General features: G+C 46.6%; 4 protein-coding genes and 3 pseudogenes across 8 annotated transcripts; 1 reads left to right on the top strand and 6 right to left on the bottom strand.

Moving 5' to 3' along the window:
- Positions 1-2,341: 2,341 nt before the first annotated feature.
- On the bottom strand, positions 2,342-9,532 carry LOC129645043 (carbonyl reductase [NADPH] 1-like; annotated as a pseudogene).
- Positions 9,533-10,460: 928 nt separating this feature from the next.
- LOC129645042 (carbonyl reductase [NADPH] 1) lies at positions 10,461-15,553 on the bottom strand. The gene is made up of 3 exons (XM_055570400.1): positions 15,255-15,553; positions 14,632-14,739; positions 10,461-11,080 (listed from the first exon to the last, which is right to left on the bottom strand). Exons 1-3 carry the CDS (start codon positions 15,541-15,543, stop codon positions 10,644-10,646), a joined length of 834 nt encoding a protein of 277 aa, XP_055426375.1. The 5' UTR covers positions 15,544-15,553; the 3' UTR covers positions 10,461-10,643.
- Positions 15,554-15,603: 50 nt separating this feature from the next.
- Positions 15,604-19,825, bottom strand: LOC129644553 (carbonyl reductase [NADPH] 1-like; annotated as a pseudogene).
- Positions 19,826-20,751: 926 nt separating this feature from the next.
- Positions 20,752-25,846, bottom strand: LOC129645041 (carbonyl reductase [NADPH] 1). The gene is made up of 3 exons (XM_055570399.1): positions 25,548-25,846; positions 24,925-25,032; positions 20,752-21,373 (listed from the first exon to the last, which is right to left on the bottom strand). The coding sequence occupies exons 1-3, from the start codon at positions 25,834-25,836 to the stop codon at positions 20,937-20,939; spliced, it is 834 nt and encodes a 277-aa protein (XP_055426374.1). The 5' UTR covers positions 25,837-25,846; the 3' UTR covers positions 20,752-20,936.
- A 50-nt stretch (positions 25,847-25,896) lies between these two features.
- On the bottom strand, positions 25,897-30,161 carry LOC129644552 (carbonyl reductase [NADPH] 1-like; annotated as a pseudogene).
- Positions 30,162-30,971: 810 nt separating this feature from the next.
- Positions 30,972-36,278, bottom strand: LOC129645040 (carbonyl reductase [NADPH] 1-like). The gene is made up of 3 exons (XM_055570398.1): positions 35,843-36,278; positions 35,221-35,328; positions 30,972-31,668 (listed from the first exon to the last, which is right to left on the bottom strand). Exons 1-3 carry the CDS (start codon positions 36,129-36,131, stop codon positions 31,232-31,234), a joined length of 834 nt encoding a protein of 277 aa, XP_055426373.1. The 5' UTR covers positions 36,132-36,278; the 3' UTR covers positions 30,972-31,231.
- Positions 36,279-41,469: 5,191 nt separating this feature from the next.
- Positions 41,470-68,610, top strand: SETD4 (SET domain containing 4). 5 transcript variants are annotated; one of them, XM_055569905.1, is made up of 12 exons: positions 41,475-42,270; positions 45,356-45,525; positions 47,676-47,771; positions 52,177-52,214; positions 54,593-54,681; positions 56,219-56,648; positions 57,448-57,622; positions 59,310-59,391; positions 60,280-60,360; positions 63,352-63,475; positions 64,358-64,505; positions 66,616-66,907. In XM_055569905.1, exons 2-11 carry the CDS (start codon positions 45,453-45,455, stop codon positions 64,490-64,492), a joined length of 1,323 nt encoding a protein of 440 aa, XP_055425880.1. In that variant the 5' UTR covers positions 41,475-42,270; positions 45,356-45,452; the 3' UTR covers positions 64,493-64,505; positions 66,616-66,907. The 5 variants fall into 5 exon arrangements, with proteins under 5 accessions (XP_055425882.1, XP_055425880.1, XP_055425878.1 ...); XM_055569903.1 differs by having other exon boundaries at positions 64,358-64,527; XM_055569906.1 differs by having other exon boundaries at positions 41,475-42,361; positions 64,358-64,527.
- The last annotated feature ends 53,286 nt before the right edge of the window (positions 68,611-121,896 follow it).

The raw sequence follows: 121,896 nt of genomic DNA, 5'->3' as shown, positions 1-121,896 counted from the left end.
AGGAAGGAGTAGTTACTATCTTTTGCTGGGTCCATCAAACCCGCAGAATTGGAATGGTTGCTTCTTCCTAAGATGCAATGAAATTACTTAGTGTAACTGCTTTGAATTGCGGTGTTGGAGAAGACTCTTGAGAGTCCCTTGGATAACAAGGAGGTTAAATCCTTTTAGGTCCATCCGAAAGAAAATCAACCTTGAATATTCATTGGAGGGACTGATGCGGAAGCTGTAGCTCCAATACTTTGGTCACCTGATGCAAAGAGCTGACTCATTGGAACAGACTCTGATGCTGGGGAAGACTGAAGGCAAGAGGAGAAGGGGGCGACAGAAGATGAAATGTTGGATGGCATCACCGACTCAATGGACATGAGTCTGAGCAAGCTCCAGGAAGTGGTGGAGGACAGGAAGCCTGGTGTGCTGCAGTCCATGGGTCTCAAAGAGTTGGACATGACTGAGTGACTGAGCAACAATACAACTACTTCTAAGGACACAGCTCTGCCTGCTCTCTTGATAGAAACTCAGCTTTTGACAATAGGTCCTGTGATTAGACTTTCTGTGTGGGCAGCTATCTGACTCTGGAATTCAGTGTGTCCCATATTGAAGGGTTGTTTATGAACCTCTAACTGTGCAGGGTCATAATTGGAATGTTGCATTTAAAAGTTACATATCCCTAGGTTTGTTGAAAGTGCATACATTTTTTTTTGCCTTTTTTTTTTAAACTTTACAATATTGTATTGGTTTTGCCATATATCAACATGAATCCGCCACAGGTATACACGTGTTCCCCATCCTGAACCCTCCTCCCTTCTCCCTCCCTGTACCATCCCTCTGGGTCGTCCCAGTGCACCAGCCCCAAGCATCCAGTATCGTGCGTCGAACCTGGACTGGCGAATCGTTTCATATATGATATTACACATGTTTCAGTGCTATTCTCCCAAATCATCCTATATATCCCAAAAGTGCATACATTTTGATTTGTCTTAGGTCACAGTTAACAACTGGTTTATCACGTGGGCTTTATTTTTCTGGAACTAAGGGTGCATGATCATTGTGATTCCACTGTCCATTTCCAAACTAGCAGGTGTGATGCTGACTGTTGGTCTAGACATTGATGATCCTCTGCTGTCATATGGTGTGGGGTGTGGGGGAGGAAAATAACAGACTAGTTGAAGGCCTACAGTTGTGAAGTCAACCTGACTCTTCAGGAAGGGCCCTGCCTTTGCCTTCAGGGGCTGTCCCTTTTTACTTCCCCAGGGCTGACAATGAGAGGTGGACAGTGTCAGGTAACCATGACAGAAGGGGCATCTGTGCAACACGGAGCTTCTGTGAAGAGGCGATGTGGCAGACTGTCTTTGGGGCCTTGGGGACCCAGACGTAGTTCTGGGCAGCAGGAAGCTTCTCATCAAGGCCCTGGGTGCAGCTGCGCCCCTCTTACAGGGACTCATGACATAGGACACTTGGCACCTCCAATGTATTTTCAGCACTATCACCGATATCTGGACAATTTACAGCAATCCTATGACTGTTCTCTTCATTCTACAATTTAGGGGATAGAGTAGATGCGGGATTTTGCTCAAGGTTGCACAGGAAAGGGCAGAGCCAGGCTGTTTCAGTTCAAAGATTTTAAACAGAAAACTTAAAGCATAGTAAGGTGGTCACCCAGGTGTCCTCCCATCTAGGTTCAACTGTTATGAATATGTTACTCTAGTTATGTGTTCCACTTCTGTGTGTATTTTGCAGAACCATGCTAATGTTGCAGACCTCCTGACACCTCATCCCACAAAAATGACACATTCACCCTGAAGAGATTTGACAGTGGTCTCTCATACCCACTCATACCCACCCATTCTCTATTTTCCCCATTGTCTCAGATTCTTGTAGGATGTTATCTTTCATACCAGCACCCCCTCACATTTCACATTTACATTGCTTTTTTTCCCAATGAGTTTGGTGTTTACAGGCACCAGAGCAGATGTTTTCCCTGATGGTGTGGTCCATGTTATACTAGAGGCTGGTCAGCTAAAGCTGGCAGACCCAATATGGCCATGCTTGTTGGCTTATATATTGTCTCTGGCTACTTTCTTGGTAAAAGAGAACCGGTGAACAGTTCTCACAGAGACCACTTGAACCTGAAAACTAAAAGTATTTCCTACCTGGCCCTATTGATGATAATTCTTTCCCCAAGTAGTACTCTCACTTTCCTTGACCTACATTTTGGTCTATTAGACTTCTGAGCTGGTTCTGCATATAATCAGTTGGAACAAACAGACATTTATAAAGAACCATGTATTCATCTATTGATGTTTATTCATTATTTGTCATCCATTCTTCTTTTATTCCCTGGGATCACATAAGAAATCACAAAAGATCTCACAGAATAGTAGCCATTTCAAAGTGGCTTTGAAATTTACATAGAGGTAGGCATGTTTGGTTTTTTTCATGGGGAGATATTTTGAACACTGTATTTTCTTAGTCTAATCAGGACAGGTAACCAAGTGGGGCCTATGGGTAGAACTCAGGCATGCATTGCCATTTTGCAACTTTTTTCTCATGGACAAACTGTCCATGAGGCCCCTCGGCATCCGAGGGCAGAAGGGCCAAGTATACGGGGTCTCTATTCCTTCTTCTAGGCTTTGGGGGCTTTGGATCCCCCCATGTCGGTTCTCACCCACCCTGGGCAGCCGGCATTCAGGAGGATCTTGTCTCCTCGTCTCTGCTCACTCAGTTTCCTGGCTTGGATTCTGGACAGGGCCGTGATGCCGATTTTCGCCACTCCATATATATTATTATCTGGCCAGCCCTCCTTCCTGTGCACCCTGTTCTTTGTGTCTTCCACAAACTTGTTCATGAGCCCCAGCAGCTCCTCCTCTGTGATGGTCTCACTTCTCAATTTCTGCTGCAGTTCAGGGCTGCAGCTTTCAAGAGCTTTGAAGGCCCATCCGCTAGACACGTTCACCACTCTGCCTAAAATGCAACACAAACCATTACTTGGGAAGGTATGTATGAGAATAATGAACACCCAATTTGCTGAGATGTTGGACTCGATTACCACTGGAGAGCCAGGTACCAGTTTCCTACAAGATGAATTTAGACTGCATTTGTGAGTGAAGCATCCACCTGCAATGTGGGAGACCTGGATTTGATCCCTGGGTTGGGAAGATCCCCTGGAGAAGGGAACGGCCACCCACTCCAGTATTCTGGTCTGGAGAATTCCATGGACTGTATAGTCCATGGGGTTGCAAAGAGTCGGACACAGCTGAGTGACTTTCACTTCACTTCACTATGAGTGAAGGGCATTAGACAGTCTTGTAACCTGCCCTAACCATGATCCTAGGGTAACTAAAGAGAAAGACATGGTATAATGGGGAGGGCAGTCCCCAGATTTCCATAAGAAAATGAAAATGGTATATCGAGGAAAGAGCTCCATAGGTTGGAGGACACCTTGCTGCACTCAGGAGCAGACAGCATCTTTTTCTCAAAGGCCTCCTCTGGAACCAGCTGAGGACCTTAGGTCACTTGGGCAGGGCTCTATGCCAGGCCTCTGTTGACCAGCAAAGGGCTGATGGGTTTGTGGATGGCAGTTCCAAGTTGACCAGAGAGCATCAGGTTGAAGGACAGTGAAATTAACTCAGTTCACAGGGCTGAACTGATGCTTGTTTCTTTGGGTTCGGGTTTATATCAGCTCAGGAGTGGTGAATCAAGTCCTGGCTGTATGATGACAGAGGCAGGCAGCAGACACTAGACTATTTAAGGGACGGTCACATGAGCATAATACTCTGGGAGTCAAATGGGAAGTTAGGAGGAATTAAAGTACAACTACTTAAGGCTCATCAGAAGAACCATTTCCAAAATTGGAAGGCAATTGGAACCACTGAGTGTTTTTCAGGTGTGCTTATTTGAAGTCCTACCTGGCCCCATGAAAGTGAAAGCCGCTCAGTTGTGTCTGACTCTTTGCAACCCCATGGACTATACAGTTCATGGAATTCTCCAGGCCAGAATACTGGAGTGGGTAGCCTTCCCCTTCTCCAGGGGATCTTTCCAGCCTAGGGATCCTACCCAGGTCTCCTGCATTGCAGGCAGATCTTTACCAGCTGAGTCACAAGGGAAGCCCAAGAATACTGGAGTGGGTAGCCTATCCCTTCTCCAGTGGCTCTTCCCAACCCAGGAATCGAACTGGAGCCTGGCCCCATGAGATGAGTGCAAATGGGGGTGCTGCAGGAATGGAGAGATGGGATCCTTGTTCATCCATGCCTCTCCCATTCCTGCTGTATCTGACAGCATGAGAGAAGAAGTCTTTGCCTGGTATGAGTCATATTCTTTGAGCCAAAGGATTGGCACAGAGCAGGTGAGTTGCAGGTAGTAGCCCTGGGAAGGTAGAAAATGTCCTGATGAGGTGGGATGCTGTCTGTGGGCACAGCTCCGTGTACCCAGCAGTAGATCCTTGTGCCAAAGTTGTATAATGGAGCAGAAGACACTGCATGATTTGGACTGATGAGGTATATTCCTCAGGCCAGGGAACACACTTTCATGCTCAGAGTAGAGGTTTGATACAGAACTGGGACAGGAAATGAAACTCTGGTTGTCTCAAACATTGGCTTACAGAAATTTGTGAGCTTATGCCCACAACCAGCATGATGGGAGCCTTGGAAGAAGCCCCCGGATAGATTCCTCTTTCCTCTGGGGAAGAAGGGGTGTGGAGGATGCCAGGGTGACTCTACAATCTTTTCCCTACTTCATTTCAACCTTCGTTTTTCTGGCTATACTATAGTTCTGGGACCCATCTGCAATTTATGATCTGGAAGTCAGGGGATAACTGGTAAGCAAGAAAGTTAACTATAAACTTTTTTTTGGTCAGAATTCCGAAAGTCCCGATGAAATGGACTGTGTCTTCACCTATCTGGCCAATTTGGAGGAAGAGCAACTGTAGCTGTTATTGTGTAGTCAGCAGCTTAAACAGTCCACCAGTCTGGGTCTGTGCAACCCGACTTGTGTGAAGGGGGTGGACTAAGGGGAGGCACTTGTTAGGTGAGTATTGCTGAGGGCAGTCAGCATCAGCAGTGACGGAACTTAACATCCCTCTGAAGGATGAGAAAGTATGGGTAAAAGTCGATGACATATGGGGAGTAGGGGGAATGGAACAGAGGATGTTTAAATGGGTTATGCAATAAGAGAAATCAATATTACGCTGAGAGCAGGAGGTGATAGCCCCTTTTAGCTCACTTATCCCAGATGCCTGACAGAGTGAAGCTCCCTGCAGTCAAGGTCACTCCTGCTTTAGGACCTGCCAGAGTCAAGCATGGATGTAAGAGGTGGAGTATAAAGAAAGCTGAATGCCAAAGAATTGATGCTTTTAAACTGTGGTGTTTGAGAAGACGCTTGAGAGTCCCTTGGACTGCAAGGAGATCCAACCAGTCCATCCAAAGGAAATCAGTCCTGAATATTCATTGGAAGGACTGATGCTGAAGCTGCAACTCCAATACTTTGGCCACCTGATGCAGAGAACTGACTCACTGGAAAAGCCCCTGATGCTGGGAAGGACTGAAGGCGGGAGGAGAAGGGGATAACAGAGGATGAGATGATTGGATGGCTTCACTGACTCAATGGACATGAGTTTGAGTAAACTCTGGGAGTTGGTGATGGACAGGGAGGCCTGGCGTGCTGAAATCCATGGGGTCACAAAGAGTTGGACACAACTGAGCAAGTGGATTGACCTGAAAGTCAAGCAGAAGCCCTGGGATGTATGTGGGATATTTTTATCCCACAGACGTGGGAATGATTGAACCAATCGTTAATCACTGAGTGTTTCTCTAGCCAGGTGCCAGCATCTCGTGAGTCTTAGTCTTCAGGTCACATGTGCTACCTACTGTCCTGTGATGGGGGTTATCACTGGCCTTGCTGGTAATAGTCAACTCTCACATGTAAAGCAGCCGTAGGAAGATACTGATAGGGATGACCAAGTGTGATGGGAGATGGAGGTCAAGTCTCTGCAGGGTGTAATACTAACGGAAAAGAACTAGTTGATGAAGAACTCGGCACAGCTAACCATGAGCCAGTTTCCATGATGTAAATGAGTGAAACACGGAGGTCATTAGGCTGAGCTGGCTCTAATTCCTTGGTGGCCTCTGTAAGCAAAACAAAACGGAAGCCTGAAAATGCCTCAAGGTGACAAAATGGGAACCTAAGGACTGATAGTCACAAAGAGCCACCTGGGCCAGAAGCTGAAGACAGTGCACAGTTTCCTTACTTTGCTTCAGCCTTCTCTCCACGATAGTCTGTTCCTGAGTGCCTGTCGGCCGGGCCACGCTCAGTAATTCTGGTTTGGTGATTTCCCATTCAAAGAGTTCTTTGTCTCAAACTGAAATAATTTTTTTTTTTTGGCCTCTTTTTCTCTCTTAACAATACTAAATAGACTGCACAAACAGTTTTATGCTAAATAAAAATCTGAGCACTGAAGAATTGATGCTTTTGAACTGTGGTGTTGGAGAAGACTCTAGAGAGTCCCTTGTACGGCAAGGAGATCCATCCAGTCCATCCTAAAGGAGATCAGTCCTGAGTGTTCACTGGAAGGACTGATGCCGAAGCTGAAACTCCAATACTTTGGCCACCTGATGCGAAGAGCTGATTCATTTGGAAAGACCCTGATACTGGGAAAGATTGAGGGCAGGAGGTGAAGGGGACGACAGAGGGTGAAATGGTTGGCTGGCATCTCCGACTCAATGAACATGGGTTTGGGTAAACTCTGGGAGGTGGTGATGGACAGGGAGGCCTGGCGAGCTGTGGTCCATGGGGTCTCAAAGAGTCAGACACGACTGAGCGACTGAACTGAACTGAAGGTACAAGTAGCAGTTGATCAAGGCGAGAATCAAGTTAGTATGAACTTGATTCATTCAAGTTCATCAAGGTGGATGAACCTAGAGCCTACTGTAGAGACTGAAGTAAGTCAGAAAGGGAAAGATGAATATTGTGTATTAAGGCAGGTGTATGGAAAGTAGAAAGATGGGACTGATGAGCCTATTTGCAGGGTAGCAGTGGAGATGCAGACGTAGAGAACTCACTTGTGCACACAGTGGGGGAAGGAGAGGATGGGAGGCACTGAGAGAGGATCCCGGAAACACACACATTGCCACATGCAAGATACGGAGCCAGGGGGAATCTGCTGTGTGACTCAGGGAGATCAACCCAGTGCTCTGCAACAACCTAGAGGGGTGGATGGGATGGGAGGTGGGAGAGGTTCAGGAGGGAGGGGACGTAGGTATCCCTGTGGCTGACTCATGTTGATGTATGGCAGAAACCAGCACAATACTGCAAAGCAACCATCTTCCAATAAAAATTGAAAACAAATTAGTATCAGTAGAAACACATGAAAATGGAAGTAGTGGCTTTAGAAGCTGGAATATCTGTTGCTCTCAACTACTCCAACCCCACTCTGGCTGCCCCCGATGAGAGATGTTATTTCTGTACTCTTTCTGTATCTGTTAAATAAAATCTAGGCTAAACTTAGATGCTCGATGATCCTTTTGATGTAAGGGAGTCTTAAGGAAGGTGCAGAGGGTGTTCTCTATAAGTAAGGGGCTAAGCTTGGCCAGAGGAAGCTTCAGCCCTATTCCAGGACATCTGGGAGGTAACAGTGAAGCCTGAACATCCTTGCCTGAGAAGACTGTCCTCAATTACTTGTTTGAGGGTCAGGTTACCTAGTCCATGTTCGTGTGTGAGTATGGTGGCGGCCTTGGCCTAGCTGGTATTAGCTGGACCCCTGGATGGGCTGGAGAGCAGGGCCCGCCATGAGGGCAGTGGGCCATGCCTGCGTGACCACCCCTCACCAAGAACCCTGGACATCAAGGCTGGGTCGAGCCCACTGCTTGGTAATACCCCTTGTGTCTGACACAGGCTGTTTGGGGGAGAAATACGTGGTGCCCCCAGGGTCTGCAGGGAGACGTCAAGTCCCAGCTCCATACTGGGCTTCTTAGACCCTGGGCCATGAGACCTTTAACCACTGCTGAACTGAGTAACTGTCCACCTTTCTAAAACCATGTCCTTTTGAATATAATAGCTGTTTGCCTAGTTCTCGGTCCTTACAGTGAATTATTGAACTTCAGGATAGTCTGGGGACTTCCTGAACCTTAAAGACCGAAGTATGTATACTTGGTTTAGCATCTAGAAACCTGTATTGGTAATACACCATGTCAGTGCCATAGGAAGAAACACTCTGGTGGCCAGAAGCAGAAAAGTCTTCAGGGGTCGAATGAATGTGGTAGTATGAGCACCACAAACCCAAATCAGGTCACTCTGAGAGGGGCACGGGAGAGAGAAGGTCTGGAAGAGACTCCTGAGAGGACACCCCCTGTGATGGGCATGGAGCACGTGAAGGGCCTCTTGGAGGAGACCTTTGAACTAAGATGGGAAAGAGAAGAAAGAGCCAAATGTGCAAAGTGCAGATGGACAGAGAGCACCAACGACTCGGGCAGGGTGTAGAGGGACCAGAGGCCACAGGGCATCCTGCCGAGTGACCACCAGGTGGAAGTCAGTGCAGCTGAGAAAGATGAGACCAGATGCAGGTGGGCTCGGATCTTGCCAGAAACCCTGCAGTTTGGGCTCCATTGGACTCACCTCGGCATTTTATCAGAGGCCAGAGCTCTGTGCACACAGCTTGGGTACCAAGGATGTTTGTTTACATGGTCGCTTCTGCCTGAATTTCAATTGGTGTGGGATCACCAACTTTTAGGATAGAAAAAGAATAGGGCTAATAAACACAAGCCATATGGTAAACATGCTTACTTGATACAGTATTTTTTCCGTGAACTCTGTTTTCCTCTAGTAATGTTTGGTGTTAGTGAACGGTATTGCACCAATGGGTGTTTTGTGGTTGATACTGCTTTATACTTACATAAGATGGCATCATCAGGGGAGGCTGAGTGAAAGAAGCCCATATGACCTCCTGTGTACCACTCTGCAATTTTAAATTGGTTTCAGAAGTTAAAAATTCACCCAACTCATCCAAAGTTCAGTGAAATCAATACTGTGAAAATCTGGGCGCTGTCCTTTACCCTGGTCAAAGCTATTTCAAGGCCTTCTTGCTGGAAAAGCTTGTAATGGCGGAGGACCTGCTCTCCCTGTGACCTCCGGCCTGTGCTCCCTCCCTAGGGAGAGGGTTCTAGATCCCACAGCGGAGGTTCAGGCAGCAGCCCCGCCCCGCCCGGTCAGGCTCCCCCCACAGTGGCTGTAACCCCCCAGCTCCCATTCACTTACTCTGGAAGGCGAAGGCCTCGTTGTTGACCAGTGCGTCGAGGCTCCCGTACTCCTTGCGCAGGAAGTCTCGCAGTGCCCGGATGCTCTGCAGGTCAGTGATGTCCAGCTGGTGGAAAAGGGGGCTCGGGCCCTTGGTCTGCAGCTGCTGTGCGGCTGCCCGACCCCGCGCCTCGTCCCGTGCCATGAGCACCAATTTCCCCGGGAACCGCCGACACAGGTCACGCACTATGGCAAAACCAAGGCACTTGTTGGCCCCGGTGACCAGCGCCACTCGGGTGGAGGATGACATGGCCTGTGGGCAGGGCCCTTTGGAGTAGAGCTGACAAGGCTGGAGACCGATGGGGTGGCGCAGCGTGGGACTTGGAGACCTGCCACATTCCAGAAGGCAAAGAACTGTGTCCTGGGATCCAGTGCAGTGATTGCTTGAGAAGGAGGAGGCCCTGCCATCTACCCGCTTAAGGAGGGATCAAATGTTCCAACACCACTCCTGGCTCCACCTCTTTCCTCATGCTGTACCCTGAGCCAAAAGAGAGGACACAGCCCTCTTTTTCTTTAAACTTCTTATTTTATATTGGACGACAGGGCTTCCCTGGTGGCTGGGACAGTAAAGAATCTGCCTGCAATGGGGGGAGACCCAGGTTTGATCCCTGGGTTGGGAGGAGCCCCTGGAGAAATAAATGGCAGCTGACTCTAGTATTCTTGCCTGGGAAATCCCATGGACAGAGGAGCCCAGTGGGCCACAGTGCATGGAAGTGCAGAGAGCTGTGCATGGAACCGCAAAGACCTAGACAGGACTGGGCGACTAGCACTTTCACAGCTGATTGACAACGTTCTGAGTTCTCACCACAGTTTCAGCTGGACAGCCCAGGGCCTCAGCCACACATATACACGTATTGGTTCTCCACAGTCTCCCCTCCTTCCCAGGCTGCCACGTAACACTGAGCAGGTGTCCCTGTGTTAGGGACTAGTATCCTGTTGGATTTTGGTTCAAGGTCATCCAGGAAGGGGGCCGAACCAGGACTCTCTGGTTCCAGATGTTTGTCCTGAAAAATTTTAAATAGAAAAGTGGAACTAATACTCGACACCCTCATGTCCACCAAACTAGCTTCAACTATTATGAATAATGGAGCAGATTCACCATTTAAGAGTTTGCACAAAGGGACATTTATAAAGAATTATTTATTTTTATTATTTGTCATCCATTCCACTTTTCCTCCCCTGGGATCACAGAAGAAGTCAGAAAACTCTTTACAAGATTAGCAGCCCTCTCCCAGTGAGAACTTGATCTGGATATTTTGATTCTGTTTTCTTTTTTCTGCACAGCGATAATTTTGTCAGTGTCTGTTTGGTGAATCTGGGACAGCAATATAAATGGATCCATGGTGTAGCCGTGAATGAGCTCACCATTGCAGAACTTTTTTCTCAGAAATGAACTCTCCGTGAGGCCCCTCGGCATCCGAGGGCAGAAGGGCCAAGTACACGGGGGTCTCTGCTCCTTCTTCTGGGCTTTTGGGGGCTTTGGGTCCTGCCATGTCGGTTCTCACCCACCCTGGGCAGCAGGCATTCAGGAGGATCTTGTCCCCTCCTCTCTGCTCACTCAGTTTCCTGGCGTGGATTCTGGACAGGACTGTGACTCCGATTTTCGACACTCCATATGCGGTATCGGGCCAGCCCTCCTTCCTGTGCACCCCGTTCTTTGTGTCTTCCACAAACTTGTTCATGAGCCCCACCAGCTCCTCCTCCGTGATGGTCTCACTTCGAAACTTCTGCTGCAGTTCAGGGCTGCATTTCTTTAGAGAGTTGACACTGACAAAGCTGGATACATTCACCACTCTGCCTAAAATAGAGCACAAATCAGTACATAGAAAGGCGAGCACGAGAGGATGATACCCAATTGGGGACAGGACTGACCTCTTGAAAGAGGACATTAGGGAAGGAAGGGAATGTATTTTGGGAGGGGGTTCCTCAATGAGTTTTATCTTTTTTATTATTATAAGTAACAACATGTTACTTCTAATGTTTTTAAAAATTAAGCTACATCTAATTATTTTAGAAATTACCAGAATGAACTATTTCACTCAAACTCAATAAAGAAGTCATGACCAGAGGAAGAAGTCTGTGAACCTATTACCCAGCATGACTTGTGAAAAGTATTTTCAAAACTGAACTATTTAGAATCTCTGGAAATGGTCCTGAGTGTGTGCAGCAAATGAAGAAACATTTTTTTCCAGACTATCTCCAATACCTCAGGTGAGAACAGAAAGAATCTATTTCAACCATGACTGCTCCTTCCTTTCCTCCTTTCTGACCGTAGCAATGGAAACTTCACTCTGGGATGGTGCATCTGAGACGCAGGACTCCCTCCCTGCCAAGGGGCTGTGGCATCTTCCCACCATGCGGATGACATCACATTTCTCATCCTATTCCTCAGCTACCTGCTGCAGAGGTTCAGTTCCTGGTAAGTGTACCTAGGAGATTAGGACTTCCTTCTCCAACCCAGTCCTCACTCGTGGGACCAAGGCTCTAACCTTGGGCTGGGCATCTTGAGAATGCCCTGAGACTATCACTGGTCATAGCAAATATCCTTTTTTATCAGCACAAGAGACAACTCTACACATGGACATCACCAAATTTTTGGTCAATACCAAAATCAGAACGATTACATTCTTTGTAACAGTTAGCAAAAACAAGACCTGGAGCTGACTGGGGCTCAGACCATCAGCTCTTCATAGCAAAATTCAGGCTTTCACTAAAGAAAGTGGGGATAAGCATTAGGCAGGTCAGCCACGACTTAAATCCAGTTCCCCATGACTATACAGTGCAGCTAATGAATAGATTCAAGCAATTAGACCTAGTAAACAGAGTGCCTGAAGATCTATGGAGAGAAGTCTCTAATACTATACTGGAGGCAGTGAACAAAACCATCCTAAAGAAAAAGAAATGCAAGAAGGCAAAGTGGTTGTCTGAGGAGGCTTTACAAATAACCGAGGAAAGAAGAGAAGCGAAAAGCAAGGGAGAAAGGGAAAGGTTCACCCAAGTGAATGCAGAGTTCCAGAGAATAGCAAGGAGAGACAAGAAGGCCTTCTTCAGTGAACAATGCAAAGAAATAGAGGAAAACAACAGAAAGGGTAAGACTAGAGATCTCTTCAAGAAAATCAGAAATATCAGGGGAAGATTCCATCCAAAGATGGGTACAATAAAGGACAGAAGTGGTAAAGACTAACAGAAGCTGAAGAAATCAAGAAGAGTTGGAAAGAATATACAGAACTATATGAAAAAGATCTTAAGGACCCGGATAACCACGATGGTGTAGTCTCTCATTCAGAGCCAGACATTCTGGAGTGTGAAGTCAAGTGGGCCCTAGCAAGCACTGCGATCAATAAAGCTAGTGGAGGTGATGAGATTCTGGCAAAACTATTTAAAATCCCGAATATGATGCTATTAAAGTGCCGCACCCAACATGTCAGCACTCTTCGAAAACCCAGCAGTGGCCACAGGACTGGAAAAGGTCAATCCTCATCACAGTTCCCAAGTTGGGGAATACTAAAGAATGTTCAAACCACTGGACAATTATGCTCATCTCCCATTAGCTCAAAATCCTCCAAGTGACACTTTAGCATTATGTGAATTGAGAATTTTCAGATGTTCAAGTTGGGTTTAGAAAAGGAAGACAAATCAGAGATCAAATTGGCAACATTCGCTGAATCATAGAGAAAGCAAGGGAATTCCAGAAGAATATCCACCTCTGCTTCACTGGCTACACTAAAGCCTGGGACTGTGTGGGTCATAACAAACTGCGGAAAGCTCTTAAAGAGACAGGAATACCAGACCTTCTTACCTGTCTCCTGAGAACCCTGTATGCGGGTCAAGAAGCAACAGTTAGAACCCTGTCTGGAACATCTGATTGGTTGAGAAAGGAGTATGACAAGGCTATTGTCACCGTGTTTAACTTTTATGCAGAGCACATCATGTGAAATGCCGGGCTGGACGAGTTAACAAGCTGGAAATCAAGATTGTGGGAGAAATATTAACCTCAGATATGCAGATGGTCTCTAATGGTAGCAAGCGAAGTGGAACTAAAGAGCCTCTTGATGAGGGTGAAGGAGGGGAGTGAAAGAGCTGGCGTAACGCTCAGTATTTAAAAAATGAAGATCGTGGCATCTGGTCCCATTAGCTCACGGCAAATAGGAGGGCAAAAGGAGGAAGCAGTGGCAGAGCTCCTCTTCCTGGGCTCTAAGACCACTGCGGATGGTGAAGCCAGCCATGAAATCAGATGAGAGCTGCTTGGGAAGAAAGCTATGACAAACGCAGACAGGCTGTTAAAAAGCAAAGACATCACTTCGGAGAATCAGGGGACACTTAGGAGCTGACTCCTGCGGTCCTAGTGAACCAAGTCTTTGAAGGGGTAGCACCTTCCAGAAGGCGTGGACAGGGAAACAGGTTAGAAGCTGAGTGTAAACTGTAAACACGTGTGCTCAATGTCTAGGCACTCTCTGAATCCTTCTTAAAGTATCTGCTTGTCTTACTTTGTGTGTTTAATGGGGGGTGGTTCCTCTCCTGGCCCCTTACGTCAGGGTAAACATTACAGTAGTTTAAGCTAGAGGAATGAGTTTGTTTTGTCCAGAACACCGAGCACACGGAAGGGCAGTGCTCAGATTAGAGATCTCTATTAGCCACACTCAGGGCTTGAACTTCATTCACACTTGTAGGATTTTTGGGAGGGGCAGTGAGCCTACCGAGAAAGAAAAGGATTCAAGAAGGGCAAGGGGTCCCTTAGGAGGGTTTACAAGTGTTTAGAGACAACAGCTGAGGGCCTGTTTGTAGAGCTAGCATGGGGCAGATGGCTGGGGAGACACTCAGCTGGACGAATTTAGGACCTGGTCATGACAATAAGCAGGCAGGCTTACCTCCCACGTATGGGCAGGGTGCCCTCCAGGTTCCTGGTGCTAGGATGACGGGATTAGTTACCAAGATGTTTTGGGGAAAGGACGAGTCTTTGGAGGGAAGGGGTGAACTGGTGGTGGTGCGGGCTCCACTAGCCTGTGTAAGAGGGGGACAGGGGAAAGAAGGTCTGGGAAGGACTCCTGAGGGAACTCCCCCTGTGATGGGCACAGAGCAGCTCAAGGGCCTCTTGGAGGAGGAAACCTCTGAGCTAAGATGGGAAAGAGAAGAAAGAGCAAGATGTGCAAAAATCAGGTGGACAGACAGCACCAAGGACCTGGGCAGTGTGTGGAGGGACCTCAGGGTGCGGGACACCCGGCTGGGTGGAGACACGGTGGAGGCCAGGGAAGCTGAGCAGGAGCGGCAGGGGACCTGTAGATGAGGCCAGAGCCAGGTGGGCCCAGATCTTGCCAGAAGCACTGCAGTCTGGGCTCCAATCAGACTCACCTTGGGGCTTTATTAGAGGCAGGAGCTCTGTGCACACATCTCTGGTGCCGAAGAAGTTTGTTTTCAGAGTCACCTCTGCTTGAATGTGAAATGGTGTGGTGTCAGCAGCTTTCAAGAGAAAAGCAAAGTGGAGTCAAGAAACAGTTCTCGCGGGGTAACATTCCATAAGAAGGCATCGCTCATGAATTTTGTGTACAACTAGTGAAGGTAAAAATCGGTTGAATTTTGTGCACAATACAATCAGTATTGTACCCGTGTGAATTTCCCAGTTTGATAATGAAGCATAGTTATGTAAGAACGCACCACTGGCACGGCGCTGTTCTAAGGGTGCAGACATGGGGCCTCTGTGTATCAGAAAGGGGCTGTGCATCAACCTGGAAAAGGTGCCCAGGATTCTGAGCCAGAGAAACTAAGTTCTCTCCGGCTAGAGAGCAGCCAATTCCTCGCAATTCCTCTAGCCGCACCCCCTTCCCCCTTCCCTTCTCCTTCTCTAGGGAGTCATTCTGGACCCCACAGGCGGGAGAAGCCCCTCTACAGCGATTCCCCGACAGATTTGGTCCATTCTGGACCGAGATGCTCAGAGCGGGTGACCGCCTCTCCTGGAGCACCCAGCCGCTTCTTACTCTTGAAGGCGATGCCCGCGTTGTTGACCAGCACATCGAGGCCCCCGTACTCCTTGCGCAGGAAGTCACGCAGGGCGCGGATGCTCTGCCGGTCGTCGATGTCCAGCTGGTGGAAAAGGGGGCTCAGGCCCTCGGCCTGAAGCTGCTGCACGGCCGCCCGACCCCGCGCCTCGTCCCGCGCCGTGAGCACCACGTCTCCCTGGAACTGCCGGCACAGGGCACGCACGATGGCGAAGCCGATGCCCTTGTTGGCCCCGGTGACCAGCGCTACGCGGGTGGAGGACGACATGGCCGGTGTGCAGGGCGTCGGGGTGCCTTCAGAAGGGAACCGCGGCTCTTGGCCTCTGAGCTAGATGCAGTGCGCGGAGCGATGACCCGCAGGAATCACCCCGGGGCGCCAGGGCTGAGGCACAGGCGCAGATGCAGGCTCCGCCCCTCGGGGCTGGGCTCCCTCTGACCCCCGGCGGTTCAGGGCACTTAGAGCGGGGCTACCTGCCGAGTTTTCAGAACAGTCCTGCTGAAAAGTGCTGCTGGCGATTTGCAGCCTGGAAGCAGAGCATCATTCTGATTGGTCGTGTTCTCTACGTTTAAACAGCCCCATCCTCATGGTTGGAAGCATCACCAACTCAATGGGCATGAGTTTGAATAAACTCCGGGAGTTGGCAATGGACAGGGAGGCCCGACGTGCTGCAGTCCATGGGGTCGCAAAGAGTCGGACATATTGACTGACTGAACTGAACTGAACTGAACTGAGAGTCAAGCAGAAGCCCTGGGATGTCTGTGGGATATTTTTTATAAGACGTGGTGATGGATTGAACCAATCGTTAATCACTGAGTGTTTCTCTAGCCAGGTGCCAGCATCTCGTGAGTCTTAGTCTTCAGGTCACATGTGCTACCTACTGTCCTGTGATGGGGGTTATCACTGGCCTTGCTGGTAATAGTCAACTCTCACATGTAAAGCAGCCGTAGGAAGATACTGATAGGGATGACCAAGTGTGATGGGAGATGGAGGTCAAGTCTCTGCAGGGTGTAATACTAACGGAAAAGAACTAGTTGATGAAGAACTCGGCACAGCTAACCATGAGCCAGTTTCCATGATGTAAATGAGTGAAACACGGAGGTCATTAGGCTGAGCTGGCTCTAATTCCTTGGTGGCCTCTGTAAGCAAAACAAAACGGAAGCCTGAAAATGCCTCAAGGTGACAAAATGGGAACCTAAGGACTGATAGTCACAAAGAGCCACCTGGGCCAGAAGCTGAAGACAGTGCACAGTTTCCTTACTTTGCTTCAGCCTTCTCTCCACGATAGTCTGTTCCTGAGTGCCTGTCAGCCAGGCCACGCTCAGTAATTCTGGTTTGGTGATTTCCCATTCAAAGAGTTCTTTGTCTCAAACTGAAATAATTTTTTTTTTTTGGCCTCTTTTTCTCTCTTAACAATACTAAATAGACTGCACAAACAGTTTTATGCTAAATAAAAATCTGAGCGCTGAAGAATTGATGCTTTTGAACTGTGGTGTTGGAGAAGACTCTAGAGAGTCCCTTGTACGGCAAGGAGATCCATCCAGTCCATCCTAAAGGAGATCAGTCCTGAGTGTTCACTGGAAGGACTGATGCCGAAGCTGAAACTCCAATACTTTGGCCACCTGATGCGAAGAGCTGATTCATTTGGAAAGACCCTGATACTGGGAAAGATTGAGGGCAGGAGGTGAAGGGGACGACAGAGGGTGAGATGGTTGGCTGGCATCTCCGACTCAATGAACATGGGTTTGGGTAAACTCTGGGAGGTGGTGATGGACAGGGAGGCCTGGCGAGCTGTGGTCCATGGGGTCTCAAAGAGTCAGACACGACTGAGCGACTGAACTGAACTGAAGGTACAAGTAGCAGTTGATCAAGGCGAGAATCAAGTTAGTATGAACTTGATTCATTCAAGTTCATCAAGGTGGATGAACCTAGAGCCTACTGTAGAGACTGAAGTAAGTCAGAAAGGGAAAGATGAATATTGTGTATTAAGGCAGGTGTATGGAAAGTAGAAAGATGGGACTGATGAGCCTATTTGCAGGGTAGCAGTGGAGATGCAGACGTAGAGAACTCACTTGTGCACACAGTGGGGGAAGGAGAGGATGGGAGGCACTGAGAGAGGATCCCGGAAACACACACATTGCCACGTGCAAGATACGGAGCCAGGGGGAATCTGCTGTGTGACTCAGGGAGATCAACCCAGTGCTCTGCAACAACCTAGAGGGGTGGATGGGATGGGAGGTGGGAGAGGTTCAGGAGGGAGGGGACGTAGGTATCCCTGTGGCTGACTCATGTTGATGTATGGCAGAAACCAGCACAATACTGCAAAGCAACCATCTTCCGATAAAAATTGAAAACAAATTAGTATCAGTAGAAACACATGAAAATGGAAGTAGTGGCTTTAGAAGCTGGAATATCTGTTGCTCTCAACTACTCCAACCCCACTCTGGCTGCCCCCGATGAGAGATGTTATTTCTGTACTCTTTCTGTATCTGTTAAATAAAATCTAGGCTAAACTTAGATGCTCGATGATCCTTTTGATGTAAGGGAGTCTTAAGGAAGGTGCAGAGGGTGTTCTCTATAAGTAAGGGGCTAAGCTTGGCCAGAGGAAGCTTCAGCCCTATTCCAGGACATCTGGGAGGTAACAGTGAAGCCTGAACGTCCTTGCCTGAGAAGACTGTCCTCAATTACTTGTTTGAGGGTCAGGTTACCTAGTCCATGTTCGTGTGTGAGTATGGTGGCGGCCTTGGCCTAGCTGGTATTAGCTGGACCCCTGGATGGGCTGGAGAGCAGGGCCCGCCATGAGGGCAGTGGGCCATGCCTGCGTGACCACCCCTCACCAAGAACCCTGGACATCAAGGCTGGGTCGAGCCCACTGCTTGGTAATACCCCTTGTGTCTGACACAGGCTGTTTGGGGGAGAAATACGTGGTGCCCCCAGGGTCTGCAGGGAGACGTCAAGTCCCAGCTCCATACTGGGCTTCTTAGACCCTGGGCCATGAGACCTTTAACCACTGCTGAACTGAGTAACTGTCCACCTTTCTAAAACCATGTCCTTTTGAATATAATAGCTGTTTGCCTAGTTCTCGGTCCTTACAGTGAATTATTGAACTTCAGGATAGTCTGGGGACTTCCTGAACCTTAAAGACCGAAGTATGTATACTTGGTTTAGCATCTAGAAACCTGTATTGGTAATACACCATGTCAGTGCCATAGGAAGAAACACTCTGGTGGCCAGAAGCAGAAAAGTCTTCAGGGGTCGAATGAATGTGGTAGTATGAGCACCACAAACCCAAATCAGGTCACTCTGAGAGGGGCACGGGAGAGAGAAGGTCTGGGAAAGACTCCTGAGAGGACACCCCCTGTGATGGGCATGGAGCACGTGAAGGGCCTCTTGGAGGAGACCTTTGAACTAAGATGGGAAAGAGAAGAAAGAGCCAAATGTGCAAAGTGCAGATGGACAGAGAGCACCAACGACTCGGGCAGGGTGTAGAGGGACCAGAGGCCACAGGGCATCCTGCCGAGTGACCACCAGGTGGAAGTCAGTGCAGCTGAGAAAGATGAGACCAGATGCAGGTGGGCTCAGATCTTGCCAGAAACCCTGCAGTTTGGGCTCCATTGGACTCACCTCGGCATTTTATCAGAGGCCAGAGCTCTGTGCACACAGCTTGGGTACCAAGGATGTTTGTTTACATGGTCGCTTCTGCCTGAATTTCAATTGGTGTGGGATCACCAACTTTTAGGATAGAAAAAGAATAGGGCTAATAAACACAAGCCATATGGTAAACATGCTTACTTGATACAGTATTTTTTCCGTGAACTCTGTTTTCCTCTAGTAATGTTTGGTGTTAGTGAACGGTATTGCACCAATGGGTGTTTTGTGGTTGATACTGCTTTATACTTACATAAGATGGCATCATCAGGGGAGGCTGAGTGAAAGAAGCCCATATGACCTCCTGTGTACCACTCTGCAATTTTAAATTGGTTTCAGAAGTTAAAAATTCACCCAACTCATCCAAAGTTCAGTGAAATCAATACTGTGAAAATCTGGGCGCTGTCCTTTACCCTGGTCAAAGCTATTTCAAGGCCTTCTTGCTGGAAAAGCTTGTAATGGCGGAGGACCTGCTCTCCCTGTGACCTCCGGCCTGTGCTCCCTCCCTAGGGAGAGGGTTCTAGATCCCACAGCGGAGGTTCAGGCAGCAGCCCCGCCCCGCCCGGTCAGGCTCCCCCCACAGTGGCTGTAACCCCCCAGCTCCCATTCACTTACTCTGGAAGGCGAAGGCCTCGTTGTTGACCAGTGCGTCGAGGCTCCCGTACTCCTTGCGCAGGAAGTCTCGCAGTGCCCGGATGCTCTGCAGGTCAGTGATGTCCAGCTGGTGGAAAAGGGGGCTCGGGCCCTTGGTCTGCAGCTGCTGTGCGGCTGCCCGACCCCGCGCCTCGTCCCGTGCCATGAGCACCAATTTCCCCGGGAACCGCCGACACAGGTCACGCACTATGGCAAAACCAAGGCACTTGTTGGCCCCGGTGACCAGCGCCACTCGGGTGGAGGATGACATGGCCTGTGGGCAGGGCCCTTTGGAGTAGAGCTGACAAGGCTGGAGACCGATGGGGTGGCGCAGCGTGGGACTTGGAGACCTGCCACATTCCAGAAGGCAAAGAACTGTGTCCTGGGATCCAGTGCAGTGATTGCTTGAGAAGGAGGAGGCCCTGCCATCTACCCGCTTAAGGAGGGATCAAATGTTCCAACACCACTCCTGGCTCCACCTCTTTCCTCATGCTGTACCCTGAGCCAAAAGAGAGGACACAGCCCTCTTTTTCTTTAAACTTCTTATTTTATATTGGACGACAGGGCTTCCCTGGTGGCTGGGACAGTAAAGAATCTGCCTGCAATGGGGGGAGACCCAGGTTTGATCCCTGGGTTGGGAGGAGCCCCTGGAGAAATAAATGGCAGCTGACTCTAGTATTCTTGCCTGGGAAATCCCATGGACAGAGGAGCCCAGTGGGCCACAGTGCATGGAAGTGCAGAGAGCTGTGCATGGAACCGCAAAGACCTAGACAGGACTGGGCGACTAGCACTTTCACAGCTGATTGACAACGTTCTGAGTTCTCACCACAGTTTCAGCTGGACAGCCCAGGGCCTCAGCCACACATATACACGTATTGGTTCTCCACAGTCTCCCCTCCTTCCCAGGCTGCCACGTAACACTGAGCAGGTGTCCCTGTGTTAGGGACTAGTATCCTGTTGGATTTTGGTTCAAGGTCATCCAGGAAGGGGGCCGAACCAGGACTCTCTGGTTCCAGATGTTTGTCCTGAAAAATTTTAAATAGAAAAGTGGAACTAATACTCGACACCCTCATGTCCACCAAACTAGCTTCAACTATTATGAATAATGGAGCAGATTCACCATTTAAGAGTTTGCACAAAGGGACATTTATAAAGAATTATTTATTTTTATTATTTGTCATCCATTCCACTTTTCCTCCCCTGGGATCACAGAAGAAGTCAGAAAACTCTTTACAAGATTAGCAGCCCTCTCCCAGTGAGAACTTGATCTGGATATTTTGATTCTGTTTTCTTTTTTCTGCACAGCGATAATTTTGTCAGTGTCTGTTTGGTGAATCTGGGACAGCAATATAAATGGATCCATGGTGTAGCCGTGAATGAGCTCACCATTGCAGAACTTTTTTCTCAGAAATGAACTCTCCGTGAGGCCCCTCGGCATCCGAGGGCAGAAGGGCCAAGTACACGGGGGTCTCTGCTCCTTCTTCTGGGCTTTTGGGGGCTTTGGGTCCTGCCATGTCGGTTCTCACCCACCCTGGGCAGCAGGCATTCAGGAGGATCTTGTCCCCTCCTCTCTGCTCACTCAGTTTCCTGGCGTGGATTCTGGACAGGACTGTGACTCCGATTTTCGACACTCCATATGCGGTATCGGGCCAGCCCTCCTTCCTGTGCACCCCGTTCTTTGTGTCTTCCACAAACTTGTTCATGAGCCCCACCAGCTCCTCCTCCGTGATGGTCTCACTTCGAAACTTCTGCTGCAGTTCAGGGCTGCATTTCTTTAGAGAGTTGACACTGACAAAGCTGGATACATTCACCACTCTGCCTAAAATAGAGCACAAATCAGTACATAGAAAGGCGAGCACGAGAGGATGATACCCAATTGGGGACAGGACTGACCTCTTGAAAGAGGACATTAGGGAAGGAAGGGAATGTATTTTGGGAGGGGGTTCCTCAATGAGTTTTATCTTTTTTATTATTATAAGTAACAACATGTTACTTCTAATGTTTTTAAAAATTAAGCTACATCTAATTATTTTAGAAATTACCAGAATGAACTATTTCACTCAAACTCAATAAAGAAGTCATGACCAGAGGAAGAAGTCTGTGAACCTATTACCCAGCATGACTTGTGAAAAGTATTTTCAAAACTGAACTATTTAGAATCTCTGGAAATGGTCCTGAGTGTGTGCAGCAAATGAAGAAACATTTTTTTCCAGACTATCTCCAATACCTCAGGTGAGAACAGAAAGAATCTATTTCAACCATGACTGCTCCTTCCTTTCCTCCTTTCTGACCGTAGCAATGGAAACTTCACTCTGGGATGGTGCATCTGAGACGCAGGACTCCCTCCCTGCCAAGGGGCTGTGGCATCTTCCCACCATGCGGATGACATCACATTTCTCATCCTATTCCTCAGCTACCTGCTGCAGAGGTTCAGTTCCTGGTAAGTGTACCTAGGAGATTAGGACTTCCTTCTCCAACCCAGTCCTCACTCGTGGGACCAAGGCTCTAACCTTGGGCTGGGCATCTTGAGAATGCCCTGAGACTATCACTGGTCATAGCAAATATCCTTTTTTATCAGCACAAGAGACAACTCTACACATGGACATCACCAAATTTTTGGTCAATACCAAAATCAGAACGATTACATTCTTTGTAACAGTTAGCAAAAACAAGACCTGGAGCTGACTGGGGCTCAGACCATCAGCTCTTCATAGCAAAATTCAGGCTTTCACTAAAGAAAGTGGGGATAAGCATTAGGCAGGTCAGCCACGACTTAAATCCAGTTCCCCATGACTATACAGTGCAGCTAATGAATAGATTCAAGCAATTAGACCTAGTAAACAGAGTGCCTGAAGATCTATGGAGAGAAGTCTCTAATACTATACTGGAGGCAGTGAACAAAACCATCCTAAAGAAAAAGAAATGCAAGAAGGCAAAGTGGTTGTCTGAGGAGGCTTTACAAATAACCGAGGAAAGAAGAGAAGCGAAAAGCAAGGGAGAAAGGGAAAGGTTCACCCAAGTGAATGCAGAGTTCCAGAGAATAGCAAGGAGAGACAAGAAGGCCTTCTTCAGTGAACAATGCAAAGAAATAGAGGAAAACAACAGAAAGGGTAAGACTAGAGATCTCTTCAAGAAAATCAGAAATATCAGGGGAAGATTCCATCCAAAGATGGGTACAATAAAGGACAGAAGTGGTAAAGACTAACAGAAGCTGAAGAAATCAAGAAGAGTTGGAAAGAATATACAGAACTATATGAAAAAGATCTTAAGGACCCGGATAACCACGATGGTGTAGTCTCTCATTCAGAGCCAGACATTCTGGAGTGTGAAGTCAAGTGGGCCCTAGCAAGCACTGCGATCAATAAAGCTAGTGGAGGTGATGAGATTCTGGCAAAACTATTTAAAATCCCGAATATGATGCTATTAAAGTGCCGCACCCAACATGTCAGCACTCTTCGAAAACCCAGCAGTGGCCACAGGACTGGAAAAGGTCAATCCTCATCACAGTTCCCAAGTTGGGGAATACTAAAGAATGTTCAAACCACTGGACAATTATGCTCATCTCCCATTAGCTCAAAATCCTCCAAGTGACACTTTAGCATTATGTGAATTGAGAATTTTCAGATGTTCAAGTTGGGTTTAGAAAAGGAAGACAAATCAGAGATCAAATTGGCAACATTCGCTGAATCATAGAGAAAGCAAGGGAATTCCAGAAGAATATCCACCTCTGCTTCACTGGCTACACTAAAGCCTGGGACTGTGTGGGTCATAACAAACTGCGGAAAGCTCTTAAAGAGACAGGAATACCAGACCTTCTTACCTGTCTCCTGAGAACCCTGTATGCGGGTCAAGAAGCAACAGTTAGAACCCTGTCTGGAACATCTGATTGGTTGAGAAAGGAGTATGACAAGGCTATTGTCACCGTGTTTAACTTTTATGCAGAGCACATCATGTGAAATGCCGGGCTGGACGAGTTAACAAGCTGGAAATCAAGATTGTGGGAGAAATATTAACCTCAGATATGCAGATGGTCTCTAATGGTAGCAAGCGAAGTGGAACTAAAGAGCCTCTTGATGAGGGTGAAGGAGGGGAGTGAAAGAGCTGGCGTAACGCTCAGTATTTAAAAAATGAAGATCGTGGCATCTGGTCCCATTAGCTCACGGCAAATAGGAGGGCAAAAGGAGGAAGCAGTGGCAGAGCTCCTCTTCCTGGGCTCTAAGACCACTGCGGATGGTGAAGCCAGCCATGAAATCAGATGAGAGCTGCTTGGGAAGAAAGCTATGACAAACGCAGACAGGCTGTTAAAAAGCAAAGACATCACTTCGGAGAATCAGGGGACACTTAGGAGCTGACTCCTGCGGTCCTAGTGAACCAAGTCTTTGAAGGGGTAGCACCTTCCAGAAGGCGTGGACAGGGAAACAGGTTAGAAGCTGAGTGTAAACTGTAAACACGTGTGCTCAATGTCTAGGCACTCTCTGAATCCTTCTTAAAGTATCTGCTTGTCTTACTTTGTGTGTTTAATGGGGGGTGGTTCCTCTCCTGGCCCCTTACGTCAGGGTAAACATTACAGTAGTTTAAGCTAGAGGAATGAGTTTGTTTTGTCCAGAACACCGAGCACACGGAAGGGCAGTGCTCAGATTAGAGATCTCTATTAGCCACACTCAGGGCTTGAACTTCATTCACACTTGTAGGATTTTTGGGAGGGGCAGTGAGCCTACCGAGAAAGAAAAGGATTCAAGAAGGGCAAGGGGTCCCTTAGGAGGGTTTACAAGTGTTTAGAGACAACAGCTGAGGGCCTGTTTGTAGAGCTAGCATGGGGCAGATGGCTGGGGAGACACTCAGCTGGACGAATTTAGGACCTGGTCATGACAATAAGCAGGCAGGCTTACCTCCCACGTATGGGCAGGGTGCCCTCCAGGTTCCTGGTGCTAGGATGACGGGATTAGTTACCAAGATGTTTTGCGGAAAGGACGAGTCTTTGGAGGGAAGGGGTGAACTGGTGGTGGTGCGGGCTCCACTAGCCTGTGTAAGAGGGGGACAGGGGAAAGAAGGTCTGGGAAGGGCTCCTGAGGGAACTCCCCCTGTGATGGGCACAGAGCAGCTCAAGGGCCTCTTGGAGGAGGAAACCTCTGAGCTAAGATGGGAAAGAGAAGAAAGAGCAAGATGTGCAAAAAGCAGGTGGACAGACAGCACCAAGGACCTGGGCAGTGTGTGGAGGGACCTCAGGGTGCGGGACACCCGGCTGGGTGGAGACACGGTGGAGGCCAGGGAAGCTGAGCAGGAGCGGCAGGGGACCTGTAGATGAGGCCAGAGCCAGGTGGGCCCAGATCTTGCCAGAAGCACTGCAGTCTGGGCTCCAATCAGACTCACCTTGGGGCTTTATTAGAGGCAGGAGCTCTGTGCACACATCTCTGGTGCCGAAGAAGTTTGTTTTCAGAGTCACCTCTGCTTGAATGTGAAATGGTGTGGTGTCAGCAGCTTTCAAGAGAAAAGCAAAGTGGAGTCAAGAAACAGTTCTCGCGGGGTAACATTCCATAAGAAGGCATCGCTCATGAATTTTGTGTACAACTAGTGAAGGTAAAAATCGGTTGAATTTTGTGCACAATACAATCAGTATTGTACCCGTGTGAATTTCCCAGTTTGATAATGAAGCATAGTTATGTAAGAACGCACCACTGGCACGGCGCTGTTCTAAGGGTGCAGACATGGGGCCTCTGTGTATCAGAAAGGGGCTGTGCATCAACCTGGAAAAGGTGCCCAGGATTCTGAGCCAGAGAAACTAAGTTCTCTCCGGCTAGAGAGCAGCCAATTCCTCGCAATTCCTCTAGCCGCACCCCCTTCCCCCTTCCCTTCTCCTTCTCTAGGGAGTCATTCTGGACCCCACAGGCGGGAGAAGCCCCTCTACAGCGATTCCCCGACAGATTTGGTCCATTCTGGACCGAGATGCTCAGAGCGGGTGACCGCCTCTCCTGGAGCACCCAGCCGCTTCTTACTCTTGAAGGCGATGCCCGCGTTGTTGACCAGCACATCGAGGCCCCCGTACTCCTTGCGCAGGAAGTCACGCAGGGCGCGGATGCTCTGCCGGTCGTCGATGTCCAGCTGGTGGAAAAGGGGGCTCAGGCCCTCGGCCTGAAGCTGCTGCACGGCCGCCCGACCCCGCGCCTCGTCCCGCGCCGTGAGCACCACGTCTCCCTGGAACTGCCGGCACAGGGCACGCACGATGGCGAAGCCGATGCCCTTGTTGGCCCCGGTGACCAGCGCTACGCGGGTGGAGGACGACATGGCCGGTGTGCAGGGCGTCGGGGTGGCTTCAGAAGGGAACCGCGGCTCTTGGCCTCTGAGCTAGATGCAGTGCGCGGAGCGATGACCCGCAGGAATCACCCCGGGGCGCCAGGGCTGAGGCACAGGCGCAGATGCAGGCTCCGCCCCTCGGGGCTGGGCTCCCTCTGACCCCCGGCGGTTCAGGGCACTTAGAGCGGGGCTACCTGCCGAGTTTTCAGAACAGTCCTGCTGAAAAGTGCTGCTGGCGATTTGCAGCCTGGAAGCAGAGCATCATTCTGATTGGTCGTGTTCTCTACGTTTAAACAGCCCCATCCTCATGGTTGGAAGCATCACCAACTCAATGGGCATGAGTTTGAATAAACTCCGGGAGTTGGCAATGGACAGGGAGGCCCGACGTGCTGCAGTCCATGGGGTCGCAAAGAGTCGGACATATTGACTGACTGAACTGAACTGAACTGAACTGAGAGTCAAGCAGAAGCCCTGGGATGTCTGTGGGATATTTTTTATAAGACGTGGTGATGGATTGAACCAATCGTTAATCACTGAGTGTTTCTCTAGCCAGGTGCCAGCATCTCGTGAGTCTTAGTCTTCAGGTCACATGTGCTACCTACTGTCCTGTGATGGGGGTTATCACTGGCCTTGCTGGTAATAGTCAACTCTCACATGTAAAGCAGCCGTAGGAAGATACTGATAGGGATGACCAAGTGTGATGGGAGATGGAGGTCAAGTCTCTGCAGGGTGTAATACTAACGGAAAATAAGTAGTTGATGAAGAACTCGGCACAGCTAACCATGAGCCAGTTTCCATGATGTAAATGAGTGAAACACGGAGGTCATTAGGCTGAGCTGGCTCTAATTCCTTGGTGGCCTCTGTAAGCAAAACAAAACGGAAGCCTGAAAATGCCTCAAGGTGACAAAATGGGAACCTAAGGACTGATAGTCACAAAGAGCCACCTGGGCCAGAAGCTGAAGACAGTGCACAGTTTCCTTACTTTGCTTCAGCCTTCTCTCCACGATAGTCTGTTCCTGAGTGCCTGTCAGCCGGGCCACGCTCAGTAATTCTGGTTTGGTGATTTCCCATTCAAAGAGTTCTTTGTCTCAAACTGAAATAATTTTTTTTTTTTTTGGCCTCTTTTTCTCTCTTAACAATACTAAATAGACTGCACAAACAGTTTTATGCTAAATAAAAATCTGAGCGCTGAAGAATTGATGCTTTTGAACTGTGGTGTTGGAGAAGACTCTAGAGAGTCCCTTGTACGGCAAGGAGATCCATCCAGTCCATCCTAAAGGAGATCAGTCCTGAGTGTTCACTGGAAGGACTGATGCCGAAGCTGAAACTCCAATACTTTGGCCACCTGATGCGAAGAGCTGATTCATTTGGAAAGACCCTGATACTGGGAAAGATTGAGGGCAGGAGGTGAAGGGGACGACAGAGGGTGAGATGGTTGGCTGGCATCTCCGACTCAATGAACATGGGTTTGGGTAAACTCTGGGAGGTGGTGATGAACAGGGAGGCCTGGCGAGCTGTGGTCCATGGGGTCTCAAAGAGTCAGACACGACTGAGCGACTGAACTGAACTGAAGGTACAAGTAGCAGTTGATCAAGGCGAGAATCAAGTTAGTATGAACTTGATTCATTCAAGTTCATCAAGGTGGATGAACCTAGAGCCTACTGTAGAGACTGAAGTAAGTCAGAAAGGGAAAGATGAATATTGTGTATTAAGGCAGGTGTATGGAAAGTAGAAAGATGGGACTGATGAGCCTATTTGCAGGGTAGCAGTGGAGATGCAGACGTAGAGAACTCACTTGTGCACACAGTGGGGGAAGGAGAGGATGGGAGGCACTGAGAGAGGATCCCGGAAACACACACATTGCCTCGTGCAAGATACGGAGCCAGGGGGAATCTGCTGTGTGACTCAGGGAGATCAACCCAGTGCTCTGCAACAACCTAGAGGGGTGGATGGGATGGGAGGTGGGAGAGGTTCAGGAGGGAGGGGACGTAGGTATCCCTGTGGCTGACTCATGTTGATGTATGGCAGAAACCAGCACAATACTGCAAAGCAACCATCTTCCGATAAAAATTGAAAACAAATTAGTATCAGTAGAAACACATGAAAATGGAAGTAGTGGCTTTAGAAGCTGGAATATCTGTTGCTCTCAACTACTCCAACCCCACTCTGGCTGCCCCCGATGAGAGATGTTATTTCTGTACTCTTTCTGTATCTGTTAAATAAAATCTAGGCTAAACTTAGATGCTCGATGATCCTTTTGATGTAAGGGAGTCTTAAGGAAGGTGCAGAGGGTGTTCTCTATAAGTAAGGGGCTAAGCTTGGCCAGAGGAAGCTTCAGCCCTATTCCAGGACATCTGGGAGGTAACAGTGAAGCCTGAACGTCCTTGCCTGAGAAGACTGTCCTCAATTACTTGTTTGAGGGTCAGGTTACCTAGTCCATGTTCGTGTGTGAGTATGGTGGCGGCCTTGGCCTAGCTGGTATTAGCTGGACCCCTGGATGGGCTGGAGAGCAGGGCCCGCCATGAGGGCAGTGGGCCATGCCTGCGTGACCACCCCTCACCAAGAACCCTGGACATCAAGGCTGGGTCGAGCCCACTGCTTGGTAATACCCCTTGTGTCTGACACAGGCTGTTTGGGGGAGAAATACGTGGTGCCCCCAGGGTCTGCAGGGAGACGTCAAGTCCCAGCTCCATACTGGGCTTCTTAGACCCTGGGCCATGAGACCTTTAACCACTGCTGAACTGAGTAACTGTCCACCTTTCTAAAACCATGTCCTTTTGAATATAATAGCTGTTTGCCTAGTTCTCGGTCCTTACAGTGAATTATTGAACTTCAGGATAGTCTGGGGACTTCCTGAACCTTAAAGACCGAAGTATGTATACTTGGTTTAGCATCTAGAAACCTGTATTGGTAATACACCATGTCAGTGCCATAGGAAGAAACACTCTGGTGGCCAGAAGCAGAAAAGTCTTCAGGGGTCGAATGAATGTGGTAGTATGAGCACCACAAACCCAAATCAGGTCACTCTGAGAGGGGCACGGGAGAGAGAAGGTCTGGGAGAGACTCCTGAGAGGACACCCCCTGTGATGGGCATGGAGCACGTGAAGGGCCTCTTGGAGGAGACCTTTGAACTAAGATGGGAAAGAGAAGAAAGAGCCAAATGTGCAAAGTGCAGATGGACAGAGAGCACCAACGACTCGGGCAGGGTGTAGAGGGACCAGAGGCCACCGGGCATCCTGCCGAGTGACCACCAGGTGGAAGTCAGTGCAGCTGAGAAGGATGAGACCAGATGCAGGTGGGCTCAGATCTTGCCAGAAACCCTGCAGTTTGGGCTCCATTGGACTCACCTCGGCATTTTATCAGAGGCAAGAGCTCTGTGCACACAGCTTGGGTACCAAGGATGTTTGTTTACATGGTCGCTTCTGCCTGAATTTCAATTGGTGTGGGATCACCAACTTTTAGGATAGAAAAAGAATAGGGCTAATAAACACAAGCCATATGGTAAAAATGCTTACTTGATACAGTATTTTTTCCGTGAACTCTGTTTTCCTCTAGTAATGTTTGGTGTTAGTGAACGGTATTGCACCAATGGGTGTTTTGTGGTTGATACTGCTTTATACTTACATAAGATGGCATCATCAGGGGAGGCTGAGTGAAAGAAGCCCATATGACCTCCTGTGTACCACTCTGCAATTTTAAATTGGTTTCAGAAGTTAAAAATTCACCCAACTCATCCAAAGTTCAGTGAAATCAATACTGTGAAAATCTGGGCGCTGTCCTTTACCCTGGTCAAAGCTGTTTCAAGGCCTTCTTGCTGGAAAAGCTTGTAATGGCGGAGGACCTGCTCTCCCTGTGACCTCCGGCCTGTGCTCCCTCCCTAGGGAGAGGGTTCTAGATCCCACAGCGGAGGTTCAGGCAGCAGCCCCGCCCCGCCCGGTCAGGCTCCCCCCACAGTGGCTGTAACCCCCCAGCTCCCATTCACTTACTCTGGAAGGCGATGGCCTCGTTGTTGACCAGTGCGTCGAGGCTCCCGTACTCCTTGCGCAGGAAGTCTCGCAGTGCCCGGATGCTCTGCAGGTCAGTGATGTCCAGCTGGTGGAAAAGGGGGCTCGGGCCCTTGGTCTGCAGCTGCTGTGCGGCTGCCCGACCCCGCGCCTCGTCCCGTGCCATGAGCACCAATTTCCCCGGGAACCGCCGACACAGGTCACGCACTATGGCAAAACCAAGGCACTTGTTGGCCCCGGTGACCAGCGCCACTCGGGTGGAGGATGACATGGCCTGTGGGCAGGGCCCTTTGGAGTAGAGCTGACAAGGCTGGAGACCGATGGGGTGGCGCAGCGTGGGACTTGGAGACCTGCCACATTCCAGAAGGCAAAGAACTGTGTCCTGGGATCCAGTGCAGTGATTGCTTGAGAAGGAGGAGGCCCTGCCATCTACCCACTTAAGGAGGGATCAAATGTTCCAACACCACTCCTGGCTCCACCTCTTTCCTCATGCTGTACCCTGAGCCAAAAGAGAGGACACAGCCCTCTTTTTCTTTAAACTTTTTATTTTATATTGGACGACAGGGCTTCCCTGGTGGCTGGGACAGTAAAGAATCTGCCTGCAATGGGGGGAGACCCAGGTTTGATCCCTGGGTTGGGAGGAGCCCCTGGAGAAATAAATGGCAGCTGACTCTAGTATTCTTGCCTGGGAAATCCCATGGACAGAGGAGCCCAGTGGGCCACAGTGCATGGAAGTGCAGAGAGCTGTGCATGGAACCGCAAAGACCTAGACAGGACTGGGCGACTAGCACTTTCACAGCTGATTGACAACGTTCTGAGTTCTCACCACAGTTTCAGCTGGACAGCCCAGGGCCTCAGCCACACATATACACGTATTGGTTCTCCACAGTCTCCCCTCCTTCCCAGGCTGCCACGTAACACTGAGCAGGTGTCCCTGTGTTAGGGACTAGTATCCTGTTGGATTTTGGTTCAAGGTCATCCAGGAAGGGGGCCGAACCAGGACTCTCTGGTTCCAGATGTTTGTCCTGAAAAATTTTAAATAGAAAAGTGGAACTCATACTCAACACCCACATGTCCACCAAACTAGCTTCAACTATTATGAATAATGGAGCAGATTCACCATTTAAGAGTTTGCACAAAGGGACATTTATAAAGAATTATTTATTTTTATTATTTGTCATCCATTCCACTTTTCCTCCCCTGGGATCACAGAAGAAGTCAGAAAACTCTTTACAAGATTAGCAGCCCTCTCCCAGTGAGACCTTGATCTGGATATTTTGATTCCTCTTTCTTTTTTCTGCACAGCGATAATTTTGTCAGTGTCTGTTTGGTGAATCGGGGACAGCAATATAAATGGATCCATGGTGTAGCTGTGAATGAGCTCACCATTGCACAACTTTTTTCTCAGAAATGAACTCTCCGTGAGGCCCCTCGGCATCCGAGGGCAGAAGGGCCAAGTACACGGGGGTCTCTGCTCCTTCTTCTGGGCTTTTGGGGGCTTTGGGTCCTGCCATGTCGGTTCTCACCCACCCTGGGCAGCAGGCATTCAGGAGGATCTTGTCCCCTCCTCTCTGCTCACTCAGTTTCCTGGCGTGGATTCTGGACAGGACTGTGACTCCGATTTTCGACACTCCATATGCGGTATCGGGCCAGCCCTCCTTCCTGTGCACCCCGTTCTTTGTGTCTTCCACAAACTTGTTCATGAGCCCCACCAGCTCCTCCTCCGTGATGGTCTCACTTCGAAACTTCTGCTGCAGTTCAGGGCTGCATTTCTTTAGAGAGTTGACACTGACAAAGCTGGATACATTCACCACTCTGCCTAAAATAGAGCACAAATCAGTACATAGAAAGGCGAGCACGAGAAGGATGATACCCAGTTGGGGACAGGACTGACCTCTTGAAAGAGGACATTAGGGAAGGAAGGGAATGTATTTTGGGAGGGGGTTCCTCAATGAGTCTTATCTTTTTTATTATTATAAGTAACAACATGTTACTTCTAATGTTTTTAAAAATTAAGCTACATCTAATTATTTTAGAAATTACCAGAATGAACTATTTCACTCAAACTCAATAAAGAAGTCATGACCAGAGGAAGAAGTCTGTGAACCTATTACCCAGCATGACTTGTGAAAAGTATTTTCAAAACTGAACTATTTAAAATCTCTGGAAATGGTCCTGAGTGTGTGCAGCAAATGACGAAACATTTTTTTCCAGACTATCTCCAATACCTCAGGTGAGAACAGAAAGAATCTATTTCAACCATGACTGCTCCTTCCTTTCCTCCTTTCTGACCGTAGCAATGGAAACTTCACTCTGGGATGGTGCATCTGAGACGCAGGACTCCCTCCCTGCCAAGGGGCTGTGGCATCTTCCCACCATGCGGATGACATCACATTTCTCATCCTGTTCCTCAGCTACCTGCTGCAGAGGTTCAGTTCCTGGTAAGTGTACCTAGGAGATTAGGACTTCCTTCTCCATCCCAGTCCTCACTCGTGGGACCAAGGCTCTAACCTTGGGCTGGGCATCTTGAGAATGCCCTGAGACTATCACTGGTCATAGCAAATATCCTTTTTTATCAGCACAAGAGACAACTCTACACATGGACATCATCAAATTTTTGGTCAATACTAAAATCAGAATGATTACATTCTTTGTAACAGTTAGCAAAAACAAGACCTGGAGCTGACTGGGGCTCAGACCATCAGCTCTTCATAGCAAAATTCAGGCTTTCACTAAAGAAAGTGGGGATAAGCATTAGGCAGGTCAGCCACGACTTAAATCCAGTTCCCCATGACTATACAGTGCAGCTAATGAATAGATTCAAGCAATTATATCTAGTACACAGGGTGCCTGAAGAAGTATGGAGAGAAGTCTCTAATACTATACTGGAGGCAGTGAACAAAACCATCCTAAAGAAAAAGAAATGCAAGAAGGCAAAGTGGTTGTCTGAGGAGGCTTTACAAATAACTGAGGAAAGAAGAGAAGCGAAAAGCAAGGGAGAAAGGGAAAGGTTCACCCAAGTGAATGCAGAGTTCCAGAGAATAGCAAGGAGAGACAAAAAGGCCTTCTTCAGTGAACAATGCAAAGAAATAGAGGAAAACAACAGAAAGGGTAAGACTAGAGATCTCTTCAAGAAAATCAGAAATATCAAAGGAAGATTTCATCCAAAGATGAGTACAATAAAGGACAGAAGTGGTAAAGACTAACAGAAGCTGAAGAAATCAAGAAGAGTTGGAAAGAATATACAGAACTATATGAAAAAGATCTTAAGGACCCGGATAACCACGATGGTGTAGTCTCTCATTCAGAGCCAGACATTCTGGAGTGTGAAGTCAAGTGGGCCCTAGCAAGCACTGCGATCAATAAAGCTAGTGGAGGTGATGAGATTCTGGCAAAACTGTTTAAAATCCCGAATATGATGCTATTAAAGTGCCGCACCCAACATGTCAGCACTCTTCGAAAACCCAGCAGTGGCCACAGGACTGGAAAAGGTCAATCCTCATCACAGTTCCCAAGTTGGGGAATACTAAAGAATGTTCAAACCACTGGACAATTATGCTCATCTCCCATTAGCTCAAAATCCTCCAAGTGACACTTTAGCATTATGTGAATTGAGAATTTTCAGATGTTCAAGTTGGGTTTAGAAAAGGAAGACAAATCAGAGATCAAATTGGCAACATTCGCTGAATCATAGAGAAAGCAAGGGAATTCCAGAAGAATATCCACCTCTGCTTCACTGGCTACACTAAAGCCTGGGACTGTGTGGGTCATAACAAACTGCGGAAAGCTCTTAAAGAGACAGGAATACCAGACCTTCTTACCTGTCTCCTGAGAACCCTGTATGCGGGTCAAGAAGCAACAGTTAGAACCCTGTCTGGAACATCTGATTGGTTGAGAAAGGAGTATGACAAGGCTATTGTCACCGTGTTTAACTTTTATGCAGAGCACATCATGTGAAATGCCGGGCTGGACGAGTTAACAAGCTGGAAATCAAGATTGTGGGAGAAATATTAACCTCAGATATGCAGATGGTCTCTAATGGTAGCAAGCGAAGTGGAACTAAAGAGCCTCTTGATGAGGGTGAAGGAGGAGAGTGAAAGAGCTGGCGTAACGCTCAGTATTTAAAAAATGAAGATCGTGGCATCTGGTCCCATTAGCTCACGGCAAATAGGAGGGCAGAAGGAGGAAGCAGTGGCAGAGCTCCTCTTCCTGGGCTCTAAGACCACTGCGGATGGTGAAGCCAGCCATGAAATCAGATGAGAGCTGCTTGGGAAGAAAGCTATGACAAACGCAGACAGGCTGTTAAAAAGCAAAGACATCACTTCGGAGAATCAGGGGACACTTAGGAGCTGACTCCTGCGGTCCTAGTGAACCAAGTCTTTGAAGGGGTAGCACCTTCCAGAAGGCGTGGACAGGGAAACAGGTTAGAAGCTGAGTGTAAACTGTAAACACGTGTGCTCAATGTCTAGGCACTCTCTGAATCCTTCTTAAAGTATCTGCTTGTCTTACTTTGTGTGTTTAATGGGGGGTGGTTCCTCTCCTGGCCCCTTACGTCAGGGTAAACATTACAGTAGTTTAAGCTAGAGGAATGAGTTTGTTTTGTCCAGAACACCGAGCACACGGAAGGGCAGTGCTCAGATTAGAGATCTCTATTAGCCACACTCAGGGCTTGAACTTCATTCACACTTGTAGGATTTTTGGGAGGGGCAGTGAGCCTACCGAGAAAGAAAAGGATTCAAGAAGGGCAAGGGGTCCCTTAGGAGGGTTTACAAGTGTTTAGAAACAACAGCTGAGGGCCTGTTTGTAGAGCTAGGATGGGGCAGATGGCTGGGGAGAAACTCAGCTGGACGAATTTAGGACCTGGTCATGACAATAAGCAGGCAGGCTTACCTCCCACGTATGGGCAGGGTGCCCTCCAGGTTCCTGGTGCTAGGATGACGGGATTAGTTACCAAGATGTTTTGGGGAAAGGACGAGTCTTTGGAGGGAAGGGGTGAACTGGTGGTGGTGCAGGCTCCACTAGCCTGTGTAAGAGGGGGACAGGGGAAAGAAGGTCTGGGAAGGACTCCTGAGGGAACTCCCCCTGTGATGGGCACAGAGCAGCTCAAGGGCCTCTTGGAGGAGGAAACCTCTGAGCTAAGATGGGAAAGAGAAGAAAGAGCAAGATGTGCAAAAAGCAGGTGGACAGACAGCACCAAGGACCTGGGCAGTGTGTGGAGGGACCTCAGGGTGCAGGACACCCGGCTGGGTGGAGACACGGTGGAGGCCAGGGAAGCTGAGCAGGAGCGGCAGGGGACCTGTAGATGAGGCCAGAGCCAGGTGGGCCCAGATCTTGCCAGAAGCACTGCAGTCTGGGCTCCAATCAGACTCACCTTGGGGCTTTATTAGAGGCAGGAGCTCTGTGCACACATCTCTGGTGCCGAAGAAGTTTGTTTTCAGAGTCACCTCTGCTTGAATGTGAAATGGTGTGGTGTCAGCAGCTTTCAAGAGAAAAGCAAAGTGGAGTCAAGAAACAGTTCTCGCGGGGTAACATTCCATAAGAAGGCATCGCTCATGAATTTTGTGTACAACTAGTGAAGGTAAAAATCGGTTGAATTTTGTGCACAATACAATCAGTATTGTACCCGTGTGAATTTCCCAGTTTGATAATGAAGCATAGTTATGTAAGAACGCACCACTGGCACGGCGCTGTTCTAAGGGTGCAGACATGGGGCCTCTGTGTATCAGAAAGGGGCTGTGCATCAACCTGGAAAAGGTGCCCAGGATTCTGAGCCAGAGAAACTAAGTTCTCTCCGGCTAGAGAGCAGCCATTCCTCGCAATTCCTCTAGCCGCACCCCCTTCCCCCTTCCCTTCTCCTTCTCTAGGGAGTCATTCTGGACCCCACAGGCGGGAGAAGCCCCTCTACAGCGATTCCCCGACAGATTTGGTCCATCTTGGACCGAGATGCTCAGAGCGGGTGACCGCCTCTCCTGGAGCACCCAGCCGCTTCTTACTCTTGAAGGCGATGCCCGCGTTGTTGACCAGCAAATCGAGGCCCCCGTACTCCTTGCGCAGGAAGTCACGCAGGGCGCGGATGCTCTGCCGGTCGTCGATGTCCAGCTGGTGGAAAAGGGGGCTCAGGCCCTCGGCCTGAAGCTGCTGCACAGCCGCCCGACCCCGCGGCTCGTCCCGCGCTGTGAGCACCACGTCTCCCTGGAACTGCCGGCACAGGGCACGCACGATGGCGAAGCCGATGCCCTTGTTGGCCCCGGTGACCAGCGCCACGCGGGTGGAGGACGACATGGCCGGTGTGCAGGGCGTTGAGTTGCCTTCAATAGGGAGCGGCGAGTCCCAGCGTCTGCGCGAGACAGCAGCGCGCGGAGCGATCACTGGCTTGAATCACCCAGGTGCGCCTGGGCTGATCGCGCAGGCGCAGACGCAGGCTCCGCCCCTCGGGCTGGGCTCCCTAGGGACCCCCAGCGGTGCAGCGTGTGTAGAGAGGAGACTTCTGCGGAGTTTTCAGAACAGTCCTCTTGAAAAGTTGCTGCTGGCGACTTGCGGGCTGGAGGCAGAGAATCATTCTTATTGGTCGTGTTCTCTAGGTTAATGTAGAGAACGTTAAACGCTCAGTTTAAAACTCAACCCCATCCTCATGGTTGGATGGCATCACCGACTCATGGGCATGAGTTTGAGTAAACTCCGTGAGTTGGTGATGGACAGGGAGGCCTGGTGTGCAGGAGTCCATGGGGTCACAAACAGTCGGACACAACTCAGCGACTGAACTGAGCTGAACTGATCCTCAGATTTCCTCCTGTTCACCCGTGTTCACGGTTGCACTTGCAGAAATGAATCATATGTACTAACTTTATTGTTCCTGGTGTTTGAAAAATATCACTGTAACTGAAGTCTTGGGAACCCCGAGTTGTGGAATAAGTTGGAAGAAAATGGTAGAGATCAAGTGTTTGTTGGTTTCTCTCCTAAATATGAAAGCAAAGCTACTGGCTTAGCCTTGGCTAATTTTCACCTCTCGTGAGGAGTGTTCACTAAATCACTGTTTATTTGCAGGGTTGTCAGGTTACTTGTTTGCAGTTCCTGAAGTGTACAGGTGCAAAGGGGCGTTGCAGCCCTTTCTCCCACTCAAATAACGCCTTAGGATTCATCTTTTTATTTACATTTTTAAAGTGAGGAAATGGAGACTGAGAAGGTTCATAAATTAGTTCAGTGGTGGGAAATTAATTTTCTTCCTTACCAGTTAGTGCTTAAAACAGAGGATTTATGGGGGTTATAATACCATTTTCATTTCTATGCTGTGTCCTGTCCACTGAAAGAAAAAGCACAAACTAAAAGTTGAGATATTTTTGGATAATATTGTTATGATTGGTTTGTAAATGAGTTCTAATCTAATTGGCCTACAGAAAAATAAAAGCTTACAAAGCAAATAATTCTAAATGCAAGAGAAATTAACCTAAATGAATTTCAGGTTCACATGAACTGGGAATTATTCAGTATTAAATACTTAGTGTTAATGTTTGCTTGTTGATCTAAGTAATATAAGCATGTTAAGAGTTATTAACATTAAGTATAATATTTTCATTGTGCCCAGGTTTAATCTGTCAAATATTGTTATATTGGGCTTGCCTGGTGGCTCAGATGGGAAAGAATCCACCTGCAATGTGAAAGACCTGGGTTCCATCCCTGGGTTGGGAAGATCCCCTGGCGGAGGGCATGACAATCCACTCTAGTATTCTTTCCCGGAGAGTCCTATGGACAGAGGAGCCTGGCAGGCTATGGGGTCACAAAGATTTGGACTAGGTGACTAAGCACGAAAGTTGAGAATTACATTTTATTTGGCTGGCTTACATGGATGTAAGAGTTGGACTATAAAGAAAGCTGAGTGCCAAGGAATTGATGCTTTTGAACTGTGGTGTTGGAGAAGACTCTTGAGAGTCCCTTGGACTGCAAGGAGATCCATCCAGTCCATCCTAAGGGAGATAAGTCCTGGGTGTTCATTGGTAGGACTGATTTTGAAGCTGATATTCCAATACTTTGGCCACCTGATTCGAAGAGCTGACTCATTTGAAAAGACCCTGATACTAGGAAAGATTGAAGGCAGGAGAAGAAGGGGATGACAGAGGATGAGATGGTTGGATGGCATCACCAACTCAATGGACATGGGTTTGGGTGGACTCCGGGCGTTGGTGATGGACAGGGAGGCCTGGTGTCCTGCGGTTTATGGGGTTGCAAAGAGTCAGACACAACTGAGCGACTGAACTGAACTGAGGATTTAAGCCTGGGATATAGCCTCTTCAGATACCTCTGAGGGATTGTTCTGGAGAGGTAAGGGAGGAGCCAGGATATACAGGAGTTTTTGCAAAAATAACCCAAAAAACCCAGGTCCTGGAACAACAATTACTGCTAATTAAATAAAACAAAACATCGCAAATTAATGAATTTAGCAGTTTTCAGTGTATGATAAGTGTTTGGGCTTACTGAAATTATTCCTTTAATGTGCACTTGAACTCTATCTGGGACCAGTATCCTGTTTTTCTCTGCTGTGAATTTCTTTCTGGGTGCACCATTGGGGTGGGCTGCAGTGGCTAATGACTCGATGGCTTCAATATCTTCTGTTTACTGAAATGGTAGGTAATATTCTTTGTCCACACTCTTTTATGGTAGCCAGAAGCTAGTGGCTACTTAAATGTAATTTTAATCAAAATAATACAATTAAAATTCAGTCTGTTAGTTCCACTAACCACATTTCAAGGGCTGAGTCACACGTGTTAGTGCTGGCTGTACCAGACAGTGCAGGTATCGCTTTCCATCACAGCAGAAACTTTCTTTGAACAGCTATGCTTTAGATAGTTTCCAATTATATTACAACTTCAAGGAATTTTTCTAATCAGTTGCAAAAAACAAAATAATCAGGGAAGGACCTCTGCTTTTTGACAAAACTTTATTGAGATGATTGTAGATTCACGAACAGTAGTAACAAATAATGCAGAAATTCCTTATACTTTACCCAGTTTCCTCAATGGTAATGTTTTTACAAAGCTATAGTACAATGTCACAATCACAACATAAAGGAGCCTTTAAACTTTAAAGACCATAGCTTGGTGTTAACCACAGAAGTCCATCCCATGACTGAGGAAGGTTATGATTTTTGAGTGAGATTCAGTTGGTTGTTCTGATTGAGCTTGCATGACTCTAAAGAAAAAATTATATTTATGGCCAGGGTCAGAGCAGGTATTATAACTGACCAAGTGATGGCGTGCCCTCTAGCAATATCAGCTGTGGCCCAAAGAGAACTCTGCTGCTGCTGCTGCTAAGTCACTTCAGTTGTGTCAGACTCTGTACGACCCCATAGATGGCAGCCCACCAGGCTCCCCCGTCCCTGGGATTCTCCAGGCAAGAACACTGGAGTGGGTTGCCATTTCCTTCTCCAGTGCATGAAAGTGAAAAGTAAAAGTGAAGTTGCTCAGCCAGACTTGGAGCGGGGAGATAATCCTCTGTTTTTGCAGTTGTGCATAACCTTTAACAAATTCTGCAATTTTATCTCTACATAAAGGAAAAGTGTTATGCCTTTAAAATTCAAGCCTGGGAGACAGGGCCTTGGGAAAGGGCTATGATGTATATATTTCAGGCTATGGACAAAGTTCTTTCTCTGTTCAACAACACAAAAGTGCAGAGCCAGCATGACTAAGCACAGGCAACAATACAAACAGCCTAAAGGGACACACCCACCATAGAACCAGGTTGTTCTTCTGTTACTGAACTAAGGTTACGGGTTTTGGAGGGTAATATCACAGAGGCCAAGTACCCTTCCTACAGATGGGAAACTTGCAATCAACATGACTTATCACTGTTGTTATTCTTTATTACTCAGCCAATGAAGCGTTGGCCAAGTTTCTCCACTATAAAGTTAATACTACCTTCCCCTCTTTTCCATATTGGGCTCTTTTGGAGGCTAGCTGATATAAAGGGTGGGGTGGGTGCGGCTCAGATCATGAACTTATTGCAAAATTCAGACTTAAACTGAAGAAAGTATGGAAAACTACTAGACCATTCAGGTATGACCTAAATCAAATCCCTTACGATTATACAGTGGAAGTGACAAATAGATTCAAGGGATTAGATCTGATAGACAGAGTGCCTGAAGAACTATGGACAGAGGTTCATGACATTGTACAGGAGGCAGTGATCAAAACCATCCCCAAGAAAAAGAAATGCAAAAAGGCAAAATGGTTGTCTGAGGAGGCCTTATAAATAGCTGAGAAAAGAAGAGAAGCTGAAGGCAAGGGAGAAAAGGAAAGATATACCCATTGAATGCAGAGTTCCAAAGAATAACAAGGAGAGATAAGAAAGCCTTCTTCAGTGATCAATGCAAAGAAATAGATGAAAACAATAGAATGGGAAAGACTAGAGATCTCTTCAAGAAAATTAGAGATACCAAGGGCACATTTCATATAAAGATGGGCACAATACAGGATAGAAATGGTATGGACCTAACAGAAGCAGAAGATATTAAGAAGAGGTGGCAAGAATACATAGAACTATACAAAAAAGATCTTCATGACCCAGATAACCGCGACAGTGTAATCACTCACCTAAAGCCAGACATCCTGGAATGTGAAGTCAAGTGGGCCTTAGGAGGCATCACTATGAACAAAGTTAGTGAGGTAATGGGATTCCTGCTGTGCTATCTCAAATTCTAAAAGATGATTTAAGTTCTGCACTCAATACGTCAGCAAATTTGGAAAACTCAGCAGTGGCCACAGGACTAGAAAAGGCCAGTTTTCATTTCAATCTCAAAGAAGGGCAATACCCAAGAATGTTCAAACTACCGCACAACTGCACTCATCTCACATGCTAGCAGAGTAATGCTCAAAATTCTCCAAGCCAGGCTTCAGCAGTACATGAACCAAGAACTTCCAGATGTTCAAGGTGGATTTAGAAATGGCAGAGGAACCAGAGATCAAATTGCCAACATCTGTTGGATCATAGAAAAAGCAAGAGAATTCCAGAAAAACACATCTGCTTCTGCTTTATTGACTACGTCAAAGCCTTTGACTGTGTGGATCACAACAAACTGGAAAATTCTTCAAGAGATGGGAGTACTGGACCACCTTACCTGGCTCCTAAGAAATCTGTATGCAGGTCGAGAAGCAACAGTTAGAACCCGACATGGAACAACAGACTGGTTCCAAATTGGGAAAGGAGTAGTCAAGGCTGTATACTGTCACCCTGCTTATTTAACTTATATGCAGAGTACATCATGGAAATGCTGGGCTGGATGAAGCAGAAGCTGGAATCAAGATTGCCAAGAGAAATATCAATAACCTCAGATATGCAGATGACACCACCCTTGTGGCAGAAAGCAAAGAAGAACTGAAGAGCCTCTTGATGAAAGTGAAAGAGGAGAGTGAAAAAGCTGGCTTAAAACTCAACATTTCAAAAACTAAGATCATGGTATCCAGCCCCATAACTTCATTGCAAATAGATGGGGAAACAATGGAAACAGTGACAGACTTTATTTTTTTGGGCTCCAAAATCACTGGAGATGGTTGACTGCAGCCATGAAACTAAAAGATGCTTGCTCCTTGGAAGAAAAGCTACGACCAACCTAGACAGCACAATAAAAAGCAGAGACATTACTTTGCGGACAAAAGTCCCTATAGTCAGTATAAACCAATAGCTAGGGTTTTTCCAGTAGTCATGTATGGATGTGACAGACCACAAAGAAAGTTGAGCACCAAAGAATTGATGCGCTTGAATTGTGGCGTTGGAGAAGGCTCTTGAGAGTCCCTTGGATAGCCAGGAGATCCAACCAGTCCATCCTAAAGGAAATCAGTTGTGAATATTCATTGGAAGGACAGATGCTGAAGCTGAAACTCCAATACTTTGGCTACCTGATGCAAAGAACTGACTCACTGGAAAAGACCCTGATTCTGGCAAAGATTGAAGGCAGGAGGAGAAGGGGCCGGCAGAGGATGAGATGTTTGGATGGCATCACGGACTCCATGGACATGAGTTTGAGCAAATTCTGGGAGTTGGTGTTGGACAGGGAGGCCTGGCATGCTGCAGTCCATGGGGTTGCAAAAAGTCACACACTACTGAGTGACTGGACTGAATAGTGGGTAGGGCAGCAATTGAACTCCGTCTTCTGTAGGGAGAAGTTACGCTGTTCCTGGGACAGCCAACTGGGCCAGATGACCTGAAGTGCCCTTAGGCTGAAGAGGAACGCGACAGGGCACTGTGGCCCACGGATAGGCTGAGGGTCGAAGCAAAATCAGCCCGGAAATGGGGGCTAGCCTGGCCTTGCAAGGCCCCGGCCCCGCCCAGCAAGGCGGAAGTGGGTGGGCCACGGAGAGGGTCGGGCGGCCGCCCTGGCAGACGCGCACTTGGCTGCTCCTCCCTTGGAACTACGGAAGCAAAGAAGCTCCAGGTCGGCTTTCAGAGCGTAGACTCCTGGTCCACGGGCCACAGGGTTTTCTTACTCCTGGACCTGCAGTCCAGGCACGGACTACCCTAGCTAGGTCTGTCAGCCGTGCCATCCCCTTCCACCCCTCCCCCCGGAAGAATGCGCATGTGCAAGCCGGTAGGCGGAGGCCCGCGGCGCCGAGAGCTCAGCCTGGCGACCACGGACTTGGGTCAATGGGGCCTAGAGGCGGGCCTGGCGGCGCTCGGCTGTTCCCCCTGCTGCTGCGGCCCGCTTCTGTAACTCGCGAGCAACTGGCGTGCTGTTCCGGCTGTTCACGCGTTTCGGGCCCTCCCACCGCCATCTTGGAGCTGTATCGAGGTGCCCTGACAAACTTCCGGGGCGGGGCCTCCGGTTGCCGGGGTAGCGGGGCTCGGCTTTCTCCTGGGCTCCCCTTCTATTTTTATATAAAAAGAGAGCTGAATTCAGATCGTCCACCCTCTGCCATGCCGCTGCGCATTACACTTAACGCCCCCCAGTATTTGGGGCTCGTTCTTTTAGCGAAAGTCGACCCGAGAATCCTCGGCCCGAAGGGCCCTAAGTCAGGGCGTTTGTAAGCGGCCGGGGTCTCAGCCCTGTGTCCTCCGGCGGCGGTAGAGCTGTGGGGCGGGGCGGGGTAGGTGCGGAGTGTGTGCCAACGGAGGGGCGGCCTCAAGTCTGGCGTAGGAGAACGGGGGGCGAGGACGGTGCCGCCAGCCTTGGCGGTCACCCCGGCGCCACGTGCACACCTCGCTCCCCGGACCTCGGGTCTTGGGGGTCCGCGCGGAGGCGTCCCTGCCCGCGCGCTGCAGTGGCTCTGGGGCCGCCGAGGGGACGACCCGGGGTGAGCCCTGGGGCCCGACTCCACCTTCTGGTCGATCAAACACTGAACCTTCCGTCGCTGGGAAGGAATAGTACAGTAGTCATGCATTAGAGAAGGCAATGGCACCCCACTCCAGTGTTCTTGCCTGGAGAATCCCAGGGGCGGGGGAGCCTGGTGGGCTGCCGTCTATGGGGTCGCACAGAGTCGGACACGACTGAAGCGAGACTTAGCAGCAGCAGCAGCAGCAGAGCCTGGGGTTCGTGTCTCTTTATTCCTGGGCTGCCTGGTAATTTTTAGTAACTTAAGAAAAACAGTGGTTTGGTTAAAGTGTACGTAGTACTAGTAGCGTTGGTCGCTCAGTCGTGTCCCACCCTTTGCGACCCCATGGACTGTAGCCCACCGGGCTCCACTGTCCATGGGATTCTCCAGGCAAGAGTACCGGAGTGGGTTGGTGTTTCCTTCTCCAGGGGATCTTCTCGACCCAGGGATTGAACCTGGGTTTCTTGCCTTGCAGGCAGATTCTTTACCATCTGGGCTACAGGGAAGTCTTAAAGTGCACATAATATGCACATAAGTAATATTAGGATTATGTCACTTATGTACTCATATATATATATATATATATATACACGTCAGAATAGGAAGTTACAGAAGGAATACTAAAAGCCCCCTCCCCTTGTACGTTTTTGAATATTTTCCTAAAATCCTCCTGTTTTGTAAACAGAAAATGTGCCCAACAGAGACCAATAAGGGGTCTTTGAATTTGTTCTGCAACTTTGTTTTTTCACTTAATATATCTTGTATATTATTCTATCTTCGTAGGTACTTTCAATTAATGGCTTCATAATACTCCATTACCTGTATCATGCCAGTGTGATTCATGGATTTCATTTTTGTATTTCTGAGGAAGTAACATGTAGAAACCGTAGTGGTCACTGTAGATTTTATGATCATCTCTTTGCTTTGTCTGCTCTCTTGGTTCTCATCTTCTCCCTAATCTCCGGCAACCACCTACTTAGTTTATGTTTACTTCAGGATCCTGGTTTTAAGAACAAATTATTACTTCACACTGAAAGAGAATCCTTTTTTTTTTCCTGTACAACTTCCTGGCAAATGGGGGCTTCGTTGCTTGTTTTTTTTTAAGTATAGTTGATTTACAGTGTTGTGTTAATTTCTGCTGTACAGAAAAGTGATTCCATATGTATATTTATATGTATAAACACACATATACATTTGTTTTTATATTCCTTTCCATTATAGTTTATCCAGGATATTGAATATAGTTCCCTGTGCTATACAGTAAGCCTTGTTCATTCATTCTGTATATAATTGTTTGCATCTCAATGCAGTCCATCCCTCCTTGCCTCCCTCTCCAGGCAACCGCAGGTCTATTCTCTCTGTCTGACTCTGTTTCTGTTTCATAGGTAGGTTCATTTATGTCATATTTTAGATCAACATACAAGTGGCATTGTATGGTGTTTGTCTTTCCCTTTCTGGCTCACTTGACTTAGATAACCTCTAGTTCAGTCCATGTTACTGCGAATGGCATTATTCCGTTCTTTTTTTGAATGGGTGGATAGTACTCCATTGTATATATGCACCATATCTGTGGGTGGACATTTAGCTTGTTTCCATGCTTTGGCTATTGTGTATAACACTGATTTGAACATAGGGGTGCATGTATCTTTTTGAATTATAGTTTTGTTCAGATATATACACAGGAATGGGATTGCTGGATCCTATAGCAACTCGGCTTTTAGTTTCTGGAGAAACCTCCCATACTGTTTTCCATAGCGGCTGTACCAACTTATATTCCCACCAACAGTGTAGGAGGGCTCCCTCTTCTCCACACCCTCTCCAGCATTTGTTGTTTGTAGAGTTTTTAATGATGGCCATTCTGACTGGTGTGAGATGGTACCTCATTGTAGTTTTGATTTGCATTTCTCTAATAATTAGTAACGTTGAGCATCTTTTCATGTGCACGGCTACTGTTTATTCAGAGTACAGTTAGGCTGTTGCTTAGTAAACGTTGATTAGCATTGAGATGTGCACACAATTATAAACTCGATAATGAGAATTTCCGTGATTAATCAGCATTTAGTAGGAAGTTGAGATAAAACTGTTTTAGAGGGACCAATATAATGGTAATTCTATTACTGCACAGGGATCATGATTTAGCTCATAGTATAAACAATTTGTATACAAAAACATTTTAGAGAAATGGTTTATTATATATTTATATCCTTACAGGTACAAAGAACAGTGATTGTCATACAACTGGAAAGAAAAGCAAAGAAAATGCTTTTTGTTTTAGTTTGGACAATTAAACAAAAACTGCATTTTTAGTATGAAGAGCGGAGGAGGAAGAACAAGCCGGATCAGAAGACGAAAACTCTTCAGAAGTTCTGGATCAAGAGGAGGTACAGTTTTGATTCTTTTGGTGCCAGTGATGAAAAAAGGAATCCTTTGCTGGTTGATATTAACAGATACACAGACCTTTTCTCAAAGGCACATAAGCAGTGTTCATGGAGAATACTTGGAATACTGGGATGGGTAGCTGTTCCCTTCTCCAGGGGCTCTTCCCAACCTGGGTCTTCTGCCCTGCAGACAGGTTGTTTACCATTTGAGCCTCCAGGGAAGCCCTCTTAGAGAATCCTGCTTTGTAATAGTGCCATTTTATTCTTTTAAACCCTTATGGGATTACAAATGTATTGCTTCAGCTTTGTCTTCTCTGGGGATGACTCCCAGGTTTCTGCTTCTCGGCCTGACCTCTCACTACCTATAGGTTATCAGAGTTTGGACATAAGTTTATCATTTCAAGTTCAGTGTCACCCAGGCTGAGCGAGATACTGTATGTGAAGGCCCTTGGCCCACTGGAGAGGACTGCGTAAGTGCACTTGTTGTTTTTGATGAAAGTTAGCAAAATGTCTCCCCGCTGACCCGCAGCTCGTCAGCACCATCAGAGGCTGTCTTTGACTACGTAGCTTTCTCTGCCCTGTAGGCCATGTCCCACTCACTCTCACCTGGTCTTTCTTAGGTTAACTTCTCCCTCTCTGTTGTACCCAGAGGTGACCTCAGCCAGCTGTTCATCACATCGGTTTTTCTTTCCTGTTGGTAGTTCCAGTTGCCACCGTCAGTCTGACTTTCCTAAGGGACTGTTGACTCTGGTTTAGGAGCTTCCAGGATCTTCATTGTCTTTATTTTTATTTTAAAGACCCATTACCCTCTGTCTGTCTTCTTCTTTTTTTTGGTCGCACTGCGCAGCATGTAGGAGCTTAGTTCCCACACTAGAGATGGAACCCACGCCACCTGCAGTGGAAGGTGTGATGTCTTAGCCACTGGACCCCCAGGGAAGTCCAGCCTCATTGTCTGTTGAATGCTGTTCGCCATCAGCTCCCTTTCTAAGTGCCCCGCCCCCCGCCACTCCCTGTGCTAAAAGTGTGTTCTCTACCAACCTCCCCCACATCTGCCATTCCTCATAGTCTTTCTCCAGCCAAACCCACTTTCTTCCCTTCTCCCAGCTTGTTGCGTTTCTCTCTAACCTTTGAGACCGAGTCGAGGTCTTACGTTTTCGGTAATGCCATTTCCAGTTCTCAGTAATGTCGCCCGGTTTCCATGCTTCTTGGGTATTACTCTTCAGGACCTTCTGGTTTTCCAGTTGGTTTTTGGGGAAGTCTTGTTTCCCCAACCTGAACGTTGACTTCTCGAGGGTAAGGAGCGTGTCGACGTCCCCCACAGTGGCTAGCAGCGCTAGGACTGTAGTAGTTGCTTGTTCAGTGCTCTTGCTGTGAACTCTTTAGGTTGTGATAACCTATTTTAGGAGCCTTATATTTTGGATCACATGTTTCTTAAGAAAACACTTTCATTGAGGTATAACTGACCCACAGTGAATGTCACACATTTGATAGAATTTGACATATGTATACACACAGGAGGCCATTACCAAGGTCAAGATGTGAACGGTATTTATCACCCTAAGACGTTTCTCATTTCCCTTGGTAATCCTTTCATCTGGCCCCTCTCTGAACCCTCCTTTCCTCCATCTTCAGACTTTCACTATTGATTTGTGTTTTATGGTTTTATTTAATTATATAGTATGCATTTTTAAAAATCTGTCTTCTTTTACTCAGCATAATTATTTTGAGATAATTCTGTGGTTAACGTGTATCAATAGGTCTTTGTTTTAACATGAATTATAGTCCGTGATTTGTTTATTCCAAATGTTCTAGCAGTATTTATTAAAAAACAAAACAAAACTGTCCTTTCTCCATGGAATTGCCTTTGCATTAAAAAAAAAAAACAAAAACAGTTGTCAGCATATGTGTATGTCTATTTTGGGCTTTCTTTTCTATTCCATTGATTTCTTTTTCTGTCTCTATGATGGTATCACACAATCTTAGTTACTGTCATTTTTAGTGATAAAAAGTTTTGAGGTCAGTATTTCAAAGTGTTTTTGGCTATTCCAGGTCTTTTGTGTTTCCATATGAATTTTAAAGTCATCTTGTCGGTTTGGAGTGATCCAGTTATATAGTGATTTTAGTCACCAGGTTTTCTTTCCTCTTTTGATTAGTGAATGAGAGCTACAAGCCTGAATTTATAGAGCTTAAGAAGTGGCTGAAAGATAGGAGGTTTGAAGATACAACCTTGATACCTGCCCGTTTTCCAGGTAAGATCTGGCATTCATTCACCTGTCTCCTGAGAGACACATGGGCCCAGGTGATGGGAGAACCAGGGTGATTCTCACAGGCGGGCTGTATTCTTTCTGGGAGCACGTCTTCTGTTGTGTGGCAGGCTTCCTGCCTTGTAGGTGCAATATTTATTTACACTTTACCTTATTTGGAAAATGAGTTTTAAGGGGCTTGTGGACAGAAATTCTGAAATGGTGAAATAAAATTAAAAGTTAGAAAAGGGAAATGAGAATAGAAAAATAAGATGAAGGCAGGGATAAGGATAACACCTAAAAGCCATAATTATGACATCTTGTACCTCCAATTGAAGGCGAGAGGAGAAGGGGACGACAGAGGACAAGATAGCTGGATGGCATCACTGACTCAATGGACATGAGTCTGAGTAAACTCTGGGAGTTGGTCAGGACAGGGAGGTCTGGCGTGGTGCAGTCCATGGGTGGCAAAAAGTCGGACACAACTGAGCGACTGAACTGAACTGTACCCCTGTCAGAGGTGGGCTGCCAATTTGACTCCTCTGTCCAGCAGCCCAGTGTACATGGTCAGTTATCTGAATCTTAGTGTTCTGTAAGCACAACTAACTTGTTTACTCATCAGAGCTATAGGTATTTCTAGAATGTAGACGTGAGGGAAGTGTCTTCACTGGGTTTTTGTAGGGAAGATGCTGTGTAACGTGGGGACTTGTGACTCTATCAACCTGCTCGTGGTGGTTTTGTGAGATTTTCAAGCCCATGCAGCTGATGGGATTATCCCCTAGCTCAGGTGCATCCCAGGAGTTTTCTCAGGCCAGCGGGTTCCAGAGAAGCAGCGGGGGTGCTTGTTCCCTGGGTGGGTGGCTCGAGGAGAGGAGACCTGAGGGAAGCCTTAACTGAGGAGGAGCCCCCTCTGTGGCCCTGGAGTCCACAGCCACCTGAACAGGGATGGGTGAATATTCTTTTCTGAAAGTTTAGGTGTTTCCCTGTGGAGGTTGGATTAACATTTACCAAAAATTGAGAAATTTGCCATGAAGTTTGGGTCAGCATGCTCTTCTGGAACATTCTCTCACAGAAGTCGGGGAGCTGGCAGTTATGGGCATGTGCCTGCAGCAGGGCCACCCAGCTCTGTCCACAAGTGGGCTTGCGGTCACCAGCGCGAGGACCGATGTGCTCCTCAAACGGGTTTCGGGTCTGCTGTAGCACAGAGACAGTTGTGAGCTGAGGGCCTTGAAGTTCAGTATCACAGGGCAGGTGCAGACGTTTCGCCTTATAGAATGCTTAAGTCGTGAGCCTCTGAAGGTTCCCCTTGGCCCTTAAAGTGATCCTTCAGGTGCCCATTAGGTAATGTAACTTGGAGCACAGTGACTTCCTTATCCGCCCTCAAGATAAACTGTTTACCTCGTGTGCTCCTGGTCTAGTGAGGGGATGTGTGTGAAGCTGTTCCCTATGTGTTAGTAATACCTGATGACTGTGGGCTAACATACTTGATTTTGAACCATTCTCTGTTAGGATTGCTCCTTTTTTATGATGACGAACCATATTTATTAGCCTCTAACCCAGTGTTTAACTTTTTGTTGCTGTGTGTTGGGGAATGCCTAGTAAAAAAACATACTCTTAGATTTACTGAATGGAGTTTTTTTCCCTTAATGTATTTAAAAACTGTATTTATTTTTGGCTGTGCTGGGTCTCTGTTGCTGCACGTGGGCTTTCTCTGGTTGCACCGATCAGGGCTGGGGGGCTACTTTGTAGCTGCAGGCACAGGCTTCTCGTTGCAGAGCACAGGCTCTCTGTGCGGTGGCTCGCTAGTTGTGGTGCGTGGGCTCAGTTGCTTCAGGGCATGTGGACCTTCCCGGATCAAGGATTGAACCTGTGTCCCCTACATTGGCAGGCGGAGCCTTAAACCACTGGCCACCAGGGAAGTCCCGGATGGAATTCTTAGGGATGATCAAGAGAAAAGCAGTGTCCAGAGTGGACTTGCTGTGCCTGAGGCCTGCACTTACAATTCTGGGGGCAAGGAACCTTCATCAGTATGGGCTGCTGTAACCAATTACCATAGACAGTGGCTTAAACAGCAACTTACTTCAGACAGTTCTGGAGGTTGAGAAGTCTAAAACTGTGGTTTGGGCAGATTCAGTATCTAGTGAGGACTGATTCCTGCTTTGTGAATTGCCATCTTCTCGTGTCCTCACGTGAGGAACTCTCTTCTCTCTTCCTACAAGGGCACGAATTCCATTCATGAGGGCTCCACCCTTATGACCTAGTCACTTATCAGAAGCCCCACCTCCAAACCCATTGCATTGGGGGTTAAGAAATCAACATGAATTTAAGGGGACACAAGCATTCAGTCCACAACACCTTCCCTAAATGTTTTCTATATCTTTAGCTCTTAATCAGTGTAGGATAGCAGAGAAAGTTCATGGGATTCTGTCAAAATGTATGAAATTCTGGGGAATTAGTTTGTGGAGAGTCAAGGCGGGATTCCAAGTTAAAAGCAGGATTCAGTCTTTAGACTTTGATCTAATTTATGCTTTGCGAGCGGACCCTGGTGTTTCCTTTTATCTTTATTTTATTTTTTTCTAATATTTCCTTTTTAACACTAAAAGTACTGTCCAAATCTGGGCCTCTTGGATAGATAGCAGCAGAAATTATAAGGCAGTGAGTAGTCTAATAACATTCTAATGACCACTTCCTACCTTGCCTTAGTAAGTACAAGTTACTGTGATCTGTTTTCTGGTCTATTGACCACTATGTTGTGGACATATAGGTAAAGTACCTTCTGGATTTATTCCATCCACCGAGTTCTGTTCATATATATATTAGAGAGGAATTTCCACTTAAATTAGCACATGGATTTTTTTAAAGGATGAAAGTGAAAGTTGCTCAGTCTTGTCCGGCTCTTTGCGACCCCATGGACTGTGCGGTCCAGAGAATTCTCCAGGCCAGAATACTGGAGTGGGTAGTCATTCCATTCTCCAGGGGATCTTCCCAACCCAGGGATCTAACCGAGCTCTCCCGCATTGCAGGTGGATTCTTTATCGGCTGAGCCACCAGGGACTCCACAGGAAAAAATTCTTCCCATTTAAGGGTTCTTAAAAGTTTTGGCCCACAGGAATGGTTAACTTGACTGTGGGACACACAGAAGAAATTAAGTTCTTAAAATCAGAGCCATGTGTTCGAGCAGACAGTATGCTTCTAGGTAGGAAGGACTACTCATCAGATTAAACTTGCCAGACACCTGATTCCAGACTCGAGTCCAGAATTCTCTTCATGATCCAGAACCTCCCATTAGGCCTACAGGCATTGCCTTTTGCTGTATTACATTCCCTCCTATCTGCGAGTCTGAGCAAACTTCGGGAGACAGTGAAGGACAGGAGGCTGGCGTGCTGCCGTCCGTGGGGTCACAAGGAGTCGGACATGACTTAGTGACTGAACAACCACAGCAGCCAGCTGTCAGAAACTGTGGTTTGAGAAGACGACTAGAGATAGTCCATATAATGATTACAGGTCATATCGTGCCCATCTCTTCGAGAAAAGCTGTCAGCTGACTGGCAGGAGGGGAGCCCTGGGCACGGAGGGTAAACTTACGGATGTCGGTGGTGTTGCCAGAGCCACTGGGGAAGCTAGTGTCATGACTGTGCTCTGGTCAAGGCCTTGGCTCGTGGGAGCAGCTGGTTCTGGATCTACCTCACCGAGCTTGTCCAGTCAAAGCACGGCTCGTGGCTTGTCCTGTCAAGGAGAGCGCGGCTCGTGGCTTGTCCTGTCGAGAGCATAGCTCATGGCTTGTCAGGTCAAGGAGAGCATAGCTCATGGCTTGTCAGGTCAAGGAGAGCATAGCTCATGGCTTGTCAGGTCAAGGAGAGCACGGCTTATGACTTGTCCTGTCAAGGAGAGCACGGCTCGTGGCTTGTCCTGTCAAGGAGAGCGCACAGCCCCAGGCTTTGTGGCACCTGAATGGGCTTTAGTGGTCATTCAGCCAAAGACTGGAGATCATTCCTGCAGAACGCTGGGTCTGGTAACGGGTAGAAGTAACCTGTGGGTCCAGCCTCCGAAGTTGGGTGGGCATCCTGGGGAGTTGGTCCCCTGCCTTGGCCAGGAGACCCCAGGGGAGAGAGTCCAGCTTCAGGTGGCCCGTCCGAGACCCAGCACCTGAGCTGCCTGAAGGCGATAATCTTTAGGTGTCGCGTCTAAGGTGGATTTTGCCCTTCAAGGATCATAAACCCAAAAGGAGGTTGAGACATCGTCCCGAATAGCTTCTTGATCCTCGGTTTCCCCAGGGAGTCAAAGGATGTGAGACACTCTGCTTCAGCTTTGTGTCATTTTGAAGTTCACCCACATCTCTTATGCAGAACGGTATCTCTAAGACCTTGAAGCTGTCATAGGATTTATCTTTTTTCTCTCTTTGCGTTTGTAGGTACAGGAAGAGGACTGATGAGCAAGACGTCCCTGCAGGTGAGAATTTCTCTCTCACCTTGAAACCCAAAGTGGATTTTTCTGCTTGGTTTTGGGGTTCAAGTCAAATGAATTAAAAATATTTTAGACAAAATTTTTTTTTCTTTTCAACTTAATGGATGGGTTTGAATACAGTTCTCTCAGAATTGTTTGCTGTGTGCAAGAAACAAAACCAATGTCACAGAGCGCACGTTTCTTTGGTAGTCAGGTCAACGAGCCTGGGTAGGTGGTCCTGAGCTGGTGTGGTGGTCCGGGCTCCATCAGCTCAGCTCCAGGGTGTAGTACCAGGGTGTAGCTCCAGCGTGTAGCAGGAGGGAGCAGGGGGTGAGGAGGGGTAGGCTTCTGCTCATCCACAAAGTTCCAGCCGCATCTCACCTGTCAGCGCCCAGGGAGGGCGAGAAGGGAAAGCGTGTTGGGGTGCACGACTAGCCGTCTCTGCCACAGTAGGTTTGTAAGTCTGATCATGTTTTAAATATGCTGAGGGTGGGCTGGGGCTGGAGGGGAGCCGCTCAAATCTGAGCCACCGTAGTAGGTAGAACCCAGCAGCCCAGCAGGCAGGAGAGGGGACCTCTCAGCCTGTCCTGGGGTCCCCTTCCGCCAAGCGAGGCCCCTGACCCTCTCGGCTTTGGTCTCCTGGACAGTGAGCAAGTAAATGACATAGCTGCTCTGCAAGGTCTGTTTTAGTTCTTCCGTGCTATTTAAAGGACAGCCAATGCACAGTTTTCTGTAGAACTAGACATGAATTCCTTATTTGTAATTATTTAAATTTTCTGTTTAAAAATTGTTTTATGTTTACACCTTAATTTAGATAAAACCCAGCTGTATCTGTATCTTTAACCTAAAGAATGGTAGCTTTTAATGTTGTAATTTTATTATGCTGTCATAATTTTTTTTTTCATTTTTAATTGTGGTAAAATGCACACAACAGAAAATTTATTATCATCACCATTTTTAAGTGTGCAGTTGAATAGTCTTAAGTACATTCACCATTCACATTGTTGTGCAGTATCTTTCTTTTTGAGGGGAGGTATATGACTATTCTGTAGCAGACTTTGAGGGGGAGAAATATACCTCTGATAAATATAGTGGTGACTCTGGGTAGTTTTTGCTTGGATCAGGAAATGATACTTGGCAGTTACTTTACATGTACTTTCAAATGTGGCTTTTTTGCAAAAACTTTGAAAATTGAGACATATTTTACACATAGTGAAATACACACATTTTAAGTGTCCAGTTTGATAGGGTTTTGATGATGAAGACATTTATCTCAATCAAGATATAGAACCTTGTATTCAGAGGGTTGTTTTTTGTTTGTTTGGTTTTTTGTTGACATGGGATGTCAGAGCAGGAAGGGATTTTAGTGACCGTACCAACTCAGTCTTTTGTGTGTGAAGATAATCGTTCTTTAAATGTTTGTTGTTGTTTTTTTTTTTAATTTTTGGTCTTTGGTCTTTCTTTTTTAATTTTTGAGTCTTTGCTGCTGTGCACGGGCTTTCTCTAGTTGCAGTGAGCAGGGACCACTCTTTGCGTGGTGTGGTGGCTTCAGCCATTGTGGTGCACGAGCTTAGTTGCTCCGTGGCATGGGGGATCCTCCCGGATCAGGGGCCGAACCCATGTCTCCCGCACTGGCAGGCAGATTCTTAACCACTGGACCACAGGGAAAGTCCCAGCTCAGTCTTGATTGACAGATGAGGAGACCAGAAACTGAAATGAGATTTTTGGCCAAGATGTTTAACCCCTACTTAGGTGTCAGTTATGATGAAAGCAGGATCTTTTATCTGGCTTCTTAGTGCTTTATTTCTACTGGTCTGTTCCTTGGTGTCTTAATTTTTCTTTCTGTGTTTCTGTCTCAGTGGGAGAAACTGAAAATTCTACTTTTGCAGGTGATCAAGTGAGATTCTTGTGCTGGGGGGGCCACCCTTGCCCTTTCTTCAGCTACTTGTTACAGATTACATGGCGAATAGGTCATTACTGGGAATGACCAGGCACGTGCATTTCACTGAAAGAAATTTTTGGCGTGGTTTCTGTCTGTCGCCTGTAGGTGGCACTGTTTCCTGGTGTAAGAACATGAAGGAACACTATGACTTGAGTCATAGTGTTTCTGCATTCCTTTCTGATGGAAGGCTGACTGGTGGTGGGTGTCAGTCACACCGTTAACCTCTGACTCTCGTTGGGGTTGTAGTGCCCGGCGTGGGAGCAGTCCTGCCCGTGTCTGCTGACTCGGCCCGGGGAGCCCGTCCACTGGAAGCTCTTTGGTTGTCTATGGTTGGGCTCCGCTGGGTTCTTAGTAGATGACTGTGAAATCAGGGACTTCAGAAGATTCACTCAGGTCCTCCCCCAAGCACGGGTGTTCTAAACTTTACTTTCTTTCTGGTAAGGAGGGACAGACGATTATCTCATTGCCTGAGAGCTGCCTGCTCACCACAGACACCGTGATCAGAAGCTACTTAGGGGCGTACATTGCTAAGTAAGTGACTGCTCACCAGCTCATCTGGCGCGAGTGTTTCTCCTTTCAAGTTTATATCGTCAGCAAGTATGTCAGCTAAGACACAGTCCCTTAGGACCCAGTCCCTTCGTGTGGCTAGTATATGTCAGAAGTGATGTGAAAAGTTGATTCTATGAAGTTGGCTCTTAATTCATGGTAAACTGAATTTTTAAGGTTTTTAATAGGCTGCTTAGGAAGTGGATTTGAATCCTGAGCTGACCTTACCAAAAGATGAGGATTACATGGGAGCATAGACATACACACCATAACTGAGTGGCTTGACTCACAGCACTCCACTCCTCTTCCACTGTTGTAGGTCTTGACAGATGTTATTTACGCTTTTATTTTTACCCTTACTGTACTGCTTGAATTCTCCTTCAGCTATGAAGAGCTGTTGACAATATGAAGGAGCTGGTTAGATTTGGCATAGAAGAGAAGAGGCCAACATAGGAGCTGAAAACTACTTTCTGGCTGATGTTATAGGGGGGGTCTCTCTTTCTTTTGGGTGGGTTTTCGAGGACAGATTGAGGAAGGTCCTCAGCATAAGAGGTTTCTAAATGATAAAGGAAGAAAGATTATGTTGTTTCTCAACCCACGGTAAGCCCCTCTGGCTTACTTTTGTAAGAAGGCTGATGTATTTTCATGAGCCTGAGTAGAGGCAAGGATGCTCTTGGTATTAACATTTTCTGTATCCTTCTGGAGTTTTGAGTAGAATGCATGGTTATATAGGAACCTGAACTTTGAAGGATTAATGAAAACTTTTCTAAGTACACCTATGCCACATGAGCTCTTTTTATTGGTAATAAGCAAAAATACTGCAGTATATAATTTGCAATAGAATGGGGAGTTTAAGACCAAAAACTTGCAAACTGTAACAGGTATATAATGAGCTTATTCATTTTTCTGCCTGGGTTATTACTGCACAGTAGAACTCTCTGCAGTGATAGAAGTATTTCACGTTGAGTTCTCCTGTATGGTAGCCACATATGGCCGACGAGCACTTGGAATGTGGCTCCTATGACTGGGGAATTGAATTTTCAATATTATTTAACTAAAAAGCAAGAATTGGAATAGCTACTGGTGCCCAGTGGGTACTGTGTCGAATGGGGAACGTCTAGGTTCTTTCTATCAATTGCTCCCCATCTCCCCCAATTTATATCCTTACTAAAGTGGAACAAGTGAAATTCTAGCAACAGCTTTAAAACTGGAGAACAGAGTTGAAAGCAAAGAGGTCTTTGCAGAAAGTAATCTCTTGCAAACAAAGCTGGAGCTCAGGTTAGCGAGCCAGTTCTTGTGTCAGCGTGGCCTGTTCATGGCCTCTGTACTGGGGTGTGGTCCCGGGAGGAGCCCTTGAGGAAGGAAGACCCTCTCTTAGATGCATTCGGTGAACATGGAGTGTACTAACCACTTGGCCACAGCCCCTCTGGAAGCAGAACTAAGCCCTCAGGTGTCTGCATCTCTTGGTTATTCCATATTTTGAATGAAAGTACCTCCTCCAATCTGGATTTTTGTTTAAAAGGTGGCATCCTCCTCCATCTCCTCTGCTGGCTCTGTGCACCTTTTTAGTGTCAGAGAAGCATGCTGGGGATCGGTCTCCCTGGAAGCCTTACCTGGAGGTTTTACCAAAGGCCTACACCTGCCCAGTTTGTTTGGAGCCAGAAGTGGTGAATCTTCTTCCCAACCCTTTGAAAACAAAGGCCTGGGAGCAGAAAAGCCACGTGCAGGAGTTCTTTTCTTCTTCTCGAGGCTTTTTCTCCTCCCTGCAACCTCTGTTTTCCGAGGCCGTTGAGACCATCTTTAGCTACGGCGCCCTGCGGTGGGCCTGGTGCGCCGTCAACACCAGGGCTGTGTACGTGAAGCGCCCGCCGCTGCTGTGCCTTTCCCCAGAGCCAGACACCTGCGCACTCGCCCCCTACCTGGATCTGCTGAACCACAGCCCCGACGTCCAGGTGAGACATCCACCAGGGGACCTGGGTTCGGTTTCAATAGGGCCGTGTAGAACCTGCGACTGGAGTAGTGAGCAGAGCCCCAGGGAACAGTGCAGCTGGTCAGCCTCCCTGCCGTCAGGTCTGGTAGGCTTCTGTCTTTCCTCCTGACCCTGTCTCCCCCTCCTGGCATCCTTTTCCTTTGCCCCATTTCCTGACTCTGCTCTCCAGACCCGCAGAGCCTGGTGCCGTGTCCCCTGGAGGGTCTGAACCAGCAGCTCCCCAGGGGGCAGCATCTTTTGTCCTTTCAGATCTGGGACCAAAGCCTCACTTGCTTTCCTGTCTCTTTTCCTTCCACACTTGGTGGCATCGCTCTCAGGGTTTAGCTGTGATCCCTGAGGGTCTTGCTGCTTTCCCCTGGAGCTCTGCAGCCTTGGAGGACAGGGCTTTTACCTTGCACTTGGAGTAACCGCAGTGCGCAGCACAGGGCCTGGCACGGAGGTGGTGTTCAGCCAACAGTTTCTGACTGGATGGGTGTTTGTGGGAAATCGAGAAGGGATCCCACTTTGGGAGTCAGCTAGAGACCTCTTCATCCCCAGGCTTCTGCCCTCTCCTAAAGGAGATGACTATATCCCCAGTGGAGTGAGATCGAGGCAAACCAAAGAGGCTGAAGTTCAGATGTGGCGTTTTTTTCTTCATGTGGATACATTCTGTGCTGAGGACTTGAAAGCTGCATCTTGCTTAAATGAATATAATCAGTTAATCTTTTTGGTTTTCTGCCTTGCTTTAAGAGACATGTTTTGCAATTTGTTTTTTTTTCTAGGTAAAAGCAGCATTTAATGAGGAAACTCGCTGTTACGAAATTAGAACGGCTACACGCTGTGGCAAACACAAGGAGGTTTTCATCTGCTATGGCCCCCACGATAACCACCGCCTGCTCCTGGAGTACGGATTTGTCTGCGTCAGCAATCCTCACGCTTGTGTTTATGTCTCTAAAGGTTGGAACTGACTTTGGTTTCATCACTAAGATAATTGGATTCCCTGCTACCAATCTGGTTCTTTTTTTATAAAAATGACAAAACCTTAAAATGTGTATCAGTTACTTTCTCCTAGGTAGAGCTATCCTAATTCTTACTGACCACGTCATTTCAATGTTGAAGTAAAAGCAGCATAGCTTTGATCCATATTGAGGTTAAGACCTGAGAAAAGTTTTATTGCATTAGGTTGGACAGTAGAATGAAAGCAAAGGAAAACTAGGGAAATAGAGTACCTGTACATGACAAGAAATGGAAATTTTGTCCTGAGACATTGTCACTAAAGATAGAGCAGTGGGGGCACTTGACTGCCATGGCGGTCCAGTGGCTAAGAATTTGCCTTGCAGTGCTGGGGATGCAGGTTCGATCCCTGATTGGGGAACTAAGATCCCACCTGCTGCAGGGCAACTAAGCCTATGCGCCACACCTAAAGACCCCACATGACACAGTGAAGATGGTGTGTGCCGCAAGCAAGACCTCGTGCAGCTCAATAAGTAAAGGAATACTGAAGAAAGAATGGAAGCACTCTAAAAAATAAAGTGCAGGATGAGAGTTCCAAGTAAAAAGGACTTATGAAACACCCATTGTGTGTAATCACACTGCACCAATCACAGGATAAATATGTTACACACAGCCCTTGTTTGAGGGGGTTTAAGGCCGTGATAAAAAAATGGATTCCATTTGTGTTCTTTTGTTACTTATAATCATCATCATATTTTAAAAATACTTTATGTATTAAAGTTGTAAAAATTCCAAATATAGTATTAAAAATAATACATGGAAGGCTGATTTATTCCCCCTTCCCTTCAAGCAGCAGAGAAGCAGTTTTCTAGGCGTTGAAGAAATGGCTGGAGATTTATCGAGTGTATAATTTGAAGTAATTTTAATATAAGTTCTAGTGGAAATAGAAACTTGGTCAAAGTGCTACCACTCCATCCTATAGCTAGAGTAATAATGCCGTTTTTCAAAATGAAATAGAACAGCAGAAACTGGGTCTTGCTGGGTCTCTTAGAAAGCTAGCTTTGAGACTAGCATTGTATTATCAGAATAACTTTTAATATTGATGACCATGCAGTATCGATTTGTTAAATACTTCGAACAAAATTTACACTTTATTTTTGCATGTAAGAAAAGATAAAAAGAAGTTTTATAAAAAAAAGAAAAATCCTTCATTATCCTATTACCTCAAATGCTTTGTTAATTTTCATGTCATCATTTTCAGTTGTTTTATGATTATAATCACTAATATCCAGATAGTTTTGAATTCTGACTTTTAAAAACCTGAAGCCTGGAAACATTTCCTCACGATCGTCTGCAGCCTGTGCTTCAGTGGGTGTGGCTTCCCAATGGTCCTGTCATGTCTTCATTCCCCGATTTTGTGGGTCGATTAGCTTTGTGGGAGCAGGAGCTGAGGTAGTGGATGTTTTGTCTGCTGTCTGGTAATTCTTGTAGCCTTTCAAGGGCTAAGTTGTGACCTCATTGAGTTGGACCAAAAGACTAGATTTTTTTTTTTTTTATGTGAAACAGGTAAAATTGTTTACATGTGTCTAAATTGCTGATGGGATGGAAAGTAAGCTGAGAAGGGTCTCCCTTTTTGCCTGAATTTTATGCTGTACATCGCAGCCTGATTTTTTTTTTTTTTTAAATGCAGATATACTTGTTAAGTATCTGCCATCCACTGCTAAACAGATTAATAAAAAGATTTCCATTTTGGAGGATCATGACTTCATAGAGTAAGTGTTTCTCTTGAAATTTTTCCTTTAGGAAATCTTGATGAAAAATTGAGGGTTTGGGTTTTGAAAGGTGTGAGAGGCCTCCTGGCTCAGATCTGGTGACAGACAGCTATTTATTGAGCTCTTACTGTATATAGTACATTGTGCTTGATGTGTGGTGGGGCACACAAGGAGGGGAAGATACTTGTCAAGAGACTTTTCTGGGGACCTGAGATAGGAACTTGACGTCTTAAATGATTGTATGTTCTGACTGGTGGCCCTGAGTGCTTGTTGCTGACATGCAGTCAGGCAGCGTGGCATTGCTCCTGCAAGCCAGCCTGGCCGTCAGTCACCCAGCAACTGGGTGCATGCTCTTGGGATGGGAGGTGCTGAGGTGATTCCACACCAAATGGGATAAACCGGGTTTGAGACCCTCCCTTCTGCCCCTTGCGGATTTTCTGCTTTAGATAAAACTGAGTTCTCAATACTCCAGCAGCAGAGTGAGGGCCAGCTAGCTGTGATGCCACCATTGGTTTGATCTTCAGGACAACCCAGACTTTTCTTCATCCGTCTCACTGTGGTCTCCTCATCCAACTTCAGCTTCTTACCAGATCAAAAGAGCTTTCTACTTAAGTATTTGCAGACCTATTTTTTTCTTTTGTCTTTGTGACTGAGACTGCGGGCTGCACCATGTTTAATGGCTCCTTTAAAAAAATGTGTGGCCCTTGAGCCATTTGCTGGGGTGTAATTAAGTGTCGCAGTGACAGATTTGTCGTTTTTAAAAATTAATTTTAGGGTTAGGGTTAGTTTGTATGGGAGCGTAGTTGGTCTACACTGTTGAGTTAGTTTCAGGTGTAGGACACAGAGATTCAGTAATCGATACATACACCTGTCCTTTTTCTGCTTTAGGAATCTGACGTTTGGATGGGATGGACCGTCTTGGCGGTTGCTCACAGCTCTTAAGTTGTTATGTCTGGAAGCTGAAGAATTGTAAGTCCCCTGTCTGCTGGTCACCAGCTGCCGCTACAGTTTGGACATAACTGTGGCTTTTGGTTTGGCCGACACTCAAATGCCCCATTTCAGAGGAGAAAGAAATGCCCTTGTATACTGGGGCTGCTTATTCGTGCGGCTTCCCAGGTGGCACTAGTGGTAAAGAGCCCACCTGCCAATGCAGGAGATCCTAAGAGACACTGATTCAATCCCTGGGTCCGCAGGATCCCTTGGAGGAGGGCATGATAACCCACTCCAGTGTTCTTGCCTGGAGAATCCCATGGACCGAGGAGCCTGGTGGGCTACAGTCCATGGGGCCGCGAAGAGTCAGATACGACTGAAGCGACTTAGCACGCACATTCTTTGTGTAACTTGCCCCACGTGGGGGAATGTCTAGCTTTCTATGGTTTCTGGAAGTATCTGGTTTTAGACTCATAATCTGAGTGCATGGTCCTGAGAACTGGCCTCTCCTTAGATATTTCTACCCCCGCAACCCGGGTGACCTGCAGTTCGCTGTTCAGGGTGAACACTTCAGAAAGTGTGCGCACTGACGCTGGTCACAGGAGAGTCTCTGAGTAGGGAGGTTTTTCCCCAGAAGCAGACAGGGCTCCTGAGCACAGTCCCCGCCTGGTTCCGTCTTGAGGGCAGACCCCGACCCCTGCTGAGGAGAGGCCTGGGTCTTTCCAGAGGGCAGGCGGGTAGAGGAGCCCCCGCTGGAGACTCGTGTCCAGGTTGGGACCTCAGCACTCCCGGACAGGCTGCTCGTCCTCCCCTTAGCGTGGCAAGCGTAGTCAGAGGAACGCGCTGCGCGCCCTGGAGCCCCTTGCCAGGGAGTCGGGGAGGAGTAATGCCCGCTACTCAGAGGAGCTCAGCTGAGAGAAACCGGAGCGGGTACATCCTGGAGGTGGCGGAACCCGTCCTCGAGCTCTGGCGGGGACTCGGTGCTTCAGCGCCGAGACCTAGTCCCCAGCTCGGCAGCAGGCGCTCCTTCCGTCACGCCTGCGACATTCCTGTTCGCGACGTTGCCTACGTTTCAGTAGGGACTCTGGGAGAAAAAAAAACTCCCTCCCGGGTCTCCACGCCAGAAACCGTGCGTTTCTTCTTAGCAGACGCTGAATTCTGTATCTGACACACTTCCTTCGTCTTGTTGCTTGCTAGAAAACTCAGGCAACTTAATCTGTGGTCCGTCCAAGTGTGCCGGATTTTAAGGCATGCGAGTCATCACGGACTCATCCCTGACTCGCCATCTCATCTTTCCTCCCCTTGTCTTTCCTTTGTCTTGTTTTGCCCATCCATTTGTCTTCCGTTTCATTTTATCTCATGTGTACCCACCACGTAAGTTTCTTTGCATCTTCCTTGGAAAAAGATACGATTGCTTTTTCAAGACATGTTAACCTCGGATTAAAAAAAGCAACTGGGTGTTTCCCAGGGCTCCTGCCGAGGCCTCTTTGCTTCCCTTGGAGTTATTATTATTTTTTTTAATCGAAAACTTTTTATTTATTTAATTATCGGCTGTTCTGGGTCTTCGTTGCTGCAGGAGGGCCTTCCCTAGTTGAGGAGAGCAGGGGTTGCTCTGTCGAGTTGCGGTGCATGGACTTCGCGTTGGGGTGGCTTGTCTTGTTGCAGAGCACGGGTTCTAGGGCCCTTGGATTTGTATAGTTGCGGTGCATGGTTTCAGTAGTTGTGACTCGGGTGCTAGAGCGTGGGCTCAGTAGTTGTGCTATACAGGCATAGCTGCCTTGAGGCATGTGGGATCTTCCCAGCCCTGGGATCGAACCTGTGTCCCCTGCATTGGCAGGCGGATTCTTAATCCGTGGACCACCAGGGAAGCCCTCCCTTGGAGTTCTTTCTGACTGACTGGAGTGGTGTGGCAGAGGAAGCGTGCATTTGGAATTCTGCCTGACTGGTGTTTGCACGCTTATTTCTGCCTCTCACTAGCTCTGTCACTTATGCTCAGTTCTTCACTGTTCTGTATTCTCAGTTTCTTTGTGTCTAAAAGGTGGGGATGATAATGCTTTCTTTGCTGGGCAGTCGTGAGGGTTAAAACAGATAGCAGTTTTGTAGGAAACACTGCGCCCAGCGCAAAGGAATGTCCTTTCTTCCTTGCTTCCCCTCTCTTCCTCCCCTCCCTCCTTTCCCAAGAACCTGTCTGCTGCTGAGGTTGCCACCGTCGTCTCTAGAGATGTCTGAGACTGCATGCGCGTGTGGCTTGGGGGCTGTGGGGAATTTCTCAGCGACTCCCGTGCCCTGCACTCGGAAGGTGCAGCCCTCGTCTGCTTCTTCCTCCTCGGCCGCGTCCACATCCATGTTCTTCGCATCTGGAACCTGTCCTCCACCCCGCTTCCTTCCTCTTTGTGCTTCTACCCGGCGTGTTGATTTCTACCTGGCCACCTCCTGCTTGGCGTCTTGCCTATCCGGGCACAGCAGCACTGTTCTGCCTGCAGAAAGTTGTCCCCACCAGCCCACAGAGCCCCCTTTCCTACAGACTTTCTTGTATAAAATTGGCATGACCTGCATGGTGAAAAAGACTTTTTTTCCATCTGTAGAGCACTTTACTTTCTGAGACACGTCCTGTGTTGAGTTTGTCATTTTTTTTTTGTTTGTTTGTTTAAAGGAGACGTTGTGATTTGAAGAAAATGAAACCCGCCGCCTTTGCTCCTTAGTCTGTGGTCCTCTGGCTGTGGGCTCGCCTTTTCGTCCATCCTCTGTTCCCTCCCTGTGGCCGGTGGCCGTGGCTCCGATTGCTTGTGAGCCAAAGGACTGTGATGCTAGAAAACTCAGCCCCCTGCTTCTGATCCCCAGGGTTCCTTCCTTCTTGTCTACTGTGTCTGCTTCAGCACAGGACCTGCACGTTGGCAGGAGGTTTGAGGGAATGCGCTGATGGAATGAGTTTCATTATGTTTTTGGAAAAATAGGACAAGTGTTGAAGTGGAAAAGCCTTTATTTCTGAGAACCTGCTGAAATGATCTTCTTGAACATTTTTGGTTCTAGTACGTGCTGGAAAAAAGTATTTCTTGGGGAAATAATTTCTGATACAAATGAGAAGACAAGTTTGGACGTAGCCCAGAAAATATGCCGTTATTTCATAGAGGAGACTCATGCCGTGCTTCGAAAGGTATGATTCTAGAATATCTCATTCTTAAGTGTTTTGATTGAGAAGTTGTTTTGTACTTGTTGGATAGGAATAGTCCACCTTATTGGGGTGCTGTTAATGCCTTAATAAATAAACACTGACGTAATCTGTGTTTTCGACTATTAACATGTGTTTATACTGTTCAGTGGGCTCCCCAGGTGGTGCTAGTGGTAAAGACCCCACCTGTCGATGCAGGAGATGTAAGAGACAGGGTTCAACCCGTGGGTGGGGAAGATCCCCTGGAGGAGGGCCTGGCAGCCCACTCCCGCATTCTCTCCTGGAGAATCCCATGGACAGAGGAGCCTAGCAGGCTACAGTTCATGGGGTCACAGAGTCGGACATGACTGAGCGACTTAGCACACAGCACACACACACCTTTTAGCAGGTGAATTAGTGCATGAATTCTTTTTCATAGATTTTTAAGGTACTTTTTTCCCCTTTGTGTAGTGAATGTTTTAATTAAACGAGGGTTCAGCTCATTTGAATGAAAACATTACTGGGATTAATAAATGATTTTATTGAACCTTGGTGACATTGTGTTGCATGAAATAAACCAGGACATGAAAAGACAGATACTGTATGATTCGAATTAAATGAGAGGTCTGGTATTCCAGAATTTATGGAGACAGAAAGCAGACTAGAGGTTCCCAGGGATTTGGGGAGGAAGAGGTGGGGAGTTAACGTTTGATGGGTGCGGTTTCTGTTTGGGAAGATGAAAAAGTCTTGGAGATGGATGGTGGCTGTGATTTCACACACTGTGAATGTACTTAGTGCCACTGAATTGTACGTTTAAAACTGGTCAGAGTCTTAAATCTTAGGTGTATTTTACTACACTAAAAAAAACCATTTAAAAATAACTTCCAGGTTTCTCGCATGAAGGATGAAAAAGTGGCTTTGATGAACCAATTGACTTTGGTAGAAACACTGCGGACGGAAGAGTTGAAGATTCTCCAGGCCTCTGCCAAGGCCCTGACCACCTTGCAAACAGCTTTTACGTAACACACTTCACCAAGTGCGTAAGGTCACCTCCTCTGGTGCGTGTGGCTTCTTGAAACATTTTTAAACTCAGGTTTATTTTATATGGACTCATTGAGAGTCAACGAAGAGTTATCTGTTCAGTCCCATCCCTATGCTTCTGTCTGTCGGTGGGGGGAAGTGGTGGCTGCTTGGGGATGTGGAGGCGCTCTGCAGGGGCCGAGTGGTTCTGAGGGGCCCTGGAGCTGTCGGTGAGGGGGACGTGCCGTCCGTCCCAGCAGCCCTTCTGATGCCCTTGGGGTAACTCACAGTCAGTCCTAGAGGAAGATGTCTGAGCAAAGTGCGACCTGGAATGGAGAGGGGAGGCTGGGATGGAGCCAGGGTTGGCCCGGGACTCCATGTGTGGTAACAAGAGGCTGTGCTTCTTTATGCTCAGAGCCCCCCACCACCCCCTCACCATTCAGGCTTTTGAAGTGGGGTTGTGGGGGACGCACAGCCGTCCCGGGTCTCGGCCGCCCTGAGCTGGAGTGACTCACTTTGAATTTTTCACCCTTGATTGCACATCTGAAAATGAGGTTGTTGGACTGGGATGGGGAGGGGGGTTTCCCTGTGCTCCCACCCAGCAGCAGGGTGGAGGAGCTGGCACGGAGTGCTCCTCATCCCCTCCCCTCCCCCTCTCCTCTCCCCACTCTCCAGTCTTCCTTCTGTTTACAGTTTTTTTTCCAGAATGTGTTTGAATCTCTGCTCAGCCGGTGTCCTCCCTTTACCATTCTTTGTGTGTCAGCTCCTCCATCCGACTCTGCGACCCCATGGACTGCTGCCCACCAGGCTCCTCTGTCCATGGGATTCTCCAGGCAAGAATACTGGAATGGGTGGCCATTCCCTTCTCCAGGGGATCTTCCTGACCCAGGGGTTGAGCCCGGGTCTCCTACAACACAGGCAGATTCTTTACCGTTTGAGCCACCAGGGAGGCCAGTTGTTTGTGGTGGGGTTTTGACTCCTTTCTTCTGCTGCTTTTCTTCATTTTAATGGGGGTGTTGTGAGGAATCAGAGGTCAAGTTTTGTGCTTGGGGCTCACCCCGCACAGCTCTTTTAGCTCTGCTCCCGGGATCTTCCCTCTGCAGCTCTCGCTGGGGTCCCAGCCCCACCCAGCACAGCCCAGCCTCAGTGGGGCCCTCTGCTTGGTTCTGGGACTCTGTGTAGGGAGACTGACATAGGGCAAAATGGGCATGCTTTAGCCTTAATCCTTACCAAACAGTATTTCTTAGCCTTTTTAGGACTGGGGTGGGAAGGGGACGTATCCCCTCCTCAGGCCTCGGCAGTCTTTGGTCTCAGGGAGCCCTGTATAAGTCAGAGGAGGGGGTACTTTCAGAGAAGCTGGGGCCCTGAGGTTGAGGAGGGATGCTACCCACCCCTGCCACCACTGTGCCGGGCACCTTGGGAGTCAGAGTTAGAAGTAAAACATCTTCACTGTTGTATCGTGAACCCCTTTTCCTGTTCATAGATGTAGTTGGTGTTGAGTTTGTTTTTCACTGGCTGCAGCGTGTTTCAGGATACGCTCTACCATGCATTTGCCAGCTTTTTCTGTAAAATTGTAAACATATCTGTAAAATAGTAAATAATGAAGCTTTCGGGGCATTTGTCCAAGCTGTAGGACACAGCAGTCATGGGCGGTGTGCAGACATAAACGCGTGGTGTGTCCTGGTGAAGCTTGAGTCACCGCTCAGGCCGTGGGCCCCGTGCCCTGACCCTGACTGCACCATCGTTTATTTTCCTGTTCCATCTCTGTGGACATTTAGGACCTAAATATATTAATTCTTGGGCTTCCCAAGTGGGAAAAGAACCTGCCTGCCAATGCAGGAGACATAAGAGATGTGGGTTTTATCCCTGAATTGGGAAGATCCCCCTGGAGACGGGAATGGCAACCCACGCCAGTAGACTTGCCTGGCAAATCCCGTGGACAGAGGAGCCTGGTGGGCTGCAGTCCATGGGGTCGCAAAGAGTTGGACCCGACTGAGTGAGTGAGCGCACACATATTAATTCCTGCTTGTAGATGCTTTACGCCTTTTGAAACTAAAGCCTCCCCTTGACAAGAAAAACTTGATAGACCCATGTGGTAATTGTGTGCTTTCGTTGTCCACAATTAGAAAAAATGGACAGTGACAAGGAACAACCACTCAGACATTTGCAAATGAGAACTGTTTCATCATCTGCAACAGATCTACCCTGTTTGAAAAGAAAACAGTAGTCTAATAGGAACCTACTGCAGACACAGGGACCTCTCCTCAATCCTCTGTACTATTACGGGAAAAGAATCTTAAAAAAAAGGATGTGTATATGTATGCATGTCTGCATATCACTGGTTTGCTTTGCTGTACAGCAGGAACCAACATGATGTTGTAAACCAACTATACTCCAATAAAAATTAATTGGAAAAAACCCCAGTATTATAAGACTCTCAGTTTGCAGATGATGCGTGTCGTGTAAATGTATTCTGACTCCTTGCGAGACTCGCGTGGCTCCTGGTGGACAGTGTGGCCCATGGGGTGGGTCACAGGCAGGCCACGTACCGCCTGCCTGGGCTCGTCCGTGCTGGTCTCCATGAGGGCCGCAGCGGGTCTGCCCCCGCGGGGCAGCGCTGTGTCCCCTACCAGCGGTGCTGTCTGGGCCCTTCTCTCACTCACCACCCCTCCCCTGTCGCCATTTTCCTCCTTCCCCCTTTTTTGTGTTATCTTTCCTAGACCTTGGGCCGGCCTGAGGTTCCTGACACATCTGCCCTTGTTGGTGTCTGGTTCCAGAGTTTGTGGCTGGTAAAGCTCCAGCTGCTGACTGGCCCGAGGGGATAGGTGCCAAGAGGTTAAGGATGGTTCGAGGCGTTGCTCGAATCTTTCAAGCTAGATGTAGAGGAGGCTCGCCTTAGACTAGGGCACTTTAAGTGCTGCTGCCTGAAGGTGGAGACTGGGGATGACCTTTCAGGAAACCAGGGCTGTGATTCCGTGAAGACGGCTTTCATCGAAGCACCTGGACACCCCCTCGAAGGAGCCGTTGGCACAGAAGTGAGGGGTTTACTTTAGCCCCTCGGTTAGTAAACAGCAGCTACATTCTCTGATAGATTAGTGTGGGGCAGTAAGCATTGTCCCGAGGAGGAAGTATAGCAAAAGCTGTTCTGGTTTATCAGCTGACGTTTGAATGTGGAGCTTTGTCAGGAATGCCACCGTGTGAGTTTACTGGAAAAGAGCTTAGCTTTGCAGGTCCAGGAGGTCACGTGTGAGTTACAGGGAACAAGATTTGGAGGAAGGCCTGATGCACTTCTCTACATCCCTGCCAGTGTAGCACGCACAGCTGTGTCGTCGCAGCACAGGCAGCAAAGCAGGGCGCCACACACCAGTGTGACCTACAGTAATGTCATACTAGACACCGCAGTGCAGTGTTCCCCCCCCACACACACACAGCAGTGTGACGGCACCGCAGACAACGATGCAGTGTGCCGCGCACACGGGCGCCGTACCCAGGCAGCAGGGCAGCGCGCCCTGTGCCGCAGTGCCATCTGCCCTCTCCAGGACTGTTGCCTCTCACCCTGCAGAGGACATTTCTGTCTTCTATCATTCTGTTGTAACCTTTCCTTGAGGAGTTGGTTTCTTGTTTAATTTCCTCCTGTTCCAAGTAGTTTTAACACTAGGCTATGACTAAATTAAAAATAAAACCGCTCACAAAAATAGAGTACGGTTTAATAAAGATGTAAGTGCACCGCTTCACACCCTCTAGCACAGCAGTGTTAAGGGTGGGTAGCAACAGGTGTGGAGGATGTGGAGAAGCCGGGACCTCGTACGCTGCTGGTGGAAAGGAAAGGGGTGCAGCCGCTTTGGAGAACAATTTGGCAGTGTCTCAGAACGTTAATAAGCATATACGTTATTTTATGACCCAACACTTCCCCTTTTAGGTACATACCCAAGAGAATTGGAAACGTATGTCTATGTCAAAGCATGAGCATGAATGTTTGTAGCAGCCCCCAACCCAGATGTCCGTCAGCGGATGAATGGATAAACAAGTGCGGTCTACCAGTGTTACTCACCAGGGAAGGGTGAGCCCCGACACACAGGCCGCATGGATGGACCTTAACAACATCATGCTGAGCACAAGAATCCAGCCGCACATCCCCAGACGTGGGGCACTTCCCTGGTTGCTCAGTCTGTAAAGAATCTGCCTTCCATGCAGAAGACCCAGGTTCGAATCCTGGGTCGGGAAGATGCCCTGGAGAAGAGAATGGCAACCCACTCCAGTCTTCTTGCCTGGAAAATCCCATGGACGGAGGAGCCTGGAGGGCTACGGTCCATGGGGTCGCAAGAGTTTGACGCAACTTAGTGACTAAACCACCCCCTAGAGGTGGGAGGTAGACTAGTGGTTGAAGGCGGGGCAGAGTCCTGGAGGGATTGGAGGGCGATAGCTAAAGAGTGCGGGGCTCCTTTTTGGGGTGATGAAAATATTCTAAAATTGATTGTGGTGATCACTGCACAACTAAATATACTAAACCCCCTTGAATTATACAGTTTAAAGGGGTGGATTGTATGGCATGTAAGCTATATTTCAATAAAACTACTTTTAAAAATGTAGGGTTAGGGACTTCCCTGGCGGTCCACTGGTTAAGTGTCCACCTGCCAATGCAGGGGGCACACTTTGGATCCTTGGTCTGGGAGGGTCCCACATGCCAGGGGATGACTAAGAAGGTGCACCAGAGTGACTGAGGCCTGCTCTGCAACGGGAGAAGCCACTGCAATCGAGAAGCCCAAGCATCACACCTGGAGCTGTGGGCAGCCCGTGGGCAGCAATGAAGACCCAGCACAGTCAAAAAATGAAAAAATACAGGGTTAGTACTTATCGGAAAATTCTGGCCGTCTTTTCATGCCCAGCTAACACTTTTTCACAGGCAGGACTGAGTGCATGCTAAGTTGCTTCAGTCGTATCTGACTCTTTGAGGCCCCATGGGCTGTAGCCTGCCAGGCTCCCCTGTCCATAGCATTTTCCAGGCAAGAATACTGGAGTGGGTTGCCGTTTCCTTCTCCAGGGGATCTTCCCGACCCATCTCTCACATCTCCTGCGTTGACAGGCAGGTTCTTTACCACAAGAGCCACCTGGGAAGCCAGGCCTAGAGTCTGTCAACCTGAGGATGATGGTAACGCCCTGGCACTGTTAGACCCTGTGCCCCATGCATGCCATTTATCACCCTCTTTAATCCTTAAAACCATCTGTGAGGTAATACCGTCCTGGTTTTGTAAATCTGGAAGCGGAAGTTCGGAGAGGTCACAGCTGGGGTCACACAGCTAGGAGTCCCTCCACCCCCATCCTCCTAAGGTTCCTGCTGCACGACTGTTGGTGAGACACAGGCCGGCTTCCGTGGGCACCTCCCCTCACCCGATCAGAGCCTCCTGCGAGCCAAGCGCAGCTGGAATGGTCTCCCAGGGACAAATGGTCTCCCTGGACGAATGGTCTCCCTGGGACGAATGGTCTCCCTGGGACGAATGGTCTCCCTGGACGAAGGGTCTCCCTGGGACGAATGGTCTCCCTGGGATGGACACGGAGGGCTGGGTTCTGCGGTTCTGCTGCTGAGCACCTTCCCTCCTGGCATGGACCACCACCTCCCCTTGACAGAGAGCCCTCCATACAAGAAAGCTCAGACCAGAGCCCCTAATTTCACACTGACCCCAACAGGGTGTGTTACGAGTCACATTTTCTAGAAAACCTGGGCCTCCCAGGTGGCTCAGTGGAAAAGAATCCACCTGCCAATGCAGGAAATGGAGGAGATGCGGCTTCCATCCCTGGGTCGGGAGGATCCCCTGGAGGAGGAGGAAACAGCAACCCCGCTCCAGTATTCTTGCCTGGAGAATTCCATGGACAGAGGAGCTTGGCGGGCTATCGTCCATGGGAATCGCAAAGAGTCAGACACGACTGAACGTGGCACGGCTTCGGCTGTAGAAAAGGAAACAGGCTCTGCGGAGAGTAGGATCGTGACAGAGGACAGGTTAGCTGGGGTGATGTGCCCTCCGCCTCAGGCAGGCGGGGCTCATGTTTGTCAGGATGGGTCCCCTGACTCAACGTCAGAAACGTCAGGGGGCAGGAGCCCAGCCCAAACCCACCGAGTCAGTCTCGAGGGGACGGGGGTGCGGTTCCACGAATGTGTATTTGCTGAGCCCCTGGGGGATTTCAGGGGGTGCTGGCTGCAAAGAGGAGGCCTGTGCCCTTAACTCTGAGCCCTGGTCTTCCCAGGGCTTCCTGCAGTTATCATTCTATGGACTCTTGATGTGAAGTGTTGGGCGGTGAAGTGGCTCAGTCGTGTCTGACTCTTTGCGACCCCATGGACTGTAGCCTACCAGGCTCCTCCATCCATGGGATTTTCCAGGCAAGAGTACTGGAGTGGGTTGCCATTGCCTTCTCCAGGGGAATGTTCCTGATCCAGGGATCGAACCCTGGTCTCCCACATTGCAGGCAGACACTCTATCATCTGAGCCATCACGGAAGCCCTGTGTTGGCCAGACCTGACCCTAAATTGGGCCCAGCAGCGTAGTCCCTGTGCACCTCTGTCGGCTCAGGTCAGAGAGGTGCAAATGGCCAGAGTCCTCTGTGCGAAAGTCCTCCTCTGGGTACCATTGGCAACGAAGGCTTTTGGGAACCTTGGAGGTGAAGGTTGCTGGGTCTTCTGTTCTGTTTTCCCCATGGGAGGAGCTTCTAGCCAACAGGGTCCCTGTCGGCTGTGATCAGGTGTGCTGGCAGACCTGGTGTGGACCTGGAGGCCTGGGGCCATTTGCTGAGGCAGAGGCGCTGCTGTCTAAGGTGTGGGTGTGTGTGCAGACCACCTGTGGACCGAAGTCCGGGTCTCGGGGGTCTCTCCACAGTGACTCTGGCGGGGGTGGTAGTGGTGCAGAAGAGGCTGAGGTCCTGAAGTGACAAGGTGCAGCAGTGGCTTGGTCCCCGGCCCCGGGTGCAGGGTGCAGTCGCCACCCAGCCTCCAGATGGTGGATCAAAGCCCCAACTCTGGCTCCAGTTAAGGGGCAGTTGTAGGATGGTGATAGCACCTACCTGGTTCAGTTCAGTTCAGTTTAGTCGCTTGGTCGTGTCTGACACGTGTCTGACTCTTTGCGACCCCGTGGACTGCAGCACACCAGGCCTCCCAGTCCATTACCAACTCTCGGAGTTTACCCAAACTCATGTCCATGATGCCATCCAACCATCTCATCCTCTGTCGTCCCCTTCTCTTCCCACCTTCAATCTTTCCCAGCATCAGGGTCTTTTCAAATGAGTCAGCTCTTTGCATCAGGTAGCCAAAGTATTGGAGTTTCAGCTTCAACATCAGTCCTTTCAGTGAACAACCAGGACTGATTTCCTACAGGATGGACTGGTTGGATCTCCTTGCAGTCCAAGGGACTCTCAAGAGTCTTCTCCATCACCACAGTTCAAAAGCATCAATTCTTCTGCACTCAGCTTTCTTTACAGTCCAACTCTCATATCCATACGTGACTACTGGAAAAACTATAGCCTTGACTAGACGGACCTTTGTTGGCAAAGTGATGTCTCTGCTAAACCATGCCGTGGAGGGCCACCTACCTGGTGGTGGCCCGTTAAAGCCTGGTGGCAGGATCCAGGGAGCAGGGCTCAGGGCGATGACAGTTGGCCTCTGGCAAGGACAGTTCAGAGCTTTGACCTGGGCCCCAGGGGCAGGGCTGGGAGCGTGGACAGTGTGTCTCGGCGGTGATGGCTCAGAGTGTCGATTGGGGGCCTGGGTGTGGGGCCTGGGCGTGGGGCCTGGGGCAGTAGCAGGGCGCGGCTGGGAATGGTCAGGTGTGACCCGGGACCCAGAGGCTGACCTGCATGTGGTGGCGCAAAGCTTGGGCCGAGACTGAGAGCAGGGCTCCGGGCCGCTGTGGCTCCCGTCCTGCGTGTGGTGAGCACTCGAGCTCTTGTCTCGAGCATGGGGTGACACATGAAACACTTCCTGTTCTTGTCCATGTGACCATCCCAGTTTTTGAGCTCTGCAGGGTTTTGCCTGCTTTGTCATTGTACTCCAGAGCTTTCCTGAGCTAGTCGGTTTGCAGTTGTTTACTGTTTTTATGAAGAGATAAACCCTGGGGCCTCCTAGCCCTCCCTCTTGCTGATGTCACCGCCTTCTCACATGTTGAGCTTTCAGTACTAAGAAGGCTGGGGTCCCACTCCAGAGGGTCTGACTGAACTGGCCTGGAGTGTGCCGAGATCCTCGGGGTCCTAAAGCTCCCAGGTGACTCTGACGTCCAGCAAACTTCCTTCTCAGAGTCTCCTGGCTACAGGACCAAACTCGTTTAACTTCTCCCAGCTGGAACATTCTGGATTTTCAAACCTATAACTGCAGTAGTCTGGGAAGGCAGGACAGACAGCGCCAATTGCTATACCGCTGTACAAGTTTATGCTGCCTAAGTATTTTTTAAATATAGTACCAGTCCACGTGGAGTGCAGATGGATCCAAAGCACAAATGTTTCAGCGTTCGGTTCCGCCGTCAGTAGGGTTAAATAGGGTGGTCGGATTAGAACAGGTGCTCAGTACACTTTAGTTCTTTTCACGCGTCTCCTTTAAAAACAAGCTGTACCAGTGAGGGTCCCGAGTGTCGTGGTTGGTGGCTGAAAAATATGAACCGGATCTCTGAGTCCAGGGGACTTTGCGATGACCTTGAGACACTTCTATCTTTGAACACTAGATGGCACACGAGGCCCACCCAACTGAGAATGCTGACTCAGGTCAGGAGGCTACCGTGGAAATCAGGCAACAGTGTTGGTTTGTGTGTGTGTGTGTTTTTCTTTTTCTCAGATGTTAGTAGGATCCAGACAAGGCAAAAAACTGCTCTGTGCGTTGCTTCTGGGATAAAGTCAGACTTCATATTCTCCTGTGGGCCCCTAGATCTCCTTTGGTGAAAAACACAGGCAGATAAACTTTAGTTCAAGGTGAGGGCTGCTAGAGAAGGGACCTGGCCAGGTGTGGCGCCCTCCAAGGTGGGGGTGAGAGGAGGGGCCTGTGATAAGAGGCAGGAACTGCCCGGTCTCTGCCAACAGACAAGCTATAAACAGAGGTTGATATTTGGGACTTGTTTTGAGAAAGAAAGAATCTTTCATGCACCGGCTCACAGGTTTTAATTTCCATCATCACTGGCGGCTGGTAGACAGGTCCTGACATGCAGGCAAACAGAGCAAGGGTCCTTTGAAGGAGTTTAAACTGACCACCCACACAAAGGAAAGGGGGGTTGGTGACTCCTGTGTCTCCTCTTCTGCCAGATGCTTCTCGAATTAGGAATCGGTCCCTTCGGTGGAGAGCTGGAAAGGAGCCATTTCTCCCAGAGCAGGGGAGGGCTGCCCGTCTGCTGTTACAGGCCCACGTTTGATCTGAGGATAGAGCTTCAAAGTGGAATGAAAACAACACCAGGGTGCCCTTGAACTGCTGAGTCTGCAGGTGGCCGACAGGTTCCAGACCCCGCAAGGCCGGGCATGGGATGTGACCCAGCACAGCGTGGCCTAGTGACTGTGCAGTGGGGTGGGGTGTGGCGGGGGAGGGTATGTCTCATTTGAAATGAGCTCTTTGGTTTGCTGGACTTTCCCAGGGCACCCATGACCTGTCCTTTCATCAAGACGAATCCAACTTGCAGACCAGAGGAGCTCCGATCGTCATGGTTTCTGCCTTCTCCTCTTTCCCTTCCACTCCCCTTGCTATTTATACATATCCCAGCCTTGTGCTTCCCAGGTGGTTCTGATGGTAAAGAATTCGCCTGCAATGCAGGAGTCCCGGGTTCAATCCCTGGGTCGGGAAGATCCCCTGGAGAAGGGAATGGCTACCCACTCCGGTATTCTTGCCTGGAGAATCCCCATGGACAGAGGAGCCTGGTGGGCTGCAGTCCATGGGGTCACAAAGAGACGGACAGGACTGAGTGATTAACACACACAGCCTTGTCTTGAGTGGGTGTTTGCTTTCTCTTGGGCATTTCGCCTAGAGCACGCTAGCATGACCTGGTGAGGCCTTTACTGTGGTATTGAAGCTTTCTCCCTTAATTGGAAGAGTGGAGAAAACTATGGATGACTGTGTCTCTGATTGGAGTTTCCTTACCAGAGGTAGCTGGCTATTGGGAAAACCGATACTGCACCCAGTGTTCAGGTTGGGATGACAAGCGCTGGTTTGTGATTGTTGTGGTTCATCCTTCAGGCCAGGGAGCCCCACCGCAGCCCAGCTTGGGAGCCGTGCTTCACATGGACACAGCCATCAGCAGAAATTGTATGGAAGAAGTATTCTGTCCCTTATAGTTAGAAGGCAGCATCTCACATACTAGTAGGAGCCAAATATTGGCAGTGAGCAGCTGTTGGGATCCATCATCTTTTATAGTTTACTTGTTGGCAGGAATCTATGGGGGAGGCTTCTGCCACCAAAAATGTCCCTGAGGAAGCTAAAGAAGCTCTTTCAGTATCTTTTACTGGGGTCGCTTGCCTTAGGACCCTGGTCCTTAAAAGGTGATCTGCAGACCAACAGCATCAAGGAGCTTTTGAGAAATTCAGTCTCAGATCCTGCCCTGGACCTGCTGAGAGTTAGAGAAGCAGTTCCTCAAAGTGTGGCTGGGGACGTCCCTGGGGGTCCAGTGGTTAAGACTCTGGGTTCCCAACACAGGGGACCTGGGTTCGATCCCTGGTCAGGGAACTAGACCCTACATGCCACAACCCAGTACCTGCAGAGCCAAATAAATAAATACATTAAACAAAACAGAACAAAAACAGAAGTGTGGCTGTCTGCAGACTTCAGGCCATTTGGTAGAGAATTCCCAGTCTCCTGGACCAGTCGGCCTGACCATCAGCAGATATTTGGCACAGCTGGGGGATGCCCATCCTTGACATGAGGCTGCCGTTGGAGTCACTCACCTACAGGCAGTGAGGCAGGGCCCAGGGACTCTGCTGGGAGGACCCCGGAGGCCAGATTCTCGGTGATTATCACAGTTTTGCCCCTTTGAGTTTGAGGGATGGAAGTTCTCAAATACCTGTGAAGTGCCAGGGGAGGTGGCCTGATAGAAGCCACCCAGCTCCTCACCCACACCCCTTGCTGGGAGCAGCTGGGCAATCAGCCTCGGAATCCCAGTCTCCCTTTCTTACATTTCTGAGGTTCGTGTTCACAGGGGAAAAATAGATCCCAGTGCAGCAGTGTGCTTCTGAATTCACTGAGCAGCTGTGATGCCTAGGGGCTTTGGAGCTTGGACTAGAAGAGTCTGGGGATTTTTCAGACTGGGCTATGCCATTAACTTAGGAGTTCCAGGGAGTGCATGCTTCCTAGGGGCCAGCACTGCACCAGACGGGTGCCACGTGTGAATGGATTTCGTCCCCACTGGGCACTGTTCTTCCGATACACAGGGAAAGCCCAGCCCAGGGGAGCAGGAGGCGAAGTCCCTTCCGGGTAGCCTTTATACCCATCCAGCTTCTTTCTGGCCATTTCCACGAGCTACTTTCTGATTCCCTTCAGCACTAAGGTCGACTTTCCTTGGGGTCTTGAAGACCAAGGTGATGATGGTCATGGGGGTGGATGTGGTCCTCACGTGTCAGAGGCCACCCATGGGTTCTGGGACGGAAAGACCTCAGAAGTGGAGGAGATTTCAGGAGAGATGGGATGCGGGTAGGACCAGTCAGCTGCCCCCTAAATGCCGGCCTTGGTGCCCTGCAGGTTCTGACATGCTCCACACTCAGATTTGAGACAGGTTGATTTCACAGCATTGTTCTCATCCATTAGCTCATATTGTGCAGAACGGGGATTGCGATTGCGGCAGTGCCTGCCATCCCTTCCTTTGTTTATAGAAGTATTTTCCTTTGTGGGGGGGAAGAAAAGAGCAGACTCCCTTTCAAGGGACTTGAAAACTGAGTTTTGTCTTCTCTTTCTATTACTGTCAAACAAAAGTCACCTTAGAACTCTGGATCACATGGGGCCCGTCCCTGGCAGGAAGCAAGGCCTTCCCCCGTGAATGGATAACTTACAGTAAGTTCTCAACAGACCAAAAAAAATGCCTTTTATCATGCTCTGTTTTTTTTTCCTCCCACTGTTTTATTTCACTTACAGCATCACTCAGGCCCAAATGGTATTTGTCAGAAGTAATTGGCAAACGCTGGAGGCGGTGTTCGAGGCTGCCTGAATGGAAAATCTCAAAGCCCGTTGTCCATGTTGAAAGTACATATTGCATTTGATCTTTTTTAATGATTTCTGCAGACATGATGCGCGTCTGCATTCTTTAGCAATATAACCCTTTATATTTGAGGGAGAAAAAAAAAAGTCCCAGTAGGAAGTAGCCCTTCACAGCTAATTTACAGTGTGCCCAAGAAGTAACCACAACACATGGGAAGTCATTTTAAAAACATGACCATGATTTATTTTTATTAGCCATCTAATAAACTTGAACTGGTTTGTGAGTCCTTAGACGTTGAATTATGACTTCAAGGTTCGCATTTCATGTCTCTTCCTACTAGGATGTTTATTCCTCGGGGTGAAAATATGCCTGAGGATAGTGGTGGCCGTAAGTATGCAGGAATGCCCTCTCTTGAGGGCTCATTGGCGGCTATGTGTTTTTCTGGTACAGGGCGTCTTGTAACCAGCAAATGAGAATCATCTGGTCACATTGGGGCCCAGAGAGCAGAAGCAAACCATCTGAGGGCCCAGAAATGAATGTTCACCAGCTCCCAAACTGTAAGTCTTCACACTGTATTAGACAGGCCCCCTTAGGTACACAGCAGAGTGTAAAGGCCATCGTTTGGAGGCTTTTTAAGGTCGCACATGTGTGCTAAGTTGCTTCAATTGTGTCCGACTCTTTGCGACCCCATGGACTGTAGCCCGCCAGGCTCCTCTGTCCATGGGATTCTCCAGGCAAGAACACTGGAGTGGGTCGCCATGCCCTCCTCCAGGGGATGTTCCTCATCCAGGGATTAAACCCAAACTCTGATGTCTCCTGCATTGGCAGATGGGTTCTTTACTGCTAGCTCCTGGTGGCTCAGATGGTAAAGCATCTGCCTGCAATGCGGGATACCCAGGTTCGATCCCCAGGTTGGGAAGATCCCCTGGAGAAGGAAATGGCAACCCACTCCAGTATTCTTGCCTCGAAAATTCCATGGATGGAGGAGCCTGGTGGGCTACAGTCCATGGGGTTGTAAAGAGTCGGACACGAATGAGTGATTTCACTTCACTTCCACCTTCAGTTCAGTTCAGTTGCTCAGTCGTGTCCGACTCTTTGCGACCCCATGGACTGCAGCATGCCTGGCTTCCCTGTCTGTCACCATCTCCCAGAGCTTGCTCAAACTCATGTCCATCGAGTCAGTGATGCCATCCAATCATCTCATCCTCTGTTGTCCCCTTCTCCTCCTGCCTTCAATCTTTCCCAGCATCCGGGGCTTTTCCAATGAGTCAGTCTTTGCATTAGGTGGCCAAAGTACTGGAGTTTCAGCTTCAGCATCAGTCCTTCCAATGGAAGTCCCAAATTGAGGTATAACTGATAATTAAACATTGTATGCATTTAAGATGTAAACGATGATTGTATGTATATTATGAAAGAATCACCACAAGCAAGCTAATTAACATACCCATGACCGCAGGTAGTTACCATCTTTTTTAAAATAAAATTATTATTATTTTTGGTGGTGAGGACACCTAAGATCCACCCTCTTAGCAAATTTCAAACACATCGTATGGTATTGTCACAGTGTTAGACATTAGATCTCCAGAACTTACCTTGTATCATCACTTTTTTTTTATTGTGGTAAAAACATAACATACAATTTACCATCTTACCCATTTTTAAAATGTATGGGCAGTAGTGTTAACTATATTCACTGTGTCTTGCAACAGATTCCTAGAACCTTTTCATTTTGCAAACCTGAAGCTCTGTACCCACTGAATCATGCCTCCCTTTCCCCTCTCCCCTCTGTCTCTGGAACCAGCATTCTGCTTTTGTTTCTAAAATTTTGATTCCTTTAGATACACCACATAAGTAGAATCATGCAGTGTTTGTCCTTTTGAGTCTGGCTTACTTAGCATCATGTCCTTAAGGTTCCTCCATGTTGTAGTATGTGACAGGATTGCCTTTTCTTTCTTTCTTTCTTTCTTTTTTTAGTTATTTTTGGCTGTGCTGGGTTTTTGTCATGGTGCACAGGCTTCTATAGTTGTGACATGTGGGTTTCTTCTTTAATTATGGTGAATGGGCTCTAGAGCATGCAGGCTCGGTAGTCAGGACATGCAGGCTCTCCAGCTGGGGCATCATTGCCCCACTGCCTGTGGGATGTTAGTTCCTTGACCAGGGATCAAACTCTGCATTGGAAGGGTCCCCCGAATTGGAAGGTGTATTCTTAACCACTCGACCACCAGGGAAGTCTCAGGCTTTCCTTCTTTTTTATGGCTGAATAATATTCCATTGTTTGTATATATATCATATTTTGTTTATCTGTAAATTGGTGGATGAGCACTTGGATGTTTCTACCTCTTGGCTATTGTGAATAATGCTGCTATGAACTTGGATGTGAAAGTATCTGTTTGAATCTCTGCTTTTACTACTTTTGTATATACCCAGGTGTGTGTTAAATAAGTTTTATTGTAACACTGTTGGATCTATTTCTTTACCAATTGTCTGTGGCAGAGTTTATGGTAGTAGAGTTGAATAGTTGTGACAGAGACAGGATGGCTCACAAAGCTGAACATATTTATTATCTGGCCCTTTGCAGAGAAAGCTTGCTGACGCATGCCCTGGATCTAATCAAACGTGTACTTTCTTTGGTGGTTCTGTTGGACGTTCTTCCTCCTGGCCACTGGTTTTGAACAGAGCCTAGTTCCTTACCTGGTGTTTGGTACCCACTTTACTAGGTATTTGGTACCTGGTATTTGGTATCATGCTCCAACTGCAGACAGACTCTTCAGGCCCTAATAATCTGCTCTCCTAACAGCCTGAACTAGCAGTAATGAGGTTCTGTTCTTTCTCTCCCTTAAAACCTACTGATGACCTGTGCTGCATCATCATTTTTTTTTTCTTGCCACAACACGTATGTATTAGTTTCCTGTGACTGCTATAATAAATGACCACAAACTTGGTGGCTGCAAGGAGATCCACCCAGTCCATTCTGAAGGAGATCAGCCCTGGGAGTTCTTTGGAAGGAATGATGCTAAAGCTGAAAGTCCAGTACTTTGGCCACCTCATGCGAAGTGAAGAAGAACTAAAAAGCCTCTTGATGAAAGTGAAAGAGGAGAGTGAAAAAGTTGGCTTAAAGCTCAACATTCAGAAAACGAAGATTATGGCATCCGGTCCCATCACTTCATGGGAAATAGATGGGGAAACAGTGTCAGACTTTATTTTTTGGGGGCTCCAAAATTACTGCAGATGGTGACTGCAGCCATGAAATTAAAAACCCTGATCACTTTAATCAATCCCTAAAATGTTAATCTGTTTAGTTCAGTGCAGTCACTCAGTTGTGTCCGACTCCTTGCAACCCCATGGACCTCAGCACGCCAGGCCTCCCTGTCCATCACCAACTCCCAGAGTTTGTTCAAACTCATGTCCATTGAGTCAGTGATGCCATCCAACCATCTCATCCTCTGTCATCTCCTTCTCCTCCTGCCTTCAATCTTTCCCAGCATCAGGGTCTTTTCCATTGAGTCAGCTCTTCACATCAGGTGGCCAAAGTTTTAGAGCTTCAGCTTCAGCATCAGCCCTTCCAACAAAATTTTGATAAATACTAGCTAATGGATATTTCCCACAATTGTAATGTATCTTAAAAATAACCAGTAATACACAAAAATGAAGTCATTTATCACATATGAGAAACCCTTGCACACAAAAGTGTGAATTCTCATGATTGACGCTGCGACTACCAAGGAGAAACACAGTTTTTTACATCCTCTAATTACAAGAGCGTACTTTTATGGTTTGTTTTCTTTCATTTTGAAATATGACTGTTTTACAGTGTTGTGTCCATTTCTGCTACACAGCAAAGTGAATCGGCTATATGTATACATATATCCCTCCCTCTTGAGCCTCCCTCCTGCCCCTCGAGGTCGTCAAGGAGCCCGGAGCTGAGCTCCCTGTGCTGTGCAGCTGCTCCCCACTCGCTGTCTGTGTTACACACGGGAGTGTATACATGTCCATGCTGCTCTCCCAGTCCGTCTCACCCTTTCCTTCCCACGGTGTCTACATGTCAGTTCTCTATGTCTGCGTCTCTATTCCTGCCCTGCCAATAGGTTCATCTGTACAGGTTTTCTGGACTCCATATATAAAGAGCATAAACTCTATATTTTGAATACAGGAAAAGAAAAAGGCCCATGTCTTACATATTTTTAAAATGGATGTTGAACGTGCAGACCTTTGAGACTTTGGGGAATGTTGTCCAACATTTTACTGAGCAAATTTAACGAAAGAGTGGGTGGAAACGCAATGAATTTAGGATGGAGAGGCTGTGGATTGAATTTCCAGCCAGGCCTGTCGGGGAGTCAGTTCATCTGTATTTCTTATTTTGTCATTTTGCACATCTGACACATTTAGTAAGTGAGATTGATTTGCTCATCTTCAGAAGAGCAGTGAGTCCAGAAACTGTTTCTAAATGACTATGCAGTAAAATGCCATCAATTAGGACTCATAATAGTTTAGATAGAGTGCATCCTTGAGGAGTTTTGTATTCACATCCTGCCCTGAGTTGTGCTGTGTAAGGAAGCACAGCCCCAAAAGAGTTTTGTGTCTTTATTAGAGCTTTTAGAAGAATCTTAAATGGATACAAGAATATACTTCGAGGTGGCTCCTAAGAAAAATCTGTTTCTCTCATTCTTTTGCCCAGAAGAACTGTCTTCCTCAAACATGCTTTCTCTCCGGTCTGAGTCCTTGGGCCACCAGGTCGCTCCCCAGGGTCCTGTCCCTTCGGAGGAGTGCCTTTCTCTGCCTTCTAAGTTGCTTTCACACCTTTCCACTCCTGCTTCCTTCCCCGAGGCCCCTTCCTGGTTTCTCTGTGACCTCTGTCTTGGATTCCGTTCCACTCGTTCTCCTGAAAAACAAACATTTCTCACCCACCACCCCACACGCATACAGAAGCCCCTACTTCTCATTGCCTTAGCAACACTCGTCCTTTCCACCCCCTTCCCCTTATATCTTTTGGGGGAACACTCTTAGGAACTTCAAATTCTCACTGTACTTTTAAAAACTGAGATACAATTCACATGTAAAATTCACCCTTTAAAAATATCCAATTCTGTTGTTTTCAGTATATTCAAAATCTGTACAACTATCAGTGCTGTCTAATCCCAGAAAGTTTTCTTCACCCTCAAAAGAAACACCTGGTCCCTTAGCAGTCACTCCCCACTTCCTCTCCCTTCAGCCCCTTCTAACCTTTAATCTACTCTGTTTCTAGACTTGCCTATTCTGGACATTTCATACAAATGGAATTGTATAGTAGCTGGCCTTCTGTGACTGGCTTCTTTTATTTAGCATAATGTTTTCAAAGGTCATCCATGGTTTGGCATATATCAGTACTTCACTGAGGCTTCCCAGGTGGCTCAGTGGGAAAGAACCCACCTGCCAATGCAGGAGATGCAGGAGATGAGGGTTCAATCCGTGGGTCAGGAAGATCCCCTGGAGGAGGAAATGGCAACTCACTCCAGTATTCTTGTCTGGAAAATTCTATGGACAGAGGAGCCTGGCAGGCTATAGTCCATAGGATTGCAAAGTGTTGCACGCAACTGAGTGACTGAGCACACACACACACAGTACTTCATTAATTTTTATGTGGAAGAATATCCCATTATAGGGATGTGTCATATTTTTGTTTATTTATTCATTCACCAATTGGACATTGTATTATTTTCATTTTGGGCTGTTATGAATATGGCTTCAATGAATATTTCCGTACAACATTTTATGTGAATATATGTTTTTAATTCCCTTGGGTATATATGTAGAGTGGAATTTTGCAGAGCTGCCAAACTGCTTTCAAAAGTGGCTGCATCATTTCAATGTCTACCAGCAATGTATGAGGGTTGCAGTTTCTCTGCATCCTCACCAACACTTATTTTGTCTGTCTTTTCAATTATAGCTATCCCAGTAAAGATGAAATAGTATCTCATTGTGCTTTCTGGTTGCATTTCCTTATGACCATGGAGTTGAGCAAATTTTCATGTTTCTTATTGACCATTGTGTATCTTCTGTGGAGAAATATCTATTCAAGTCATTTGTCCATTTTTATTTTTTTATTTTTTTTTTGAATTTTATTTTATTTTTAAACTTTACATAACTGTATTAGTTTTGCCAAATATCAAAATGAATCTGCCACAGGTATACATGTGTTCCCCATCCTGAACCCTCCTCCCTCCTCCCTCCCCATTCCATCCCTCTGGGTCGTCCCAGTGCACCAGCCCCAAGCATCCAGTATCGTGCATCGAACCTGGACTGGCAATTCGTTTCATACATGATATTTTACATGTTTCAATGCCATTCTCCCAAATCTTCCCACCCTCTCCCTCTCTCACAGAGTCCATAAGACTGTTCTATACATCAGTGTCTCTTTTGCTGTCTTGTACACAGGGTTATCGTTACCATCTTTCTAAATTCCATATATATGCGTTAGTATACTGTATTGGTGTTTTTCTTTCTGGCTTACTTCACTCTGTATAATAGGCTCCAGTTTCATCCACCTCATTAGAACTGATTCAAATGTATTCTTTTTAATGGCTGAATAATACTCCATTGTGTATATGTACCACAGCTTTCTTATCCATTTGTCCATTTTTAAATTGGATTGTTTGTCTTTTTACTGTTGAGCTATAAGTCTTCTCTTTGTATATTCTGTAAACTCAACCCTTAGCAGATATGTGATTTACAAATATCTTCTCCCGTTCTATTTTCACTTTCCTTTGAAGCACAAGGGCTTCCCTTGTGGCTCAGCGGGTAAAGAATCTGCCTGCAGTGCAGGAGACCTGGGTTCAATCCCTGGGTTGGAAAGATCCCCTGGTGAAGGGAAAGGCTACCCACTCCAGTATCCTGGCCTAGAGAATTTCATGGACTGTATAGTCCATGGGGTCGCAAAGAGTCGGACACGACTGAGCGCTTTCACTTGAAGCACAAAAGTTTTTGATTTTGATGAAGTTCAATCAACTTTTTTCTTTAGTTGCTTGTGTTTTTGATGCCATATCCTAGAAACCAGTGTCTAATTGAAGCTCACAAAGATTTACACCTATGTTTTCTTCTAATAGTTTTATAGTTTTAGCTTTTACTTTTAGATCTTTGATCCATTTTGAACTAATTTTTTGTATATGGTGTGAAGCAAGGGTCCAACTTCATTCTTCTGTGTATGAACATCTAACGGTCTCAAAACCAATTGTTGAAAAGACTATTCTTTCCCCCATTGAATTGCCATGGCACCCTGTTGGAAGTCAATTAATTGCTCATAAGTGTATGGGTCTGCTTCTGGAATCTCAATTCTTTCCCACTGATCTATAATGTCTGTCCTTATGCCAGTATCACACTATTTTGATTACTGTAGCTTTGTAGTACATTTTGAAATTGGAAAATGTGAGTCTTCCAAATTTTTTTTTCAAGATTTTTTCGGGTATTCTGAGTCTCCTGAATTTCTATACGATTTTTAGGATCAATTGTCAATTCCTGCAAAAAAAGCCAGCCAGGATTTGGAATGAGATTGTGTTGAATTTGTAGAGTATTTAAGAGGTATAACCATTATATCAGTTAGGGTTCTATCAATGAAAAAGAATGGACAAGACACACACACACACACTCAAACACACACACACATGCACACACACTCACACACACATCCCTAAACTGACTCATGCAATTGTGGGGGCTGGCTAGGCAAATCTGAAATCTGTAGGCCAGGGTGTCTAAAGGGCAGGGTAGAACCCTGGGACATGAGCAGAAATATTAGACCACAGTAGAATATTTTCTACTTGGAATGTTGTTATTGTTTGGTCACTAAGTCATGTCTGATTCTTTTGCAACCCCATGGAATATAGCCCTCTGTCCATGGGAGCCACCAGACTCCTCTGTCCATGGGATTCTCTAGGCAAGAATACTGGAGTGGGTTGCCATTTCCTTCTCCAGGGGATCTTCCCAACCCAGGGACTGAACCTTTGTCTCCTGCATTGGGAGACAGGTTCTTTACCACTGAGCCAGCAGGAAATTAGTTTTCGACTTGGAAACCTCAGTTATATTGTTAGGACTTTCAACTGATTGATTCAGGCCCACCAAATTATTTAAGATAATCTCCTTTACTTTAGTTAACTGTTTATAGATAATAATCACATTTATTAAAAAATACCTTCATAGCAACACCTTGATTAATATTTGATTTAATAGGTGGAAACTATAGATAGGCCAAACTGACACAAAAAATTGACTGTTATGACTATCTTGACTATGTTAAGTCTTCCAATCTATGAATATGAAATGTCTTTATATTTGTTTAGATTTTTAAAAATTTCTTTCAATGATGTTTTGTAGTTTTCACTGTATATGTTTTATACTTCTTTTGTTATATTTAATTCCTGCATATTTTATTCTTTTTGATGTTATTCTATTTTATTCTTTTTGATGTTATTGCAAATGGAAGGGTTTTTTTGGATTGTTCATTAACCTTTATATACAGAAACACAGTTAATTTCTGTAAACTGATCTTGTATCCTACAGCCTTCTGAACTCTTCATTAACTCTAACAGTTTATTTTGTGGATTTCTTAAGATGTTCTCTATATATCATCTGCAAAGAGAGAAAGTTTTACTTCTTTCTAATCTGGATGCCTTTTTTTCTTTTTCTTATCTAATTTTGCTGGCTAGAACCTCCAGTACATTGTGGAATAGAAGTGGCGAGGGGACATTCTTGTCTTGTTTCTGCTATTAGTGGCGAAGTTTTCAGTCTTTCTCCATTAAGCCTGACGTTAACTGTGGGTTTTTGTAGAGCATTTATTAGGTTGAGAAAGTTCCATTCTATTCCTACATTTTTGAATGATTTTACTATAAAAGTGTATTGAGGGTTTCCAAATGCCTTTTCCACATCTAATCATGTGGTTTTTGTCTTTTATTGTCTTGGTGTTGTTCAGTTGCTAAGTCGTGTCTGACTCTTGTGACCCCATGGACTGCAGCTCGCCAGGCTTCCCTGTCCTTCACTATCTCCTAGAGTTTGCTTAAATTCATGTCCATTGAGTAGGTGATGCCATTCAACTGTCTTATCCTCTGTTGCCCCCTTCTCCTGCTTTCAGTCCGTTTATTCTCTTAATAATGTGTATTATGTTGTGTGCTTCCCTAGTGGCTCAGGTAGTAAAGAATCCACTTGCAATGCAGGAGACCCAGGTTTGATCCATGGGTAGGAAGATCCTCTGGAGAAGGGAATGGCAACCCACTCCAGTATTCTTGCTTGGAGAATTCCATGGACAGAGGAGCCTGGCAGGCTACAGTCCATGGGATCGCAAATTGGTTTTCATATCAACTAACCTTGCCTTCCTGGGATAAGTCCCACTTGATCATGGAGCATAATCCTTTTCATATGTTGCTAATATTTTGTTGAGGATTTTTGTTTTTTCTGTTCGTATGGGATATTGGTTTATAGTTTTCTTGTAATATCTTTGCCTGATTTCAGTATCAGGGTACTACTGACCTCATGGAATGAGTTTGGAAGTGTTTGCTCTTCTTTTCTTAGGAAGACTTAAGACCTTGTAAAGTACTGGTGCTTTTCACTGTATTTTGCAGCAGAATGCAGATCTCCTCGGCTTTCATTCTATAATGTTATGAGAGGCAAGTAAGAAGGAATAGTCCTTTTGTGCATCTAGATGTTATCATCTCTGCATGATGCCTGGATTTATGCAACTTCCTTGGGACTGTGAGGGGAGTCATTCCAAGTCAACACCCTGAGGATGGCAGAGTATAAAGAAGGAAAGAACCCACATTCATTATGAGCAACTGAATGATCCATCCTGGAGTCTCCCTTTTTCTCCCCAGTCTCTTATTATTTGAAGTAACACACTCTTTATTATTGCTTAAGCCCCTTTGGCTAGGTTTTCAGTTATTTGCAGCTGAAAATTTCTACCTGATAGTTATTATTGTATCATCTGCAACAGGAGCATTCCCTGTTTTCTCTTTTTTTCCCCCATTTTATATGTCATGAGGCTAAAAGAACACCTATAGTAAGGTATCCTAAGAGAGACTACACATTCACTGCATTCTGCATAGAACAAATCAAGTACAGCCTCAAGGTTATGTGGGATATAGCTCTTCCAGGGCCCTTTAGCTGGCATGGACATTAAAAAGCCTCAAGGGATTGCCATTTTTGCTCACTGCAAGACAGTGGATAATATAAAGTTACTGATTGGGTTTGGAGTGACATACAGCAGGGCCTGAGTTGTATGTAATTCATACAATGAGCATGGGTATTAGTTAAGGTTCTCCAGAGAATCTAAACCATAGAATTGTGAGGCAGTCCCACATTCCTGCTCCCTGATGTACATAAGCTATATAACACCCTTCTCTCTCTCTTTGTTTTTTTAAATTTCTATTTGGCAATCTTCCTGACCCAGGGATTGAATGCACGTCTCCTGCATTGGCAGGCAGATTTTTTTCTTTTACTGCTAAGCCACCAGGCAAGCCCTCTCCCTCTCTCTCTTTTTTAAAAAAATTATTCCTTTGGCTGTACTAGGTCTTAGTTGTGGCATGTAAACTCTCAATTGCAGCTCGTGGGATCCAGTTCCCTGACCAGGGGTTGATTGAACCCAAGCCCCCTGGATTGGGAGTGCAGAGTCTTAGCCACTGGACCACCAGGAGAGTCCCAATACCCCTCTCTTCTTAAGTGTGAACAAGACTATGAATATCATGTTGCTGCTGCTGCTGCTGCTAAGTCACTTCAGTCGTGTCCGACTCTGTGCGACCCCATAGACGGAAGCCCACCAGGCTCCCCCGTCCCTGGGATTCTCCAGGCAAGAGCACTGGAGTGGGTTGCCATTTCCTTCTCCAATGCATGAAGGTGAAAAGTGAAAGTGAAGTTGCTCAGTTGTGTCAGACTCTTAGCGACCCCATGGACTGCAGCCTACCAGGCTCCTCCGTCCATGGATTTTCCAGAGTACTGGAGTGGGGTGCCATTGCCTTCTCCGGAATATCATGTTAGGTAATGCTATAGGACATAAGAGAAGGGATTTTAAAGGTTCCAAATCAGTTAACTTATTGAGTAATCAGGCCTGATTAAGTCAGCCCCTCTAAAGGGACCGAGTCCTTCCTGAAGAGGTAGATTTGAAGTGTAAGGGGTCCTGTGGAGGAGGCTACATGGCAAGGGCTTGAATGTAGCCTCTGGTAGCTGAGAGTAGCCCCCAGTTGGCAGTAAGCAAGAAGATGAGGACCTTGTGTCTACAGCCGGAAGGCCATGAATTCTACCACCACACTGTGGTAGCCTAGAAGTGGATTTTCCGTCACTGAGCCTCCAAATGAGGATGCACCTGGTTAATCAATTAACAAGTTGGTTTCAGCCTTGTGAGGCTGTCTTGGTCAGCTCACGCCGCTATAACAAAAATACCACAGACTGGGTTGCTTAAACAACAAACAATTGTTTCTCACTGTTCAAGATCTTGGAAGTCCAAGATCCATGTGCTGGTGGATTCCGTGTCTGCTGAGGACCCTCTTCCTAGTTTGCATGTGGCTGCCTTCTTGCTGTGTAATCACAAGAAAAAGAGAGCTCTGGTCAGCTTCCATTTCTTTTAAGGCACTAATCCTGTCATGGGGGCCCACCCTCTTGAACTCTTCTAATCCTAATTACTTCCCAAAGATCCCATCACTTGGATGATTAGAGTTTCAACATATTAATTTTGAGGTGGCGCAAACAGTCCATAGCAGAAATCCTGAGCAAAAACCCAGTTAAAATGTGCTGAATCTTGGCCTATGGAAACTGAAATAATACATCTGTGTTACTTTAAACCACTAAGCTTGGATAATTTGTTATTTAGCAATAAAAAATTAATAAAGGTAGCATTTTAAATATCACCCCTTTATTTTGGAAAAGATATGCTAATGATCAATATAAAGTAAATTACTAAAAGTAATGTTTAACAACTCAGGAAAGGGCATATATCAAACGCCCCAGAAAATTACCTTTTCATTTTTTTTTTGCATTAAACATCGTCACTTCTGATGGGATCCCAAGGACAAGGAGAGCATAGGGGATGTTCTTTCCTCTCCCCAGGAGAGTTGGCCAGGTGTGACCAGCTCTTGGGAGGCCAGTGCATCTGAGAGACTCTCGTCCTGGTTCTTGGCCAATGGAAGCCACAGTCAGCACCAGCTTGTACACATTTGGGGGTTCCTTCTATCAAAAGGAAATCTATTCGAGATAAGCGTATTCAAGTTAAGGAAAGCCATGGCATTGGGAAAGATGGCTTAAAATACATGGAACCAATATCTGGTTGAATTTTTTTTTCTATGTAATGAGATATAACTATTTCTTGAAACATTATTACTCAGAAAAAAGTGTTCAGGCAAATGCAGTTTGCTAAATAATTCCACTTGTCCTGTTACCAGTTTGAGCCTCAGTCGTGGTTGTTTGGTATGGCAGGAAGACTGTGTCCTGACTGTATGTTATTAAACTGTTTTTTAAAGTGATTTTTTAAAAAGACAAAGATCATCAAGATTGCTGACCTTTTATTAATCTTAAGAAAGTTCTTGGGATTATTCCTTAATGTTACAGATTTTTATGGAACAACTTTCTGTCTTTGGTTTTGATGGGATCAAAAGTAGTTGTGTTCATTTCTAGTTTGCAAGATGACAGAAAAGAAGAGGCAAAGAGGTACTATTTTTCTTGTTGGATTGACAATGAAAATGAGAATCAGATGGAGGCTTTTTTTTTGTAAATGTAAAAAATGTTCAGTCATTTGTATAAATGGTTTAAAAGCCTTGAGATTTTAGGACTGTGTATTTGCAATTATTCTCTTTTAATAATTAATTTCTAATATGTTTTAATCACTGAGAACATTGTTTTGATCATTAAGAATTTACAATGTAAAGATTATTTCAAGGTCAGATTTCAAATGTTAATCATTGTAACCTAATGCATGTAAATCTCTACTGAATTGAGCTTAAAAATAAAAGTAAGTCATTAATTCGAGCTAGCATACTTACTGGAAATTGTCTTTTATTATTCTCTGCTATGGCTGAAGGTCATTTCTTTACTCAAACCTCAGAGTTTGATCCAGTCTTGGGAAGAAAAATCATTCTTCTCCCTTTCTTTCCCTAAAAATACAACTCTCACAGGCAACCTCTTCCAACATTCCTTTTCTCTTCATTGTTCTCATTTCGTCTTTAATTTTTGCCACTGATTATATGTATATTTTTTAGGTTTGTTTTTATTTTGAAGTTTTGAGGTTGGATCGTGTCACCAGGCACGAGGCACTTTGAAGGAAGTTATGTAGCTTTGCTGGCCAGTAGTGTATTTTTGAAAATTTGTTAGGGAAACTTTGAACAGAAACTGCCCACCTTGGCCAAGCACAATGATAACCACTTGCATGAGTTATCTCGCCAAAAGAGGTACCGAACATGGTGCTGCAACTGGAAACTAACCGGGAGAATTCGGGAGGGGCTGCAGGGAGGGAAGACACCAGTCCATATGTCCTACCAACCCTCCAGAATCCTTCATGCTGGAATCCATCTTTGCTGAGAGATGCCCGAGCCACCAGCAAGGACCCTGAGTCATACCAAACATGGGCCAGGGTGACTGGCCAGAAAGAACCTGGAAACGAATCCCAATACCATCAGCCCTGAGACCGTGAGTCACATGGCTAGCAGCTCTCCTGGGTTTCGTTATCCTGCATGGGTGCCCCTTCCCATGAAAGTCTCTTGCTATGTCAGCCTGTGTATCTCCTCAGACAATTCGTCTCCACGTGTTAGACAAGACCCACTCTCAGGCCCTGAAAGGGGGTCCCCCTTCCTGCAACTCTCTTCCTGCAACAAAAGCTTCACATGGTATCTTCCTTTTGATTTTTAATGGGCTCCTGATGATGTGAGCTTTTTGCTTAGTTATACTCTGATCAGGGACCCTGTGGGGTATGGATTACAAGCATGGGTTCTAGATTGGGCCCTAACCTTGACCTGTGATTGTGATGTTTTGATTGTGATTTTCAGTCTGTCTGCCCTCTGATGGAGACTGATAAGAGGCTTAGGAAGTTAGGGAAATCAGTCTTCAATATTCATTGGAAGGACTGATGTTGAAGATGAAACTCCAATACTTTGGCCACCTGATGCGAAGAGCTGACTCATTGGAAAAGACCCTGATGCTGGGAAAGATTGAGAGCAGGAGGAGAAGGGGATGACAGAGGATGAGATAGTTGGATGGCATCACTGACTCAATGGACATGAGTTTGAGTAAGCTCTGGGAGTTGGTGATGGACAGGGAGGCCTGGCGTGCTGCAGTCCATGGGGTTGCAAAGAGTCAGACACGACTGAGCGACTGAACTCAACTTGACCTGGGTTTGGGTCCTAGTACACCACCACTCACTAGTTTTGTGACCACGGAAAGTTTATATCTATTTGTACCTCCTCCTCCTCATTGTAAATGTGGATAAGCACTGATGCCTGAGGACTGTTGTCAGGATGAAACATACCTCTGTGTGCAATCAGGCTTGGCTGCTGTACAGCAGCATCCGTTTAACTCCTGCTTCAGAGAAAATGTGATGCCTTCATTTTGGCTGTGTGACCCGATCCTTCTCTGGACCCACCTGTGGGTTATTAGGCAAAATTTGGCTTCTGGTTCTATCCAGTTTAAATCTTGTCCCATCCAATTTAATTGAAAAGGCCTCAGTTGTGTTGAAATAGCTCCTTTAAAGTGAAATTTGCCCCAATAGCCTCTCTTGGCTTTTCCCCTAAGATGGCTTTGGGTTGTGAGTCTCCGGCCTGGAACTGGGGAAGTGGCAGCCTGTTCTTCGTGCCCAGGAAGTACCTCTGGGATACATCTGCTCTCTCTGTTTTGCTGTCTGCAGAGCCCTGAGCCTGATTCTAGAACTGGCCCCACGAAGCTGACCTTCAAGGAGTCCTTTAGAATGATCATGTTTTTGTGCAACCAAATTTTGTAACATGTCTGGACCCAGCATTGGAATACGGGGTAGCCTGTAAGCTGACTCTGTCATAGCCTGACCCAGTAGTAAGGCCAGAACTCCATCCTGGGTAGGTATCCTCCCTTGAACTATTATGTACCTGTTGGCTTGTAGGTTTAGACTGCATATTTGCGTCCCTCCCCACAAATTTCATAGGTTGAAACCTTACCTCCCCAGAGTGTCAGTTTTGGATCTTTGAGGAGTGGTTAAGTCTAGATGAGGTCCTGAGAACGGAGCCCCCATAATGGGATTAGTGTGCTTGTAAGACCAAGAGATCAGAGCTTCCTCTCTCTCCCTCCACCGTGTGAGGACACGCAAGAAGATGATGGAGGCAGACCAGAAGGAGGGTTCTCCCCAGAAACTGTGCTATCACCCTGATCTCAGACTTCCCAGCCTCTAGAACTGTGAGCGTTAAATGCTTGTTGCCTAAGCCACCCAGGGCTTCCCTGGTGGCTCAGCTGGTAAAGAATCTGCCTGCAATGTGGGAGACCTGGGTTCGATCCTTGGGCTGGGAAGATCCCCTGGAGAAGGGAAAGGCTGCCCACTCCAGTGTTCTGGCCTGGAGAATTCCATGGACTGTATAGCTCATGGGGTCACAAAGGGTCGGACACAACTGAGTGACTTTCACTTTCACTACGTCACCCAGTCTATGGTATTTCTGTCATAGTAGCCCAAAGCACTTGTCTTGACCTCCTTCCTGCCTCTGGGTCCCCTTCCCCTCCTGTATGAACCCTACATGGTTTAGTCCTCCAGGCCTGGCTCTTTATACACTAATGGAGAGACAAGGAAAGCTGGGCATCCTTTCTCTGGTCACCAGCCCAGCCTGGAAGACTATCTCTTGCTGAAAAACCATTATTGTTAGTGCATGAAGGTGAGAATTACCTTCCTCTGCCTCTTTGCTTTCCTTATATAATTCTCATTTCCCCTTCCAAGCAGTGGCATGTCTCCAAAGATCAGAGCAAAGAGAAAAACAAAAGAGAAACACATACTAATGCTTTGCAAATGGTTACCCTTGTAACACTGATGCTAGACTAAAGTTGCATGAAGTTGATATTACCTTGGTCTCTTTGCTTTCCTTATATAATTCTCATTTTTCCCTCCCAACCCAAAGCAAAAGAGAAAAGCATACTAATGCTTTGCAAACGTCTATCCTTGTAACACTGATGCTGGACTAAAGTCTCCAGCGTGGACTGTGTCTGCATGCTCCCAGTGCTTTCCCAGGACCAGGCAGTTTCTGGCCAAAATCCAATACGCATTTGTAGAGTAATGATGATGATGGAGAATACTAGTAGAAATCCCTATAAACAAACATATATGCTTGCCAGCAATTTGCAGCAGATATCTTATAGACATTATACCCTGAAGGAATTGTGGATCCTTTGTTATGAATAATTGCGAAACAAGTAACTCTTTGAAGCTGAAAGAAGAGGATCTTTTACCTTTTATTCCTTGAAGGGCAGAGCTGTAGTAATGATAAACCCTTGTCAAAGCAAAAATTGCACTGGTCAAATTAAAACAGGCAAGGGAAAGTTTATTGAAGGCTATTGCAATAGGAGAGCAAGAGGCTAGAAAAAAGTCTGAGCTCAAATCTACTGCAGCAAAGGGCAGGCAGTGTTTTAAGGGCTGGGATGAGCTAGTGGAAAAGTACTGGAGGATGGTAGGGGAGGTTGATCAGTGGGATGTGTTGAGCACATGAAGTTATTTCCTGAATTTGCAGATATTGAATTTTAATCTCTGTGATTAAGGTCATCAAGTTAGGTTCCTACCCTCCTATAGGGACTGGGATATAGGGGACTCTCTTCCTTGATGATTACATTTTAAGAACATGGTTTCCATGTCCTTGAGGAAGACACCCCTAGGTTGTAAAGCTAGCAGTAGGCTTTATAACACTTTATATACATCTCAAAGTGGCAGACAGAATTTATGATGACAAGTCTACAAAAAAATGCTCTAAGTAAAAGGAGGTCAAGCGCTAGAATGGAGAATTAGGTTGTCTAAACTTAAATCAAGCTAGGGGAACCAATAGGGCCATCTTTACTCTAAGCCAAGTGAGAAGATGGTTCAGTTCAGTTCAGTTCAGCTCAGTCGTGTCCAACTCTTTGCAACCCCATGGACTGCAACATGCCAGGCCTCTCTGTCCATCTTGAGAATTTAATGTAATATGATACTTTGTACTACTCACATTTAAAGTTCCTTACTGAAGTAACATAAAATTTGCTATTTTATAGCAATAGGAGAATATAGGTTCTGACCTATAGTATACTTTTGGGGCTAATAACTTGGGAGCAGCAATCAGGAAAGAAATGAGCCAGAGTAAGTCCTACTTGTGGAAGCTCTTCAGAACTTTGGTGTCATCGACAGAAAGAACTTGGCCTTGGTTCTTCTCACTTTAGAGGAAGTGTCAGAAATGAGAGTTTCCTCAGTTCTGACACTGTTATCGGCCATATTTGTCTTGACTCAGATATTAATACCTTAATGGTAAAATATGTTATAAATCTATAAATACATTTACTGCAAAGAAATCTGTTCTCTGGCTATTCCTTCTTGTGTGTCCTTCTCAATTGCACTGCTCCCTCTTGCTATTGTTGCTCAATTGCTCAGTTGTGTCCAACTCTTTGTGACCCCATGGACTGCAGCACACCAGGCTTCCCTGTCTTTCACCATCTCCCGGAGTTTCCTCAAACTCATGTCCATTGAGTCGGTGATGTCATCCTACCATCTAGTCCATCCCATTTTGCTAATAATTATTAGTAGGTCTTCATCACTCTAGCACTCTAGCACCAAAGAAGATGAAAGAGAACCTCCATGGAAGTTCGAACACATTGTATGAAGATTTAGTCATACATAATAGCATGGATTCGGAGAAGGCAATGGCACCCCACTCTAGTGCTCCTGCCTGGCAAATCCCATGGACAGAGGAGCCTGATAGGCTGCAGTCCATGGGGTTGCTAGGAGTTGGACATGATTGAGCGACTTCACTTTCACTGTTCACTTTCATGCATTGGAGAAAGAAATGGCAACCCACTCCAGTGTTCTTGCCTGGAGAATCCCAGGGAGGGGGGAGGCTGGTGGGCTGCCGTCTCTGGGGTCGCACAGAGTCGGACACGACTGAAACAACTTAGCAGCAGCAGCAGCACCAATAGCATGGATTTGGGACTTAACCGAAAGGAACCTAATGCTGGAAGCAGGCAGAAAATGACAAGGAAAAGCAAATGGGAAATTTAAACTAACTATATTGATTAGGCTAAGAAGACACTGGCACATTTTTACTTTGATGATGTCAGGTGTGGGGCAGCTGATAGAAATGCATGAGCTGCCAAAAAAGGTTGGTTACCCTGAGGTTCAGGAAAATCTCTCTGTAGGTTTTGGTTAAATGTGTTTTAAGATGCTGTTTGGTATAACCTAAGACTGTTCCCAAGACCTTACCCTTCCTTTCAATGTTCCCATGTTGTAAGTTACCCCTGGCTGTTCATTTACAGAACAGATATATGTCAGTCCTCAGGGAGTTGTAAAGTCAGGCATCTTTGTGAAGAAAAATAATAAACACCAAGGGCCAATAGTGTTGCAGTGCCGGAAGCTGTAACTCCCTCATTGGCTAGTCACATTTGATGATTTGCATAGATTTTACAATCTTGGGTTAAGTGCCTTCTGGATTGTGTCTCATTGCTTATTGAAACAGTAATGGATATTAAGTTTAACAACAGTAGTTTTTCAGATCATAAGGACATTGAGTGAAAAGTTGTTGTCTTTTATTTATTAAATGCTATAGCCACATTTTTTCCCCATCAGAAGCTAACTACAGATGATTTCTAAGATATGTATTTTGACTTACTTTATCATTTTGATCTGAAATGAATGTCCAAGGGGTTCTGATTGAGGGGAAGCCCCTTTAAATTATATTAAAAGATAAAGGTTAGGAATAGAATTTACTTCCCATAAATTTACTTCCCAGTGTTTTATTATAGATAGATAACAAATAAATGATCATAAATTTACTTCCCAGGTGGCTCAGTGGTAAAGAATCCGCCTGTCAATGCAGGAGACGTGGGTTTGATCCCTGGGTCAGGAAGATCCGCTGGAGAAGGAAATGGCAATCCTCTTCAGTATCCTTGCCTGGGAAATCCTATGGACAGAGGAGCCTGGTGGGCTACAGTCCACAGGGTTGCAAAGAGTCAGACACAACTTGGTGACTAAACAACAAAAAGATAGATATTTATTTTAGTGGTATGGTTTAACTCATGGTATTTGTACATTAATGCTTTTATGGGTCAAGTTAAAAGAGAGTAATACCTTAAACTTATCCATCATTCTACAGAGTTTTTAAAAAAATATTTTTATTTATTTATTTGGCTGTGCTGGGTCTTAGTTGCAGCATGTGGGATCTAGTTCCCTAACCAGGGATCAAATCCCAGCTCCCTGCATTAGGAGTGCAGAATCTTAGCCACTGGACCACCAGGGAAGTACCCTCTACAGAGCTTTAACAGTTGGTTCTGCTAATGTTTCTGGCATAATCTCTGTCATGGTCTGCATTGTGTTCCCACAAATTCACATGTTGAAGCTCTAACCTTCGATGTGAGCGCCTTTGCAGATAGGACCTTGAGTGAATAATTAAGGTGAAAGGAGTGTGATAGCTAATTTTATATGTCAGCTTGACTGGGTGAAGGCATAGCTGGTAAAACCTTCTTTCTGGATTCGTGTGAGAGTGTTCTAGAGGAGACTAGCATCTGAATTGGTGAACTCTGTAAAGCAGATACCCTCTGCAGTATGGGTGCGCATTATCCAATTCACTGAGGGCCTAAACAGAATTAAAAGATGGAGCAAGGGTGAATTCACTTTCTGTTCATCTTCTCCTGACCTTGGACACTGGCACTCTTGGTTCTCTGACTCAGATCACCAGCCCCTTGATTCTCAGACCTTTGAACTCAACAGAATCATACCACTGGCTTTCCTGGTTCTCCTGCTCGTAGATAAGATTGTGGGAATTTCTGGCCTCCGTAACCATGAACCAATTCCTATAATCTCTCCCCTACTCTCCTGTTCTGTTTCCCTGGAGAGATCCACTAATACAATAGAGTCAGCAGGGTAGGTCCTATTCCAACTGGACTGGTTCCCTAAAAAGAGGTAAAGACGCCAGGGGTGTGTGCACACGGAGAAGCCGTGTGAGGCGCAGGGAAAGGCCTCTGTGTGCAAGCCAAGTGGAAAGGCCGTAGGAAAAGCCAAACCTACTGACACTGTAATCTTGGAGGTCCAGCCTTCAGAACTGTGAGATGACAAATGTCTGTTGTTTAAGCCATTTAGCTGTGGGATTTTGTTATGGCAGACCTAGCAGGCTAATAGATCCTCTCTTTAAGGAAATAAGTGTTGGACCAGGACTCAGGAAATGCCCCGACAGATCAAAGCCACAATTCAAGTACCGAATCCCCTATCCTACTGGAAACATCTTTTCCTTTCAGTAATTTGCATTTGAATAATTAAAAAAGAAAACACTGGAAAATAGAATTACCAAAATGACTATATGAAAAAGATGAGACGTTTAAGAAGCTTTTCTTCCTTTGGTGGTTAAACGAACCCTAGTTCTATCTGCTATGTAGGCTCTTCTGGGGCTCTTTCACTTATGCAATGAGTTCTATTGATTTGTTAGAGCAAGTGTTATGGAAGAGAGTGATGAAAAGATTGGTAACACACATAAAGAAAACACGCAAAAAAAGCACAGGAAGGTGCTTGTTTTTTTTTTTTTAATGAAAAATTTAATGAAAAGTTGATTTGCAATGTTGTGTTTGTTTCAGGTGTACAGTAATGTCATCTCATTGTATGTATACATATATATATGTTTTTTCCAGATTCTTTTCCCATATAGTTTATTACAAGATATTGAGGTAGTTTTCTGTGCTATACAGTAGCTCCTTGTTGGTTCTCTATTTTATGTACAGTAGTGTGTGTATGTTAATCCCCAGCTCCTAATTTATCCCTCACCCAATATCCCCCGTGGTAACCTCTAGTTTGTTTTCTCTCTCTGTGGGTACATTTTGTAAATAAGTTCATTTGTATCTTTTGTTTTCCATTCGACCTGTAAGTGATTTCATATAATATTTATCTTTCTCTGTTTGACTTATCTCACTTAGCGAATTGTCCTCCAACTTCATCCATCTTGCCGCAAAAGGCAAAATCTCACTCTTTTTGATGGCTGAGTGGTATTCCGTTGTGTATGGGTACCACATCTTCCTTACCCATTCCTCTGTCATTTAGGTCGCTTCTATATCTTGGCTGTTGTGAATAGTGCTGCTATGAACACAGGGGTGCATGTATCTTTTCGAATTAGAGTTTTCTCCAGATAAATGCCTGGAGAGAAAGAAAGCACAAAAAAAGCACAAGGAGATCTCTCTCTCTTTTAAAGGAAACACTAATGATAAATTATTATGAACAGATCTTACAAGTAGATAAAGGATCTTCTTTAGGGTAGAAATAGATGAGCCTGTCTGTGGCTGTTTTGGTAGGAGTGCTCAAGCTGCACTTATCCATGGAACTAGAACATGTTTTATAGAAACCTGAAGAAGCCATGAGCCATCTTCACGGCCAGGGCTCCAGGAACATTCATTAAAGAGTCTAGCAACATCCGTGTGAAGTAAGCATCTACTTTCCTATTCCTGCTCTCTGATTTCCATTTGATGGGCAGATTGCGCCCCCCCACCCCGCCCCTGCCATGTTGGGTTCCCCTTATGGATATTCCCTGATTGTCACCTCCAGCTAGAATTCTCCCCCTTGAGTGTCTGCTGGAGACGGCAGATCCCACAGACGGCCCATCTACCTGTAGCTCTGCGCCAATTCTGGTCCTAGTCCCAAAACAACGTCACTTGATATTTAAGAAGCGACCGGAATTCTTAGTTATTTTTACTTGCAATTTCAAGGCTTTTTCCTTTCCCCAAATCTCCTTGGGCTATAAATTCATCTTAGTCAAAACATGCTTTTAAGAGAAGGGGATTCAAAGTAGGACAACGACTTGTTCTTTTTGAAATTGCATATAATTTAACGTGGTATAACCTTTGAAGGGGAAATGTGATCTGCTCAGAGCATCGCAGTGGTATTTAAGGAGGCTCTGTGTCTGAAAGCCCCATCTCAAAGAAGGCAGGTATTCGGTTTCAAATGATCAAAACAGTCTTGTACTCTTCTTGGAGTTATTTTGACATCTAAATAATAGTTCTGGCATTTCTTTCAGAGTGTAAATCAATAACGTTGACTTAGTGCATTCTTTCCTCTTATTTTCCTTCCTTACTCTTTTATAGCCTTAGATCAAGTATTAATAATTGTTTTAAGCCTTAGCTTAGGTTTGGTCCTTTGCCACTTAGCAATGCAGGAGGTACCTCCCCCTTCCTCCCCCCCACCCTCCCCAAGCAGTTGCCTGGCTCTTCCAGAATATTCTCTTTCTGGGACAAAGACTACATCCATCTTCAAGTGCAGATAAGTGGATTTAGCAGTGGCTTTGGACATGTTCTCTTTCCTCTCTTCTGGTTCCCCCAGTATTAGAACATGTACATCTTTCTCCCGTTTCTATCACACTTGGTATCCTCCCTGGTTTCTCACTAGTGTTTCTGAACTCTGTTCTGGCCCAGAGTCCCTGGTGCTTGTTGAAGCTGCAATTCCTGGGTTTTGCCTCACACCCAAGGAGTCCTAATCTCTGGAGGAGAACCCAGAAAGTGCAGCGTAGCAAGGACCCAGGGCTGCTTTCAGCATTCACGTCCAATACTCCCCTCCTGCTTTCCCAGCTCTCTTCTCTTGCTTCTGGGTACACTCTTAAGTAGTGACTGAATTCTCATTCACTAACTTCTAGGATGGCTATTACTGTATTTTCAAAAACATTTGTACCAGTTCCCAAACCCTCATGACTTGGCTTTAACACCCTACAGAGTGTTTCTGTTTTTGTGTTTTGGATTTCATGCCTCCATTTAACGGCCAGGCCACCACTGCCCAGATGATGCCACGGCCCCGTAGTAAAGTCGCATCCAGGCTCTGTAGGGAGACAGTGTGGTGGAGGGGGACACTGGGGGCCGGCGCAAGGGAGCAGAGACACGTGAAAAATGGTGGGAGAGGTTTCAGGCCCTCGGACCTCAGTTTGATGTCCGGTTCTGCATCGTAACCAGCTGAATGACCTTGGTTTCTTTGACCTTGGGAACCCTAGATTTCTCAGCTCTCACGGGGAGGGGTAGAAGGGGAGGGAAGACACTCTACAGGGCAGGGTTGTTGGGAGGATGAAATGAACAATGTGTGTAGTGCTAGGATGTGAGACCACATGGTGTGTGGCTTTGATTATTCTTTAGTTTATTCCTTTCATTTACGTTCCTGCACCTCTGTCTTTGGTTGCCTCAGCTCCTTATCTTTTTCTATATTATCCTCTTGTATGTGATGGTTACCTTCTTAAATTCTCCTTGTTGCATCTTCTTTTTCCTCTCTAAAATGATTTTAGCTTATTCAAGCCTTTTATTCTTGACCTTTTGGGCTAACCGTCTAGAAATTTCTCAAGCACAGTCTTGATAGGTACCTGCTAGTATGATCTATTTTGCACTCATCCCTCCAACAGTAGCTTTTCTCCTCACCTTTGGGGTCGTGCCATTCTTCCCCCATCACGCGTGGTGGCTGGGAGGCTGGCTTGCCTGTGGGCACCGAGTGTACCGCTCATGGTACCTCGTCCTTCCCACCATGGTGGTTGGTGCCAGGCATTGCCATGGGACACACACAGGGCCTATTTGTGGCTTTTTCTGGGGTTTTGTACATTGGACTTGCAGAGAGAGCTTGTGTTTGGAACTCCAAGTCTGCTGGAGCTCCAAGATGCCTCCAGACTGCTGATACTTGCTTGAGGGTAGCGGGTGGAGAGTTGGTGTAGGGGGAGAAGGCCTCCTGGTCATGTCCCGAAGCTCACTCAACTCCCCTCTTGCTGCTAAGGGACACCTTTCCTGTCTCTCTCTTAAGGAGTGGGGGGCATCTGTGCAGATGCTGGGTGCTTAAGTCCTAGATTACTTATAGGACTTAATTTTCTTTTTTAATTTCTTAAAAACGTTATTTTTATAGTTGATTCTCATTAGTTTTCTACTTTAATACATAGCATCAATAGTGTATTTATATCAGTCCCAATCTCCCAGTCCATTCCCCTTCCCCCCTCCCCCAACCTGGTGTCCATATGTTTGCTCTGTGTCTGTGTCTGTATTTCTGCTTTGCACATAAGTTCATCTATAGCACTTTTCTAGATTCCACATATATCTGTTAATATATGGTTTTTTCCTCTTTTTGAATTATTTTGCTCTGTACGACAGTCTCTAGGTCCGTCCACATCTCTACAAATGACCTAATTTCGTTCCTTTTAATGGCTGAGTAATATTCCAATGTGGTAGTTTATATGTGCCACATTGTCTTTTCCACTCTTCTGTTGCTGGGCATTTAGGTGGTTTTCATGTTCCGGCTATTGTGAATGACTTGCAGTTTTCGTAAGTGTTTGTGTTCCACACCTTTTCTTTCCCAAGTCGCGTGTGCACTGTCAGTATGGTTGCGTTTGGGCAGTGTCCAGGGGAGGCATTTATCACACCTGGAATTGCCATTCCCCTCTATCCCTTAGGTCCTGTTGGTGAAACTGGCCCTTCAGACCCAACCCTTTCTCCAGCACGGTTGCTCTTTCCCAGGGAACCTCACCATCTCCTCTAGTTCTGCCTTCTATTGATTGTCCTTACTTGGCCCTGTTCTTCCTGTCCCCAGTTTCTTCCTTTATTTTTTTTAAACAAACTAAAGAGGTTGTTTTTATTAATAGTTAAAAATAAAGAAGTCCATGCCTGGCGATAACAAATGGGATTCCATGCAGGAGGCTCATTCCCCACAGGAAATGCCCGTGTCACAAATGCTGCTCCAGAGCTGAATACAGGAAAGGACATAAACATTAGTATCCGAGTTCCCATAACATTTCCATCCCAGTCATTTAATGCTCTTGTAACATCTTCCAGATCCATTGTCACTTTTTCATTTGGAAATAGTTAATGGAGGAGTCTATTGACTAATCCAATTGCACCCACATATCAGTGCTTAATAAGCTCTGGTCCAAAGGCCCCCTTATTCCAGAGTTTGCAATGACATCCCATTCTTCGTGGGTGTCCGTGGTGGCTCAGTTGGTAAAGAATCCACCTGCAATGTAGGAGACGTGGGTAGGATCCCTGGGTTGGGAAGATCCTCTGGAGAAGGGCATGGCTACCCACTCCAGTATTCTTGCCTGGATGAGGAACCTGGTGGCCTACAGTCCATAGGGTCACAAAGAGTTGGATACAACTTAAATGACTGAGCACACATGCATGCCCATTCTTTGCCTACAAGTCTCTATGGAGTATAACTTGGGTGCTCAGCTTTGCACAAAGGTCCAGTTGTGTAAAAGGGCTGCCCCCAGTTTCAACAGATATTAAAGTGATTTCTGGGAGGCCTCTGGCCCCCATGATACTTAATGAACGACATGTGTGTGGGTGGTCCAGCCATCTCTACAGGCTTCATCCACAGCCTGGCTGGGACTTCTGCTACACGTATCCTTACAACTCTGGAGAAGTGCGTACACATATTATTCAAGTATGGGAAGAGTTAGCCATATAGGAGTCATTAGGGGACGCAAGTTCAAAAATTTCAATTCTATTTAATGGTGTCAGTTCGGTATGGTAGAAATAGGAGGAGGTAGCGGTCAAAACACATATGCACTGTGGCTCTGCCATTGAATAGCTGTGAACTTCAGACAAGTCAGGAAAGACCCTTCTCACTGTTTTCTCTTTGGTAAAATGAAAGGTTTGGTTTACACAAACTTCCTGCCTCTAGATTATACATAGGCCTATGAGGAAGATTTCACTGGGTACTCAAGAGCCTATGGCAGTGGATTTTGAGCCATGTGCTCAGGACCCAGAGTATTGAAGGCTAGAGTCCAGGGTCTGGAGGAGTCAACTCGGAGGGGTAAGATAAGGTCAAGTGTGTGAATCTCTATCCTCTTACCATAAGAAGACCAGCTCTGATGTGATCAACTCTATATATTGAAGACCTACATAAAATTTCATTCACGAAAGCTCCACTGTTGCTTAAAAAAAATGCTGGAAAACCTTCAGCCTATTCAAACAAGTAAAATCACCCTCATCTTGATCTAGCTTGGTATAACTCAATGTACCATTTAGTACTCCCCAAATTGCTCTCCACCTCAATCAGCCTGATAACCTCCCAGCCTCTTAAATGCCTCCTGCCCACCACCACTTACATGGTTCTGTTTGAAATGATCTAGCCTTGGAAAATGGGAAATTTACCACAAGAAAATGTTCGTGCCTGAAGTTGCTAAAATTGGTCTCACTTAGCAAGACAGTGTATAGTTGGGCTAATGATACGAATGAGATCACAATGCCAGCAGGAGAGACAGAGGAGTGAAGTCGTTGACGGCTCAAACCTCCAATGTTTCTGATGTCACCCCTTTGGGGGAGAGGCGGTGAGGAGTGGGCCTCACTTTTGCTGAGAGAGGATGGGGAAGCTATCTGCCAGTCCTGAGCTGTGGTTGCGGGGCTGCTGTGGGGTGTACATGGCCGACGCATGAGATTTGTCCAGATGAAATCATTTCTTTGAATAGTCATCTAGGTATGAGGCCTGAGCCACAGCAAAGCCATTAGGAGTCACCTACAGGGACTTCCCAGGTGGTCCAGTGATTAAGACTTTGCTTTCCAATGAGGGGCACTGGTTGGATCCTTGGTCGGGGAGCTAAAATCCCACATGCCTTGTGGGAGGCAAAAAACCAAAACATAAAACAGAAGCAATATTCATTGACCAAATTCAATGGCCAAATTCAATGAAGACTTTAAAAATGGCCCATATAAAAAAAGAAATCTTAAAAAGGAAAAGAGACACTTACATCCTCACCACTCACTCTGCTTATGACTTTCATCTAGGACACAGGGGCCAGAGACCTCTCTGTGCTGTGTGGGTCTCTGGGAGGCAGGGGGCGGGTGCATGGCAGGCTTTATTTCTCACTTCTGTCCCCTATTCTGTCTCCCTATTCTCACTTCTGCAAGTGTGTGAATTTATCAAGTGTTAATGGAAGGGTCTTACAATAAATCACAATGTAAAAGGGGAAGGATGAGAAGGATTTTAATGTAAAATATGGCTTGATTTTAGTTGAAGGGCAAAGTCACCATGGAATTCAACCTCTGCGTGGACACACATCAGTTCTCAGTGTGACTCACTCCTCTGGCCTAAAGCTTCCTTTCTCATCCTCATCTGCTTTTGACTTCAAGATTTTATTTGCATAAAAGATGAGTTATGCTATTTCTTCTTTTCCTAGTATCTGAAAAATTGTATGAGAAATTAAAATTCCATGGGGATGTACATATATTTATGGCTGATTCACGTCGTTTTATGGCAGAAAACAAACCAACATCATAAAGCAATTTTCCTCCAATTAAAAAAGAAAAAAAAAGAAAAAAGAAATTAGAATTCCTCTTACTTGAGTGTTTGATAGAATTTACTTGCAAAAACATTTCTATGTGGGGAGTTATTGTTCATTTTACTTTTGTTTGTACTTCAAATTTGCCATCATAAAAAGTGAAGAGAATAGTGTCATAAACTCCATGTACTTATGATCCAGCTGAGAAAAGAATTTAAATTAGTGATTAAATTTTGTAAATAGTTATAGAAGCCTGCAGGTTTTCTATTTCTTTCATACTCATTTTTGACAGAGTTTTGCTAGATATTTATCTGGAGAAGGCAATGGCACCCCACTCCAGTACTCTTGCCTGGAAAATCCCATGGACGGAGGAGCCTGGTGGGCTGCAGTCCATGGGGTGGCAAAGAGTCGGACATGACTGAGCGACTTCACTTTCACTTTTCACTTTCATGCATTGGAGAAGGAAATGGCAACCCACTCCAGTATTCTTGCCTGGAGAATCCCAGGGACAGGGGAGCCTGGTGGGCTGCCGTCTATGGGGTTGCACAGAGTTGGACACGACTGAAGCGACTTAGCAGCAGCAGCAGATGTTTATCAATTTCAACTCAACAGATTCTAGATGACGGTTCTCTAATTATTAACAAAAATTGTTTATAATTTTCTATCTTTAAGTTTGGACATGTATATTTCTACTCCTATTCTTCATTCCTAATCTCTTTAATTCATGCTTTCTCTCTTTTCTGTAGCCAGACTTACAGAAGCATCTCTATATTTATTACCTGTTTCAAAGAAAATGCTTTTCTCTTGATGTTCCTTTGTTTCAATGCCTGTACTGAGGTGCACTCCAGGATTGGAAATGAGTTTGGGGAGGGACTTGGACCATCAGACTGTGTGCCCATCTGGGATGCTCACTGGGCAGAGGAGAGAGGGAATTCTTTCAAGACCAAACTAAAGAAGATCACTTTCAGAAACACAGTACATATTAAAAGCAATGCCGTAGAAAGAAAGACAACAACAAAAATTCCAACACTAATATAGATTGAATTATTGTGTGCTGAGGACTAGGTTAGGTGCTTTACACACATTGACTCATTTAATGTTTAAAATTAACCTATGATATTTCTATTATTAACCTTATTTTCAGATGAGTAAACAGGCTCTGTGTCAATAAATAATTTGCTCAAAATCATTGAGCTTATCAGTGGTATAGGACTTCAAAATCTGTATTTTTTCCTGTTATTCCATTAACCATGAACAGAGGGGAAACTGGGTGTATTGCTGGGAATCTTGAAAGTTTGGACCGTTAAGACATGAAAGGCCAATGGGACGGACAAAGTTTAGCTTTTCACCTACTTGATTGGGCATTCTGGGCCAAACCAATAAGGCAGACCCAGTTCCATTCTAAATGACTTGATCTTTATGTTATTCTGGGAACTCTAGGGAGAGGAAATATAACCTGGTGGAAAGACCCACACGGAAACAAATTATTTTTTTCAATACCAGGGAGAAGTATTCCTTTAGAAATGAATCTTTAGTATGAAAAATGTGGGTAAATGGAATTAAAAAAATGCAATATTAATGTTTGCCATAAAAAATGAGCTACCATTAGTAACTGAAAAGCTTTCATTGTCTCCACTTTCCGCAGCAAAAATACAAAGAACACAACACCAAAATGAGTGTGAGACCACCAACCACACTTTTGTTCAAAGTGTTGTTCTCAGTCTGTTTAAAAAGCCATGACAACCATAAAAGTAATTACGCATGGCACATGTACTATTACTGCCTCTTCACGGAGGAGTATTGAGGTGTGTAGTCCTGGAGGCACGTGTCAAGTCATTAATGGGTTTGCCGTGTTTGAGCGTGCCTTCAGCCAACACTGAGAGAGGCACCCAATAGTTAAGTCTCCAATTAAAAATAAAACAAGCCCTTTTATTTCTTTTTAAGCCTCCTTTCCTTCTCCCTTTCTTAGTATTTAGTCTTGCACTGTCCGCTAACACTTCCTGGGAGGATGGAAATGTTTTCTCTTTTTGGCTGTGCTGGGCCTTCATGGCGGTACACAGGCCTCTGTTTGTGGCATGGGTTCTGTAGTTGCAGCGGGTGGGATCTTTATTCCTTCACCAGGAATTGAACTCACATCCCCTGCATCGGCAGGTGGATTCTTAACCACTAGCTCGATCACAGAGAAGTTCCTGAAAATGTTTTATACTGAGGCTCAAGTCCAGAGCTCAGCATAGACTTGAGCACTGGATATGTGTGCTTAGCATGACCGAGGAGCTGAATTTTAAATTTTATTTCATTTTAATTAGCTGAAAGTTAAATAACTATATGTGTCTAGGGATACTCAACTGGACAGTACACGTTTAGTCTCCCAATCCATCCCAAGGTGTTCATTTCTGATGGTAAGGCATCATTTGTGATTTATAGTGGCTTGAATTATCTATTTGATCTCCCTGACTCTCACATTTCCCACCTCAAAATGATCAGTGGCTGAAAGAGGCTGGCAGTGTCACCTTTTAAACAAACTTGATTTTGTTGTTTGGGGAGGAGCTGCTGCCCTAGTCATGGTTTACTCTGGGTGAGGGTTCTGTGGTTGAGTGTGGATGAGTTGTGGCTTTCTACTGTACTGCTGCTGTTCACACACTAGATGCTGAGGGAAATCAGATGTAACCTAGGAGGCAGGGTGTTTGCTTATCTCTCAGCTTGTTTGAAGAGCAAACCACAGCCATGTTGGGATAAAGTAGCTGGGTGAGACAGAACCAGAAAACTCCAGGGAGGTTCCATCTCCACTCACCACAAAACCTCAATGTTGACTTGCCATTCTCTTCTCTCTGGGCCTAATGACAGACTCTCCTGGGTCTCAGTTGCTGCGAAGAGGTCGCCTGAAGTGGAGAGTAGTCTTTTTACTGCAGGGAATTATTTCTGTAGTTGCCCTAGCGCTTTAAATAAACAGAGAGCAACACTTTCTACAAGAGGTTCCAATGGCTTTGTACTCCTCATAGGTTACCTGTCCTGGTTCCCAGGGGGATGGTTTCCAGGCTTCCTCTGGACCCCTGACGGATCCAGAGCTAGGTGTCTTTCGAGATACGGCTAAATGCACGGGCTCAAATGACAGAAACTCCAGGCCTGGTGCAGAAAAAGGCCCATCTAATGGAGATGGTCCAGAAGATGTCTTTTCCATCATTTCTGTTCACATTTCCTAAAAGAAAACTTCATTGGTCCCTCCATCCACCCCCAGGACCCTGCTGAGAAGCAGATGTGGTTTCTGCTCCCTGGGTCATTTTGTCTTGTGCATCTTGTCCAAATCCATGGCTGGCACCATCCACAGGCTCGGCAAAGCCAGTCCATGTACAGACATTGTCGGCAAGAGCCTTTTCTTCTCCAATCTTCCGAAGAGTAAGGAAAAGCATCTTTCTCCCCTCTTTGACCGTCTTGATGTTTACCTGCCCGTGGTTGAAGGGTGAAGGGTGCTTGTCTATTGAGCAGTGAGTCTTCCTCCCTAGGGGGTCAAGTCCAGGGTGACATGTGCCATCCCTTCCTGTTCTTGTTGCCATGGGTATCCATCCCACTGTCAACTTGACCCAGGAAGACTGACTGCCTTTCCTGTCGTTGTTGTGTTGCTAAGTTGTGTCTAAATCTTTGTGACCCGGTGGACTGTAACCCGCCAGGCTCCTCTGTTCATGGGGTTTCCCAGGCAGGAGTACTAGAGTGGGCTGTCATTTCAAACTCCAGGAGATCTTCCTGACCCAGGGATTGAACCCACGTCTTCTGCATTGGCAGGTGGATCCTTTACCACTGAGCCACCTGGGAAGCAGCATCTGTGTGATTCTCATGGCATTTGTCCTTACATTTCACATGGCCACCGTTTAGAGAAAGGCTGGGTATGGTCCATGAGCCGGGTGGGTGCACACCGAGTCCTCTGCCTGTGAATTTCTCCTTGGCCTGTGCTCTTGTAATGAGCCCAGAGCAAAGAGCCATCGGGCTGATTCCCTGTTTTCCCCAGAGTTCCCTGTCCTGAGCAGCCCTGGCTGATCATGGTGAAGGCAGGCACACAAGGGGGTTCCCATTCTCTCCCTTCATCCTTCCGTTGACTTCCAACATTCATTCATTTCTCATCCAGCAGTTATATACTGAGCACCAACTACACACCCTGGGGCTGTAGTTGTGAATGAGACTTGCATGGTCTGTTTCTCTCCAACCCACAGAAGAGCTTCTAGACACATTGTCCTTCCTTAAAAATTCTCTCCCTATTCTTTCTGTATCATCTACATCCCAAGGACAGCAGGAGAATCTCATGGGGATATTTAAAATGTGTTTCTCTAATCGATTCCTTCCTTCAGAGGAAAAGTGAACATAATGTAATAAAAATAGAACCGAAGAGGGCAGAGTCAGAGAGGATGCAAAACCCTTCACAGGGCAGGATGATTCACGGGGGTGCATTTTCTCGACTTCTGATGTCTGAAGGGAGGGCAGGGCTTTTGTTTCCAGGAGACCTGGAGCTGCCCTTGCCCCTGGGACAGAGGCCCAAAGCATTCTGTTTTCAAAAGTGTGCAGTTTAGAAGGGGCTGAGGATGGGGATGAAAGTGCTGGGGCCCTGGAGTGATGCCCTGAGGCTGGGAAGTGGTGTGTAGGTGGGAGCCTGCTCCGTGAGGTCCACAGAGACAACGGGGCCTCTGGGGATCAAGGTTGTGTGAGAGAGGTGGGGTGCACGAGAACTGGGTTGTGTGTGAGTTGGGTTTTATATGAGAGTTGTGTTGCGTGAAGGTTGAGTCGTGTGTGAGTTGGAGCTCTGTATTTTTTGATGACTGGGCCTATGGTGGGGGTTGGTGATCATGTGGGGAGGCACGGAAAGCAAGGGGCCCTTGGGAGTTGCTGAGACAGATCCCTGAGCTCAAGCTTCAGATGGAGATGCTGGGGCATTGTGACAGGCAACCTCCAGTCTTCTGTGAGGCACCGTTCATTTCTAACCCTCTCAGTCTGGTTTTCCCAGTGGTCATGTATGGATGTGAGAGTTGGACTATAAAGAAAGCTGAGTGCCAAAGAATTGATGCTTTTAAACTGTGGTGTTGGAGAAGACTCTTGAGAGTCCCTTGGACTGCAAGGAGATCCAACCAGTTCCTCCTAAAGGAAATCAGTCCTGAATATTCATTGGAAGGACTGATGCCGAAGCTGAAGCTCCAATCCTTTGACCACCTGATGTGAAGAGCTGACTCATTGGAAAAAACCCTGATGCTGGGAAAGATCGAGGGCAGGAGGAGAAGGGGGCGACAGAGGATATGATGGTTGGATGGCATCACCGACCCAATGGACATGGGTTTGGGTAGACTCCAGGAGTCGGTGATGGACAGGGAGGCCTGGCGTGCTGCGGTTCATGGGGTCGCAAAGAGTTGGACATGACTGAGCAACTGAACTGAACTGAACAGTCTGGGGAGCTGTAAGAAAGAGCAGCAAAATCTAACAGCACTTGTTGGCAAATGTTTATAGCAGCATCCTTCACAACTGCCAAAAGGTGGAAACAACTCAAGTGTCTGTTGAAGGATGACTGGGTAGGCAACATGTGGTCCACCCACAGAATGGAATGTTATTCAGTCTTGAAAAGGAAGGGAATCCTGACACTGGCACACACAGATGAACCACGAGGTTGCTTTTCATTATTCTGAGAGATGGGCTTCCCAGCTGGTGCTAGGGATAAAGGGTTGTCTGCCAAAGCAGGAGACACAAGAGACACAGGGGTTTGATCCCTGGGTGGGGAAGATCCCTTGGAGGAAGAAATGGCAACCCACTCCAGTATTCTAGCCTGGAGAATCCCATGGACAGAGAAGCCTGGTGGGCCACAGTCCATGGGGTCGCAAAGATTCAGACCTGACTAAGCAATTGTTCGTGCGTGCACACGTGCTAAGAGACAAAAGTTGGTCATAAAAGAGCAGACATTGAATGGTTCCACTTGCATGAGATGCCAGGATGAGTCAGATCCATCGAGACAGAAAGCAGAATGGTTGTTAGCAGAGGCTGGAGTGGAGTTACTATTTACTGGAAACAGAGTTTCGTTTGAGATGTTGAAAGAGTTCTGGAGATGATGGTGTGTAGACTGTACAACAATGTGAATGTACTGAATGCCATTGAACCGCACACTTAAAAATGGTGAAGATGGTCAATTTTACGTGGTATTTTACCACAATAAAAAAAAATGAAAAGACAAGAAAAGGACCTAATTTGTTGTAACGTTTAGAGTGAGAAGAGAAATCTGGAAGAAAACTTCTGAAAACTGAGTTGGGGAAAATGGAGGGAAGCTTGGTTATTTCACAGGGCATGAAGTGAGACCGACTGGTGGATTAAACCATAAGACATAGGATTTTTCTGGTGGTCCAGTGGTTAAGAATCTGTATGTTACTGCAGGGGACACAGATTCCATTCCAGGTTTGGGAAGATTCCACATGCCGCGGGGCAGCTAAGCCAGTGTACCACAGCTACTGAGCCTGTGCTCTAGAGCCGGGGAGCCACAGCTACAGAAGCACACACACCCTGAAGCCTGCGCTCCGCAACTAGAGTTGTTTAGTTGCTCAGTTGTGTCCAACTCTCTGAGACCCCGTGGACTGCAGCACACCAGGCCTCCCTGTCCATCACCAACTCCTGGAGTTTACCCAAACTCATGTCCATCAATTAGGTGATGCCATCCAACCATCTCAACCTCTGTTGCCCCCTTCTCCTCCCGCCTCCAATCTTTCCCAGCATCAGGGTCTTTTCCAATGAGTCAGTTCTTCACATCAGGTGGTCAAAGGATTGGAGTTCCAGCTTCGGCATCAGTCCTTCCAATGAATATTCAGGACTGATTTCCTTTAGGAGGGACTGGTTGGATCTCCTTATAGTCCAAGGGACTCTCAAGAGTCTTCTCCAACACCACAGTTCCAAAGCATCAATTCTTCGGCGCTCAGCTTTCTTCACAGCCCAGCTCTCACATCCATATATGACCACTGGAAAAACCATAGCTTTGACTAGACGGACCTTTGTTGGCAAAGTAATGTCTCTGCTTTTGAATATGCTATCCAGGTTGGTCACAACTTTCCTTCCAAGGAGTAAGCGTCTTTTAATTTCATGGCTGCAGTCAACATCTGCAGTGATTTTGGAGCCCAGGAAAATAAAGTCTGACACTGTTTTCCACAACAAAAGAAGCCACCACAATGAGAGGCCTGCACACCTCAAGGAAGGGTTGCCTCCACTGGCCACAACTCGGGAGAAGCCCCAAAACCCAGTGCAGCCAAAAAAAAAAAAAAAGAAAAAGAAAATTGACATAGAAACCAAATTCTCATCAAAAGGAAGTTCCATCCTAGGCTGCCACCTCCCTCCATTCTGCTTTTGTGTGTGTTTGGAGCACCTTCAAAGAGACATTTATTTCTCTTTCCCGAGCAGGTGTGGGTGGGGGTGGGGGGCCACTCAGTGGTTGCTGCTCCAGGGGTCGCCCTAGGGCCTGGCAGACAGGGCCTGGGCCTTCTTCAGGGTCCCTGCCCAGTCCCTTACCCAGCCTTCAGGTTGAGTTGGGTGTTTACAGTTGGGGAGTGCACTCTTTGCTCTCAGCCCCCGCCCAGGGTGGGGTGCCCCCAGATTCTCTACCAGAGGGGGAGATACAGTCTGAGTGACCCAGCCCGGAGAAGGTCAACTGGATTCAATACATGGAAATAAACAAGTGCCTCCTCCTCCACAGCCTGTGGGGACACCAATGTGGTTGCAGAGAACACAGCTGGAGAACGCAGAGGAAACCAGTCTGAAAAGTTTCCTAAAGGTGGGACTTCCCTGGCGGTCCAGAGGTTAAAACTCCGCACTTTCACCCTAGGGGGCCTGGGTTCTGTACTTCTGGCTGGGGAAGCTAGGATCCCACATGCTGTGTGGCATGGCCAAAAAGTAGAAAAAAAAAAAAAAGAGTGGAGAAATTCCCGGCCCCCACAAAGGTAAAGAACTCACGTGCCAAGGCAGAAGATGCAAGGGACTCCTGGTCCATCCCTGGGTGGGGAAGATCCCCTGGAGGTGGAAATGGCAACCCACTCCAGTATTCTCACCTGGAGGATCCCATGGACAAGAGGGGCCTGGTGGGCTGCAGTCCATGGGGTTGCAAGAGTCGGACACAACTGAGTGACTGAACACAAAGGCAATTGTAGGTTGAATTTGACAGCAAACTCCTTTCCCCAAGGTTTGTGTACCCAGATTTACTTTTATATAATCAAGGGGGACCCTCCAGGCTTGGATTTGTACCCCAGCACTGTCAGACTAGGGTGAGTTATTAGGATGGGGCTCTGAGGGGCAATCTAGACAGCATATTATGACAACCAGAATCCCAGGGAAGCGGGAGCCTGGAGGGCTGCCATCTCTGGGGTCGCACAGAGTCGGACATGACTGAAGTGACTTAGCAGCAGCAACAGCAGCAGCAGACAGCATATTAAAAAGCAGAGACATTACTTTGCCAACAAAGGTCCGTCTAGTCAAGGCTATGGTTTTTCCAGTGGTCATGTATGGATGTGAGAGTTGGACTATAAAGAAAGCTGAGTGCCAAAGAATTGATGCTTTTGAAATGTGGTGTTTGAGAAGATTCTTGAGAATCCCTTGGACTGCAAGGAGATCCAACCGGTCAATCCTAAAGGAAATCATTCCTGAATATTCATTGGAAGGACTGACGTTGAAGCTCAAACAATACTTTGGCCACCTGATGGGAAGAGCTGACTCACTTGAAAAGACCCTGATGCTGGGAAAGATTGATGGCAGGAGGAGAAGGGTACGACAGAGCATGAGATGGTTGGATGGCATCACCGACTCAATGGGCATGAGTTTGGGTAAACTCTGGGAGTTGGTGATGGACAGGGAGGCCTGGCGTGCTGCAGTCCATGGCGTTGCGAAGAGTTGGACACAACTGAGTGACTGAACTGAACTGAACTGAGCTGAGGGGCAGGGCGCAGGTCAGCACCCCCTCCCGTTGCACCCAGGGTACCCTTTCCTCTCCCTCCCTATGGCCCATCCCCCACAGCCACGTCTGTTTCCACGTGGAAGTCACAAGGACAAATCATGGGCGTTTTGTGAAGCCTGGATCACAGGGGCTTCTCCAGCAGCCCCAGAGGGTGTGGCCCACTTGCCTTTCATTATTCGAGGTCAGAGGTTCGAGCCTTGAACTTGACCTCCTGCGGCCACCAGGGGCCTGGTTGGAGCTTCCCTGGCTCCATCTGCGGCCGAGTCTTATTCCAGAGTCACTTCAAGGTGAGCTGCCCAGCTTTAAAGGCCTTTGATGTTTCGGCCGAAGCTGCTGTCCCATTTGAGGCACCTACCGATTCAAGTAACCGCCGGGGCCCTTTGGTTATAAATCTCTCCTCTCCTCTCACATTTCTGGGTGGATTTCTTTTTGGAGACCGTGTCCTATGACTCACCTTTGAAATGAGAATTTATCAGCTTTAGGGGCTGTTCTCTTTGAATTGTCAGAATAAGAAGAAATAAACTCGCCGAAGTCCTTTCCGTAGCCCTAGGCCCATCACAAAAGTGGAGATGAACTCCCACACCCTGATCTGGGGACTATGTTTTATTCTAATTTTTTTTCAAAGAGAAGAAAAGTGCTACTCACCTGTTTCCTACATCTCAGACTGGCTGCTGAATCTCCCACTGTTATCCTGGTTCTCCCCTTACTCTATGTTTCTATGAGCCTCAGTTTCCTCAATTGTAAAGTGGGTACAATAGCTTAGGGCTGCTAAGAGTTTGTGAGTTTCTGTATGTGTAAGTACATTATTGATTTAAAAATGCTCTACCTCTGTGACAACTTGGAGGGGTGGATGGGGTAAGAGGTGAAAGGGAGGCTTAAGAGGGAGGGGATATTTGTATACCTATGGCTGATCCATGTTGATGTATGGCAAAAACCAAGACAATGTTGTAATTATCCTTCAATTAAAAATAAATACATTAAGAAATGCTATACCAATGGACATTACTTTTCCGCTAAAAACAGTCCGTGAGAGGATGGGGCATGTGTCTTTCTCTGGATTACTGACTGGCGGTGAGAATATGTCTTGATCATGCTACCTTATCAAAGCATTTTGATAAATGAAGATCATTTCTCTCACCTTTGGTGGCCCTCTCTTCCTCTCTCCCACTTTGGTCCAGGAGGCAATGAAAACTGGTTTTCACTTCTTTTTCTCTTTCCTGGTAGCCTGATCTGACTCCTGGAGCAGGATTCAAAGCTGTTTTTTCTTGAGCTGCCGTCATCTGCTTTTACAAGAGAAAATAGAAGATGATGCTCCGGGCCTGTGAAGATCCTGAAAAGTCAGACAGCCTTTGTCTTATGACCCACAGAGACTGATGTGACTATTAAAGGCAGGAATTGTTTTTTTTCTCTTGGGGAAGGTCATGGAGGTGAAAGAGCCAGAGAGTGGACTCAGCTCGGGGCTGATGGGGACCGCTGGTCAACTCAGTGTCTGAGTACATTCTGCAGTCCTAACTCGTCTCTGCCTCCAGATACGGGATCTCTCCTCACGTCCAGCGGGTCTGGATTGTGTTCCCAGGACCCCGGAGAAGTTAATATCTGCACTGTGGTTTGTTTAAAAGTTTGAATCTGACTGTGCAATTCAAGCCAATGTCAGGCTTCAGCCAGCGGCTTTTGAGGTGGGGGGGTGGTGGCATGCAGGGGTGAGAAGTTATCCAAATATTGTGACACGGGAAGCTTTTCTGTTGATTTTAATGCAATTTGTACAGTTTTCCAAGACTCTTGGCAGCTCAGTGGTGGCCTGATTCTTTGTGTAACACAAGGCTGTGTGGACGTGGCTAAAGACGAGTCAGGAGCATGTGGCTCACCGACTTGGAGCCTGGACACAATTGCCAACTAACAATCTTGAGGGCATGGGTGGCTTAGCAACATAACACATCTCCCTAACCCTTGGAACTCCAGCTGGTTCTTCTTGAAAGTTACTGCCGTGGGTGGTCTCTGTGTGGAGAAGGCAGAGAAGGGTAGACGGTGTGAAAATTGTCCTCACACTTGGCTTCTTGGCTGGTGCCTCAGAAGGGTAGCTGTTATGTAGAGAGAGGTTCTCTGCCATGAGTTAGAGGGCAAAAGAAAAAGCTGTTACAAGGCTGCCCAGGGTGTCTGATTGTTGGAAGGAGAGGTGGGGAAACCCAGAAAGTACTGGTGAAGTCCGGGAAGCCATGGACATTGCGACATCATGGCGGTGATGATGAGCGCCATGGAAATTCCACTATTTAGGTAAAATCCAAGATTGGAATAATCATCAGTTCAGTCGCTCAGTTGTGTCCGATTCTTTGCGACCCCATGAACCGCAGCACGCCAGGCCTCCCTGTCCATCACCGCCTCCCTGTCCATCACCAACTCCCGGAGTCCACCCAAACCCATGTCCATTGAGTCGGTAATGCCATCCAACCATCTCATCCTCTGTCGTCCCCTTCTCCTCCTGCCCTCAATCTTTCCCAGCATCAGGGTCTTTTCAAATGAGTCAGCTCTTCGCATCAGTGGCCAAAATATTGGAGTTTCAGCTTCAATATCAGTCCCTCCAATGAACACCCAGGACTGATCTCCTTTAGGATTGACTGGTTGGATCTCCTTGCAGTCCAAGGGACTCTCAAGAGTCTTCTCCAACACCACAGTTCAAAAGCATCAATTCTTTGGCGCTCAGTTTTCTTTATAGTCCAACTCTCACATCCATACATGACCACTGGAAAGACCATAGCCTTGACTAGATGGACCTTTGTGGACAAAGTAATGTCTCTGCTTTTTGTCATAGGTTCACAGGAAATTGCAAAAAAAATATACACAGGGAGGAACCCTGTACCTTTCACCCCTGTAACATCTTGCTTAATAATAGTGTAATAACAAAACTAGGAAATGAAGCAGAGTGCTTTTGAAACAGCTCGGTGACCCATCGAGATGATGAAATCACGGTTCTGTTACAAAGATAGCATCGATATTTTCTTGAGCACCTACTATGTGCCCCTTAATCTATGGGGCATTGGGAATGTAAACAGATCAGTGTAGTACCACCTGGGAGGCTGACCTCAAATAAAAAATTATGCACATAATTCATGAATCATAGTTGTGCAAGTGCTATGATGAAAACAGAACCAAAAAAAGGTTGATTTCGTAAAAAGATAACAAAACATTTCCACGATGTTTCATAATCTTATTTTAAGATTTGCCAAAGATTTTATGGTAGCTGCAACTTTGGATTTTACTCCTTGCATTACATTTATTATAATTGTGTTCTTCTCTGGGCTTATTTTTTTTTTTTCCAATTTCTTTTTTCCAGTCTGTGGAAGCCAAGTCTGTCTTGGAATGGGCATGATGGTTTTGCCCACAAATGGCTGCTTATGAGGGTGTTTTCAATGTACGTCAGCAATTTGGCTGCAGAGAAGGAATGAGACCTCGGAGATCCGCTCCTTGGTATCACCAGCAATTAGGAGTGATCACAGCAAAACTGACGCCTGCCAAGAGGGCGGGTTCTGGAACGTTGGCTTGTTTGGCGACACCCTGAAACATCTTCTCGATTGCAAAGCTCACCACCTCTGGTTTCAGAGGGCAGCTCTGGTCAGCCGCAGAGTTCATGTGCCAGGGTTCCTTCCTGTGGTTCAGCGATACGATCTAATTTGGAATCCTTAGGGTTCCAGTGAAGAGAGGAACAATTACACTTATGTTCCCTGTTGAACATAACAAGTGGTATCCAGGCAACTCAAGTGGAACACGCAGGAGGGAACAACCCTCCCTACCTGCTTGGTAAACTCAGTGCAGGTGGCGGAAATAATACCTGGATAAACACCACCAATCGCTTAGGACATTTCCTTTAGATTGACATTTGTCCTAGGAGGTGCTCAGGTCTTCTGGCTTGGCCAAGCAAACAGTGCATTTCAGACAAGAAGTGGAAATCAGAGGTTTGCCAGAAATGGCCAGGAGGAATGGGCTTTAAACTGCGGTGTGTACTCCGGGGATCCTCTCCGGAGGTCAACTCCAGTTTTATTGAGATGCAGTCTAGACTTAGGATACCCGCCCTAGAGGCACTTGATATCCAGAAGTGCTGACGTTCCTTCTGTTCAAGTGGAGCATCTTTTGTAGTTTCTCATTCCTCCTTGTCCATTCTGCCTCCCTGAGCCTTTCAGAATGCACTCTTGGTACAGAAATAAGATCTCCACTTCAGTTGCTGTGTTTGGCCACCTGGAAATTCCAGCCATTGGCCTCCATCATCCTGAGGGAGGAATCTGTGAATTTAGAATCTGTGGCCCCAAACCTGACTTTCCTTCCCTCTATGGAGGAAATTGCAAGATCTCCTCTTAATGATAATCTTTTTAATGAGAGTTTCACTTTTATTATACATTTTAAATTGTAATTTTAAGAATTATTCTTCCCCTCTGCCCCCAGCATGCTGGAATGGAGTCTGGGATAATTTGTTATTTTTAAAGAATGCTGGTGGGTGGAGGACTGTGTTCTTGAGCTGGAAGCCTCATGTACTAATCTTTGCAGACAGATGCTGTTCTAAGGCTAGGGGTACCTCCTCTGTACCCCTCAGGGTCTGGCATCAAGCTCTGGCCATATCAGTTCTCAGGGCACCTGTTGAGAACTTGTGACTGGATGTTGAGAGCAGGGCTTTGGAGAAGATATATCTGATTTTTTTTTCTCTTTTTTTGGCACTCCATGCAGCATGTGGAAATCAACCAGAAATGGAGCCCAAACCCCTTGCTTTGGAAGAGCATAGTCTTAGCCACTGGACCACCAGGGAAGTCCCAAGATATATCTGATTTTGAATCGTGCTTCTGCCATTTAATCTTCTGAGTTCTTGGACAGTCCACTGAATCTCTCCAAGCTTCTGTTTACTCATGTATAAAATGGGATTAATAAAACCGACCACATAGAGCTGTGAAAATTAAATGAGATGACGCTTAACACCGTCCACAGCGGCTGTGGTTCACCTTTCTCCCTGTTGAAGTGTGACCCCCATGGGAGTAGGATATCTCTCATTCACTGCTATATTCCAATGCCTGATACATAGCAGATGCTCAGGAAAATATCAGATTAATGAAAATGTGTTGTAAGTTTTTCTATGATATAACTGCACAGAGGAAGAGAACAGTTTAAAGGTTTGAGGAACGTAGACATGAGACAATTATATTTGAAATATAAAACAATTGGAGGAAATTATTATTATTTTTTTTTACCAACATGAGTTATGTATATGTATCTTAGTATTGGTCACTAATCCCACTTTTAAGTAGATTTATGATGTTAGCTAAGAAATAATTATTCATTTATTTTAGATGATGTTTTTCTGGATTCCTGAGAGAACCTGATTCACACATTTAAACATCTTTGGCTAATATGCACATGTTTTTAAAAGAATTATGGATTTTGGCACTGCATATGGCGGGAGTGACCCCTCTTTTCCATTTCTTCTTTTTCCCCTGCCTTCTTTCTTGCTGTCTTTCTCTGCCTCCAGAGCAAAGCATGATAGTGCACTGAAAATATTTCTGAGAATTAGGATGAGGGGCATGTTAACTTCTCAGGGGAAGTTTAAAGTCAAAATAATGTTTTCCTTTAGGAGTTGCTCAAGCTTTGTAATTCCATATGTAATCAGTAGTTTTTCTGCTCTCCAACTTGCTAAAATCTGGTGTCAATCTGGTTAGTCACTTTGGAGCATCGATTCGTGTCTGACTCAGCAGAGGAGGCACTTAGTCAATCGCACATTGCAAAGGACCTCGTGGCGTCGCATGTTTGAAGGGCAATTCTTCAACTCGCCACCAGGCGGCAGAGGTACTCCACTGAAGTTCACCATGGCTTTCGCTGAACTAGGTTTCGGCACTTCCCTCCTTTCTGTCCTGGATGGTGAGCACTTTTCTGGATGCAGAAAAGAGAGCAGCTCATGAGGGCTTGTACTGAAACATTTTATGTAGGAATTAAAGTCCACGTTGATACAAATTCTGGCACTCATTTGCCCACATGAAATATCTAAAGGCTTTTGTATTTTTAACTCAAGAGACTAGTGAAAAGTGAAAAAGTGAAAGTGTTAGTCACTCAGTCATGTCCGACTCTTTGCGACCCCATGGACTGCAGCCCGCCAGGCTCCTCTGTCCATGGGATTCTCTGGGCAAGAATATGGCAGTGCCCTCCTCCAGGGGATCTTCCTGACCCAGGGATTGAACCCAGGTCTCCTGGATTGCAGGCAGATTTTTTACCATCTGAGCCACCGGGTACTAGTATTGATATGTAATTTTTTTTTTTTTTCCTTAAGGGTCAACTTGATTTCCCATTGCCTTAATTTTAACCCCCAGTCTGTCTTCCCCTTTCTTGGCGGGATTATAAGAGCAGGCTATTACTTCAGAACAGAGGGTTGGAAACCCACAGTTCTGGGTTCAAGTCCTGACTATTCCATTTGGGTGAGCCATTTACCCCGCCCACCCCTCAGATTCCTAGAGGGTGTGACTGGAGAGATCTAACTGATGCCCCAACCCAGCGGCTTCTATGGTGCTCTCACAGTTCTGTTTACTGTTAGCTGTGAAAAGGCAGTGCAGATGTTTAGATCTCTGTCCAGGGCATTAAAGTCCTGGACGATGCTAGATTATAATTTAGTGACGGCCTCTTTGCTTGCTCTCACTCTCACCCTTTGGATGGGCTACACCAGTAGTTCTCAGTGCTGGGGGAAAAGGGGACTGAGGTTGCCTCCTCAGGGCACAGTTGTCAACTTTCATGGTAATTTACTGTGAGCAGATGAGCTACATTTTTATTATATGATTTTTTTCCATGCTGTGACTGCAACCCTGTCCTGACCCACAGGAACCAGACTTCTTTATCACCCATTACGGTTGTTGTTCAGTTGCTCATTTGTTCCGACTCTTTGTGACCCCATGGACCTCCAAGGATGCCAGGCTTCGCTGTCCTTCCCTATTTCCTGGAGTCTGCTCAAACCCATATCCATCAAGTTGGTGATGCCATCCAGTCCTCTCATCTTCCATTGTCCCCTTCTCCTCCTGCGTTCCATCTTTCCCAGCATCAGGGTCTTTTTCAGTAAGTCGACTCTTCGCATCAGGTGGCCAAATATTGGAGCTTCAGCTTCAGCATCAGTCTTTCCAGTGGATATTCAGGGTTGAATACTATCACCAACAGACCCTCCTTTAATACCTGATAGCATGTTTGGCCAAGGTTGATGGACTGGAAAGCAGGATCCAGGATCCATCCACGGAAGAAGATGGAGGAGGTGGTAAGAGCAGGAATGATGAGTTCAGTGAGTGAGCATGAGGACCATGTGGGCAAACACCATGGCATGGTCACATGTTGCCCGTGGCAGTATCATCTGGGCAGTACTGGCTGTACTGAAAGTGTCAAAGGTGGGCAGGCAGTATGTAAACTGGAGCCTAACTATGGAGAATCCTATGTGATACCATCAGAGCATGGACCATTATGCTACAGTGAAAACTGGTCTTAGGCTATGTGCATCAGCATGAATAAATCCTATTCTTTTAACGTGAAGCCCAGAAACCCTCTATATAGTCCTGGCAGGAAGGATTTATGACAGGAAATCAAGTCCTATGAAATTGTTGGAAGGGATGGGAGGGGGGAGAAATCCAGAAGTGGGGTTGCTCCTTGGAAACCAGGATACAGCAGGAAGCCGCTATGGCTACTGGAGACACCGTTGCTGCCTAAGGAAGAGTGACGTCCGCCTTTGTCCCCACTGCCCACCCGTCAATGGTCACAGAACAGGATCCTGTTGGCAAGGGATTCTGGGAGTTGTGGTCCTCAGGCTTCTACTTCCTGCGACAGAGATGAGAGCGAAGGGGATGGGATGGTGCTGAATGTCCTGAGACAAGAGTAACACAAAGGTGAGTGACAAAGCAACTCCCAAGAGATTACTTACAACATGGTCCATTTTTTATTTTGGCTGCACCACACGCTTGTGACATCTTAGTTCTCAGACCAGGGATTGAACCTGGGCCCTTGGCCATGAGAGCTGCTGCTGCTACTGCTGCTAAGTCACTTCAGTCGTGTCTGACTCTGTGCGACCCCATAGATGGCAGCCCACCAGGCTCCCCCATCCCTGGGATTCTCCAGGCAAGAACACTGGAGCGGGTTGCCATTTCCTTCTCCAATGCATGAAAGTGAAAAGTGAAAGTGAAGTCGCTCAGTTGTGTCCGACTCTAGCGACCCCACGGACTGCAGCCTACCAGGCTCCTCTGTCCATGGCATTTTCCAGGCAAGAGTACTGGAGTGGGATGCCATCGCCTTCTCCAGGCCCTGAGAGCACAGAGTCCTAATTACTGGACCACTAGGGAATTTCCAACATGGTGCCATTTTTTATTAGGAACAAAACTAAACAACGTATTGTTTGAACATTCAGGCAATGGTGTGCCAGAGCTAGCTTGAGAAACTGGCTTGTGAAATCCATTAGTTAAATTCTCAGGAATTTAGCAAGCCAGTTGTTAAACACAGCTGTTATTAAAAAATTAAATCATATAAACTTACAATAAAGTAAATTATAGCAAAGAGGACAGTAATAAATACTCTGACTCGTCACCTCTTAATTATTGTACTTCTTATACTATTATCTGTGCTTTGGAGCTTATTATATCTGTTGCATCTGTGTGGTGAAGATCCTATAAACTGGCGTGCTACTTGGATCTCTTTACAATTTATCATTCAGTGACATCACCTCGGTAGCTTGAAATGGACCACTATTTATATGAAAGAAATTGGCAAATGCTGCACATCACGGCTTGATGGTTTTGGCTGATCAGACCGACATAACAGAATGGTGGGCAAAATGTTAGTAATGATAAACGGATTAAGCTGAAAAGTTTGTCATGTCTGTGACATTGTGAATCACACAGAAATTGAGGAACAGTCTTCCAGTATTTGAAAGCTATCTGATTCAACAAAGCAGTTGCTTTCATG

The sequence above is a fragment of the Bubalus kerabau genome, chromosome 2, assembly GCF_029407905.1.
Source record: "Bubalus kerabau isolate K-KA32 ecotype Philippines breed swamp buffalo chromosome 2, PCC_UOA_SB_1v2, whole genome shotgun sequence".
NCBI lineage: Eukaryota > Metazoa > Chordata > Mammalia > Artiodactyla > Bovidae > Bubalus > Bubalus kerabau.
Note: the sequence above shows the minus strand (reverse complement) of the source record. Positions and strands in the feature narration are given on the sequence as shown.

Coding starts and splice junctions, on each gene's coding strand:
- LOC129645041 (XM_055570399.1), bottom strand. CDS start 25,836: ATGTCGTCCTCCACCCGCGTAGCGCTGGTCACCGGGGCCAACAAGGGC. Junction 25,033..25,547: donor CGCGGGCATCGCCTTCAAGA/GTAAGAAGCGGC, acceptor TTCTCTTGAAAG/CTGCTGACACCACACCATTT. Junction 21,374..24,924: donor GCCTCTAATAAAGCCCCAAG/GTGAGTCTGATT, acceptor GCTCTATTTTAG/GCAGAGTGGTGAATGTATCC.
- LOC129645042 (XM_055570400.1), bottom strand. CDS start 15,543: ATGTCGTCCTCCACCCGCGTAGCGCTGGTCACCGGGGCCAACAAGGGC. Junction 14,740..15,254: donor CGCGGGCATCGCCTTCAAGA/GTAAGAAGCGGC, acceptor TTCTCTTGAAAG/CTGCTGACACCACACCATTT. Junction 11,081..14,631: donor GCCTCTAATAAAGCCCCAAG/GTGAGTCTGATT, acceptor GCTCTATTTTAG/GCAGAGTGGTGAATGTATCC.
- SETD4 (XM_055569905.1), top strand. CDS start 45,453: ATGAAGAGCGGAGGAGGAAGAACAAGCCGGATCAGAAGACGAAAACTC. Junction 54,682..56,218: donor TTAGGGGCGTACATTGCTAA/GTAAGTGACTGC, acceptor TTTGTTTAAAAG/GTGGCATCCTCCTCCATCTC. Junction 56,649..57,447: donor ACCACAGCCCCGACGTCCAG/GTGAGACATCCA, acceptor TTTTTTTTCTAG/GTAAAAGCAGCATTTAATGA.
- LOC129645040 (XM_055570398.1), bottom strand. CDS start 36,131: ATGTCGTCCTCCACCCGCGTGGCGCTGGTCACCGGGGCCAACAAGGGC. Junction 35,329..35,842: donor CGCGGGCATCGCCTTCAAGA/GTAAGAAGCGGC, acceptor TTCTCTTGAAAG/CTGCTGACACCACACCATTT. Junction 31,669..35,220: donor GCCTCTAATAAAGCCCCAAG/GTGAGTCTGATT, acceptor GCTCTATTTTAG/GCAGAGTGGTGAATGTATCC.